The sequence below is a fragment of the Microtus pennsylvanicus genome, chromosome 9, assembly GCF_037038515.1.
Source record: "Microtus pennsylvanicus isolate mMicPen1 chromosome 9, mMicPen1.hap1, whole genome shotgun sequence".
In the NCBI taxonomy this organism is placed as follows: Eukaryota; Metazoa; Chordata; class Mammalia; order Rodentia; family Cricetidae; genus Microtus; species Microtus pennsylvanicus.
Window position 1 is genome coordinate 106,218,761 of NC_134587.1, and position 144,179 is coordinate 106,362,939.

Consider the following 144,179-nt stretch of genomic DNA (forward strand, 5'->3'; position numbering starts at 1 on the left):
CTTTTGTCATATGATAGAGCATCTCTTGGGTATATTCCCAAGAGTGGTATTGCTGGGTCCAGGGGTATGTCGATCCCGAATTTCCTGAGAAACCGAAACACTGACTTCCACAGTGGTTGCACAAGATTGCATTCCCACCAGCAATGGATGAGGGTACCCCGTCCTCCACAGCCTCTCCAACAAAGGCTATCCTTGGTGTTTTTGACTTTAGCCATCCTGACAGGTGTAAGATGATATCTCAAAGTTGTTTTGATTTGCATTTCCCTGATTGCTAAGGAAATTGAACACGACCTTAAGTGTCTTTTGGCCATTTGAACTTCTTCTGTTGAGAATTCTCTGTTCAGTTCAGTGCCCCATTTTATAATTGGGTTAATTAGCATTTTAAAGTCTAGTTTCTTGAGTTCTCTATATATTTTGGAGATCAGACCTTTGTCTGTTGCGGGGTTGGTGAAGATCTTCTCCCAGTCAGTAGGTTGTCTTTTTGTCTTAGTGACAGTGCCCTTTGCTTTACAGAAGCTTCTCAGTTTTAGTAGGTCCCATTTATTCAATGTTGCCCTTAATGTCTGTGCTGCTGGGGTTATACATAGGAAGCGATCTCCTGTGTCCATCTGTTGTAGGGTACTTCCTACTTTCTCTTCTATCAGGTTCAGTGTGTTCAGATTGATATTGAGGTCTTTAATCCATTTGGGCTTGAGTTTTGTGCATGGTGATAGATATGGGTCTATTTTCATTCTTCTACAGGTTGACATCCAGTTGTGCCAGCACCATTTGTTGAAGATACTTTCTTTCTTCCATTGTATACTTTTAGCTCCTTTATCGAAAATGAGGTGTTCATAGGTTTGTGGGTTAAAATCCGGGTCTTCTAAACGATTCCATTGGTCGACTTCTCTGTTTTTATGCCAGTACCACACTGTTTTCATTACTGTAGCTCTGTAATAGCTTTTGAAGTCAGGGATGGTAATGCTTCGAGAAGATCCTTTATTGTGTGGAATTGTTTTGGCTATCCTGGGTTTTTTGTTTTTCCATATAAAGTTGATTATTGTCCTCTCAAGATCTGTGAAGAATTTTGATGGGATCTTGATGGGGATTGCATTGAATCTATAAATTGCCTTTGGTAGAATTGCCATTTTTACTATGTTGATCCTTCCAATCCAAGAGCAAGGGAGGTCCTTCCATTTTCTGGTATCCTCTTCAATTTCTTTCTTCAATGCCTTAAAGTTCTTGTCAAATAGATCTTTCACTTCCTTGGTTATGAAGCTACAGTTACTCTGATACCAAAACCACACAAAGACTCATCCAGGAAAGAGAATTACAGGCCAATCTCAGTCATGAACATCGATGCAAAAATCCTCAACAAAATACTGGCAAACCGAATCCAAGAACACATTAGAAAAATTATCCATTATGATCAAGTAGGCTTCATCCCAGAGATGCAGGGCTGGTTCAATATATGAAAATCTATCAATGTAATCCATCATATAAATAAACTGAAAGAAAAAACCATATGATCATTTCATTAGATGCTGAAAAAGCATTTAACAAAATTCAACATCCCTTTATGATAAAACTATTGGAGAGATTAGCGATACAAGGGTCATACCTAAATATAATAAAAGCTATATACAGCAAGCCGACAGCTAACATCAAATTAAATGGAGAGAAACTCAAAACCATCCCACTATACTCAGGAACACGACAAGGATGTCCACTCTCGCCATACCTCTTCAATATAGTGCTGGAAGTTCTAGCAATAGCAATAAGACAACATAATGGGATCAAGGGGATTCGAATTGGAAAAAAAGAAGTTTAACTTTCGTTATTTGCAGATGATATGATAATGTACATAAGCGACCCCCAAAACTCCACCAAAGAACTTTTACAGCTGATAAACACCTTTAGTAATATGGCAGGATACAAGATCAACTCCAAAAAATCAGTCGCCCTCTTATACACAAAGGATGTGGAAGCAGAGAGGGAAATCAGAGAAGCTTCACCTTTCACGATAGCCACAAACAGCATAAAATATCTTGGGGTAACTATAATATTTCTTAAAATAGTAGCTGGCTCATGGAAAGATAAATTGCACCTTTCCATACAAATTGACATGCAGGCATCTTCCCTTTGTTTTCCTTCACATAAATTTAAATGCATTGATTAGTAGGATCATTTTGTCAATTGTATTATTGCATAAATTATATAATATATATTACATAACAAAATTATCATACTTTGGTACCCATACAAGATCCTTATGTTTCTTTTTCTTTCTTTCTTTTTTAATTTTTTTAAAATGAAAACAAACTGTCTTTTTTATTACACATATGAATCTAAGTTCCCACTTCCTCCCCTCCTTCCATTCCCTCCACTTACCCCCGCCACTTCAACCCCATCCACTCCTCAGAGAAGGTAAGACACATTGTTTTGGGGAAAGTCCAAGGACCTCCCTACTATATCTAGCCTGGGCAAGGTATCATCCAAAGAGAATAGTTTCCCAAAAAGCCAGTGCATACAGTAAGGATAAATCATGGTGCCACTGCCTGTGGCCCCCAAGTCTGCCCCAGTCATGCAATTGTCAACCACATTCAGAGGGACTAGCTTGATCCTATGCCTGTTTCCTCACAGTCCAGATGGTGTTGGTGAGCTCTTATTAGCTCAGGAAGACTGTGTCAGTGGGTGTCCCCATCATGCTCACATCCTCACTCTTTCCACTGTTCAACTGGACTTTGGGAGCTGAGACCAGCACTCCCTTGTGGGAGTTACTAGATGAAGGTTCTATTGTCAACGTTTAAGATTTTCATCAGTCTGACTACAGCACAAGGCCAGATCAGGCACCCTCTCCACTATTACTTAGGGTCTTAGTTGGGGTCATCCTTGTGAATTCCAGAGAATTTCTCTAGTGTCAGGTGTCTTGCCAGCCCCACAATGGCTCCCTCAATCAAAATATCTCTTTCCTTGCTCTACATCTCTGCCCCTTTCTGTTTTGTCTCTCCGGTTCCCACAAGGTCTTCTCTACCCTCCTTTCTCCCCTCCTCTTCCCCTTCCATACTACCTTCTCTTGACACCGCCATGCTCCCAATTTTTCAGAAGATCTTATCTATTTCCTCTTTCCAGGTGGATCGATATACACTTTTCTTAGGGTTTACCTTATTACATAGCTTTTCTAGAATCATGAACTACAGGCTCAAAATCCTATGATTATATTTAATATCCACTTATAAGTGAGTACATGCCATATTCATCTTTTTGAGTCTGTGTTACCTCACTCAGGATGGTATTTTCTAGTTCTGTTTATTTGCATGTAAATTCAAGATGTCATTGTTTTTTAGCTCTGAGTAGTACTCTAATATGTAAATGTGCCACTTTTCCTTTATCCATTCTTTGGGTGAAGGGCATCTAGGTTGTTTCCAGGTTCTGGCAATTACAAATAGTGCTGCTATGAACATAGGTGAACAAATGCTTTTGTAGTATGATAGGGCATCTCTTGGGTATATCCCCAAGAGTGGAATTGCTGGATCCTGAGGTAGGTTAATTTGCAATTTTCTGAGAAACAACCTAGAACCAGCTCTTTGTCTTATTGATTCTTTGTATTGTTTCTATTATATTGATTTCAGTCTCAGTTTGATTATTTTCTGTCTGCTATTCCTCCTGGGTGTGTCTGTATCTTTTTGTTCTAGAGCTTTCAGGTGTGCTGTTCAATCACTAGTGTGAGTTTTCTTCCCTTTTTTTATGTGGGCACTTAGTACTATGAAGTTTTCTCTTAGCACTGCTTTCATAGTGTTCCACCTAGTGTGAGTATATTGTGCCTTCATTTTCACCAAATTCTAAGATGTCTTTAATTTCTTTCTGTATTTCTTCCTTGACTCATGGTGGCTCAATAGTTCACTGTTAAATTTCCACGAGCTTGTAGATTTTCTGAGTATAGTGTTGTTAAATTCTAACTTTAAACCATGGTTATCAGATAAGGTACAGGGGGTGACTCCAATTTTTTTGTATTTGTGGAGGTTTGCTTTGTTATGGAATATGTGGTCAATTTTAGAGAAGGGTCCACGAGGTGCTAAGACGAAGGTATAATCTTGTGTTTGGGTGGAATGTACTATAGATGTCTGTTAAGTTCATTTGAGTCACGACATCTGTTAGTTCTCTTATTTCTATGTTAAGTTTTTGTCTGGTGATCTGTCTATTGGAGAGAGTGGAGTGTTGAAGTCTCCTACTATTAGTGTGTAAGGTTTGATGTGTGAATTAAGCTTTAGTAATCTTTCTTTTACATATGTGGGTGCTCTTGTGTTAGGAGCATAGATATTCGAAATTGAGACTTTATCCTGATGGACTGTTCCTGTTATGAGTATAAAGTTTCCTTCTCCATCTCTTCTGATAAATTTTAGTTTGAAATCTATTTTGTTAGATATTAGGATAGCTACACCTGCTTGTTTCTTAGGACCATTTAATTGGAAATCCTCTTCCTAATCCTTTACTCTGAGGTAATGTTTGTTTTTGAGGTTGAGGTGTGTTTCCTGTATAGAGCAGAGGGCTGGATCCTGTTTCTGTATCCATTCTCTTAGCCTGTGTCTTTTTATAGGTGAATTGAGTCCATTGATATTAGGAGATATTAATGACCAGTGATTGTTAGTTCCTGTTATTTTTCAGTGGTAGTGGTTGTGTGTCTTCCTTCTTTGGGTTTTGCTGGTAGGAGGTTATCTGTTGTCTGTGTTTTTGGGGGTGCAGTTAGGTTCCTTGGGTTTGTGTTTTCCTTCTCTTACTTTCTATTGGGCTGGGTTTGTGGATACATATTATTGAAATCTGGTTTTGTCACAGAATATCTTGTTTTCTGCATTGATGGTGATTGAAAGTTTTGTTGGTTATAGTAGTCTGGGCTTGCATCTGTGATCTTTTAGTGTCTGCAGCACATCTGCCCAGTACCTTCTGGCTTTCATGGTTTCCAATGAGAAGTCAGGTATAATTCTGATAGGTCCATCCTTTGTATGTTACTTGACCTGTTTCCTTTGCACCTCTTTTTTTTTTTTAAAAAAAAAAGATTTTATTTATTTATTAAGTATTCAGTATTCAGCCTGCATGTATGCCTTCATGACAGAAGAGGGCATCAGATCCCATTATAGATGGTTGTGAACCACCATGTGGTTGCTGGGAATTGAACTCAGGACCTCTCAAAGAGCAACCAGTGCTCTTAACCTCTGAGCCATTTCTCCAGACCTCTCCTTTGCATCTCTTAATATTCTTTATTTATTCTGTATGTTTTGTGTTTTGATTATTGTGTGAAGAGGTTTTTTTTTTTTTGGTCCAATCTATTTGGTGTTCTGTAGGCTTCTTATAACTAAGGGATATCCTTCTTTAGGTTGGGAAAGTTTTCTTCTATGATTTTGTTGAATATATCTTCTGTGCCTTTGATCTGGAGTTATTCTCCTTCTTCTTTCCTTATTATTCTTAGGTTTTCTTTTTTCATGCTTTCCAGATTACCTGAATCTTTTTTGTTAAAAATTTGTTTGATTTAATGTTTTCTTTGACCAAATGAATCGTTTTCTCTATAGTATCTTCAACACCTGAAATTCTTTTTCCCATCTGTTTTATTCTGTTCTCTATGCTTGCGTCTGTAGTTCCTGTTCCTTTACCCAGATTTTCCATATTCTTGGCTTTGTTTTCTTTATTGCTTCTATTTCAGTCTTCAAGTCTTGAACTGTTTGCTCCATGTATTTGATTGTTTTATCTTGTGTTTCTTTGAGGGACTTATTAATCTCTTCCAATTTTTTGTTTGCTTTTCCCTCCATTTCTTTAAGGGAGTTTTTGATTTCCTCTTTAAAGGTCTCCATCATCTTCATAAAGTTACATTTAAAATCTTTTTCTTCTGCTTCTTCTGGGTTGAGATGAACAAGTCTTTCAATATTGTGACCACTTAGTTCTGGTGTTACTGTGTTGCTTTTTAGGTAGTTGGATGAATTCTTGCATTGTCGCCTATTGATCTCTTCCTTCAGTTAATGCTGGCAGTGTCTTTGCATCTTGGTCCAATCATTTCAGTGGCTGTCTGAGTCTTTGGGAATTGTTCTAGGTCTGCCCTGTACTATCAATGTCTGTGTCTCAGGGAGCCACTGAAGTCTCTCTTAGCCTGCTTTCTTGGTCTTCTCTCCTGGATCACTCTCTTAGTTCACCCTGTGCAGTCACAGCTTGTGCTATAGAATTCCTTTCTTGGTCCTCTCAGCACAAATCTGCCCTGATGGCTGACTAGAGAAGCTGAGACAGGTGGGGGAGGGGCCTGGCATTTTGTCCCACTATGGAGGTACTAGAGAGTGTGGTGTCCAAACAGGTGGCTGGTTCCTCACCTCTTGGTCCTCTCTGTATTGTAGCAAGTTGTATTTCATGGTCCCACCAAAGTTGCAAGAGGATAGATGAGTATGGGTGTGGGATGGGGCGTGGTTTTCAGCATCTGGTGGACAGGGTGGGTTTTGGGGCAGTCTACCTGTAGGAAACTCTCCTGTTGGCTGGCTAAAGAGTCCTAGGCAGGTGGGGGAGGAATTTAAGGTACTGACTGCTATGGAGGTCCTAGAGAGTGGCATGTCTGCCAGGTAGCTGATCATTCACCTCTTGGTCCCCTCTATATTATAACAAGCTGTGTTTCTATCCTTATATTTTTACATCATGCTTTTTAAAATGGATGTTATACTATGTTTCATCAATGATTATGCCCATTTGTCCATAACAGAGTTGATGACACATATTTCTTCTAATTTATAATATGCTTGTGGCAGGAGGCTGCTTGTTTGTTCTTGACTGTCCAGAACCAAAATAATCACACAGAAACCATATTACTTGCAATACTTTTTGGCCAATAGCTTAAGCATATTTTTTGCTAATTCATATCTTAAATTAATTCATCTCCATTAATCTGTCCATTGCCATGAGGCTTTGGCTTATCAGGCAAAGTTCCAGTGTCTGTTACTGGTGGGACTACATGGCTTCTCCCTGACTCTATCTTCTTTCTCCCAGCATTCAGTTTAGTTTCCCCTGCCTACCTTTGTTCTGCCCTGCTATAGGTACAAAGTAGTTTCATTATTAAACAATAGTAATTGCAGGATATAGAGAGGAATCCTACATTACCTTTCCTTTTCTGCTTAAGTTAAAAAAATGTTTTAACCTTAACATAGCAAGATTACATACAACAAAACAAGTATCAAGCAAGAATTACAGTTACAATATTTATATCTACTTTATCTTTTATTGTAACTAAGGAAAACTATAACTATATCTATTCTTCAACACTATAAGAGACTCCAGAAGGATATAATATTAATTATATCTAATGTTACCTAAGTAAACAGTGCATTATAAACAACTTCAAAACTCTAGAATTGACAGAGACATCTTGCTGCCTGGACAGTCACACAAAGTTCTTCTGTATCATTGGAGCATCCATATTCAGCCTACAGGCCCATAGTATCTAGCAGACATTTCCATGAATCAGGAAATTTCAAAGACAGTTGCAGACGTTTTCATGAAGCAGGAACCCTGAAGGACTATCTCACCATTAGGCAAGTTCAGCAGTCATTTCTCTGTGGGTCTTGCATGTGCAGTTCACACAGCATAACCTCAAGCAATCAAGGCAAGAGCAGTTTCTTACCCAAATGTCTAAGAAACTCCAGAAAGAGCCTCTTCTATGTCCATCATCCTCTTGAATTAGATTGGTGCTTGCTACCAGGAGCAGATGTGTCTCATGTTATGAAAAGTCCTATGTTCTTAAACATATTAAATGCCATATTCTGTAGTCTTTGAAAGATTTGAATGCCTATTCATCTGAAATACATCTCTATATATCTAGAAAATCTAACAAGCTTGACTATTAGAGATGATTATCTGTTAACCTATATTTCTTAATTACACATTACATTTTTAAATGAGCTGGACAAACACAATGCCTCAACCAAGATCAGAAACATATATATATATATACAGTATAATAAAATTGACCTTAAATTATATCAATAAACCAAGACCCATAACAAGGCAAATCTCTGTAGCATATCCCCCTTTACATGTAAACAAACATTTATAGACATTATTTGGGAATACAGGTGTATTCTCTCCAAGCTGCTTCCTGCTTTTTGTTTGGTGAAATAATTTTGGGGGGTATTCACAGCAACTTTCTGGGGGGTGTCTCTTGGTCCATCAAACCACATTGGTCTGGAAAGAGTCCACAGGTTCTCATCCTCTGTGGAAACAAAAGAAGAACCTCTTCCAAAGCAACATATCCTTAGATACAAATTTCAAAATTAAGATGCCTCTAAAACATATATGTTGGTTTAGCCTAGCATCCCATGCAATGAGATAACTCTCTGTACTTAGCTCTTTCACAGTCAAAAAATTCAGCCGGGTGGTGGTGGCGCCACCTTTAATCCCAGCACTGCAGAAGCAGGAAGATCTCTGGGAGTTCAAGGCCAGCCTGGTCTACAAGAGCTAGTTCTAGGACAGGCTCAAAAGCTACAGAGAAACCCTGTCTTGAAAAACCAAAAAAAAAAAAAATCAAAGAAAACACAATAATATACATAATCCAGATTCTATATGTATATTCCATCTTTACATGGCTTATTTTTCTTACTCTATTACTTTTTCTACAAGTTTAATATTTATTTTATTATCTTTACTCCTCTGATCTATGACTCTCTGTACTCTCTTATATTACTATTTACTGTCTCTTTACTCTTTTTCTTCTCTCTCCCAAGCAAGCATACATTTTTTAAACTCACTGTGTCTCATTTAGAGGTCCTTTATGTCTGAATCTGTTCTTATTGTGTATCTGTAATCCTTTTCTGACCAGGATGGCTTCTTATAATGCAAAGTGATTCTTAAAAACCTAAGCAGTAGGGCTGGAGAGATGGCTCAGTGGTTAAGAGCATTGCCCGCTCTTCCAGAGGTCCTGAGTTCAATTCCCAGCAACCACATGGTGGCTCACAACCATCTGTAATGAGGTCTGGTGCCCTCTTCTGGCCTGCAGGCATACACACAGACAGAATATTGTATACATAATAAATAAATAAATAAATAAATAAATAAATAAATAAATAAATAAATATTAAAAAAAACCCTAAGCAGTAGCATTGCTAGGGCAAATATGGCCCTTATGGCTTGCTCCACCCAGTCCAACATGGCAGGGCAGAGGTCTGTTTAGCATGAGCCCTGCTCATAGTGCCATTTTCAAGCACACAGTGGGTCCATGTTGCCATTAAGAAAGTTGTAACACTCTGCTCACAAATCCCATTTAAATGTTCAGCCTCCTGAAAGAGTCAGAGTTTGACAACATCCCTTCTCCCAACAAAGTTTGTCCTCACAGTTAGGGGACACCATTTTAGGGGATGATTGTTGCTCACATAGTGGAAATCATGTAGGCCCAGAGATCAAAAAAAAAGAAAAGAGGGAAAATGAATGGGATAATAGGTAGATTAGAGGGAAAATTAAATGGGATAATAGGTAGATTAGTGTGAACTTACTCATACTAATAATAATCATGACTAATATAGTGAATATTTGTAAGCTATTATTTATGGACAATTTACATTGGTTTAGACTTTTGTATATTTATACAAGTTCAATTATATATGTCATTTTGAATATGCTCCTATTTCTGTTTACAATATTTGTATACCTATACAAAGTTATTTTGTCAGATTATATGCATGCATGTTTCTACCTCTGCCTAAGACATTTTGTATATTGACACAATTTTAGGATATATTTATCATATTGTGTTATATATTTCTACCTCTGATCAGATATTTATACATTGATTACATTTTGAGGTCAAGGTTCTCCTTTACTGCACAGTTGTTTAAAGATTGGTTAATATTATGATATGAAGTCTTAGACTTTAAGTTATATAAGTATTAAGTATTAGAGGTCCATAGTCATTCATGTTTGTTCATTCTAGGTTAAGAAAAATCAGGTTTGACCAAGGAAGTCCCCCCCCTCTGAAAAATCCCTGATAGGAACAAATGGTCCAGATAATCCACCATTTCAGAGGACCTCTGTTGGAGTTTCCTCTGAGTACTACATCCAGAATAGTTTTAAGACTGCTGGCAAGCCTCAGATGATACTCCAATCAGGACTTGATCATAATTCTAAATTTTCTTTAGGTCCCCATAAAATTATCAGCACCCCCAATCAGCAGGAAATAGCCTGGAAAACTAAGCCCACATTCCCCAAAAATGAATTATGGATATTTATCTTTGTTTAGAGTGTTGGTTACAAGTTGCTATGGATAATGCTCTGGAAAAATAAGCTAAACAAAGGAGATTAGGTTTAGAGATTTTGTTTTAGGAAAAAAGTGGGAAGTATTGTGGGACAGTGGTCTTATATTCTATCACTTGTATTATTTTAATAAAATGCTGATTGGCCAGTATCCAGGCAAGAAGTATAGGTTGGGTGACCAGGCAGGAAGTAGGGGTGGGGTGATGAGAATAAGAGAATTCCAGGGAGAGGAAATTGTCAGTTGCACTCATCACAGAAGAAGCCAGGCACAGAGGAAGCAAGATGAGAATGCCTTGCTGATAAAAAGGTACCAAGCCACATGGCTAACACAGACAAGAATTATGGGCTAATGTAAGTTATAAGAATTATAAGAAGCCTGATCTAATAGGCTAACCAGTTTATAATTAATGTAGACCTCTGTATGTTTCTTTGTGACTGAATGGCTGTGGGTGAGACAGAAACTTCTGTCAGCATATGCTTTTTGATTCTTTTCTTTTGGATAACATACAGACATGACGTGACTTTCGTTATCAAATAAATATTTTACGCATTCAAAATTTAATATTTTTTTCAGAATTAGAAAATGTTCCCTGACATTTTGTGTCCAGTAGATAAATGCTGTTAAATATTTTTTTTATTGAAGTGAGAGATTAAAATGTAATTTTAAGTAGAGTTAAATATCACATTTTCTCCATTCAATACATTTCAATCATACCTCCTCAAACTACAAGGTGAAAAATAGACATAATTTTATATCCTTTTAAGGCTTTTAAGAAAGTCTTCTTTTTCCAAATAATTTTATTAGATAAACTTAGCTGGTTTGTACTTTTGCTTAAGTGCTTTCATATACCATTATATAATTCTGTTTCTGCCTAGGGCAATACATTTTTTAGAGTATTAAATTGTAGTTGATTCACATTGTTGTTTTATATATGTGTTCACTCCACTTTGCTACACAGCGCATTAGATGATAATTATTAATGTATAAATGTATTTGCATTATATTTTTATTCCCCATATCTTCCTATTACTTTCTCACATCTTTTCCATCTAAATTCAATGTTTTTCTTATCCAAAACCAAACAATGACAAAACACAAAAATCATAATAAACAAAGTTTAAGTAGAAAAAATGAGTGGAACAAAAGTATAACAAATAACAAACACAAAATAATATAAAGAAAACTGATTTTCCATTTTCCAGCAGGTAGCAATTGAAAATAAACCTTCTTGGTTATAAGTGGGACCTTATGCCAACTTACCGTATTTAGTGTTGAGATTTTTTTGTTTCTTTTTTTATTTCAGAAAATTTTTATTGATTTCTATTGAGCTCTCTCTATTTTTTTTGCTCCCCTCCCTGCCTCTCCCCCTTTCAACCCTCCCCCAAGGTCCCCATGCTTCCAATTTACTCAGGAGATCATGTCTTTTTCTGCTTTCTACGTCCCATAGATTAGATCTATGTAAGTCTTTCTTAGTGTCCTCATTTTTGTTTGAGTTCTCTGGGATTGTGGGTTGTAGACTGTTTTTTTTTTTTTTTTTTGATTTATGTTTAAAAACCACCTATGAGTAAGTACATGTGATAATTGTCTTTGGTAATGCACTAAATCTTTCAAACTTTAAACCAGTTGATAAAAAATACTCAATAGAATACTGACAAAAAATATCCATGAACACATGAACAAATCTTCAACCATGAGCAAGTAGGCTTCATCCCAGAGACACTGGGATAGTTCAACATATGGAAATCCATTAATACAATCCAACACATATACAAATTGAAAGGAAAAGCACTCATGACAATTTCATTAGATACTGAAAAGCATTTCACAAAATCCAACACCAATCACACAAACACTGAGAACAATAATCAACAACCTCCTGGACCTGAAAAACTTCTGTAAGGCAAAGGACATGGTAAAAAAGATGAAATGACAGTCTATATAGTTCACCAACCTCACATCTGAAGAGGGTCAAGAAATAAGACAGGAGTGGTTGGGGAAAATGTGGTTGGTATTTAAAATGAAAAAAAATTAATAAAAAGAAACCTAACAATCACAATACAATATTTATAATTCTCCTCCTCCTCCTCTTCTTCCTCCTCTTCCTCCTTCTTCCAATGATGCGGGAGTGTCATATATCAATCTGTTGATTTCATTGGTTAAGTAATAAACAAACTGCTTGGCCTCATAGCTTAGAACATAGGTGGGTGGAGTAAACAGAACAGAATGCTGGGAGGAAGAGGAAGTGAGCTCAGACTCGACAGCTCTGCTCTCTGGAGCAGAGACACCATGCTCCCCTCTCCCTGGTAGACGTGATAGCTCTGCTCTCTGAGGCACTTGTGATGAAGCTCCAACCCAGGATGGACATAGGCTAGAATCTTTCCCGGTAAGACTGATGCTACACAGATTATTAGAGATGGGTTGATCGGGATATGAGAATTAGCCTGTAAGTGCTAGAGTTAATGGGCCAAGCAGTGTTTAAAAGAATACAGTGTCCGTGTAATTATTTCGGGGCATAAGCTAGCCAGGTGGCCGGGATGCCGGGGATGAAGCCCCGCCGCTCTTATTACTACATCCAAAAAAGACCTTTAGGAAACTCACATGGACCAACAGAACCAAACTCTGGTTCTCATTCTATCCACTTACCATGTGATCTGACAGCTTGGCCAATTTTCTCCACATCATAAGGTAATGCCCTCCCTCTCACCATGGCATGGATTACGTTTTCCTTCATAGCTCCCTAGAGCTGCAGTAGAGAAGCACCCTAGACCGAACCCACAATCTATCTCCCACTGGGATTCTTAAAAGTTAGGCATTCCCAAAGTTCTGCATTAACTAGTGCTACCCAGTTTGACCTCAGGAGAATAGCCGCTCCACTACTAGATGAGCAGGATCAAATAACTCAGACAGCACAAATTTTCCTAGGGCTTTCCCTCCAGTCAGTGTTAAGACTGGTATCTAGTCTGGGAACTTTATATTTTATAAGAAATTCTTACATTCTCTCAGAGCACTTCCTGTTGCTTCTTCTAAGACACAGTGTCCCTTGTGGTTCCACAGTCACTGTCTGGAGCAACCAACCCTTTGATTAATAAATGCAAAGTCCTAAAACTAAACACAGTTCATATTCAAACAGTAACTGCTGTTAAAAAAGAAATCAGGAATTAGAAAACAATGACGGCTCTATGGAAGAACTTGGATGCACAGAAGACACGGTGAGAATTATGAAATTATAATTCCAAAAATCATTTTAAGGTGATGAAACAGGCTTTGTGGCCATGTTCTCCATAGACTAGGGATTTGTATTAGAGCAACCGAACTTTGCTTACACCTTTTCTCTCAGTCTGAACATCTTAAACCTGGAAAATAACAACTCTGTTAGGTAGGGCAAACCCATTTTCTCTTGCTCTTATATTTTGGTATAACTAGTGTAGCTAAAGTAACACAGTTTCATGATAAGTTGATTTATCCCAATTCCTGATTGCCTAGTCTATGGATGCAAGAAATGGCCAGCCAGAACATTTATTGAGCATCTAAAACTGCTTACCTCACTACTCTTTCCTAATGTTAATTAATTATGGTAAAAGTGGGAATGTTTTCATCTACCTTCTTTTCCCTCCCCTCCTGTGTTTTGACTATACTTCTTTAACATCAGTCAACCAACTCAATTCAAGCACAGATCCTTCTTCATTAATCTACTGCTGCAGGTGAGTTTATTGTGAGAACCAAGACTTTACCAGATTTAAATATTAACCACATGAAACAAAACTGACTCTCAACCTGAATGAGGCTGCAACCACAAATGCTGCCAACTGGGCACACTGTTCTACCCTGTAGATGTGCCCAGTTAGAAAACTGCCTCCATGATGTGCAATAGTGTGTGTGCTTCAAACATTAGAGCTATACTTCAAATGGGTAATGGTTACCAATGGGGAAGTGGGGAGACATATGGGGGGAAAAGTGAAGGAAAAAACTTGTAAATATTTTTAAACCCAAAATAAGTAAAAACTGAGAGGAAACCATTCATGCAAACCAATGAAACTTTATAAAGCCAGCCCAGGCTGTGTGGGGGACACTTTCAGAAACCAAGTGGTTACAGTATCTTCCTTGCATTACATCTGTCTCCGCTCATCAAAGCCACCCAGAGATAAGCATCCAGCAATCTTCCTTCATTTTCTGAAAAGTTGGGCTCAAAAGCTTCTTTAAGCCCCAAGTCTAAGCTTTTGTTGAAACCAGATTCTACTCAGATTATATCAGGAAGAGCTGCATAATTTGAGTTATGCTTTTTCTTACTTTTTTTGAGACAGGATAACTACAGGTAGCAATGACTGTCCTGTACCTCACTATGAAGAACAAGATGGCCTCAAAGTCAATGAGATTGACCTCCTATTGTTTACCAAGTACTGGCATTATGGAAATGGACAATACTCAGCTTGGGTGTTTTTTAAATGACTTATATTTAAATCTGACAATATAAGAATAAAATGAGATTTGAAAAGAAACCACTATTGTTTGATGAGCATTAATACTCTTGAAATTCTAGATTAGTTTAAATTTACTAATCCATTTTCATGTTCTCAATAAATTATTTTCTGTGCTCTCTTAACTTCTATTGAAAATGTTTGAACTATGTTAGTTACCTTTGTTATGGTATGTGGAACTGAGAGGACACTTTAGAATTGGCTATTATATACATTTCCTATATGAGTTCTAAAGATTAAACCTAGGGTTTTGACTGTATGTGACCTCATTGGTCGATATTTGCGTTATATCATGGGCCACCATTTTAGGGTGAATTCTGCCATGGTCCTAACTACATCAGGTCCATATTTTCCAGGGTAGGGATGTGAAGATTAAAAATGTTAGGTAGGAGGAAAGGAGATAAAAATCACATAGATGTAGGAGAGTCAGGAGGGCAACTCAGTCAATATTGAATGCTGAATTTACCAAAGTTTATTTTCCATATACTTTTATACCCCAATAAAAAATGAGGAAGACAAAAGACCGCTTTAACGTGATACCATTCTTGAGAAATGTGTTGTTGTTTAAGCAGTGAACCCACCCTAGACCAAGTATCCTGAAGGCAACCACTCACTAAGGCAAACCTCCTTATTCAAAAAAAGGAGCAAAAATATAATACTTAAATTCTCAGACCTTTGGTCAAGGTGGAGAGGATACACCTCTATGGGCCATCTTAATGTCCAAATTACAAAATAACCATGTCCTAGGTCAGGGTGTGTAGCCGTATTTATCAATAACTTTGATCAATCTCAAACTATTGACCTACAGAAAAGGTGGAATAGGCTCACATTTTGGGCTTCTACAGGTTTCAAAACTATTTATGTATGTGCTGATGCCTGAATGTTCCTATACCACATTCCATGTGTAGAAATAAGAAAATATTTGTTGGAGTAATATGGGTCCCCCAGACATTTGAGCCCAGATCATTAGGATTAGCAGCAACCAATTATACTTACTGAGACAGTTCTCTGGTACTCATCTGTGGTTCTGAGAAAGGGTTATGAAGAGGTGTTTAGTCTTCAAAATAAACTAACATGATCAAAAAGAAAGACAACAGTATATCATGTTTATTTACAAATATGATTTATTACTCAAATTGTCCTGTTTTCCTCCATCATTAGATGACAACATTATTACAATCTGAAAAAAAATATTTTACTGTATAACATTTCAACTAATCTTACTTGAGCATCAGTGAGACAGCTCAGTAGGGCATGTCTGTGGTGTACAAAGCTGGAACCTGACCATATCAGCATATGAAGATGGCAACAGTAGGTCCCTCAAAGTTGTCCTCCACACTAAACAGATCTGCCAGGGCTACAAATCCCCTAATCATATTACAGACACATACAACAGAAATATTTTTGCTTTTTAAAAAATAAATCTCATTGCCATTAAATTATCTGGTATTTCATTTCCATTAAATTATCTGGCATCTTTTAGAAGGCAGTACTTCAAGATGAAGTGACAGATAACTAAAGGGGACATGAAGAAGCACGGAACACAATATACACATATCCATAGCACATCAGGCTATGTTATGATTATAACATTGATTACTTGTTACTTATTTTTGTAACACTTCTCCCAAATAGATGAAAATCCTGATTTGTATACACACAATACAAACCACAACCACAATTGAAGTATTTGGTATTTAAGTATATTTACATAGTATTTCTCAGGTACAAACTCTTTCACTTTTGTAGGTCATTTTGATAGGTAAAGGCTTTACTACATTGATTATATTATTGTTTTTTCTTCAGAATGAATTTTTTGACTTAGAAGGCATGATTTCATGAAAAGGCTTTATCACATTGATTACATTCATAGGGATTTTCCCCACTATGTGTTCTTTTATGACATTGAAGACTATTGTGATTTACAAAGGCTTTCTCACATTGATTACATTTGTTTCTCTCTACTATGTGTTCTTTTATGGTATCGAAGACTATTGTGATGTGCAAAGGCTTTATCACATTGATTACATTTATAAGGCTTCTCTCCAGTATGTGATCTTTTATGACGTTGAAGACTATTGTGATATGGAAAGTCTTTATCACATTGATTACATTTGTAGGGTTTCTCTCCAGTATGTGTTCTTTCATGTAATTGAAGATGATTGTGTGTGGCAAAGGCTTTACCACATTGAATACATTTATAAGGTTTCTCTCCTGTATGTGTTCTTTCATGTACTCGGAGATAATTCCGTTGTGCAAAGGCTTTATCACAGTGATTACATTTGTAGGGTTTCTTTCCAGTATGGGTTCTTGCATGTATTTGAAGATACCAGTGTGTGGCAAAGCCTTTACCACAATGAATACATTCATAAGGTTTCTCTCCAGAATGTGTTCTTTTATGTTGCTGAAGACTACCATGTTGTGTGAAGGCTTTATCACATTGATTACATTTGTAAGGTTTCTCTCCAGTATGTGTTCTTTCATGTTTTATGATATTATTGTTATAGGCAAAGGCTTTATCACAGTGACTACATTTGTACGGTTTCTCTCCAGTATGGGTTCTCTTATGTATTTTCAGATAACCAGGATTAGCAAAGCCTTTTCCACATTGAGTACATTCATAAGGTTTCTCTCCAGAATGTGTTCTTTTATGCTGTTGAAGACTACTGTATTGTGCAAAGGCTTTATCACATTGATTACATTTGTGGGGTTTCTCACTAGTATGTGTTCTTTTATGGTAATGAAGACAAATGTACTGTGCAAATGCTTTACCACAGTGATGACATTTGTAGGATTTCTCTTTAGTATGTATTCTCTTATGGTATTGAAGACTATTGTATTGAGCAAAGGCTTTATTACATTGATTACATTTGTAGGGTTTCTCTCCAGTATGTGTTCTTTCATGTGTTTGGAGACTACTATAATATGCAAAGGCTTTACCACAATGATTACATTTATAAGGTTTCTCTCCACTATGTTTTCTTTTATGTACTCGGAGATAACTTTGTTGTGCAAAGGCTTTATCACACTGATTACATTTGTAGGGTTTCTCTCCAGTATGTGTTCTTTTATGTATTTTAAGATAAGAGTGATTAGCAAAGCCTTTACCACATTGAGTGCATTCATAAGGTTTTTCTTCAGCATGTTTTCTCTTCTGCCTTCCGAGATAACTGTGACATGTAAAGACTTTATCACACTGAATATCCTGAGAGAGTTCCTCTCCAGTACAAATTTCTTCATGCCTGCAAAGATAATTGTTACATGAAAATGCTTTATCACAATTAATAAACTGATGAATAATGAATAATTTTACCATATGAATTCACTTTACAATTTGGTCTAATTTTAAAGAGGAACTAGATCTTAAAGTTTTCACTTTGTTTACACCCACTGTGTTCCCCTTTATTATGGGTTGTTTTGCATCTTTAAAAATACCTGTGATGGTAGGAGTCTTTACTAACATAACTTACTGATGTATTTGATTAGCTAATGCCCCCATAGACTCTAGTATTGAAAGTTTGGTATTTGTACTATTAGATAATGCATGTGGCCTTGTTGGAGCAGGTGTGATCTTGTTGGAGAAAGTGTGTCACTCTTAAGGTAAGCCTTGAAGTGCTCTAGGTTCAAGCTATGCCTAGGATGTCACACAGTCTCCTTCTGCAGCCTGTAGAAAAGGATGTAGGACGCACATCTACCTCTCTAGCATCACCTATGTTTCATGTCATTATGATAATAGACTAAATCTTTCAAACTCTTAACCAGTCCCAATTACATGATTTCATTTATAAGAGTTACTGTGGTCTGACCAGGCAGTGGCGGTGCATGCCTCTAATCCCAGTCTCAGGAGGCAGATGCAGGCAGATCTCTGAGAGTTCAATGCCAGCCTGTTGTATAAGAGCTAGTTCCAAGACAGCTAGTGCTGTTACACAGAGACACCATGTCTCAAAAAATAAAATAAAATAAAATAAAATAAAATAAAGGAGTTACCATGGTAATACTGTCCATTGACAGCAGCGACAGATGACCTAAATAAGATACTCACATATATAGTATTCTTTTTCTATGAGGTTTTTGCACATATTTGAAGAGAACAGTAAGAACTCAAAAGTTTACCATACTGGTTGCATTCATAAATTATGTGACTCTGTGAGTCATACTACATTTGTAAAGTGAACAGGAACAAACAGAAGAATTTCCACATTCCTAGTACTCATTGCTGATGAATCCCCAATGAAGTTGGAAAGGCAATTAACTGTGAACTGTATACTTATTATTCAGAAAGTATACTCAAAATAGGGACTCCTACATTTTTTAAAATTTGCCTCTTTCCATCTCCCTATGCTCACATGAATTGTATCTATTGTAACATATGATATACCTAGTAAAGGAAACAAAAGTTTTCCATATCACATTCATTCAGTTTGATATTTGCTCCCCATAGACAGGTGGTATAGGGATTAAATTTTGTCAAGAATAATATTTTTTGACTCTCAGAAACTGCCCATCTTGATAAACTTAGTGAAGTCTTTAAATGCATATGAGTAACACAAGTTTACTCTGCACTCTTTGGTTATTAGAAGATTTTAAGCTGGGCGATGGTGGCACACGCCTTTAATCCCAGCACTCGGGAGGCAGAGGCAGGCAGATCTCTGTGAGTTCGAGACCAGCCTGGTCTACAGAGCTAGTTCCAGGACAGGCTCCAAAGCCACAGAGAAACCCTGTCTCGAAAAACCAAAAAAAAAAAAAAAAAAAGATTTTAAACATTGAGTATATAATCATCACCTATTCATTGTGTGCATATTGCAAAATGTCTGTGTGCTATAAAACTAAATGGATCGGAAGTTCAGTGGCATAGCTCTAGTGGAGCTATGATTCAAATGGTGATATCTGTTAAGACATTGCTTTCTTCTCTTCTTTCTAAGAGGAATGCATTGCTAACATGAATTCATTACCTTACATTGAGGGACATGGTTAGGTGCTAATTAGATATCAATATGCTGTACATAAATAAATCTGTGCTTGTTATACTATTGCATCTCTTTAAAACTTCCAGGACACATTAAAATTTCCTCAGAGACACATTTCTGAGTGACTGTACACAAAAATTACCTTCCATGTTGTGGAGACATTTGATCAGGTTCTTCATTATGATGGTCTTCCCAATTGTTGGCTAAAATACAATACCAGAAAATATATGAAATATTTCAGAAATATTGCAAAACTTAAAATAATATCTTCAGTTCACCTTAGAACCATGACTGATTTGTTACCGTCATTCCCCCACTTTTGCAATCAAAAGTGCAAACAAAAAAAATCACTTGCCGGGCGATGGTGGCACACGCCTTTAATCCCAGCACTCGGGAGGCAGAGGCAGGTGGATCTCTGTGAGTTCAAGACCCTGCCTGGTCTACAGAGCTAGTTCCAGGACAGGCTCCAAAGCCACAGAGAAACCCTGTCTCGAAAAACAAAACAAAACAAAACAAAAAATCACTTGGCAAGAAAGAATTTTCCCCTTATTAAAAAAATGAAGTAAAATTCACAGTCTTACCTATAGCAGTGAGGTTGCTGTAGGTCTCCAGCATCACGTCTTTGTAAAGATTTTTCTGGGAAGGGTCCAGCAAAGCCCATTCTTCCGAAGTGAAATGTATATACACATCATCATATGTCACTGCATTCTAAAATGACCATATATAAATATGGGTAAAAGAAAAAGCATAATACTGACCACACTGTAAATGTATACTTCTTCAAAAATATATTTATGTAATTCTGCTGTTTCTCACTCTTATTCCATGACATAGAAGTTCTAGTGCATCACAAGGTTATTGTGAAAGAAGCTGAGTGAGATCCACTTGTCATTTCTGCATATCTAGAATAGGCTATAGTCTTGCAGGAGAAATGGTCATTAAGTGACAGAAAGAGAGAGACAAGCAAACAGACCAACAATACTGATCACACACTAGAGAAATCATAGGAAAAAGATGAGCAAGGTGGTGGTATTGGTTCCTGCCTCTAATCCAGCACTCAGGAGGGACAGGCCTGTGCATTTCTGCTGTGGAACAAACTTTTTATACACTATGAATATGTATTAATTCCTGAATATGGTGAATAAAGATCTCACTGATCTACAGCTGGGCAGGAAGAGGTTAGGTGAGAAAACCAGACTGATGGGATACTGGCAGAAAGGAAGACGGAGGCACAATCAGAGGATGGTCACCAGAGATGCAGAGAGAAGCATGAGGAACATGCTGGATTTAGAAAAGATACCAAATAACATGGAAAAGCAGATATAAGAAATATGTATTAATTAAATTTAAGAGCTAGCTATTGAGGCTGCAAATTCACAAGAGGACCAAGAAGTGGGTGACCACCCACCCAGCAGAACACCCCACTCTCTAGGTCCTCTATACTGGGGCAAACCACGGCCCCTCACCCACTTATCTTCTCTAGCCAGCCAACAGGTAAGTTCCCTTCATGTAGGCTGCTCCAACAGCCTCATCCCATCGATCAGATCCTGTAAGGTACAAGTCCCACTTTATCCCAAACCCTCCTTTTCCCCATGACCTCAGAGGAACTCTGAAACACAGACTGCAAATAAGCACAGAGACCAAGACGTGAGGGACCACCCACCCAGTGGGGCACCCCACTCTCTATGCCTTCCATACCAGGTCAAAACCCTGGGTCTCTCCCCCACCTGCCTCATCTTCTCTAGCTATCCAGGAGGCAAGCTTCTCACAGGTAGGCTGCTCCAACACCCCTACCCACATATCAGACCCTCCTATCTGCCACAACTTCTGAAAAACAAGCTGCAACTGTACAGAGTGGACAAAGAGAGGTACTCTGAAGTACAGGCTATGACTGCACAGAGTGGAAGAACAGATCTAACCAAGAGAAAAGACTAAGAGAGCTCAGTGCCTACCTGAGACACAGTAATACTGAAGAGCAGACCAAGAACTGTATGTAAACACACAGAGAGCCACCGGAAGAACAGGGTCAAGACGCAGTGGCAATGGCGGCATCAATTGGAGGAGGAGATGGGTAGGTGCCAACGCAAGAATTCATTCAACAACATGAAAAGCAGCATGGTACCACCAGAAAGCAGTGGTCATAAAACAGGAAGACTTGATCATCCTAAGCCAGAAGAGGCAGAAGAAAACAAGTTTAAACATAACTTTATGAGGATGATGGATAACTGGATGTAGAAAAATGAAAATAGATCTGTATCTATCCCCATCCACAAAACTCAAGTCCAAATCGATTAAAGATCTCAATATAAATTCAACCACATGGAACCTGATGAAAGAGAAACTGAGAAGTAGCCTTCAATGCATGGGCACAGGAGACCACTTCCTAAATATTACTCCAGTAGCACAGACATGGAGAGCAACAATAAATAAATTCTCCTGAAACTGAGAAGCTTCTGTAAAGTAACGGGCACAGTCCATAAGACAAAAAGGCAGCCTAATGAATGGGAAAAGATCTTCCCTAAAATAAATATAAAACACAAAAATAATAGGAAACATATAACATATATTTTATAGAAAAAATGTTTTAACTGACTGTTCAAGCCTTATATTTCATACATGTAATGTATGTTATTTTAAAAGTTTATATATTTTCAGAACAAAGAGACCAAACACCAATTAAAATGAATGGCCAAGATGATCCAACATCTCAAAATGCCTCTGTAGAAGTTGGTGGGTTCTATATCCAAAACATCTTCAAGGGTACTCTATTAGAACGTCCAGCCTCACAAAATCCTGCAGTCAAAACCTAACAATGAATATGATTTTCTTAAAGTTCCCTCAAAGATCTCAGTGTCAACAAGCAGTAAGTAGTCTAGAGAATGATGTCCATTCTCCTAAAACATAGTTTATAGATGTTTATATTATCACATAGGAGGGGAAGGTTACAAGTTGTTATTGGTAATGATCAGGAAAAAAGCCAATCAAGGGAGATTAAATTCAGAAATCTCTTTCTAAAGGACAAAAGGGGGTTATGATATAAAAATGAGATGATAAAAGGTAAATTATTAAATCAACTATAATCTAAAAAAACTATTAACATTAAACATTTGGCATTGGGATATTTTATATTTTATACAAGTCTATGGATGATGGATATTGAAGAAACTCCATATGGAATTCTTTTTCTTTGTGGTCAATGCTAGCTATTTGGACAAGAAACTGCCCTTGCATCAACTTCTGGTAATACACTATCCAAACTGGACAAATAGGACACAAAGAAAAGCAACTGCATAACCTTCCCAATACATGGTAGGACAGTCAATCAAAATTTTCCAGGAGTGATTGATGCTGACTTTGAAGGAGCAATCAACTTCATGACTCACTCATCTAATGGAATATCCATGGTAAATACAAGACAGAGACTTACAAAATTAATTTTACTTAATAAAGTACAAACTAGAAATTAAGTAAAGAGATGTAAGAAAGAGAGGAGAAGCTTGATGTGGTTCATCTGATGTTATTGGCTAAAAGTCATAGGTCCACAGGGAACAGAACTCACTTTGTTCACAAAAGAAAAGAGCTTTCTGGTCTTTAGGATACTGGTGCAGGTATTTTGTTTTAATTGCCTCTCAATGACCTTCAAAGTGGCCTAAAATGGAGACTATTACTCAGTTACAAGGATTGATCAAACCCAAAATCCTGAACACAGAGAAGCAATGAGCTTTACTGGAGATATAAAGAAGGCCATATAAAGGAACTTCTAAGCTGTACATTATTCCTCATACCTGCAAATTGTAGGGTTGAACATTATGACCCAAATGGGTGTATACTTACATAGTCACAACACAGTTATGGCTAATTAAATGTTCCAGCAAGGGTTTTACCCAGATGTTCTATTTTGGTTGACTTAGAACACTGCAGTAATTTGATGTCATAATAAGATCAGATTCTTGGATGCCCTGGTGTGTGGACCCTATGAAATGGTCAGTGAGAACATTTGCTGATCATCTAAAATATACTACATAGGGGCTGGAGAGATGGCTCAGCAGTTAAGAGCATTGCCTGCTCTTCCAAAGGTTCTGAGTTCAATTCCCAGCAACCACATGGTGGCTCACAACCGTCTGTAATGAAGTCTGGTGCCCTCTTCTGGCCTAGAGACACGGACACACATGCAGACAGAATATTGTATACATAATAAATAAATAAATATTTAAAAAATAAAATAAAATATACTGCATAATTCCACAGTGGTAATAATAATTATTGTCAAAGCAGTAAACCCCTCACCTCCCTTCCTGCCTCTCCCTTCTTCACTGTTACTACACCAGGTTCAATCTTGGTCAATGAACTCAGTACTGGCACACACCCTCTTCTTTTGGCTATAAAAGCCAGAAAGATTGGGGAAAACTTGTTCATAAATTCCTTTTCCTTCTTGCTGACCAGTCCAAGGTCAATCATGGAAAAAGTAGCACGATTGTGTGTTCAAAGCAATTTTATTTATATATTTTAGGCAAGCCTTAGCTACAGGAGATATTGCTCCAAACAGAAATAAAAAGCAACAGCACTTGAGAGAAAAGAAATCGAACAATGAATGTTAACGACTGAGATGGGTAAAAGAGTTACAGGCAATGAATGGCCTGTTTCTCAAACCTCGGAGTTTTCTTAACCGTGCCAAGCAGGACTGAACACATATGCATAGGAAAGGTCGCTAATTGCAAACTCAATGTTCCATGACTCAAACTAACCTTCTCAAAGTATATACTCAGCAGTCTGGTTTGTCTTCATTCATATGATATGAATTAATACAAAATCACCTCTTTCTGCCACAATTAGCTCCTTTTCTATAATGGTGACTCCTAGCAGCTGATTGCCTACTCTGTCTCCCTCTTCAATGTGAAGAATACATGTTTCTCCCTAGTCTTCTTTGAAGGCAGAAACCATAGTCCACATGCAATTCCTTGCCTTGGAAATGCAGTGGATAGTAGTGGATAGTAGACTCAAAGATATAATTTTAAATCTCTAAGCTGGTACAGTCATTTTCAGGACAGAGTTTTGCTGTAGTTTTGGAGACTGTTGTGGAACTTACTTTCCAGACCATTCAGGCATTGAATTCAAAGAGATCCGCCTGCCTCTGACTCACTAGCGCTGGGATTAAAGGCGTGTGCCACTACTGCCAGGATACAAGCAAAACCTAAGGCTAAGTAAGCTTCTTTATTTTTTTATTTTTATTTTGTTTTATTATTATTATTATTATTATTATTTTTGGTTTTTCGAGACAAGGTTTCTCTGTGATTTTGGAGCCTGTCCTGGAACTAGCTCTTGTAGACCAGGCTGGTCTCGAACTCACAGAGATCTGCCTGCCTCTGCCTCCCGAGTGCTGGGATTAAAGGCATACGCCACCACCGCCCGGCCCCAAGTAAGCTTCTTAAGAAGAACAGTATCTTACAGATTCAACACAATGCCCTTCAAAATCTCAGCAAAATTTTTCAAACACCTCAAACGAATGGTACGTAACTTCATATGGAAAAGCAAAAAAAACCCTGGTTAGCCAAAACAATCCTGTACAATAAAAGAACTTCTGGAGGCATCACAATCTGTGACTTCAAACACTACTACAGAGGTACAGTTCTGAAAACAGCCTGGTATTGGCATAAGAACAGACAGGAGGATGAATGGAACTGAATAGAACACCCGGATATCAATCCACACATCTTCGAACACCTGATTTTGGACAAGGAAGCAAAAAATATCAAATGGAAAAAAGAAAGCATATTTAACAAGTGGTGCTAGAATAACTGCATATCAACATGTAGAAGAATGAAAACAGACCCATATCTATCACTATACACAAAACTCAAGTCCAAATGGATCAAAGACCTCAACATAAAGCCAGCCACACTGAACCTCACAGAAGAGAAAGTGGGAAGTACACTTGAATGCATTGGCACAGGAGACCAATTCCTAAATATAACCCCAGCAGCACACACACTGAGAAAAACAATTAATAAATGGGACCTCCTGAAACTGAAATCTACATCAAACAGAGGTATGATCTCCAAAATATACAAAGAACTCAAGAAATTGGACACTAAAAGAACATATAATCCATAAGAAAAAAATGGAGTACAGACCTAAACTCTCAACAGAAGAATCTAAAATGGCTGAAAGATACTTAAGGAAATGTTCAACATCCTTAGTCATCAGAAAAATGAAAATCAAAACAACTCTGAGATTCCATCTTACACCTGTAAGAATGGCCAAGATCAAAAACACTGATGACAACTTATGCTGAAGAGGTTGTGGGGAAAAGGGAGCACTCCTGCATTGCTGGTGGGAATGTAAGCTGGTACAGCCCTTTTGGATATCAGTATGGCGATTTCTCTGAAAATTCGAAAACAACCTTCCTTAGGACCCAGTAATACCACTTTGGGGTATATACCCAAAGGATGCTCAATAGTGCCACAAGGACATGTGCTCAACTATGTTCATAGCAGCTTTGTTTGTCATAGCCAGAACCTAGAAACAACCTAAATGCTTTTCGCCCGAAAAATGGATTAGGAAAATAAGGTACAATTTACACAATACATGTAATACACAGCAGAACAAAATAACAACAGCTTGAATTTTGCAGGAAAATGGATGGAGCTAGAAAACATTGAGAGAGGTAACGCAGACCCAGGAAGACAGTTATCACATGTACTCACTCAGAGGTGGTTTTTAATGTTTTTATTTTTTGTATCATAACTATAAATTATCTTTAATTTATAGGCTAGAGGTCAATTGATACTGGCTATGCAGATTGTTGTACTCTGTCCCGAGTAGCTACAAGTGTGTTATATTAACAGTGTGTGGCCTTTGGGGATGTGGCCCAACTGGTAGAGTTCTTGGGTTTTATGCCCAGCACTGCATAGAATCAGATACAGTGACACACACCTAAAATCCCTGCACTTGCCTGCAGCTCCCTTCCCCTCTGTGCCCTCTCACCTTCTTCCCTTCCCTGATGCATTCCACAGGTGACATTATCAATGCCCTGGTCAATGGTCCAGGGGAAGCCGCTGAAGATGTGTCTCCCCATGATGCCCGTGGTGCTCCACCTGGTCATGTCTCAGGTACCTCATAGGTGGTTTTTAAACATAAAGCAAAGAAAGCCAGCCTACAAACCACAATCCCAGAGAACTTAGACAACAATGAGGACACTAAGAAAGACTTAGTGTCCTCTCTCATTCTAATCTATATGGGAAGTAGAAAGTAAAAACAGGGGCTGGAGAGATGGCTCAGAGTTTAAGAGCATTGCCTGCTCTTCCAAAAGTACTGAGTTCAATTCCCAGGAACCACATGGTGGCTCACAACCATCTGTAATGAGGTCTGGTGCCCTCTTCTGGTCTGCAAGCATACACACAGACAGAATATTGTATACATATTAAATAAATAAAATATTAAAAAAAAGAGAGAGAAGCTCCGCCTACTTTAAAAAAAAAGTAAAAACAGGCCGGGTGGTGGTGGCACACGCCTTTAATCCCAGCACTTGGGAGGCAGAGGCAGGCGGATCTCTGTGAGTTCGAGACCAGCCTGGTCTACAAGAGCTAGTTCCAGGACAGGCTCCAAAACCACAGAGAAACCCTGTCTCGAAAAACCAAAGAAAAAAAAAAGTAAAAACAGACAAGATCCCCTGAGTGAATTGGGAGCCAGGGGACTTGGGAGAAGAATGAAGAAGTAAAGGGAGAGGCAGGGAGGGGGAACAGAGAAAAATGTAGAGTTCAATAAATTAAAAAAAAAAAGACTCACTGATGGTTGGCGGCTGCACACACCTTTAATTCCCCCCCACACCCCAAAGAGATCTGCCAACAGAGGCAGGCGGAGCTCTGTGAGTTCAGGCCAGCCTGGTCTACAAGAGCTAGTTTCATATTTTCAGGACAGGCTCCAAAGCTACAGAGAAACCCTATCTCGGGGGGGGGGGGCAACAGTATCTTGCAGGGGGGAAATGGGGAACTTGTAGGAAGTCAGCAGAAACTAACGTACATTCGGGCAAACTCAGGAGAAGGCCAATCAAACAAGGTTTCTCAAAGATATTGCTGACTGAGCCCACAGTCCTTTCAGGATTGATAATCATATCTCCATGTGAATGGAAGAGTTGTGTTCTCAGAATCTGAAAGAACCCCACCCTTAAGGCCCTGGCGCCAGACCGTAACCAGCTCTTGCAAGAATAGTCCCGCTTTAAGGGAAGGAGCTCTGTTTTACTCTTAATACATCAGGCTCCTAGGGAAAGCGATCAAGGCCTAGGCCCCAAGTTGTTACTGGCTACTCTAAGCACGGTCCTGGATTTGAGAAGGGGCTAGCTAGTCTTTCTTCTCCATTCAGAAGATCCTCGAAGTTAGTCTGATTGATCAGGACAGCCCTCAACACAACAGTGTGTTTCCTTTTTAAATGATTAACACCAGATATCTTGCCCAACAGGCAGAACTATGCTTTTGTTAAGAAAAAACCAACTGGCCGGGCAGAGGTGGCACATGCCTTTAATTTCAGCACTTGGGAGGCAGAGACAGGCAGATCTATGTGAATCTGAGGCCAGCCTGGTCTACAAGAGCTAGTTTCCAGGACAAGTTCCAAAGCTACAGAAAAATCGTCTCAAAAAAAAAAAAAAAAGCCAAAAAAGAAAGAAAAAGAAAAACTGAACCTTTCTGGCAGAACAGCCTTTATATTGGTTGTGATCTTGTAAAGACACCTTGAGGAACTTGTTAGAAGCCTGTTCTTTGAGAAGGGGAAGAGCCTAGCAAGTGGTGGCATAACCGGGTTGTCTCACGGCAGTTGTTTATAGCTAAATATCCGGAAGATCCTGGTGAACAAATCTGTATCCTAGCATCCTAATCTCTGAGAGATGTGCTTGGTATATACTTACCTTTGAGGTATTTTAGAGGCAGCCCTCGTTATGACTAAATTCTGTGACTTACTATATCTTAAACATTGGTTATTTTTTTATATCACAAGTTCTACTCTTGGCTGGGCTGTGGTGGTGCACACCTTTACACCTTTAATTCCAGCAAAGGAGAGTCAGAGTACACTAATAAACCCTGTCTCAAAAAAGAAAAAGAAAAAAAACAACCAGAAACAAAACCAAGTTCTACTCTTGTCCAAGACAGCTTAGTAATGGACTGCTACCCAGCACAAGAGATGCCCTTTACAACTTACACAAAATTGAATCCAAATGGATTTTACACCTAAAACTTAGAAGTGCAAAGTTCTAGAATATATTAAGGAAAGTAGTCCTGAGCCTGGCGGTGGTGGTGCACACCTTTAACCCCAGCACTCGGGAGGCAGAGGCAGGGGGATCTCTGTGAGTTCGGGGCCAACCCTGTTTCGAAAAAAAACGGGAAAAAAAGAAAGTAGGCCTCTCTGATTTTTGGCAAAACCTTGCATGGATGCACAGAAAAGCAAGCTGTCCTTGACCACAAAGATGATTCTACACACAGCTCCCGATGCTCTGCGCAGACGCAGTCCACAAAGTGAAGCTATTCAGTGACACTTATTTGCATCCGGGCAGTTGCAAAGTCCGCACGGGACCTCACAGGACACCTAATCTGGCCCCAGGTTCGCACCCAGCCCCTGCAAGGACTCGCCACACCAGCTCCTCTCGAGCACAGCAACTTCTTCGCTTCTGGGTCCCACAGCCCAGTGCTCACCTTGTCAGAGTTTCCCAGCTCACCCATGCTGCCTGCACAGCTCCCGCAGCAAGAGCCACAACGCAGCACACAAACCCACGACTCGTGCTCCAAAACAGTCAAGGCAGCAATATGGCACCCGGAAGAGTCCGGCACCACCTCTGACTGGCAGCTTGGCCTGGGAGCTCTGATTGGCTAGGGAGGCCTGAATGACAGCAGACTTCCCTTAGGATTGCGATGTGCTTAAAGACACAGCACAGTGGTTGCTGGCCCTGCCTTCTTTGCCAAAGTCCTGCAGAGGTTTGCATTTCAGTAACATTTGACCTTGGATCAAATGTCTGACCCTGCAAACTTTCTTTACTCCACAGGCGCGTCCAATTCTTCCTGTTGGACTCAAGGTGTGGAACAGAATGATTTTCCTTTCCCATAGGAGGAGGGGGGGTCTAGAATATTCACAGTTAAGGAGAGGTTTTAGGATACAAAAGGGGGATGATGTTCTGTGGCTTCAGCCTGAGTTCAGATAAATTGCCAGTACTTTTCACCTGAATATCACTAGGACTTCAATCTCGTGGGAAATGCAGGAACCAGGTCACAAACAAGGTCTTTCCCCTACCACAAAGCTGGACGATAGCTCAATTGCTTTAGGAGATTGATTTCTGAAATTCAGGCCTATCTCTTGACCAATGAATAAAAATGTAGTCTTCAAATTAAGTTGAATAAATAGAGGAAATGTCACAAGGCGGTTGAACTGTTGTTAGCCAGCACAGCTTCCTTGATGGGCAGGTGAAAAAGCAAGAAGAAAACAAACAAACAAAACAAAAAACAAAACAAAAATCCATGGTGGGATTACTCAATGTTCTATACTTGAATGGAACTGGTAGAATAAATATCTAAGTATGTAAAACTGGAATTATTAAAACGTCTCCCAGGTGTGTTCCAGCTAGCTGACCCAGCAATGGCTGTCTACCAATGCAAAGCTGAAGAAGCCAGTAATATTTCAATCCATAAGGCTGGGTATCTCAGCTTGCCTTCAGTTTACACCAAAAATCCCAACGACTAAGCGTTAAAGAGAGTAAAGGAATGACCTTTCAAGCCACAGACAGGGCAACCAGGCAAAGAGAAATAGCTTCCTTCTTCAATATTCTTTATATGTGTGGGTTGCCACCAGAAGATCTGGCCCAGATTAGGGGAGGATCTTATTACCTCAAAAGTTCCAAATTGATGAAGAGTCTTCCCATTCCAAAACCTTTAATTAAGAAAAATCCCTCACGGGTGTGCATGATTCTTTGGGTTTAGTAAATTCCAGAGGCAGTCAGTTGGACTACCAAGAATAGCCATCACAACAGCGAAGAAAGAGAACCTGAGAAAGATTTCTTATCTACAGGAGGCAATGAGAGTATGGAAATCATTCCCACAGCAATGCTTTTCCCAGGAGGAATGCATAGGGATTTTTCTTAGGAAGCCTGGACAAGTTCATATAAGGTTCTATCGCTTCCTATGCATGCTCAGTTAACAAATCCAGTTCTGATTTTGGTCACAGTGTAAAAGCAGTGACTTTTAGGGAATCCTTACCTCAAATGACTATAGGAATATACAGAAATTATAAAAATAAAATGAAAAATGCCTCTTACGTGTTCATCTTTTTTTTTTTTTTGTTTTGTTTGCTTGCTTATTTTTCGAGACAAGGTTTTGCTGTAGCTTTGGAGTCAGTCTGTCTTGGAACTAGCTCTTGTAGATCAGGCTGGCCTCGAAATCAAATAGATGATCCACTTGCTTCTGCCTCCCGAATGCTGGCATGTTCATTTTATACCACAAGGTTTGAAAACCTTTTTTATACCACAGAGCTGAAAACCAAGTAAGTGACAGTGAAAGTAGATGGATTTGGATCCTGTGCTTTCTGCCAGTCATTGTGTATGATCTAAAGGACTGATGTATCAGTGCCGCAATTCTCACAAGCGCAGAGATGACACAAATCCTGAACACATTAAGAAAACGCCACATATCAGCCCAGTGGTCACCACTCTAATTTGGATGGCTATGATGAGCTATCCTAAGCTGAGACAAAGGTCCTTTTGCCTCTGAGAGGCCACAGCTGCTTCCATACAAAATCAGAAGGAACTCATTTTAACTAGCCCTGACTGCAGCTTGGAGAATTTCATTCTTTCCTTTTTTAACCTTGATTTTTCTTTTAGTTATATGGCGTTTTGCCTGCACTCACAATAACTTCAGAATCCCCCCAAAAAGGGGTGGGGAGAGACGATGCTGGAAACAGGAGTTAGAGCAAATGGTTAGCTATCATGTGGTCTCCTGGAATGGAAGCTGGATCATCTGTAACAACTGCCAGTGCTCTTAACTGCTGGGCACTCTCTCCAGCCCCTCTTCTTTTATTTAAAATTTATTTCTATACATTTTAAATTAAAAGATATTTTACTGTTTTCCCCATTTTTGTCCTCCCTCCAACCATTCCCATATACTTTGTCTCCAAATTCTTCCTTGTGAAGTGTGTATTAGTAAAAATGCTGAAAAATACGAATACAAAATTCTGAGTCAATTTTTTGGTTTTATGTATTTGGTTTAAGGGCTGACAATGTTGTGTCAGAAAAATAATTAGGGAGTTTATTCCTACCTGAGATTAATTTTTTCACATGTAAGAGAATTCAACTTTTTAATGACCATAAATTGTCTGAAACTTACTTGGCTTCCTTGGACAGGAAACCTAATAAAGTACACAAAACTTAAGTTCAAAAATACCTTAGCTCTCAACAATAATAAATATTCCTGCAGATCATCTGGGTTCCATTTTCAGCATATAAAGAAGCTCAGAACTATCTGCAGCTCCAGTTCCAGGGGTTTTGACACTATCTCCTGGCTCCAGAGCCACCATGCATGAACGTGGTGCTCTTGGGCACCCTGTGACCTAGTTTTGGACTTGTAAATAAGAGCTTGTCCAATGGGTCTCCAGGTAAGGAAAAAGCCCCAGGGGCTCAGTCTCACTACGAAAGGACCAGTGGACTTCAGAAAAGTGGAGAATACTGCTGGGACTGTGCAAACTGCATGCTTTTTCTCTCATAATGTTGATGATGCTCTGGGTCATTTTAGTGTCATTTTATCAGCCATGCATGGGACAGATATGGTCAATTTTGGAAACCCATTTTTTTTTCTCAATTACTGCCCTGTAAAAGTCTTTTCTTTCTTTCTTTCTTTCTTTCTTTCTTTCTTTCTTTCTTTCTTTCTTTCTTTCTTTCTTTTTGGTTTTTCGAGACATGGTTTCCTTGTAGCTTTGAAGCCTGTCCTGAAATTAGCTCTTGTAGACCAGGCTGGCCTCGAACTCACAGAGATCCGCCTGCCTCTGCCTCCTGAGTGCTGGGATTAAAGGCGTGCGCCACCACCACCCAGCTACTTCTCAGGTTTCTTGTCTGGTCATGCCAGCTGTTACTTCAGACCTTGGCAGATGTTCTGATTCAGGGTTAAAAGGATTTGGAGGAGGACACCCTAATATATGTAAATATGTTTTGAATGGCATTGTTAATTTTGGAAATGTGAGCATGGTCATTCCCCTTTTAGTTTTGTAAAGACAGTGTGTACCTGGCTTGATATTTGGATAAGTTAGCAATAAGCTAAGTGTTGTTTTTGGTTTAAAGGTGTTTTGATGTAAAAGTTGAGAGAAAACATATTTGATGTATTTGTTTTTGCTGGAAGTTAATATTGGAGGATGGAAAAAACTTGATTGTTAATATGGAAAATCATGCTTTTTCTGATGTATAGACAGAGTAAGCCGGAGCTATTAGGGGCAGGCCACCTGTGTGAAACTCTGTAGTGGTCAGACAATGTGCTTCTTCTCACTAATACCCTTCCCAACTCAGGGCCTGACCCCAAGCTGAGGGTGGACCCCAGCAGAGGACAAAGATGTGCACGCAGAAAAAAAACACCCCCACACATAAAATAACATCTGAAAGCCCTACAGTGGTGGCACACACCTTTAATCCCAGCACTCGGAGGCAGAGGTAGGCAGATCTCTCTGTGTTCAAGGCCAAACTGGTCTTCAGTTTGAGCTGCAGGAAATCTTGGACAACAAAGAGAAACCATTCCTCAATGAAGAGAGAGAGAGAGAGAGAGAGAGAGAGAGAGAGAGAGAGAGAGAGAGAGAGAGAGAGATATCAGTAGATAGAAAAATGGATAGATTAGATAGATAGATGAATGGATACATTAGATAGGTATATATATGTAGATAGATAGATAGATAGATAGATAGATAGATAGATAGATAGATAGATAAAGACTGAATTTAGACCTATGAAAAATGCAGCAACAACAAAACCATAAAAAGAGAGGGTTTGCACATCGAACTTAGTGTGGTAGTGCTTTCTTTTAATCAGCAATCCAGACAGAGAGGCAGGAAGATACATGTGGGTTTTAAAGTATGTACTACATAGTCAGTATCACACACACACACAGACGGAAAGAACAATACTGAATAGCACACAAAAAGTGGAGCGTTGGATAATTGGGACGATACAATGAATGCCTCTTAAGGTCATTTCAGACGGGGGAATTTTACACTGTTTACACTCCAGGTTTTTTCTTTCATCCAATTATTCTCTGAAATCAATATCACGCTTTTCTTGAACTCTGTCTAGTTTACGATTTGAACTAGCTTGTCTGTAAATTAAGCTCTTTGCACACTTTCTTTTATTTATTTTTTTTAAATATTTATTTATTTATTTATTTATTATGTATACAATATTCTGTCTGTGTGTATGTCTGCAGGCCAGAAGAGGGCACCAGACCTCATTACAGATGGTTGTGAGCCACCATGTGGTTGCCGGGAATTGAACTCAGGACCTTTGGAAGAGCAGGCAATGCTCTTAACCACTGAGCCATCTCTCCAGCCCCCTGCACACTTTCTTTTAGTGCTAAGACCCCAACTATGGGAGCTGAAACAATGCTTTCGAAGGTAAATATTCTCGCTAGCAGCAACCGAGTGAATTTTAAGAATGCTTTTCTGAAATTGTTAGAAATTGTCCCAGAATTGCATTGAAATGTCTGGAAGACCTCACTTTTTCTAATTTTATACAATTATAGTATTATTTGTTATGCTATCAAAACTTTGATTAAATAGCTATTATCATATGTTGCATGAAATAAGGAATGCTTATACTGGATTCCGATTCCATGTTTCTATTAAAAACAGATGATCTCTCCAGCCCCCATACATAATAAATTAATAAATCTTAAAAAAAAAACCTCCAAGACCAGAGTGACACACCTTCTTCAACGAGGCCACACCCCCTAATCTTTCCCAGTACATCAACTGATGACTGAGCCTCCGGGTATCACACAGTGAACATGTGTATCTGGGTGTGCACTACACGTGAGCCAGTGTCCTCAGAGGCCAGAAGAGGGTGTTGGATCCTTGTCCCAGGTGGTTGTGAGTCTTCTGGCATGGGTCCCCTGGAAGAGGAAATGCTCGCACCTGCTGAGCCATCTTGCCCGCTCTTGTATTTTCTATCTCTATGTGCCCAGAGTTGCATAAAAATGTCATGGTCCAAAAGAAGTCGCAAGTGGAAAATGTTTAAGAAATTGTGATATAAACTACTGTTTTTATATATTTATTTTGTATTCTGTAACCTTACTGAAATAATTTACCAGTTCTAATAGTGTTCTGTTCTTGTTTTTGGTTTTGGGAAGGGGGAACCGAGGGAGCCCTGCCTGTGTAAAGAACAGATAAAGCCTTGAGTGCATGTGTATTGTAGTCATAGGCACCACCATGTCAACGGACCCAGTGCCTCAGTTCCACGGGAATAGACAAAGTTCCATCCACCCCACCAGCCCAGGGAGCTTCAGTGTAGTGATATTTTGTTTGTGTTTTAACAAATAAAGCTTGCCTGAAGATCAGCTGGCAGAGATAAACCAGTAGAGTCCAGGTGGTAGTGACTCACACTTTTAATCCCAGTATTTGAGAGTCCTGGGGCTTTAATCCCAGCTTTAGGGGGGTGGAGACAGGAAGGGGTATGACTGAGTGGAGAGAGGACTATAAGGTGGGAGGAGACAGGAGCTCAAATGCAGTCTGAGGTAAAGGTAAAAGGTCTCTCTAGTGGTTGGCCACTCTGCTTCTCTGAGTCTTCAGCTTTCACTTCTGATAACTGACTTCAGCTTTATTCTTATTAAGAACAATTAGAAGCCAGGTGTTAGTGATGCACGCCTTTAATCCCAGCACTTGGGAGGCAGAAGCAGGCGAATGTCTGTGAGTTCGAGGCCAGCCTGGTCTACAAGAGCTAGTTCCAGGACAGGCTCAGAAAGCTTCAGAGAGCCGGGCGGTGGTGGCACACACCTTTAATCCCAGCACTCGGGAGGCAGAGGCAGGTGGATCTCTGTGAGGCCAGTCTGGTCTAAATTGGGAAGAAGGGGAGGAGAGAGGGGGAGGAGAGAAGGGGAGGAGAGAAGGGGAGGAGAGAAGGGGGAGGAGAAAAGGGGGAAGAGAGAAGGGGAGGAGAAGGGGGAGGAGAAGGGGGAGGAGAGAAGGGGAGGAGAAGGGGGAGGAGAGAAGGGGAGGAGAGAAGGGGAGGAGAGAAGGGGAGGAGACACTGCACTTCTGAAACTGAATAAATCTTTTACTAAGATTACTCATCACAATGAAATTATTAAAACCTTTTTTATTTTACCATACTATATTGTACTTACCATTATATTGAAACATTTTTCCTAACACTCTTAGTCCTTTATATCAATGTGAGGTCAAATGATGTTAAGTGACAGAGTGTCATCTTTTTGCCTTATCATATTAGACATTTCTCTTGCTCAAACCCTCAATGAGATTTTTCAGGAGGTTTTTGGGGAAGACACTTCAGGTTCCATGAGAAACCATGGATAAGGCTGAGGAGTGTGGTAAAGTGACAGCTAGGACCTGCAGAGTGAAATTATCTCTCTGGAGTAAGGTTGTATAGGTAATTTTAAAAGCTTTAAATATTTGAGATATTCATCAGTGTGACTATGGGACAAGGCCAGTTCAGGCATCCTCTTCTCTGCCGCCCAAGGACCTAGCTATGGACATCCCCGTGGACACATGGGATCCCCTCTAGAGTCAAGGATCTTGCCAACCCTAAAATGGCTCCCTTAATTAAGATATCTTCTTCCCTGCTCCCATATCCACCCTTCCTCCATCTCAACCATCCCACTCCCCCAAGTTCTCCCCAGTCCTCCCTTTCTCCCTTCTCTCTCCCCCTTTCCCCTCCCTCCACCCCATCCCCACCCACTATGCTCCCAGCTTTTGTCTGGCGATCTTGTCTGCTTCCAATATCCAGGAGGATCTATATATGTTTTTCTTTGGGTTCACCTTATTATTTAGCTTCTCTAGGATCACGAACTATAGGCTCAATGTCCTTTGTTTATGGCTATAATCCACTTATGAGTGAGCGCATACTATATTCATATTTTTGGGCCTGGGTTATCTCACATAGGATAGTGTTTTCTATTTCCATCCATTTGCATGCAAAATTCAAGATGTTATTGTTTTTTTTTTTTTTACCACTGAGTAGTACTCTAATGTATAGATGTGCCACATTTTCTTTATCCATTTTTCTATTGAGAGGCATCTAGGTTGTTTCCAGGTTCTGGAAATTACAAATAATGCTGCTATGACAAAGTTGAACAAATGCTTTTGTAGTATGATTGGGCATCTCTTGGGTATATTCCCAAGAGTGGTATTGCTGGATCCTGAGGTAGGTTGACTCACAATTTTCTGAGAAACCGCCACAGTGATTTCCAAAGTGGTTGTACAAGTTTGCATTCCCACCAGCAATGGATGCATGTGCCCCTTACTCTACATCCTCTCCAGCATAGGTTATCATTAGTGTTTTTATTTTAACCATTCTGACAGGTGTAAGATGGTATCTCAAAGTTGTTTTGATTTGCATTTTCCTAATTGCTAAGGAAGTTGAACGTGATCTTAAGTATCTTTTTGGCAATTTGAACTTCTTCTGTTGAGAATTCTCTATTCAGTTTAGTACCCCATTTTTTAATTGGTTATTTAGAATTTTAATGTCTAGTTTCTTGAGTTCTTTATATATTTTGGAGATCAGAACTTTATCTGATGTGGGGTCGATAAAGATCTTCTCCCATTCAGTAGGATGCTCTTTTGTCTTAATGACTACCCTTTGCTTTACAGAGCTTCTCAGTTTCAGGAGGTCCCATTTATTAATTATTGCTCTTATTGTCTGCACTACTGGGGTTATACATAGGAAGTGATCTACTATTCCTATGTATTGTAGGCTACTTCCCACGTTCTCTTCTATCAGGTTCAGTGTGGACAGATTTATATTGAGGTCTTTAATTCATTTAGACTTGAGTTTTGTGCACGGTGATAGAAATGGATCTATTTTCATTTTTCTACAGGTTGACATCCAGTTATGCTAGCATCATTTGTTAAAGATGCTTTCTTTTTTCCATTATATAATTTTTGCTTCTTTGTCAAAAATCAGGTGTTAATATGTTTGTGGATTAATATCCGGGTCTTCTATTCTATTCCACTGACCAACATCTCTGTTTTTAGGCCAATATTAAGCTGTTTTCATTACTGTACCTCTGTAATAGAGTTTGAAGTCAGGGATGGTAATGCCTCTGGAAGTTCCTTTATTGTATAGGATTGTTTTGGCTGTCCTGGGCTTTTTGTTTTTCCATATAAAGTTGATTATTGTTCTCTCAAGATCTGTGAAGAATTTTGTTGGGATTTTAATGGGGATTGCGTTGAATCTACAGATTGCCTTTGGTAGAATTGCCATTTTTACTATGTTGATCCTCCCCATCAAAGAGCATGGGAGATCCTCCCATTTTCTCGTATCCTTTTCAATTTCTTTCTTCAAAGACTTAAGGTTCTTGTCAAATAGATCTTTCACTTCTTTACCCCAAAATACTTTATGCTATTTGTCTCTCTCATGAAAGGTGATTCTTCTCTGATTTCCCTCCCTGCTTCTTTATCCTTTGTGTATAGGAGGGCTACTGATTTTTTGGAGTAGATCTTGTATCCTGCCACATCATTGATGGTATTTATCAGCTGTAGGAGTTCTTTGGTAGAGTTTGTGGGGTCACTTATGTACACTATCATATCGTCTGCAAATAACAAAAGTTTGACTTCTTCCTTTCCAATATGAATCCCCTTGATCTCTTTATGTTGTTTTATTGCTATTGCTAGAAATTCAAGCACTATATTGAAGAGATAGGGTGAGAGTAAACAGCCTTGTCTTGTTGCTGATTTTAGTGAAATGGCTTTGAGTTTCTCTCCATTTAATTTGATGTTAGCTGTTGGCTTGCTGTATATTGCTTTTATTATATTTAGATATGATCCTTGTATCCCTAAGCTCTCCAAGACCTTTATTATAAAGGGCTGTTGAATTTTGTCAAATGCTTTTCTGACATCTAATGAAATGATCATATGGTTTTTTTCTTTCAGTTCATTTATACGATGGATTAATTGAAAGATTTTTATATGTTGAACCAGCTCTGCATCTCTGGAATGAAGCCTACTTGATCATAATGAATGATTTTTTTAAGATTTATTTATTTATTATATATACAACATTCCGTCCATGTATGGTGGTGTGCCTGAAGAGGGCACTAGATCTCATTATAGATGGTTGTGAGCCACCATGTGGTTGCTGGGAATTGAACTCAGGACCTCTGGAAGGGCAGTCAGCGCTCTTAACCACTGAGCCATCTCTCCAGCCCCCATAATGAATGATTTTTTTGATGTGTTCTTGGATTCGGGATGCCAGTATTTTATTGAGAATTTTTGCATCAATGTTCATGAGTGAGATTGGTCTGTAATTCTCTTTTTTAGTTCAGTTTTTGTGTAATTTTTGTATCAGGGTAACTGTAGCTTCATAAAAAGAGTTTGGCAATCACTCTTCTGTTTCTATTATGTGAAACACATTAAGGAGTATAGGTATCAGAATACTGCATTAAAACCATCTGGTCCTGGGCTTTTTTTGGTTTGGAGGTTTTTAGCTTCTATTTCATTGTGACTTATAGGTCTATTTAAACTGTTCACCTGTCTTGATTTAATTTTGGTATATGGTACTTATTTAAAAAATGTCCATTTCTTTTACATTTTCCAATTTTGTGGCATACAGGCTTTTGTAGTAAGACCTAATGTTTCTCTGAATTCCTCAGTGTTTGTTATGTCCCCCTTTTCATTTCTGATCTTGTTAATTTGTGTGTTCTCTCTCTGCCTTTTGATTAGTTTAGATAGGTGTTTGTCAGTCTTGTTGATTTTCTCAAAAAACCAACTCTTTGTTTCATTGATTCTTTGGATTGTTTTCTGTGTTTCTATTTTGTTGATTTCAGCCCTCAGTTTGATTATTTCCAGTCTTCTACTTCTCCTGGATGAGTCTGCTTCTTTTTTTCTAGAGCTTTCAGGTATGGTGTTAAGTCTCTAATGTGAGCTCTCTCCCCTCTTAGTGCTATTAACTTTCCTATTAGCACTGATTTTATAGTGTCCCATAGGTTTGGGTATGTTGTGTCTTTATTTTCATTGAATTCAAGGAAGACTTTAATTTCTTTCTTTATTTCTTCCTTGACCCAGGGGTGATTCAGTAGTTGACTGTTCAGTTTTCATGAGTTTGTAGGCTTTCTGCAGGTGGAATTGTTGTTATATTCTAACTTTTTTCCATGGGAATCCAATAAGACACAGGTGGTTACTACAATTTTTTTTTTTGTATCTGTGGATGCTTTCTTTGTTACTGAGTATGTGATTAATTTTCGAGAACGTTCCATGAGATGCTGAGAAGAAGGTATATTCTTTCCTGTTTTGATGGAATGTTCTGTAGATGTCTGCTAAGTCTATTTGATTCATTACATCTGTTAGTTCTCTTATTTCTCTGTTAGGTTTCTGTCTGGTTGGCCTGTCCATTGGTGAGAGAGGAGTGTTAGTGTGTGGGGTTTGATCTGTGATTTTTAATGTTTCTTTTACATATGTGGGTGCTTTTATATTAGGGGCATAGATATTCAGGATTGAGACTTCATCCTGATGAATTGTTCCTGCTATGAGTGTTATAAAGTGTCCCCCATTTCTTCTGATTGATTTTAGTTTGAAATCAATTTTGTTAGATATTAGTATAGCCATACCTACTTGTTTCTTAGGTTTGTTTGATTGGAAAACCTTTCCCCAACCCTTTACTCTTGAGGTAGTGTCTGTCCTTGAAGTTGAGGTATGTTTCTTGTAAACAGCAGAATGTTTGATCCTGTTTTCATAACCATTCTCTTAACCTGTGCCTTTTTATAGGTGAATTGAGTCCACTGATATTAATAACCAGTGGTTGTTAATTCCAGGTTTTTTTTGGTGGTAGTGTTTGTGTGTTTCCCTTCTTTGAGTTGTGCTGCTGAATGGTTGTCAGATGTCAGTGCTATTGTGGGTGTTGTTGGCTTCCTTGGGTTGTGGTTTTCCTTCTAGTACTTTCTATAGGCCTAGGTTTGTGGCTACATATTGTTTAAATCTGTTTTTGTCTTGGAATATCTTGTTTTCTCCATCAATGGTGAAAGAAAGCTTTGCTGGGTATAGTAATCTGAGCTTGCATTCATGGTCCCTTAGTTTCTGCAGCACGTCTATCCAAGACCTGACTTTCAAGGTTTCCATAGAGAAGTCAGGTGTAATTCTGATAGGTTTACCTTTATATGCTACTTGACCTTTTTTCTTTGCAGCTCTTAATATTCTTTCTTTATTCTGTATGTTTTGTGTTTTGATTATTATATGGTGAGGGAATTTTTTTGATTCTGTCTATTTGGTGTTTTGTAAGTTTGTTGTACCTTCATAGGAATATCCTTATTTTGGTTGGGAAAGTTTTCTTCTATAATTTTGTTGAATATATTTTCTGGGTCTTTGAGCTATAATTCTTCTCTTTCTTCTACACCTATTATTCTTACCTTTGGTCTTTTCATGGTGTCCCAGAGTTTCTGGATGTTTTGTGTTAAGAATTTGTTGGATTTGCTGTTTTCTTTGATCAATGCGTCTATTTCCTCTATAGTATCTTCAGCACCTGAGATTCTTTCTTCTATCTCTTATATTCTGTTGGTTATACTTGTCTCTGTAGTTCCTGTTCCTTTACCCAGATTTTCCATATCCAGCCTTTCCTTCGGTTTGTGTTTTCTTGTTTACCTCCATTTCAGTCTTCAAGTCTTGAACTGTTTCCTTTACCTGTTTGATTGCTTTTTCTTGGTTTTCTTGGTTATCTTTGAGGGATTTATTAATTTTTCTTTTTGTTTGTCTTCTTTTCTATTCCTTTAAGGGAGTTTTTCACTTCCTGTCTAAGTGTCTCCATAATTTCATAATGTTACATTTAAAGTCGATTTCTTCTACTTCTTCTGCATTAGGGTTTTCATGTCCTCCTGTTGTATGTTCGCTGGATTCTGGTGTTATCATGTTGCTTTTCAGGTTGTTGGAGTAATTCTTTCATTGGTGCCTGCCCATCATTTCCTTCAAATGTCGCCAGGAGAGTTTTGGCGTCTTGGTTCAATCTTTGCTGTGGCTGACTGGGTACCTGGGGTTTTTTCTTGGTTTGCCCTCTCTTAGATCCCCTCATTACTGGAGCTGGCTTTCAGATCCCCTCCGCCCTATAGCACGCTGTGCTGGTGGATCTAAGGACCTGTAGATGAAAACGAGTGCTTGGGGGCAAGTTTGGATGGGGTAAAGAAAGAAAGTCAGTAGCTGGAAGATGTCCATCTGGATGGCCAGAAAAGTTTCGGGAATTGGAGGGGCCATGGACTCCATTTCTCGGGACTGTCTGGCTGGACGACCACTCACCACTCTGGATCTCCTCAGTACAGGAGCAGAGCCTCTTGCTGGGATCTCAGGACCTTGCAGACAAAAGGGCAGACTTGGGGGGCAGGGTGGTGTGGAACAAAGAAGCCTCAGCGGCAGGAGCACTGACGACTGGCTCCCCAGACCCTCAGCCCCAAAGCAGGCTGAGTTGGGTGATCCAAAGACCCCGCAGATGAAAAGGAGTGCTTGGGAGCAAGATAGGATGGGGTAAATAAATAATGCCAGTAGCCGGGAAGATAACCTGCTGAATGGCCAGAAATGTTTAGGGAATTGGAGGGGGACTAGACTCTGTTCCCCGGGACTGTCCAGCCCTGCGACCACTCACTCACCATTCTAAATGGCTCTCTTCAGTACAGGAACAGGGCCTCTTGCTGGGCTTCAAGGACCTCAAAGACAAAAGGGCAGGCTTGGGGGATCAGGGTAGTGTGGAACAAAGAAGCCCCAGCGACAGGAGCACTCACCACTGTCTCCCTAGGCCCTCGGCTCCGAAGCAGGCTGCGCTGGGGGATCCAAGAACCCTGCAGATGAAAAGAAGTGCACTTGGGATGGCTCTCCTCAGTACAGGAGCAGGGCCTCTTGCTGGGCTCCAAGGACCTTGCGGACAAAAGCCATATTGCCCTTTTAAATTATAAATTTATAACTTGTATTTCAAGTTATAAATCTTACCTATGATTGATTTTGAGCTGGAGTAGACGCAATAATTATTTCCTGCCAGTAGATGTTATGGCCCACCTACAAAACAAACCCAGTGGAGCCTAGTGGCATACTTGGAGTCATGTGGCTGGTCTGAATCTGACTTTAGAGTGAAATGCTAAAGATATGCTCAAATTAAAAACAGTTATTTAATAGAAATCACAGACTGCGTGTACCGTGGTGGGCCCTAACTGTAGCAGCTGCAGAAGCACAGGAATAACAAGATAACAGAAGGCACCCTGGAAAGCCCGTGTCCCATCTAGACCCACACATCACAATCCTCTGCTGCAATGGGGAATAGCAACTGAATCCCGCAGCCAGAAATGAGACCAGATGCATGCTTTGCATCGGCATAAATAAGAGACCACACCCAAGTGGGCTGGTATCTTAAAGGCTATTGCCTGAAGGAGCGGAATGTGCTCCCACAGCCGATCTTCCCATGCCTTGTCACACCACGTCGGATACCAGAGAAAAATGGCAGCGGTAAGCATTCTACCACACAGCAGCAGCTATGGTAAGTCGCCCTTCGTGGGCTGACTTCTGCCAGGCTCCAAGTTGTGGCAGGTTCATTCATTTCAGCATAGAATCATGAGGATTATAATTATTAGGCAAAAGGAACATATAGCTATAGCATAAATAAGAGACAGAAATAAAGACTAGTATTGGGAGGGACATCCAGTGAATGTTGAAATCACCTGTATTTAATTTCCACTTGCTTAAATACCCTGACCCCAAATAGTAGGAGTAAGATTAAAAATAAACTGCATTCACATGATACATGGAATGAACAGACCAGTTGAAGGATTATGGGCTACATTCTTAGTTAAACGTTCTGTTGCCAGAACAAGACAAGTAATGTTCACACCCTATACCAAAATATTCTATAGGCATACCACTCCCTGGGTCGACTCAACAGTTGTCTCCCTAAGGAAGTAGGAACTTAATTGGATCTGTCAGCTTTTGCTCATGGTAGAAACATATCTACTTTCTAATACCTGAAATACAAGGTATTAGCCACACCTGTTGACAATCACCTTGAAGGAACAGAAGGAAGTTTCAATTCTCTGACCTTTAGTCAAGATAGAATGAACCCATACCTATGGGCCTTGTCATCAAGAGCCATTTTGGGGCCAAGGCTCTCAGGACCTTGCCTATCTGAGATTCACACATCAGAGGTCTGCTTACTGGTGGGCTGATCCCCTGAAGTCAATTGCCACATGGTGGTCTTCTGACATGGCCACTGACATCAGAATACATGAGGAGGCTTAGAAGAAAAAAAAGAAAATAAAGTAAATGATGAAGTTATGTTTTATTCTCAAAAATTGAAAGTATTCACACATATAAATTTATATATTAGCCACATTCAAAAATGTGTACTAACCAAGTTCCATCCAGAGGGGTGAGTGTGTGCTATCCCGGGGCAGACTGTCCTGGAAGAGAGCACAGCTCCCTCACCCCCAGCTCCTGATGCTGGGTCTTCTGTGTTCCACTCGACCCTGCCCTGCCCCCACATTCACCCTTTTGTCTGTGATGCCCTTGGACTACCAGGAGACCCTGTGTCTGTGCTGAGGAGTTCCATCCAGACAGGAACAGTTCCTGCTCCTGAACTGAGAAGATCCACCCAGAGAGTTAGTCACAGCAAAGTCTGGACCAAGACACCAAGACTCTTCTAGTTCCATTTGAAGGAAGAGATGGGCAGGTGCCAATGCAAGAATTCCTCCAACAACCTGAAAGGCAACATTATATCACCAGAATCCAGGGATCATGAAACAAGAAGAATTGAACACCCTACTCCAGAAGAAATAGAAGAAATCGACATTAAATGGAACATTATGAAAATAATAGAGGAACTTAATAGAGGTGAAAATAATAAAAGTGAAAAACTGCCATAAAGAAATAGAGATGACAAACAAAAAGTTAGAGGAAATAAATAAATCTCTCAAAGAAAATTCCCAAGAAAAACAAGAAAAAGCAATCAAACAGGTAAGGGAAACTGTTCAAGACTTGAAAAATGAAATGGAGATAATGAAGAAAACAGAAACCGAGGGAAGGCTGGATATAGAAAATCTGGGTAAATGAACAGGAATTACTGAGACAAGTGTTACCAACAGAATACAAGAAATAGAAGAAAGAATCATAGACACTGCCGGGCGGTGGTGGTGCACGCCTTTAATCTCAGCATTCGGGAGGCAGAGGCAGGCAGATCTCTGTGAGTTCTAGGCCAGCCTGGTCTACAAGAGCTAGTTCCAGGACAGGAACCAAAAGCTACGGAGAAACCCTGTCTTGAAAATCCAAAAAGAAAAAAGAAAAAAGAAAGAATCATAGACACTGAAGACACTACAGAGGAAATAAACTCACTAATTAGAGAACAAAACAAATCCAACAAATTCTTAACACAAAACATTCAGGAAATCTGGGACCATGAAAAGACCAAACCTAAGAATAATAGGGGTAGAAGAAGAAGAATTACAGCTCAAGACCCAGAAAATATATTCAACAAAATTATAGAAGAAAACTTTTCCAACCTAAAGAAGGATATTCCTATGAAGGTACAAGAAGCATACAGAACACCAAATAGACTGGTTCAAAACAAAGCAGCCCCTCGTCATATAGTAATCAAAACACAAAACATACAGAATAAAGAACAAATATTAAGAGCTGCAAAGGAAAAAGGTCAAGTAACATATAAAGGAAACCTATTAGAATTACACCTGACTTCTCAATAGAAATCATGAAAGCCAGAAGGTCTTGGATAGATGTGCTGCAAACACTAAGAGAACATGGATGCAAGCCCAGACTACTATACCCAGCAAAGCTTGCATTTACCATCGATGGAGAAAACAAGATATTCCAGCACAAAAACAGATTTAAACAATATGTTGCCACAAACCCAGCTTTACAGAAAATACTAAAAGGAAAATCACAAACCAAGGAAGCCAACAACACTCATAATGACACAAGCATCTGACAACCCTCCATCAGCACAACTCAAAGAAGGGAAACACACAAACTCTACCACCAGAAAAATAACCAGAGTTAACAACCACTGATCATTAATATCACTTAATATCAATGGACTCAATTCACCTATTAAAAGGCACAGGTTAAGAGAATGGATATGAAAACAGGATCAAACATTCTACTGTTTACAAAAAACATAACTCAACCACAAAGACAGACACTACCTCAGAGTAAAGGGTTGGGAAAAGGTTTTCCAATCAAATGGTCCAAAGAAACAAGCGGGTGTGGCTATACTAATATCTAACAAAATTGATTTTAAACTAAAATCAATCAGAAGAGATGGAGATGGACACTTTATACTCATAACAGGAACAATTCATCAGGATGAAGTCTCAATCCTGAATATCTATGCCCCTAATATAAAAGCACCCACATATGTAAAAGAAACATTACTAGAACTCAAAGCATACATCAAACCCCACACTCTAATAGTAGGAGATTTCAACACTCCACTCTCACCAGTGGACAGGTCAACCAGACAGAAACTTAACAGAGAAATAAGAGAACTAAAAGATGTAATGAACCAAATGGACTTAACACACATGTATATAAAATTCTTCCAAAACAGAAAAGAATATACCTTCTTTTCAGCATTGCATGGAAACTTCTTAAAAATTGATCACATAATTGGTAACAAAGAAAACATCCATAGATACAAAGAAATTGTAGTAACCACCTGTGTACTATTGGATCACCATAGAATAAAGTTAGAATTCAACAACAATTCTAGCCCCAGAAAGCCTACAAACTCATGGAAACTGAACAGTCAACAACTGAACCACCCCTGGGTCAAGGAAGAAATAAAGAAAGAAATTAAAGTTCTTCTTGAATTCAATGAAAATAAAGACACATCATACCCAAACCTATGGGACACTATGAATGCAGTGCTAAGAAAAAGTTCATAGCACTAAGTGCCCACATAAAAAAAGCAGAGAAAGCACACATTAGAGACTTAACAGCACACCTAAAAGCTCTAGAAAAAAAAAGCAGATTGACCCAGGAGGAGTAGAAGACTGGGAATAATCAAACTGAGGACTGAAACAAACAAAAATAGAAACACAGAAAACAATCCAAAGAATCAATGAAACAAAAAGCTGGTTCCCGGAGAAAATCAACAAGACTTGACAAACCCCCATCTAAACTAAACAAACGGCAAAGAGAGAACATGCAAATTAACAAGATCAGAAATGAAAAGGGGGAAATATCCACAGACATAGAGGAAATTCAGAGAATCATTGGGTCTTACTACAAAAGCCTGTATGCCACAAAATTGGAAAATGTGAAAGAAATGGACAATTTTTTAGATAAGTACAATATACCAAAATTAAATCAAGACCAGGTGAATAGTTTAAATAGACCTATATAAGTCATGAGGAATTAGAAGCTGTCATCAGAAATTGCCCTACCAAAAAAAGCCCTCGACCAGATGGTTTCAATGCAGAATTCTACCAGAACTTCCAAGAGGAGCTAATACCTATACACCTTAATGTGTTTCACAAACTAGAAACAGAAGAGTCATTGCCAAACTCCTTTTATGAAGCTACAGTTACCCTGATACCAAAACCACACAAAGACTTAACAAAGAAAGAGAATTACAGACCAATCTTGCTCATGAACATCGATACAAAAATTCTCAATAAAATACTGGCAAACTGAATCCAAGAACACATCCAAAAAATTATCCATTATGATCAAGTAGGCTTCATCCCAGAGATGCAGGGCTGGTTCAACATATGAAAATCTATCAATGTAATCCATCATATAAATAAACTGAAAGAAAAAACCATATGATCATTTCATTAGATGCTGAAAAAGCATTTGACAAAATTCAACACCCCTTTATGATAAAGGTCTTGGAGAGATAAGAAATACAAGGTTCATTCCTAAATAAAATAAAAGCAATATACAGCAAGACGAAAGCTAACATTAAATTAAATGGAGAGAAACTCAAAGCCATTTCACTAAAATCAGCAACAAGACAAGGCTGTCCACTCTCTCCAAAGCTCTTCAATATCGTGCTTGCATTTCTAGAAATAGCAATAAAACAACATAAGAAGATCAAGGGGATTCATGTTGGAAAGGAAGAAGTCAAACTTTCATTATTCGAAGATGATATGATAGGGTAGATAAGCAACCCCAAAAACTCTGCCAAAGAACTCCTACAGCTGATAAACACCTTTAGTAATGTGGCAGGATACAAGATCAACTCCAAAAAATCAGTTGCCCTTCTATTCACAAAGAACAAAGAAGCAGAAAGGGAAATCAGAGAAGCATCACCTTTCACGATAGCTACAAAAAGCATAAAGTATCTTGGGGTAAGTCTAACCAAGGATGTGAAGGATCTATTTGACAAGAACTTTAAGTCTTTGAAGAAAGAAATTGAGGAGGATACCAGAAAATGGAAGGATCTCCCATGCTCTTGGATTGGGAGGATCAACATAGTAAAAATGGCAATTCTACCAAAGGCAATCTATAGATTCAATGCAATCCCCATCAAAATCTCAACAAAATTCTTTACAGACCTTGAGAGAACCATAATCAACTTTATATGGAAAAACAAAAAACCCAGGATAGCTAAAATAATCCTATACAATAAAAGTACCTCCGGAGGCATTACCATCCCTGACTTCAAACTCTATTACAGAGCTACAGTAATGAAAACAGCTTGGTATTGGCACAAAAACCGAGATGTTGACCAATGGAATCGAATAAAAGATCCAGATATTAATCCACAAACTTATAAACACCTGATTTTCAACAAAGGAGCTAAAAGTATACAATGGAAGAAAGAAACATCTTTAACAAATGGTGCTGGCATAATTGGATGTCAACCTGTAGAAGAATAAAAATAGATCCATATCTAGTACCATGCACCAAACTCAAGTCCAAATGGATTAAAAACCTCAATATTAATCTGACCACACTGAATCTGATAGAAGAGAAAGTTGGAAGTAGTCTACAACAGATGGGCACAGGAGACCACTTCCTACGTAGAACCCCAGTAGCACAGACGATGAGAGCAACAATGAATATATGGGATCTCCTGAAACTGAGAAGCTTCTGTAGGGCAAAGGACACTGTCATTAAGACAAAAAGGCATCCTACTTATTGGGAGAAGATCTTCACCAACCCCACATCAGACAAAGGTCTGATCTCCAAAATATATAATGAACTCAAGAAACTAGACATTAAAACTCTAATTAACCCAATTAAAAATGGGGTACTGAACTGAACAGAGAATTCTCAACAGAAGAAGTTCAAATGGCCAAAAGACATGTAAGGTTATGCTCAACCTCCTTAGTGATCAGGGAAATGCAAATTCAAACAACTCTGAGATACCATCTTACACCTGTCAGAATAGCTAAAAACAAAACATAACAAAAAACACCAATGATAGCCTATGCTGGAGAGGATGTGGAGTAAGTGGAACACTCATCCATTGTTGGTGGGAATGCAAACTTGTGTGGCCAGTTTGGAAATCAGTGTGGTGGTTTCTCAGGAAACTGGGAGTCAACCTACCTCAGGACCCAGCAATTCTACTCTTGGGAATATACCCGAGAGATGCCCAATCATACTACAAAAGCATTTGTTCAACTATGTTCATAGCAGCACTATTTGTAATAGCCAGAACCTGGAAACAACCTAGATGCCTCTCAATAGAAGAATGGATAAAGAAGGTGTGGCACATATACACTTCAGAGTTCTACTCAGCAGTAAAAAACAATGACATTTTAAATTTTGCATGCAAATGGGTGGAAATAGAAAACACTGTCCTGAATGAGGTAACCCAGAACCCAAAAGATGAATTTGGTATGTACTCACTCATAAGTGGATTATAGCCATAAATAAAGGACATTGAGCCTATAATTTGTCATCCTAGAAAAGCTAAATAAGAAGGTAAACCCAAAGAATAACATATAGTTATCCTGGATATTGGAAGTGTTCAAGATTGCTGGGCAGGGGTTGGGAGCACAGGAGTGTGGGTGGGGTGGGGATAAAGGGAGATGGGGAGAGAGAAGGTTGAAGGGGAGGATGGGGAGAGCTTGAGGGAATGGGATGGTTGGGATGGAGGAGGGGTGGATGTTGGAGCAGGGAAGTAGATATCTTAATTAAGGGAGCCATTTTAGGATTGGCAAGAGACTTGATTTTTAGCAGTTCCCAGGTGTCCAAGGAGATGTCCCCAACTTGTTCCTGGGGCAGCAGAGCAGAGGGGGCCTGAACTGGCCCTATCCTATAGCCACACTGATGAATATCTTGCATATCACCATAGAATTTTCATCTGGCGATGGATGGAAATAGAGACAGAGACCCACATTGGAGCACTGGACTGAACTCCCAAGGTCCATATGATGAGCAGAAGGAGGGAGAACATGAGCAAGGGAGTCGGGACCGTGAGGGGTGCACCCACCCACTGAGACAGTGGGGCTGATCTAATGGGAGATCACCAAGGCCAGTTGGATTAGAACTGATGGAGCACGTGATCAAACCGGACTCTCTGAATGTTGCTGATAGTGAAGGCTGATGGAGAAGCCAAGGACAATGGCACTGGGTTTTGATTCTACTGCATGGACAGGCTTTGTGGGAGCCTAGTCTGTTTGGATGCTCACCTTTCTGGACCTGGGGGGAGCAGGAAGGACCTTGGACTTCCCATAGGGTAGGGTAACCTGACTTCTCGTTGGACTGGAGAGGGAGGGGGAGGGGGAGGAGGGGAAGGAAGTGGGAGGAGGTAAAAATTTTCAAAAAAAAAACAATTAATTAATAAAAACTATTGAAAGCGAGGTCATGGATTCAATTAGTCTATATTATTTGTACGCACGTATACAATTTTCATACAATAAAAACTTGTCTAAAGAAAAAAATGTGTACTAACCATATTTTTAATTTAAATGATATTCGACTAATGCTTTACATACATTAATTGTAATTACTTCATTTGGATGCAGAAAACTCAGGTTCACTGTTTTTCTCATGTTTTACTATAGTGAACTTTCAATGTTGGGGATAGAGTACACACATAGACTTTCAGGTTAGGTAACTTTGGGGAAGGTACTATCTAATTTACATAGATATTATAGAATTAAAAGAAACATCTTTGGAGCAAAGTTATTGACTATAAATTTGACTTATTAAGGAGTCCACAAATATGCAGAAACACTGGAACCAGGTGAAAAACTATTTACTCAGAATATATGATGTGGTACTTTTGCAGGTCCTTTTTAATATGAGAGTTAAGAAACCCTGCTTTAAAATAGTTTCTGATATTCACAAACTGCTTCATGAGTATCAAATATTATTGTCCTGAAAACTTATTGAGTATATGAATATTTGGTAATGTTTATATTCCAAGTATCATTTTATACAGACTTTCATAAAACTTGTTGATTTGAGTACTTGTTACTTCTGAATGATTTGATTCTCCTGTATATTTTGTCACCAAAAACAATGTTATAATTCAATAGTTGGTGTATTTTTTTTTTTTTTGGTTTTTCGAGACAGGGTTTCTCTGTGGTTTTGGAGCCTGTCCTGGAACTAGCTCTTGTAGACCAGGCTGGTCTCGAACTCACAGAGATCCGCCTGCCTCTGCCTCCCAAGTGCTGGGATTAAAGGCATGTGCCACCACCGCCCGGCTGGTGTACGTTTTTTAAGCAAACTTCCTATGTTGATCTTGATTTTTGATTCTATAAACATGTTTTATAAGCTGACTAATGTGTGCCTAATGCTTTTAAAGGATTATATGCATAGGACCTATTGTCTATGAAATGTTCTGGCTTTCACTGACCAGTGCATTTATCTCTTAGCGAAATACAGTGACTTCAAATGTTCAGTTTTGTGTGGAAGCAACTCCATGAGGAGTTGTTCAACATTTACTCTTTTGGCATTCTTTCCAAAATCATCATGCTTATGATATATTATGGATAGTAGATAGAATGTAGATTCTAAACTTAGAGTATATATTTTCCATTTGGAAAACAAATAGACTGTTTCTGGAGTTGTGTGACACTGATTGCTTCAAAGAAGTTAAAATGTGATTTATGTCATTAAAGTGAGTGTCTGATGTAGTGAAAGTGCTAAGTGTTTAAAAATAGGTTTATCCTACTGAAATATAATATCAAGTGAGACTTTCAAGTACATGTTTATATACGTGGATATATACATATAATGATATAGTATATGCAATGTGTTATATATAATGATATGATATATAAAATGAGTTATTACCACCTAAATTGAGGAATAATTCAAAGCCTTTGTACAGAAAAATATTTTCTCCTTTTTTCTTCCTCCATTAATTATAGCCACTCCCTAGAGACTGGAGGAACACTGACCAATTTGAGTAATGAGCTCTGTAAGTGAGATTTTATGGGCAACAGAAAGACAATAACCAGCTTTGCTAGTCATTCTGCTCAGCAGCTCAATTAGTTATGAATATCCATGTCTCTTCAGACACAGCCTTCTGCATTGAGAAGTGCCCCTTTGTAATCATATTCATATCTAGGACAGAGATTGACTACTCATTGCACACAGAAAAGAGAGAGCACTTCTTATCTGCACATAATTGTGATGTTCCAGCAAGGAAGAATTCCGACTCAGTAAGTTCAGAGGGAGATTTTTATGTTGGTAGAAATATGAGAATTATTGATTTTTTTTTTCGAGACGGGGTTTCTCTGTAGCTTTAGAGGTTGTCCTGGAACTAGCTCTTGTAGACCAGGCTGGCCTTGAACTCACAGAGATTCACCTACCTCTGCCTCCCGAGTGCGAGAATTATTGATTTGTTATCATGAAACTCCAGTTATGAGCACTTATATATTATTGTTCTTAGTTGTGGTGAGGTAAAAGAAAACTTACTCGGGAATTCTATTTAGCCTACAATATTCTACTTTACCTAAATGTTACCCACAGCAATAAAATAAATACCCAAAGCAAAAAAACCAAAGAAGATAAGATTTTTCTGAACCATTTGTAAAGCAGCATATTCTGTAAGCAGAATAGAATCACCTTAACATCATTTTCTTTTGGACCTTAAGACAAGTGATAAATTATATACTTGTTCTTCATTCCTGGGTATAATTTTCCAGTATATGAATAGTAAACACATTACAATGGACTTATAGGACATAAAGGATTATAATATTTTAACTATGCCAGGTGTGTTGAGAAATAATGTAATTACAGTCCTCATAACTGAGACTGTTTTATATTGGCACTCTTTTCTCCAGAGTACTTTTTAAAAATAAAAATAAATAAAAAATGTTCACACTTGCTTGTCTCTTTTTGAAAACAGGATCTTATACCAGGGAAATATTTTCATGTCCCTTTAAGACTAAACTAATTACAGAATTCTTACTATGGGGAAGATTTCTTGATTTCTACTCGATTTTGCTTGGATATTTTCTCAGATCTCCAAGGAAGGCAAAGACTTGCACCACCACCAACATGGCAGGAAAGCTACTCAGAGATTACAGAAATAATAAGCTTACAATTGTTCACAATTTGTTACACCACTTTAGGACCTCTATGAAGCTTTCCACATTTTTTTATGGTACAAAATGTCAAAAATAAAAAATCTCAAAAAAGATAAGCTATTAGTTCTGGAAACTATATTAACACTTAAGATACTAATCAGACTTACAGAAAGAATATACTTGATACATTCTGGTGGGTTGTTAAGATCTTGCAAAATCTCCTTAAATATTTCATACAACATTCTTTAGAAATAGGCATGGCAATTGAGTTTTGTGTATTTTTAGATCCAATAACTATTTTTGTACCTTAAGTAAGGACCTTTCATATGATTGTAAGAGATAGAGAGACATAATAGAAAAATAAATTGTGTTTCAACCATTGAAACTGTCCTTTCATGTATCATAACAGGTGTGTAATCTCTGTGGTTTTAGATTAGTCCTCTTCTCCTATCTTCATTTTCATTGTTTCAGAAATGTTTTATGGAATTAGAATAGCCCATAATTATGCTTATGTCCTGGCCATCTAGGATCCATTATTTATCTAATTACATCCACACTCATCAGTTACTGAAAAATTAGAATTCTGACTAGTAGAAAAAGAAAAAGGAGACATTGACATTAAGGTAACAATGCAAGAAAATGGAAACACAATATTAATCTATACTTTCCATTTTTTGGTTGAAAGCTTAGTGCATGCATACAATGTGTTTTGATAAGTTCCATTCTTTTTCCCTACTATTCAGTTTCCTCACACACACCCATCTTCATGCATTTTTAAAATTTTCCCAGTCTACTTATTGTTGCCAGTATGAGTGTAAGTGCAGGGTAATCCATTAGAGAATCAACAGCCTAAACACTCGCTGGATTAATATGAATACATATATAGTAATGAATCAGTTCAGTTTCCAAAACCATCAAAGAAGGTTCTTTTTATAGTTGGTAGTGCTTAGTACAGAAAACCATGTATGGTCCAGTTACAGAGAATTGTGTGATGCTCAGGCCTAAATAAGCTACGTTTCTTTCCAGGTTGTAGCTCATTTAAACTGTGGTCTCCATAAAGTTGGGATTTCTATAGCGATGGAATTTTTTATTTTTCCAATCTCTTGCAATGACCATTATTTATTTAATTCCAGATTTCCCTTATTTACCACACATGCAAGCAAAGTGACTTTTATTCTTACTGTTTCCACTGATGAAACATACAGACAGGTTAGACATATTCTCAGCATGAGATTTCTGAAGCAGTACTGAAACACCATTTACACTAGGCCTCTAATTTTAAGAAAATATGTCCTCTGTTGGAACCTAGTGGAACTATAACTATTAAAATGGCAGTTTCTGCTTTGTTACCAAATCCCAATAGTTAAGGTATCAGGTGTGTTATGTTGTTGCAGCTCATGGATGAGAGGATATTGATAGATACCATGACTTTCTTCAACGTAAAAAACAAATGTTGATTACTGCTAATTACATTCTGTACTCCTGTAATGTTCAATAGCAGACAATTTTACTAACAACCTATGTCTTCTTTAGAAATCCTCATTCATGTGACATGGACAGTCACAAAAATTTCAAAGAATTTCTTAATAATACAACTCCGCTACCTAAATGAGGTAATTGGCTACAAATTAAAACATAACCATAGGTTCAGAAGTTACATTATTGCAGCTCTGAAATATTGCATATTCTGAACATAGTGTGAACCATTGCCTTATAGATAATAGAACTGAAACTATCTAGATATTCTTAAAAGCCTGATTTGTGTTTACTTATCAACTATTTTAAAAGGCAACCAAGTATTATAAAGCATCAAAACATAACATGTGATTCAGAATTCCATCTCATGACGCTGTCAGAAGATCCAGACCTTCAGCCCATTCTCTTTGGACTCTTCCTATCCACGTACCTGGTCACAGTGCTTGGGAACCTACTCATCATCTTGGCTGTTACTAATGACGCTCATCTCCATACACCTATGTACTTTTTCCTTGCACACTTGTCCTTTGTTGACATCTGTTTTATTTCTACTACAATCCCAAAGTTGATTGTGAACATTCAAACACACAGCGAAGTCATCACTTGCGTAGGCTGCATGATACAGATGTCTCTTTTCATACTCTTTCTAGTCATGGATGATATGCTTCTGACTGCCATGGCCTATGACCGCTATGTGGCCATCTGTTACCCCCTGCATTATCCAGTCATTATGAAACCTCACTTCTGTGTTTTCTTAGTTTTGGCATCTTACTTTATTAGCTTTGTTGCCTCCCAGGTGCATAATTTGATTATCTTGCAATCTACCTACTTTAACAGCATAGAAATTTCTAATTTCTTTTGTCACCCTTCTCAAGTTCTTAATATTTCCTTTTCTGATACTTTTACCAAAAATTTAGTGACATATTTTGTTGGTGCTATATTTGGTTTTCTCCCTGTCTCAGGAATCCTTTTGACCTACTACAAAATATTTTCCTCCATTATGAAAATCACCTCATCAGGTGGACAGTATAAAGTCTTCTCTACCTGTGGCTCTCACCTCTCTGTTGTCTGTTTGTTTTATGGAACGGGCATCTGGGAGTATCTTGGTTCAGCTGTGTCACACTCTCCCAGCAATGGCATCACGGCCACACTTATGTACACTGTTGTCACACCTATGCTGAATCCTTTCATCTATAGCCTGAGGAACCGAGATTTTGTTAATGCTCTGAAGAGAGTCTCTGTAAAAGGAAAGTTTAATCTCAGACACTGTTTCTAAATTGGGAAAATGAGTTAGAATATACTCAAAAGTTTAATATCAAAAATTTATTTATATCCACCCTCGGTTTTTTCACATAGTTTGAATGCTAATAAATGATACAAATTGAATGTGTTTTAAAAAATATACTTATAGTGATTTTAAAGCTTAAAACACATATGTTCCTCACTCATTTTAATCTTCCATGGGTTAGTTAATTCTCTTTGAAATATATTTAACTTCTTGTAATGTTACATAGCTGACTTGTTGAAATCTAACTTCAGTAGAATAATTCGATTTCCTGACACTTCTATATGTCCTAAATGCCTGCCAATATCTCATCAATAACATCATTCTTCCTAATGATGTTAAGTAAGGAATTACACTTTTACAGTTTCTCAAAAATATTTCAACATTTGAGTTTTCCAAACAATCTCATCATATTTACTAGTATTTGTTGTTCATTTGGAAGCACAATTGATCAAACTAATTTCCAAACCAATTTTTCTGCTTTTGGGGGGATCTAAAATTATCATTATGTTATTTCATCTCTTTGTAGATATTTTAATTATTTACTGCATTTAAATTTTTTTATACTCTTTGGGGCTGGAGAGATGGTTCAGTTGTTAGCAACACTGGCTGTTCTCCCAGTGGACATGGGTTCAATTCCCAGCACCCATATGACAGCTTACAACTCTCTGTAACTCCAAGATCTAACACAGTCATACAGACCTACACCAATGCACATAAAATAAAAATAAATTATTAAAATTGTCTATACTCTCTACCTTGATGCTTATTGACCCTTAGGAGAAGGAGTTGTTCTTTAGGCATAGCCACAAGAATTGGTCTCCCCGTGATTATTTGACCTCTGAATTTTGACATCTGGTTTTCTGCTACAGTCCTAAATTTTCATATGAGTTATTTGTAGAATAGTTCAACAGGCTCACCAAACAATATAAACTATTGTAATTGCCCTTAGTTACCTTATAGTTTCATACAGCATACTAATCAGCATGGATCTATACTCTTTCAAAATTGAACACAAATTGCCTACAGTCCAATTCCTGATAGAATGTCATATGAAGTGCAGTCTTTCTATATTCATCCCTATTTTTTCTTATTCCAATATTTCATCAAAATATCCCATTCTTTTTGGGATCCTATTCTCTTTGGATGTATACCTTGCTCAGCCTAGATGTAGTAGGGAGGGTCTTGGACTTTCCACAAAGCAGAGTGCCTTACCCTCTTTTAGAATTAGAAAGTGTGGGATGGGAGGTTATATGGAGGGTACAGGAGGAGGGGAGAGAGTGAAATTTGGATTGTTTTTTTTTAAATAATCTAAGGAAAAAAAGAAATAAAATCTGACACTAAAACATCAACAAAATCTTCCATTCTTGTCTTTCTAAATTATGTGCAGTCTCCTTCATCCCATTTCACAAAGTTTCATACATCCCTCATTCAAATTAATTCCACCCTTTTACAATACATTTACAACAGCCACAACACACCTCCTAGTGCACATTTTTACTATTAGTTCCTACCTCATTATTATCACCAAGTAAATACCATAGAGTTCTTAAGGAATGTAGGATTTATTTATCCTATGCTTTAAGAGAACACATTAAATCAAATATAGTAATGCAGTGTAGAGTTGTCCATTGTGGGGTCCAAGGACCATGTAGTTATCATATTTATACATTGGAATATTAGGAAACAGAAAGCATTATCAGAAGTGAAACTGACATGTAACCCTCAGAGAATAATATCTGTAAAATAATTGTTTTGTACACTGTGGAAATGTGTCACTCAAATTGGTTTAATAAAAATCTGAGCAGCCAGTCGCTAGGCAGAATTTTTTGCTCAAAGAGAATGCTGGGATGAAGATTGTGGAGTCAGGAGCTAGACATGGAAGAAACAGGAGAGCAACATGTGCAGCATAAAGTAAAAGTGATGGAGCCATGGGACATGGGACAGAGAATAAGTTAATAGAGATGACTTAATTTTAGTTTTAAGAGATAGTTAGAAACAAGCCTAAGCTATTGAACAAATTTTCATAATTAATAAGAAGTCTTGATGTGGTTATTTGGGAGCTGACAGGTAGGAGAGAAAAGTTTGCTTATAAGCTCAAACATGCTGGTCTACATAAACCTATCAGATGACATGCATTCAAAGTTACACAAACACTCTACTCAGCCCTACCAGCTAGGTATAAATACATCAACCATATGAGACTATGTATGAATCTTCTGTTCCACACTCTATGATATGCAGAAAAATGTGAATACAATTAATGTCAGCAAATTGCTTACTTTGTATGTATAGATATGCATGTTTTTTACCAATATTTTGATGTAGAAGGGTCTTCTGTCTATGTGTTACTTTCATTGGTTATATAAAGAAACTGTCTTGGCTTTTTGATAGGGTAGAATTTAGATAGGCGGAGTAGACTGAACAGAATGCTAGGAGAAAGAAAGCAGAGTCAGGCAGATGCCATGATTCTCTGGCCCGAGATGGATGTAGGTTAGAATCTTCCTGGTAAGCCATGACATCATGGTAAACACAGATTAATAGAAATGGGTTAATCAAGATGTGAGAGTTAGCCAATAAGAGGCTAGAATTAATGGGCCAGGCAGTGTTTAAATGAATACAGGAACTACAAAGACAAGTAAAACCAACTGAATACAAGAGATGGAAAAAAAGAATCTCAGGTGCTGAAAACACTATAGAGGAAATAAACTCATTGGTCAAAGGAAACATTAAATCCAACAAATTTTTAACACAAGACATCCAGGAAATCTGGAATACCATGAGAGATGAAATACAAAAATTATAAGAGTAGAAGAAGAACTCCAACTCAAAGGCACAGAAAATATTTTCAAGAAAATCATAAAGGGAAACTTTTCCCAATGTAAATAAGGATATCCCTATGAAGATACAAGAAGGTTCAGAACACCAAATAAATTGTATCAAAAAAATCCCCTCGCCATATAGTAATCAAAACACAAAACATACAGAATAAAAGAAGAATACTAAGAACTGCAAAGGAAAGAGGGCAAGTAACATATAAAGGTAGACCTATCAGAATTATATCTGACTTCTCAATGGAAACCATGAAAGCCAGAAAGTCTTGGGTAGATGTGCTGCAGAAGATAAGAGACCATGGATGCAAGCCCAAACAACTATACCCAGCAAAGCTTTCAATCACCATTGATGGAGAAAACAAGATATTCCAAGACAAAAACAGATTTAAACAACACATATCCACAAACCCAGGTCTACAGAAAGTAGTAGAATGAAAACCCCAACATAAGGAAACTAACTGCACCAACAAAAACTCAGGCAACAAATAACACCCCACTAGCAAAACCCAAAGAAGGGAAACACACAAATACTACTACCAAAAAATAACAGGAATTAACAACCACTTGTCATTAATATATCTCAATATCAATGGACTCAATTCACCTATAAAAAGACCCAAGCTAAGAGGATGGATATGAAAACAGGATCCAGCCTTTTGCTGTTTGCAGAAACACACCTCAACCTCAAAGACAAACACTACCTCAGAGTAAGGGGTGGGGAGAAGGTTTTCCAAGAAATGAACCTTCTTAGTTTCTTAACAAGGGAGTGTAGCTATCCTAATATCTAACAAAATAGATTTCAAACTAAAATCAATTAGAAGAGATGGAGAAGGACACTTATAATCATAACAATAACAATTCATCAAGATGTAGTCTCAATCCTGAACATCTATGCCCCAACACAAGAGCACCTACATAGGGGCTGGAGAGATGGCTCAGCAGTTAAGAGCATTGCCTGCTCTTCTAAAGGTCCTGAGTTCAATTCCCAGCAACCACATGTTGGTCCACAACCATCTGTATTGAGGTCTGGTGCCCTCTTCTGGCTAACTGCATACAAAATAAATAAATTAAAAAAAATCTATGTGGTGGAACTTTATTTAAAAAAAAAAAGAGCACCTACATATGTAAAAAAATGACTAAAACTTAAATTGCACATCAAACCACACACACTAATAGTAGCATATTTCAACATTCCACTCTTGCCAATGGACAGGTCAACCAGACAGAAACTTAACAGAGAAATAAGAAAATTAACAGAGGTCATGAATCAAATGGACTCGACAGACATATATAGAACATTACGCAAAAGATGAAACCTTATCTAAAATTGATCACATACTTGGTAAGAAACCAAACCTACACAGACACAAAAAACTTGATATAACTCCCTGTGTCTTATCATATCACCATGGATTAAAGTTAGAATTTAACATTACTACTCTCAGAAAACTTACAAACTCATGGAAATTGAACAATGAACTACCAAACCACCCCAGGGTCAAGGAAGAAGTAAAGAAAGAAATTAAAGAATTTCTAAAATTCAACAAAAATGAAGGTACAATGTATCCAAACCTATGGGACACTATGAAAGCAATGCTAAGAAGAAAGTTTATGGCACTAAGTGCCCACATTAAAAAAAATGGGGTGAGGGTGGGGTTAAAAGAAGGGGAAAGGGGGAGAGAGAAAGGAGAAAAGAAGGATTGGGAAGAGCTTGGGGGAGTGGGAGGGCTGAGATGGAGGAAGGGCAGGAGCAGGGAAGAAGATATCTACATTAAGGGAGCCATTTTAGGGTTGGCAAGAAACCAATCTCACTCATGAACATGATGCAAAAATACTCAATGAATACTGGCAAACCAAAGCCAAGAACCATAAAAAAAATCCACCATGATCAAGTTGGCTTCATTCCAAAGATGCAGGGATGGTTCAACACACAAAAATCTTTCAATGTAGTCCATCATATAAATAAACTGAAAGAAAAAAAGCATTTGATAATTTCATTCGATGCTGAAAAAGCATTTGACAAAATCCAATACCTCTTTATGAATATCTTGGAGAAATCAGAGATACAAGGAACATACCTAAATATAATAAAAGCAATATACAGCAAGCTGACAGCCAACATCAAATTAAATGGAGAGAAACTCAAAGTGATTCTACTAAAATCAGGAACAAGACAAGGCTGTCCACACTCTCCATATCTCTTCAACATAGTTCTTAAAATTTTGGCAATAGCAATAGGACAACAAAAGGAGATCAAGGGGATTCAAATTAGAAATTAAGAAGTCAAACTTTTGTTATTTGCAGATGATATGATAGTATACATAAGTGACCCCCCAAAACTCTGCCAGACAATTCCTACACCTGATAAATCCCTTCAGTGATGTGTCAGGATACAAGAACAACTCAAAAAAATCAATGGCCTTCCTATATACAAATGAAAAAGAAGCTGAGAGGAAAATCAGAGGAACATCACTGTTGTTGGGGTTTCTGTCCCATCCGGTCCTTGTCCTGCAGTTGTTAAGTCCCAAAGAAAGAGTTTTCTGTCCCATCAGGTCCCCCATCCATTTAGCACCAAGAAAAATCACACAGAGGTCTACATTAGTTATAAACTGATTGATTGACCTAGTATCTCAGGTTTCTTATTAATGCTTACAACTTATATTAGCCCATTATTAGCCACATGGCTCAGTACCTTTTCCTGCGAGGCAGTCATATCTTGTTTCTTCTGTGGCTGAGCCACACCTGCAGAAGAATGGGCTTTGTTCCCCAGAATTCCCCTGTTCTCATTGATCCACCTCTACTTCCTGTCTGGTTGTCCCACCTATACTTCCTGCCTGGCTACTGACCAATTAGCATTTATTTAAAATATAATTGACAGAATACAGACCATTCTCCCACACCACATCACATTTCACAATAGCCACAAATAACATAAAATATCTTGGTGTAACACTAACCAAAGAAGTGAAAGATCTATTTGACAAAAACTTTAAGTCTTTGAAGAAAGAAATTGAAGAAGATACCAGATAATGAAAAGATCTCGCATGCTCTTGGATAGGTAGGATAAAGACAATAAAAATGTAAATCCTAGCAAAAGCAATCTATAGATTCAATGCAATCCCCATCAAAATCCCAACACAATTCTTCACACACCTTGAAAGAACAATAATCAACTTCAGATAGAAAAACAAAAAACCTAGGATAGTCAAAACAATACTATACAATAAAGGAACTTCCAAAGCCATTATCATTCCTGACTTCAAACTCTATTACAGAGCTACAGTAATGAAAACAGCTTGGCACTGGAATAAAAACTGAGAGGAAGATCAATGGAATAGAATCAAAGACCCGGATATTAATCCACAAACCTATGAACACTTAATTTTTGACAAAGAAGCTAAAATTTTACAATGGAAAAAAAGTATCTTCAACAAATGGTGCTGGCATAACTGGATGTCAACACACAGAAGAATGAAAATAGATCCATATCTATCCCTATGCACAAAACTCAAGTCCTAATGGATTAAAGACCTCAATATAAATCCAACCACACTGAACCTGACAGAAGAGAAAGTGGGAAGTAGTCTTCAATGCATGAGCACAGGAGACCACTTCCTAAATTTAATCCCAGTAGCAGAGACACTGAGAGCAACAATAAATAAATGCGAACTCCTGAAACTGGGAAGCTTGTATGAAGCAAAGGATACAGTCAATAAGACAAAAAGGCAGCCTACTGAATAGGAAAAGATCTTCACTAACCTGCATCAGACAGAGGACTGATCCCAAAAATATATAAAGAACTCAAGAAAATAGACACTAAAATTCTAAATAATCTAATTAAAAATGGGGTACAGAAATAAACAGAAAGTTTTAAACAGAAGAATCTCAAATAGCCAGACAATACTTAAGGAAATGTTCAACATCCTTAGTCATCAGGGAAATACAAATCAAAGCAACTCTAAGATACCATCTTACCCCTGTCAGAATGGTTAATGTCAAAAATACTGATGATAGCTTATGCTGGAGAGGATGTGGAGTAAGGGGAACACTCATCCATTGCTGGTGGGAATGCAAGCTAGTACCGTCACTTTGGAAGTAAGTATGGTGGTTTCTCAGAAAATTGGGAATCAACTTCCCTCAGGACCCAGAAAAACCAGTCTTGGGCATATATCCAAAAGATGCTCAATCACACTACAAGGACACTTGTTCAACTATGTTCATAGCAGCATTATTTGTAATAGTCAGAACCTGGAAACAACCTAAATGTCCCTCAACTGAAGAATGGATAAAGAAAATGTGACACATTTACATATTAGATCACTAATCAACAGCAAAAAACAATGACATCTTGAATTTTGCATACAAATGGATGAAATTAGAAAACACTATCCTGAGTGAGGTAACCCAGACCCAAAAACTGAATATGCTAAGTACTTACTTAATAAGTGGATACTAGCTATAAACAAAGGATATTAAGCCTATAGGTAATGATCCTGGAAAAGCTAAGTAAAGATGGACCTTAAGAAAAAAAATATAGATCCACCTGGAAAGTGGAAACAGACAAGATTGCCTGACAAAATTGGGATCATGGGGTGGGGAGAAAAGGGAGGGTAGAAGGGGAAAAGGAGGCAAGAAAAGTGATGGGTAAGGAGAACTTGAGAGACTTGGATAGTTGAGAAGGAGGAAAGACAGAGATGAAAGAAAGGAAAGAGATATCTTGATTGAGGGAGCCATTATAAGGTTAGCAGAAACCTGGATCTAGAGAAATTTTCAGGATTCCACAGGATGTCCCCAGCTAAGACCCTAAGCAAGAGAGGAGGGGGGACCTGATCTTGACTTTCCCTGTCATTAGACTAATGAATATCTTAAATATCACCATAGAACCTTCATCCGGCAACTGATGGAAATAGAGGCAGAGACCCACATTGGAGCACGGCCTGAGCTCCCAAAGTCCAGTTGAAGAGTGGGAGGAATGAGAATATGAGAAAAGAGGTCAAGACCATGATAGGTACACCCACTGAAACAGTCTACCTGAACTAATGGGAACTCATCAACTCCAGATAGACTGGGAATGAACAAGCATAGGACCAAACTAGTTCCTCTGAATGTGGTTGCCAATTGCATGGCGGGGACAGACTGAGGGGTCACTGGCAGTGACACTAGGATTTATCCTTACTGCATGTACTGGCCTTTTGGGAACTTATTCTCTTTGGTTGTATACATTGCTCAGACTATATATAGTAGGGAGGGCCTTGGACCTTCCCCAAAGCAATGTGCCTTACCCTCTCTGAGGATTGGATGTGAGTAGGGTGGGAGGGTATGTAGAGGGAATGAGAGGAGGGGAGGGAGTGAGAACTTGGATTAGTATGTATATTGAAAAAAAGATAGTTTGTTTTCTTTTGAAATTTTTTTAAATTGCAATGGGAAAATGAAACAGAAAAGAATAGTCTTTTGTATACACTCTTCAAAATCTGAAATATTGGCAATATAATTATGTTTATAGAAATTTAATCACACCATAGAGAAGCCAGTATCTTGTCCCAAAAATGTATACACAGTAGTAGAAGGCTGATGTGGTATTCCCCTCTGTATGCTGTGAATAACATTGATAAATAAAGAAACTGTCTTGGCTTGTGATAGGGCAAAAGAATAGAGATAGGCAGGGAAAACTAAACTGAATGTTGGGAGAAGAAACGAGACTGAGTCAAAGAGAAAAGCCATGTAGCTCTATTGGAGACAGATGCAGGACAGAACTTTACCTGGTAAGCCACATTCATGTGACAATGCACAGATTAATGGAAATGGGTTAAATTAATATGTAAGAGCTAGCCAATAAGAAGCTAGAGCTAATAGGCCAAGCAATGATTTAATTAATACAGTTTCTGTGTGGTTATTTTGGGTCTGAGCTGCCAAGTGGCTGGAATGACCAAGCAGCCTCCCTACTACAAATTGGTGCTCCAACCTGGTCAACTATATCTACACTAAACCCGACAAAGCTTTGAAGGGAACTCCATACACAAAAACTCCCAAAAGTTTAGCCGTATTTTTTTCAGCTGGCCATTTGACTATGGAGCATTTAAATGGGCTTTGTAAACAGAGTACTGCAGTTTGCTTAATGGCAATATAAACTGTGTGCCTGAAAACGGGACTATGAGCATGGTTCACTGGCTGCCATGTTGGATTGGGCAGAGCCAAAAGACAAAGCAGTCTTAGTTGCTGCTTAGCATTTTAAGAAGCACTCCTGGACACAAAATAATTACAGATACGCAATAAAGACAGATTTAGATAAAAAAAAAAAGACCTCTAAATGGGTCACAGTGTTCAATAAATGTACGTAGGCTTGAAAGAAAGAAGAAAAAGAGTATAGAGAGTTATAAAAAGAAGTTTAAATGGCTTAAAAAATAAAACAAAGACTTTAAAGAGACAGAGAATAGCCATAGATTAAAGGAGTAAAATAGTAAAACAAATTTTAAACTTGTAGAAAAGTAATAAAGTGAAAACAAGCCACATAAAGATGCAATGTACACAGAGAGTCTGGCTTATATTATTGTTTCTGTTACTTTTTTGACATAAAGGAGCTAAGTACAGTGAGACATTTCATTGTATGGGCAGATAAACTAAACCAGCATATATATTTTAAAGGTATCTTGATTTCAGAATTTGGGTCTAAGGATATGTTGCTTTGTAAAAGAGATTCTTTTTTTTTGTTTCCATAGAGGATGAGAACCTGTGGATACTTCCTGGGAAAATAGAATAGATTTTTTTTGGTAGACTGAAGGTGGGTAGGAATGGGAAAGGGAGGTAACTGATGTGAGGGAAGATAGGATGGAGGTAAAGAAGAACAGCCATTTGCTATTTTATTGTGTACTTCTATGGTGTATATTAAGAGATGGCTAGAATTGCAGTACAGTGTGACAGGGATCTTCCTGGATCTATGAGGGTCAACCTAGTGAGAACATCTCATAATGGGGGATGCTAGTTTCTATTGCCCAGCTCTTGTAGCCAGACAATTCTTCTAGTAGCAGGACTGGGTTGCATTCAGTTGTTGGCTGATGGGTCATGTGAAGATTCCAAACAATCCATGATAATGCTAGAACAAGAGTTGCTCTCCACAGACTAACAGTGGGGCCCCATTGCAAATGACAACATGCATACAGCTCTTTGAATATGGAGAGATCAAGATGGTTCCTACAAAGAGTCTTCATCACTACATTCTATTTCCTTTGGCATGGGAAAGTACTGAAAAGGAAACATGAGCACCAACCTAGTCACAAAGACCTTTGACATACAGTCTGTCCTGCCTGCAAGTTGTGCTGGGCTAGTTGTGAAACAGAACTCATGGGAGTGACCAATGGTCTTATTTAGGATTTCCATGGTCATGATGAAACAACATGATGAAAAACAAGCTAGGGAAGGAAGAGTTTATTTGAACTACACTTCCACAAACTCACACAGGGAAAAATCCTAGAGGCAGAAGCTGATATCGAGGCCATGAAATATGACTTGCCTTCCCTTCCTTCCCCTTTACTCAGATTGCTTTCTTATAAAATCAAGGACTACCAGCCCAGAATGGAAAAACCCAGAATGGTCTGAGCCCTCCACCATCCATCTGTAATTAAGAAACTGTCCTTTCAAGGTAACTTATAATGACATTTTCTCAACTGAGGTGCCATCATTTCAGATAACTCTGGTTTGTTTGTGTCTGTTTTGTGATATAAGACCAGCCAGCACAACAAATGCTGTCTGATTTGACTTGAGATCAAGTCTACAATAGGGAGCCTATCCCTGAAACTTCCCGGGTACTGAGAATCGTGGACAGGACTGTTCAGAGACCTAAGTAGAAATGAACACATCTGGTAAAAAATAAAAAGTTAAAATAAAACTATTCCTATTGCTATTCTGTTACACTCTTAGACTGGGGCCTTATCCAGTAGTTGTCACAGAGGCTTCCTTTGGCAGCAAATTTGAGCATATGCCAAGACTTACAGCAAGACATTTTGCCACATGAGAGTCTATACTGAAATACTTTATTGGGTCTCTCCCTTTAGAGTTTAGGGAATCTTGTGGAATATGATACGGAAATATTGTAGGAGTCAGAGGGAATAGAGGACATCAGAACACTGCCCATTGAATCACCTAAGCAGGGCTCATAAGGGTTCACAGAGACTAAAGCAGCAAGCACAGGCCTGCATGTGTCCTCACCAGGTCCTCTGTACATGTGGTCAATGCAGTTAGCTTGGTATTATTGTGAGATTAACTGTGGGAATGAGTAGGTCTCTTACTCTTTGGTCTGCTCTTGGTACTCTTTTTTTCCCGTTGGGTTGCCATGTCCCAGTTCAGTGTGAGGGATTTTGCCTTGACTCATTGTAGTTTGTTTTGGTGTGTTTTGTTGTTGTTTGTTGGAGATCTGTTCATTTCTGATGAAAGATGGTTGTTGAATGGATCTGGGGAAAACAGAAGGTCACGGGAAGCCAGGAAGAGTGGAGGGAGGGGAAATTGTATTAGGCATGTACTATATAAAAATAGAGTAAAATTTAAAATACTGTAGTTTTATCAAGTATTAAATATATATATATATATATTGAATTTAAAAGTTGTTTTAATGAACTTTGAAATTTTCTACAACAAAAATAAAAACAGATTTGTGGTTCAAAATCTATTCAAAATATTTTTATTTATAACATTTTCATCATGGGCATGGTGATTATTACACTATAATTACTAATCAACAAAACATTTATTTTCATGTGATTATATTAAAGTTTTGAGTAAAGTTATTTACACTCAATATGCAAGAGAATTTCTAAAGTTATTTAGATATTTTCTCTAAGTCAACAATATATATTTACAGTTTTTTGCATGAAAATTACTATCTAGATACTTCTATATGTAAATATATATTTGGGGTAATCTATATAGTCAATATAAATCATATTATAAGTTAAGGTGACTTAAGTTATAATAAAATCCTTCTGCATAAAAAAATTACAGAATGAAAGTTGAATATTTGATGTTTAGGAATTTCTAGGGATAAATATGCAGAATAGTTTATATAAAAATTAATGCACACCAACTTTTTTTATTGATAAAAGGAGAATAAAAAAAAATTTCCACCTCCTCCGAGCCTCCCATTTCCCTCCCCCTCCTCCCACTCTTCTCCCCCTCCTCCCACCCTTCTCCCCCTCCCCCCACTCCTCTCCCCCTCCCTCTCCAGTCCAAAGAGCAGTCAGGGTTCCCTGCCCTGTGGTAAGTCCTAGGTCCTCCCCCCTCTGTCCATATCAAGGAAGGTGAACATCCAAACTGGCTAGGCTCCCACCAAGCCAGCACATTAAGTAGGATTAAAACCCCTTGCCATTGTCCTTGGCGTCTCATCAACCCTCATTGTTCGCCATGTTCAGAGAGTCCAGTTTTATCCCATGCTATTTCGGTAACAGTCCAGCTGGCCTTGGTGAGCTCCCAGTAGATCAGCTCCACTGTCTCAGTGGGTGGGTGCACCCCTCGTGGTCCCGACTTCTTTGCTCATGTTCTCCCTCCTTCTGCTCCTCATTGGGACCTTGGGAGCTCAGTCCAGTGCTCCAGTGTGGGTCTCTGTCTCTATCTCCATCCATCACCAGATGAAGGTTCTGTGATGATATGCAAGATGTTCGTCAGTATTGCTCTAGGATAGGGTCATTTCAGGTTCCCTATCCTCAGCTGCCCAAGGAACTAACTGGGGACCTCGGCTTGGGCACCTGGGAGCCCCTCTAGGGTCAAGTCTCCTGCCCACCCTAAAGTGGGTCCCTTAACTAAGAATTGTGGTTCCGAGCTCCCCTATACACACCAACTTTTTATGATTAATTCCACAACCAAAGATTCAACCATTTCTCAAAAATATTTGTAAAAATTTCATATCTCCTGAATATGCATATACTGCATTCCTATCTTTTTTACATTAAAAATTTTGCATGCTACTCACTTCCATTACCTTTATATGGTATTTCTACTTAAGTAATGTAGAAATGTTTTAAACGATATTGAAAACATTCGTGCCTTATGTGCAAACATACAATTTTAATTTGACACTTCAACCATTTTGAAGATTTGTAAAATATATTAATTATGTGTGTGTTGTTATTGTGCCTGTGAGAGCAGTATTAGTAGAGACCAGAAGAGGGCATCACATCCCAAGTTAAAGCAGTTGTGAGCCAATCTACGTTGATGCTTGAAATCAAACATTGCTCTTTGCATGAGCAGTAAAAGACCAATGGAGTCATATTTCCAGCTGTGAATCCAAACACTCTGACAACTGAAGAACTTCAAAATTCCCATGGGCAGGGAAGGAGAGAAATGTTTCTAATATACAGCAACTATTTACTCATTACACTCCATAACCCTTCTATGTCAGTCTATTCATATCACAGACATAAAGAATAAGTCCATCTACCTATTATTTTCTTTCTAATATTCAAAATATATACAAATTATATATGTATGTCAATATATAACTGATGTATATGATATAGTAATATATATATATACACACACATTGAGTGTTTTGCCTTTATGTGTGCTTGTGTGCATGAGGACCACACATAAATGTTATAAGTATAAGCCCATAGAGGTAAAAAGACAATATGAGATCAAGACCTAATATGTGAAACTTAGTACAGTGTTTACCATGTGGTTCTTCAATCAGCACATTTTTGATTTAACAATGTAGAAACACACATTATTCTTAATTTATTGCTTTACATCTCATTATGTTATTTTGTGTATATGAATGTTTTACCTTCATGGTGCCATGAGGTTTGAAACCCACTGGGAATGGAGTTATAGATGGTTGAAATTTGCCATGTGGATGTGGGAATTGAACCAGGGTTTGTATAAAAATAACAAGTCCTCCTAACTCCTGAGTATAGTTACAGCCTCAGAGTTTTAATAATTAAATGCATATGGTTGAATATATGATGTTGGATCATCCTTTTACAAATTGATGGGTGTATGTGCATTTCAGTATGCAATTATGAAAATAGAAGTACAATCATTTATACTATCTTTGTATCAATATGTTTTTACTGTTTCAAAAAGTTACTGTTCCAAAAAGTAAAATCTTTAGGTTGTATGGTTAATTTATGTTTTATTTTGAAGAGAGTATCATACACACAATATTTAAATTTTTATTGTTCACAAGAAATGAATGAAGGTACAGGTTTTCTACTTCTTCAAAAAGACTTTACAATTCTAGGAAGTCTTGTAATTAGGAATTGTAGTTGAATGATAGGTAATAAAGAAGAGAAAAATAACTGGAGAAAAGGTTTTGGTATCTAAAATGGACACTGAGCTGTGAGACCTGAAACAATTACAATTACTTTATCATAGAGTTGCCTGACATAAGATGAATGTAGAGAATAGACCACTGAAGTGCTTGTTGGACTTAATAAAGATTATATAAGCTATTGAGGACAAATCCCATATTTGTCTGTTGTGAGGCCAGGTATATGCTGACAAAAATTTTAATAATTACTTTTATTTATTCTTTCACAACTTCACACAGGTAAAAATATTTCTTGTTCATTTCCATTCCTCCAGGTAATTCCAATGTATTCTTCTTACACCTTCACATTCTCTCTTATTAGAGTTGTTTGAGACTTGTGAGCATTATCCATATGCACCTGGATGTGTACCATCAAACAGAACATGGACAGTTATCAGCAAGCACACCCAAAGACTCCGGCAGTCATCAAATGTCGGGAGTTTCTCCGCTAAGCCTAGTATCACATTCCTTGTTCATCTTGGAATTTGATTAGCTTAAATGTAGGCTTCATGCAGGTGACCACAACTTCTCTGAGTTCATAAATATTACAACTATGTCATGTGCAGAATAGCCTCTCACAGGAACCCATCCCATCCCCAGCTTTTTGGTTTTGCCAGTCGTTATTCTGTAATGTTAATATTGATATCAATGTTGATGTCTGATTTTGGGCTGAATAAAGCAATCATTATTCTCAGCACTTTGTCCAATTATAAGACCATTATTAAGCACATAAAAAGTTCTTTGGCCATAATTGAGAAAAGTCTATTAATAGAAACATAAATATTTAGAGTAAGTTTTGACAGAATGATCATTTAGCTCATACACACATACACACACTCAGCAGTTGGTTTCTTCTTTTTAAATCATATTTACAATACTTGATTTCTCTATGTCTACAACTCAATTGAATACAGATCTTTTTGACATCATAGTGGACAGTGGAGTTTGGGAGAACAGTATGTGATTCAAATACAAAACTAGCTGTGATTCAGACATAGACATATAGGACAAAATTAGCTCAGTTGAGGATCACATACATAGGAAATAAATGTGATGGTATTTACTTCCAAAGATGGGGCAATGACAGAAAAAAAATAAATAAAGAAGAACTAGATTTCAGATAATCTTGAAACATGAAATGAGAAGCCAAGAGAACAAGGAAATGTAATGCTGTATCACTGTATTAGGAGTCAAACATTTTGGTATGTTTTTCATTGAAATGCAGTAGGAAAAATAATACATATTAGGTACTTCTCTAGAGGGAAAGTGTAACCCCTATTTGGAGAATTGAGAGGCAGAAAACCAGATATTAACAGGCTAATCCTACCATAAATATAAGCACTTTATCTATTTATGCCTTTTAACAAATATCCTAGATTGTAATCTCATCCATGGTTGGTTCACATGGATGGTACACAGAATGTATACCATCGTTCTTCATGTCTTTGTTGTTTATATTCAAATGTGTATTTGTCATGTATTGTAAGTTAATTTACTGTAATATTTACTAAAAAAGAAATTCATTTACAGTTCTATTCTTCTCATTGGATTTCCCCAAATTTTAAAAACATATTTCTGTACCTGATGCTTTTATTTCATAACCTCTCAGTATCTTCCCATGCTAAGGCACATCAAATCTTTCTACCTTCACTAAAATATTCTCCACAGACATCTTGTTTATTCATACAATAAAATTATTAAAGGCATTTCTGTTTTTAAAACTCTTTGGTTATTCAGTATACAGATCACTAGTCATTGCATTCTTTAACTTGATGCTTCTTATGCATTACATTTATATAAAATGGGGTTATTACAGTATTAGGTCTGGTCTTAGGAACAATGGCTTACTTTTGAAATAAAATTGTGATTATGAGAGTCAGTCTTTAACACAGTACTCTAGGGAGCCCAGACTGACTTGGTGAAGAAAGTTAAATGAATACTTGTTTAAACTCCAGGAAAATAAGCTTGATAAGTTGGATGTTGGAATATGGCAATTAAAGGAAAGTAATGAGAACAGACTAATTTGCATTTAATCACAGTTAACCCTAGGGAGTTAAACTTGGCAGAACTGACTTTTTCTATGTCAAGTGAACTTAAGTGTTTAAAGACTAGAGTGGTGACAGAAGAGTTTACTCAATGAAATGCTCTGAACATTTACTCCCAGAAGTCTTAAAATTTAAAAAAGGTCTTAGTGTTCCCAATGCAAACACATTGCAACTTCTAAAGAAACTGTGACTCCCAGTGGTACTATGTCCCTGTTATTTCTGGGGAAAAATTACTATGAACTATAAAGCCAAGATAAGCAATGACTTTTATGATATTGCCAGAGGCCTATAAATGCATGAACCAAGAGAGGGAAGATCAAATGTGAAGAGTGGAAAGGAAATATTTTTCAGACTCAAGCTCTAGGGACACGAAAGAACAGTGCTTCTGAAAATGTTGTATCCAATTGTGCAAGAGCAGAATCAGCTAGGAGTTCATCAGTTCCTTCATTCTTGGCCTCAGTCACAACTCTACTAAGCCAGACACTGCAAAACTCAGCCTCTCATACATGTGTTTCACAATTCCCATGCAATTTTACTTGTAGACAAATCATAGAATACACATCGTCAGGGCCATTAATGTGGATGATGAGCACAGAGATGGCTGCATATTCACTGATTTCAAATCTGATTCCAAAAGCTTAGGTGAGCCTGCACAATACAATGAAATATCTACTTTAAAATGTGTAAAGTTTCTGACCTCTTTATTTAAATCTTCTGCACGCCTTTAAAGAATTCTTGCTAAAATATTCTAGGTTTATTCATTCTCATAGCTCAATGATTGCCTGTTTAATTAAATGTCATCTTCCATTTTTAAATTAAAACTATTAATTTTAAACACATACTTTTATTTTTCTAGTTTAAACTGCACACACTACCATTTCTACTGTGTCCACACACCAACATTTGAATCTGAACTTAAAATATGTAGCAGATTTTTATTTTTTCTGGACTGGACAGAGTTGAACTTATCAATTGATAAATTGATGTAAATTGGTATGGATAAATGCACTGCGAGTAAGTTCTCAGAAGAACCATGTCTAATGTGGGGTGCACTGTGCTGCATATTTGGCCCATCGGGAACTTAAGGGTTCCCTGCGCTTGACTGACATTCAGTTAGAACAGTCTCCTGCATCGCACTGCTGACTGATTGTATGATAAACAACTTCAGAGACATCAGCGGTACTTTTCTTTCCATCAGTTTCCTGATGTTCAATTTGACTTCAGAGAATGCTCATTAAGAAGTTTTCAGATCTTTTCAGTTCCTTCACTAGTGCTCCCCACACTAATGTCTAATATTTGTTATGTGAAAAATGAGTCATTAAGTATGAAGGAATTGTATTTGAAATAAAATTGATAATAATACATAATTATTCTTATGGTCTGAAAAGATTCATACTGAATAAAATAGGATTTATAGCACTTTTTTTTTGTTTTTTTTCCAGACAGGATTTCTCTGTACCTTTGGAACCTATACTGGAACTAGATCTTGTAGACCAGGCTGGCCTTGAACTCACAGAGATCTGCCTGTCTCTGCCTCCCAAGTGCTATGATTAAAGACACGTGCCACCACCATCTGGCTTCCAAGACTTATTTTCAGTATTCCTTTAAAAATAAGATTATTACATATAACCCATTGTAGAAAAAAATCATTTCCCAACCCTCCCAAGTACAATCTATTTTATATAACATCCTTAAAGAAAATAGACTCTCCCTCTAGAAGTGAGCCAAAAACATGTGGGTCAAGTCAGAGGTCCTAGGTGAGAGTGCATTACTATTATTTTGCTAAATGGAAACAATAATAAACTACCCTTAAAACATTTATGTTTAAACCCATAGATTACTGAAGTCTAAACACTCAGCAAAAATGATTTTTTCAGTTGATAGTGGTAAATACAGAGAACCACAAGTAATAAAAATCCAGTGAATAAGTAACTTTGGAATATACTAGATTCTAGGTGAGGTATCTATATCACAATTAATTGTATTATGATGTTTGCCAGATCATACTCTGACATTTTAGAATATGAAACTGAACTATGAAAAAAGTCTATTTTTGATTGCATTTTTTGATTAAGCATTGGTAAAGCACTTTTAAAATACTAATTTATCTCTTTTAACCTTTTAAGAGAAATTTTTTTTGAAGTATAGGAAATTTTACTTTGAGGATGTTAGGATAAAATTCCTGTGTATATCGCTCTCCTTGTAATGTTTCCTTCATTCTGTTTTAGCCTATTATTAGTTTATTTGATAAAGTTCATTAGAGAGAATATCTGTGCACTCCTCTCCTCAGCAGAAACCTGGCCAGTATTTCTCCTGAGTTCCAGATCCTTGGTGATTACAAGCTGTCCATTACACAGAGAACATAGAGTACTTTGAGAAATTAAGCACTTGAATCTATTTTTCCTTTTGTTTTTTTTTAAATACCAATCCAAGTTCCCACTCCCTCCCATCCTCCTAGTCCCTCCACACACCCTCCTACCCTACCCCCTCCAATCCTCAGGGAGGGTAAGGCACATTGCTTTGGGGAAGGTCCAAGGCCCACCCTACTATATATATAGGCTGAACAAAGTATACATTCAAAGAAAATAGATTCCCCAAAAGCCAGTACATGCAGTAGGGATAAATCCTGGTGCCACTCCCAGTGGCCCCTCAGTCTGCCCCAGCCATGCAACTGTCAACCACATTCAAAGGGACACTAGTTTGGTTCTATGCTTGTTCCTTCCTAGTCTGGCTGAAGTTGGTGAGCTCCCATTAGATCAGGTAGACTGTTTCAGTGGATGACCCCTCATGGTCTTGACCTCTTTGCTCATATTCTCATTCCTTATACTTTTCAAATGGACTTTGAGAGCTCAGTCCAGTGATCTGCTGCGGGTCTCTGCTTCTGTTTTCATCAGTTGCTGGATGAAGATTCTATGGTGATATTTAAGATATTCATCAGTCTGGCTACAGGACAAATCAAGACCAGGCCCCTTTCCTTAACTGCTTAGGGTCTTAGCTGGAGTTGGGCTTGTGAATTCCTGGGAATTTCTCTAGAGCCAGGTTTCTGCTAACCCTATAATGGCTCCTTCAATCAAGATATCTCTTTCCTTGTCATCATCTTTGTCCTTCCTCCATCTTGGCTATCCCATTCCCTCAAGTTCTCCTCACATCTCCCCTTCTTTCCTTCTCTTACCCTTCCACCCTCCCATCTCCCCCAACCCCCACACTCCCAATTTTGTCAGGCAATGTTGTCTGTTTCCAATTTCCAGGTGGATCTATATATGTTTTTCTTTGGGTTCACCTTAATACCCACCTTCTCTATGATCATGAACTAAAGGCTCAATGTCTTTTGTTTATAGCTAATACCCACTTATGACTGAGTACATAACATATTCATCTTTTTTGGGTCTGGATTACCTCACTCAGGATAGTGTTTTCTAATTCCATACATTTGTATGCAAAATTCAAGATGCCATTTTTTATTTTTTTATTTTTATTTTGCCACTGAGTAGTGCTCTAATGTGTAGATGTGCCATATTTTCTTTATCCATTCTTCAGTTGAGGGGCATTTAGGTTGTTTCCAGGTTCTGGCTATTACAAATAATGCTGCTATGAACATAGTTCAACAAATGCCTTTGGTGTTTGATTGAGCATCTTTTGGGTATATGCCCAAGAGTGATATTGCTGGATCCTGAGTTAGGCTGAGTACCAATTTTCTGAGAAACCGCCATACTGATTTCCAAAGTGGCTGTGTAAGTTTGCATTCCCACCAGCAATGGATGAGTGTTTCCCTTACTCCACATCCTCTCCAGCATAAAGTATCATTGGTATTTTTGATCTTAGCCATTCTGACAGGAGTAAGATGGTATCCCAGAGTTGTATTGATTTTATTTCTCTTTATATATTTTGGAGATCAGTCCTTTGTCAGATGTGTGGTTGGTGAAGATCTTTTCCCATTCAGCAGGCTGCCTTTTGGTCTTATTTACTGTGTCCTTTGTTTAAAGAAGTTTCTCAGTTTCAGGAGGTCCCATTTATTTATTGTTGCATTTAGTGTCTGTGTGCTACTGAGGTTATATTTAGAAAGTAGTCTCCTGTGCCCATGCCATTAAAGACTACTTCCCACTTTCTCTTCTATCAGGTTCAGTGTGGTCGGATTTATATTGAGGTCTTAAATCCATTTTTGAATTTTAAAAAAAGGAAGTAATGATTATATTTCTTTTTTATATTTCTTTCTGTGTACAAATTTGTACATTCCTTGAGTAGTTCATACATGTATATACCTTGATCATATCCATTTCTCTAACCGTCTACATCATCCCAGACCCTCTATTCTAAAGACCACATTCCTGACTGAACTACGAATCTTCATTTCACAACCGAGAACAGTCAGTGTCGCTTTTATGTGCAATGATGTAGATCAAACTCGGGAGCACATGGGTACCATATTCAGTGCATGCGATGTGGATGGGCATCCTTATCTCGTGCTTTATTTTTGGTGACATAATTTCAGTATATATCTACTAAGGAGAACGTGCAGAAGTCTGTCATCTATGCCTTCTTGACATCAAACTATGATTCTTCAGAGCAATTTCCATAAGGGGATGCCACTACAATTTATTTTTTACTCATTTAGAAAAAGTTTTTACTTATACACAACCTATGTACATCATCTTTTACATTTTATATTTCTCTAGATTTCTGGTAATAGCTAATAAAATGCAAATATCTTATACATAGACAGTGTATTGTTTAGGGGGCAATAAAGATGCTGGGGATCACTGACTCCTCACAGAAATCAGAAAAGTGAACATGGAAAATGGCACAGAGCTAGATAATTTAATAGCATCATCGAGATTATATGAATGGTAAAATAGAGCAGAGATGGGGGTTTATTGGAGAAGGAAAGAGAAGTCAATAAAGAGAGGAAGTGAGGATCCATAGATATTTTAAAAAGCTATAAAGAATACTATTAATTTTCATTAACCTAAAGTAACATGATACTTGTAAGTATACATGTATGCATTCATATATATATATATAGTAAATTATATCTCATGAGATGATGATCCCCCAGTAAGATATGTACACTATTTAGAAAAAGAAAAGTACAAGGTATGAGAAACTCCCTTTTGAGTTGTGACTCTTGAGTATCATAGAGATTTCCAAATAATATAGATTATTGCCATTGTCCTCTTTTGCTGTTAATGGTCACTCTCTATTACTTAAGACATGATGCACTTCAGATGCTGGACACAAGAGCAGAGCTAGGTCTAAGATGAAAGCTTCCTCCCAGAGGACTAGCTTTCATAGTATCAATTATTGAAAGGAGGGAATCAACCGACAGACCTACCAAGATGTAATATTTATAATCCCCCAAAATGACTATCATGACAAGGTTTTGTTATGGGTATGACAGTGACAGTCATATCTGGGTTGTACACAACACCTCTTTAATTCTCATAAGATGCACACAAAAGGAGGGAAATAATGCCTGATACTAGGAATCTATGTAATTTACAAGAACTAGTGAGGTCATGTATCTTAGTGGAGAACCTACCATGAAAATTTTACTAGACCAGAATAATTCCTAACCAAAGTGTAACACTTTCCTTTACACTCACATGTAAGTGTGGCCCTTGTCCCAAATCAAAGACACTTCTCTTTGCAGCAAACAAAACAGAGACAAGTACAGAAAACCACAACTGATCAACATGCAGAAAACTTCTCTTTAGTAGCACTAACCTCCTTGAATTTTATTCCTTCTTTCAGTATGTGACTGCCAACTAAATCTAGCTGATTTCTGGAATTAAAGGAATGAGCCGCTCTGCCAGCCTTGCCCACACTTTCTTTAAAGTTAGTAATTGCTGATACAATGTTTCTAATGTATACTCGGTACTTCTGATCTGTTTGTGTGTGTCTCTGTACATACATTATTTGGCATATTTTTTGCAATGTCATATCCTACTCAAGAAATGACTATGTTTATCCTGCTTTTCCTTTTACTCTTTCCTTCTACCCTGACTTGTTTTGCTCTCCAATCCACACGCTACATTTCTTTGCCCCAGCTATTGCTCTTTTTCAATACGGACCTGCATGAGTCATCAGTAGTAACTGTGTCACTGACGTCTCTGAAAGAAATCAGCTCAGTGCTTTTAATTAAAGACCCTCTCAGCTTTTCAGGACATGGAAGAATATACAAAGATTTCTTTGCCAAAACGTTACACAAATAACATGTTTCTATTTTACTGCTGTGAAGAGACACCATGGCCAGGGTAAGTTTTATCATGGTAGTCTTAATTAAGGCTTACTTATACTTTGTCATAGGCTTCATCCATTATCATCACAGCAGGAAACTTGTCAATCCGCAGGCAAGGAGGTAGGAGCTTTCATCCTCATCTTCAGGCAGGCAGAAAGGGACACAGAACCTACTGTGGGCTTTTGAAACTTCAAAGTCCACCCCCAGTTACACGTCTCCCCCAGGAATGCCATACTTCTTATTTTTTTCCTATTCAATTCCATTATTTGCGGACCAGGTATTCACATATATAAGCATATGCAGGCCAAGCTCATTCAGACCACCACATGACCACTGACTTAATTCTTCATAGAGCCTATTTCCCACTGATTCCTCATGACTTTGACTTCTATTGCCTGCATTCCTCCCAACACTCTCATCTTCCAGGTCCTTCTGTAATGACCCATTAAGCTATGTCCACAGCTTTTAATGGCTTTGGCCATCCAGGGTCCCAATATCCTCCAAATACCTCTAAAAGACAATATCCACAAGCTCTTACAGCAAAAATCTCATACTAGGATCACCTGTTTTTCTTCTTAATTGCTTCTCTGTTGCTGTGATGAAATATTTAACCAAAAGAATGAATGCACTTCTTTGGCTGATACTGCCCGGCCATATTCAATCTTTGAGAAAACTGGGGGAAAAAACTCAGGCCAGCAACTGAATTTGAAAACCATGGCAGAACACTGCTTGCTGGTGTAATCTCTTGTGGGGTATCATGCTCAGCTAGCTCTCTTATCCAGCCAGACCACAAGCTGCGGGACAGTCACACTCTCAATGACGTGGCCTCCCCCTCAATCATCAATCAAAGCCAATCTCACACAGACTTTGTCACAAGTAATTCTGATCTGGGCCAGCCCTTGACAAGTACTCCCTCAGATCATCTAGTTTGTGTAACACTGACAGCTAAAGCTAATTAGGACACACAGACAAAACATATAATATTTAACAATTTAAAATTAATGTTTTGTCCATATTAATCAATTAAATAGCAAAATTCCAAGCATTAGAAAAAAAGTTGGAAAACCTGGATATACAAATAATTGAGGGAAATGAATTCATTGATGTTAAGAAGAGAAAAATACAACTATTTTCCTACAAAAACGCCTCCAAACCAACAAATTTCAAGAGATCAATAAGATACTATATCCAACTTTCAGAATGTAAAACTACAAGAATGTCAATCATTTTCTGATACAATAATGTTATAACTAGATGTATAATTAATTAAAATGCAACATAAATAGCACCACTGATGAAAGACAAAAACCTACAAATATATCATGGTACTTTAAACAAAAAAGTACAATGTTCTAATAAAACAACAATAAAAACAATTCATGGGCCAGTACTCACACTGTGTGCATTCTAATACTCTGGTTTGAAATAATAGAAAAGTATGTGTGCAAGACTCTTCTTCCAAATGTAAAAACTTACTTGATAACTCTGATGTTTCAAAATTGTAGATAATAGTTTTGACTAATAAAATCTATTTCATTCTCTTATGGTAAAAGAAATGATGCCTTTTGTGGTCACTTAGAAACCATTTTATGTTTCTTATGATTAATGATTTAATGCAATTCTGTATTGTAGTGAGATAAGGTAATACAAGCCTTTTAAAATCAAAAGCAAATAATGAATTTTAAGAGAAATAGTGTATTTTTTTTGTTGTTGTTGTTTTGTTTTTCAAGACAGGGTTTCTCTGTGGTTTTGGAGCCTGTCCTGGAATTAGCTCTTGTAGACCAGGCTGGTCTCGAACTCCCAGAGATCCGCCTGCCTCTGCCTCCTGAGTGCTGGGATTAAAGGCATGCGCCACCACCGCCCGGCTTATGTTTTGTATTATGCACCTAAAGCAACTTGTTTTGTTCCCAATGCTTTATAAGCCATAGGCACTTTTGAAAAAAAAAGTTTAATCCCATTTTAGGTGTTTTTGTATTTGTGAGAGAATGTTTTTGATGTACATACAGGTGAAACCCAAGAAAATAAGTTTTTCAAGTACCCTGGACCTGGATTTGCGGGCATATATGAATATGGGTCATCCACAAGTAGAGCGCTTGCTGAGACAGTTCTTGACATAGACCAAATGTCGTTCACATATTAAGAAAACAATAAAGGAAAGAAATGGTGAGTCATCTGATCATCCATATGAATATGATGAATCAATATGAATATGCTGGACATGTTCAACTGGCAGCATGAACTCAACACACTCAAAGAAAATTCCCAACTATTTATAAAGCAAGCAGTTTTTAAAGCTCTACGGAAAGCAGAAAAGCTAAGCATGCTCAATAGGGTTATGATTAGGGAGCAATAGTGCACATCTAAGCTGTGAAATGTGTGGATTCTGCAGGGATTTTGCCTGATGGGGGATGGGCCCACCTTCCCATGTGGCTGAACAAAAAGGAATCATGTGGTTGGCCCCAATTTGACTGAGGACCTCATCTCAATGGAGGCAGCAGTGTGAATCAGACAACGTCTTTGCTAATAGTTTCCTAGAGAAAATTGTAAATGCCACATGACTTCCTGGTTACTGTGACATAAAACAAAAGGGAGACATCCATAAGCTCCTGCTGCCACTGAGCTCTCGGGGGGTTAACAAAGCTACACGAAAGATGCAGCAGCAGACTTCCATGAGTGAGTTAGCTTTCTACACTGTTTTAACTCTGTATTTACAGTTGTGCCACGGTGTGCTTGTGACACAGGACAACTTACAGCTGTAAATTCCTACGTCATCTGTAGGAGTTCTAGCTATCGACTGTAGCTAGTCACATTTGGCTGCAAGTGACCTCACTGGCCCTATTTGGGTTTAAAACTTATTTCTCTATGTGCTCGTGTTTGGCTTTGCTTATGCCACAACACAAGTAGAGAAATAAAAGAAAAACTTGTAGGAGCAGTATAGGTTTCTGAGAGATAAAACCTTAGTAATAACCAACTTTAGTAATAACCTTAGTAATAACCAACTTTAGGCACTGAGACATTTCTTTTGCATTTATTTGTGGTTGTGAGAAAGTATTATGAACAATCATAGAATACCCAGAATAAACCAAACACAATCCGAAAAAGATGGAAAGATAAATAATATACTTATGTGCAAATAGGATTTGTTAACCGAATTATCCTGTGTTTCTCTATACTTAGATGACAATATGTTTACAATTTGAATAGAAAATTATATGTAGACTTTTCTTTGAGTTGCCTGCTCATATAAAAAATGACATTGAAATTTATTAATTATAATAGTCTGGACAATAGCTTAGCCTCATTTCTTACTAAGTCTTATAATTTAAATTAACCCATACATTTTAATCTATATTCTTTTATGTGACTCAGTTACCTTTGCTCTGTACTGCCTACGCTGCTTGTTGTGCATCTGTTGGCATCTATCCCTTCTTTGCCCCAGCATTCTCCCTGTCCAGAAATTCTGCCTAGCTATTGGCCAGTCAGCTGTTTATTAAACCAATCAGGGTAACACATTTTCAGTGTACAGAGAGATTATTCTACAACATTCCCCTCTTTTTTTCTAATTAAAAGGAAAGGTTTTAACTTTAACACAGAAAAATTATCACAATAAAAATAATTATGAGGTAAGAATTACATTTACAAAGCTTATTCAATTTCTATTTGGCAATTTCAAAGAAAATACCCTATTGTCTCTCCTATATTAGTGAGAAAAGAGTTTTATACCTAAATCATTTTCTATCATAGCAAATGAAAACTTTAACTATCTAATCTTCAACCCCATCAAAGACCTGAGTAAACAGCAAGTACAGAGCAAGCAACTTTCAAAATTCCTAGAAATAACAGAAACAGTTGGCTGCCTGGACAGCCACCCAAGTTTGTCCTCAATGTTGGAACATCCATCTTCAGCATACGGGCCTAGAATTCTGATAGACTTTTCTGTGAACCAGGAATTTTACAGGACTGTCCCACCTTGTCTTGGCAAAGTCTGCCAACTGTCTTCTTTTGTATCCTGTTTGTTCAACTTGGACAGCACACTGTCAGCAGTCAAAGGAAGGGAGTTTCTTTTCACTGTGGCTAACTTTTTGCCACAAAAAAGCAAATTCCATATGGATGTTCTTTGATGTGTATCATCTCTTCTTTGATGAAAATCATGTTTCCAGGAGCAGATGGATCTCACTGTCATGAAAAGCCTAATGTTATTGAAACATTTTAAATGACATATTCTGTAGTTCTTTGAAATTTTTGAAGACAATATATTTAAAATGTATCTGTTTGACCTTGAAATCATACCCAACATGACTAATTCTGATTGTTATAGATGACTAAATACTAACTTGTATTCCTTTATTATCCTAAATAGATTTTAAAGACTAGAAATTTATATTATATTGCTAAATGAGGTGCATAAGTACAATGTCTTATAGAAACATATATATAGTATAACGAGAATAACTTTATATTTGTTTTTCTGTAGGAACAAACTGTTTAATATTTCTTTCTTTTAAAAAAAATACCAATCCAAATTCCCACTTCCTCCCCTCTTCCCATTCCCTCTACACATTCTTCCACCCCACCCCCCTTTAATCCTAAGAGAGAGTAAGGCACTTTGCTTTGTGGAAAGTCCAAGGCCCTCTCTACTACATCTAGGCTGAGTAAGATATACATCCAAAGAGAATAGGATCCCAAGAAGCCAGTACATGCAATAGAGATAAATCCCAGTGCCACTGCCAGTGTCTCCTCAGTCTGCCCCAGCCATACAACTGGTCCTATACTTGTTCTTTCCCAGTTAAAAATCCATACCAATATAAAATATTTGAAATTAATAGTTGTTTATTATTTTAAAGTAAATTCAACAATCTACCTTTTCATCTTATCATTCCTATGTCCCCTGTTTTCTTTTCCAAAAGAGATTCTTGACTCTAGCCTCCCTTGCTTAGCTTCTTTCTTTACCATGCTCAATGACAATTTGCAACCAACACCCCCAAATGATGACAAACATCCATAACCCGCTGAATGACCAAAAACCACCAACCCTGTCTCTTGGGAATGTGGGCATTGTTTTTTTTCTAGACAGCTTCCTGTTGCCAGGGGGTGCTGTCATCTTTAGGGGACCCTGAGGAAATTGAGAGTTGGCCATAACATTTGTTGTTCAGCTGCCGAGCAATGGGAAAGCATAAGGTTTGTCTGCAGTCCTGGTTAGAATAGTCTGAGGCTGGACCATCTCAGCCAGGATCATTGAAGCTGGCCTGGGTGTCTAAGGTCTTTACTATATTGTTTGCTTGAACAAGGCTTTTCTCGTGTCTGAGTTCTTCCCTATTATCTAATATCAAGGTGATATATAAAGTTTTTAAATATTCAGAGGGTTAAGGTTTTGACAACTTCTTGTAATTCCTGCTAGAAATCCAGGAGGACTACAAGGTCTACCCTTCTTGAGGACTATCAAGCACATGCATATATCCAAAAACACACAAAATAAAAAGTAAAATGAATCATTAAACATTTTCACTCATGACTATTTTTCTTGGATAAACATTCATTCCTATAACCCAGATGTTGAGGCATCTAAAGACTTACCTACAGAATTTTTCTTTATCATAAATTCCTTCATAGAACAGAAAGGAAGCACATTGGCTTCCAAATCAGTGAATCAATACTTGTTGGAATCATTTGGAAAAGTTTAGAGAATGCCACCCCATAGAGGAAATCTCATGATAGGCTTTGAGATTTTCAATCCTGACACCATATCAGTTCCCACTCTCTATTCCATGCTTCGGTTTGAGAATGTGAGCTCTGAGCTTCCTGCTTTAGCTGTCATATCTAACGCTTGTTGCTTTGTCTCTCGGGATGATCCTGATTCACTCTGGAACCATAAGGCAAATTAAGTTCTTTTACAAGTAGCCTTAGACACTGTGATTTATCACAGGAAGAAAAAAAACCCACTAGTACTCATCCATAAAGTTTTACTTCACGTAATTGAAGAGAAGCATGATATCTAAAAGGTTTTCCCTACTAAACAAATCTGCAGGGTTTTGTCCATGAGGTTATAAATGCAGCAAAGACGGCTATCACAATATTTGAACAGAATGTTGACACTTGTCTGAATTTTCTCCACAACAATCTTGTATAACTAAATATAAGTTCATTGACTAAAGATCGTACCAAATCCTTTATACGCATAGATTCCTTACAGTCTCGGTTCTTTCATGTCTTCTAAGACTACTGTAATATAGGAAAGATTTAACGAATTCATTATACATTACAACTTTTACTCTTGGATGAACTCTTTCATGGATTTAAAGACCAGGGTGAAATGCAAAGACTTCATAACAGTGATGAAATCCATAGAGTGACTCTCCACTATGAATTCTTGCATGCCTTTAAAGATAACTATAGCATGGAAAGGCTATACAACACTGATTACATTCAAAAGGTTTCTCTCCTGGAAAAGTGGTTTTATTTTTTATGAACTTGGAGAAGATTCATTATGACAGGATTTCTCACATTGAATACATTCATAGTGTTTTACTCCAGTATGAGTTATTTTATGCCTTTGAAGATTAGCAAGACGTGCAAACGCTTTCCCACATTGATTACATACGTAAGGTTTCACTCCAGTATGAGTTGTTTTATGAACTTGGAGATGACTGTGCTGTGAAAATGCTTTACCACACTGCATACATTCATAGGGTTTCTCTCCAGTATGGGCTCTTCTATGTATCTGGAGATTACTGTGACATGCAAAGGCTTTACCACATTCACTGCATTCATAAGGCTTCTCTCCAGTATGAATTCTTTTATGTATTTGAACATGACTGTAACGTGCAAAGGCTTTCCCACACTGATTGCACTCATAGGGTTTCTCTCCAGTATGGGTTCTTTTATGCAGTTGGAGACTACTGTGGTATGAAAAGACTTTCCTACAGTGACTACATTCATAAGGTTTCTCTCCAGTATGAGTTCTTTTATGTATTTGGAGACCACCATATCGTAAAAAGGCTTTCCCACACTGATTACATTCATAGGGTTTCTCTCCAGTATGAGTTTTTTTATGTATTTGGAGGTTTTTCTTTTGTGAGAAGGCTTTACCACATTGATTACATTCATAGGGCTTCTCCCCAGTGTGAATCCTTTTATGTCTTTGAACATAACTGTAACGTGCAAAGGCTTTCCCACATTCATTACATTCATAAGGTTTCTCTCCAGTATGGCTTCTTTTATGTATCTGGAGACTGCTGTGGTGAGAAAATACTTTCCCACATTGATTACATTCATAAGGTTTCTCTCCAGTATGAGTTCTTCTATGTATTTGGAGATGACCGTGGTTTGAGAAGGCTTTCCCACAGTGATCACATTCATAGGTTTTCTTTCCCGTATGACTTCTCTCATGCCTATGAAGATAATTGACACAAGTAAATGCTATAACAAGTCCATTACTCTGATGAATGCTTTTATTTGTATGACTTAATGTTACAGTTTGGTCTAATGGCAAAGAGGAGTCACATGTTGTTTACATTATAGGTTTCCATATCACTATGGACTCTTTTGTGTACACAGCCTATTTGATAGCATCATTGTTCTTGAGTCTTTTCATATAACTGAAAAGAACAGGAAGAACTCGGAGGTTAATTGCACTGATTACATTCTTAACATTTTCCTATACTATGAGTCACTACATTTGCAAAGGGAACTGAGAAAAACAGAAGAATTTATACATTCTTGGTATTTAAAGGGCTTTTTCTTGGTGTGAATTGCTGACATATTTCTAGTGAGGTTTGAAAAACAATTAATGCTAAACTTATATCACAATCAGAAAGGGTATTCAAAGTGAGGACTACTACTACTCCTTGTAATTATTCAGGGAGACATTACTTCTTTCTATATCAATTATACATACATTACCTATTTTCAGAGTGCCACTTGATATATCATAAAAACAAAGAACAAATAGAAAGTTTCCATATTACATTCACACATTGAACTTTTTTTTCCTCATAGAGATATGGTACAGTTTAGAGGTTTCTCCACAGCAACCTTCTTAATTCTCATAAACTGCCCCAATTACTAAACTTTGGCTACTTACCACAAGTACACTAGTAACACTAGCTTATTACTAATGGAGTATTTTCGTATTAGAAGATTTGAGACAATACTTTTCACCCAATCAATAGGTATTCCTTTTGCTATACCTGTGTGGTATAGAATTGAACAGATGGCCAGCTCTCCAGGCCAGCTCTCAAAAGGCTACGAGGAAAATGGTGATATCTGTTAAGGCACTGTGTCTTCCTTCTTAGACGAATGCCTTGCAAATGCAGATCAGCTCCCTGACATTGAGGTAAATGCTGCTGTGAGAACTTAGTAATCATACATACACTTAAAGCTGTGCTGATTTACACTCTTAATTTTCCTTGAAACTTCTACTTCTGTTGAAGTCAAGGCTTCCTGGTCTACAAAGCGAGTTCCAGGACAGCCAGGAATGTTATAGAGAGAAACACTGCATGGGAAAACTAAACCAAAACAAAACAAATCTTGTGTGAGACATTTATATTACCTTGCACATGAAAATTACCTTCCATGCTTTCTGGGTCTTTGACAATGTACTTTAATATTGTAGTCTTCCTCTTTGTAGCCTGAAATGTAATACCAGAAAACTGTTTATTATTGGAAATTGGGCAAAATTCAAGTTACTATATCCAGTGAAGCTAAAAACTATGACTGACTTGCTCACCACATTCATCCCCTTTATCAATACAAATTAGAGAAGAGCATCAAAAACCCAGAATCAGTAGTTTCCTTATTTTAAAAGTTGAAGGGAAATTCACTTCTTACCTACAGCGATGAGGTTCCTGTAGGTCTCCAGCATCACATCTTTATAGAGACACTTCTGGGAATGATCCAGTAAAGCCCACTCGTCCTGAGTGAAGTTGACATGCACATCATCATAGGTCACTGCACCCTAAAATGTCCCATGCATGTGTACATCAGAAAAAGTGATGGCGATCACAATGAAAATGTACATTTTAGAAAGAAATTGAAAAGGAGGTTCGCACGTGATCTTTCTTGGCCCTTTGAATATGTTTTACCCCCCCCCCAAGAGAAACGACTATTAACAGACATACAGAGACAGGCAAACAAATCAACAGTACTAAATACATGTCAGAGAAATTGTACGAACAATTACTAACTGCAAAAACGGAATGGCAAGATGGGTGTATTGTCTCATGCCTTTAATCCTAGCACTCAGACTGAGAGGCAGGTGAATGTCATTCAGTCGGAGGCCAGCCTGGTACATGTAATGAGTTCAGATTATCCAGAGATACATAAATGCACCTCTCCCTCTACCCCCCAAAACACTAACCAACCAAAGAAACAAAAAGAGGGTTGTACTGAAGCTCCTATAAAGAGCTATGCATTCATTCTAGTTCTGTATTCATCTCCCAGAAACCCGAAGTGTCACAATCTAAATTGTAATATTAATTAGATCTTACTAAAAAGGAATATATAGTTAACCTCTTAAGGGATACACAGATGAAAATGTGAGCATCTTAAATGTAGATAAGGGCAGGAGGGATGACTCAGCAGTAAAGAGCATTTGATGATCTTGTAGAGGAGTCGGGTTCACTGAACAGTGCTTACATAGCTCACAATATCCATAATTCCGAGTTCAGGGGTTCCGAGAGCACCTTCTGAATACTAGAAGCACCAGGCACACATGTGGTGCATACCTATGCATACAGGCAAAATCCTCACATTTATACAAAAATCCAAAACATAACAAAATGTTGGAAGAATGTCACACACATGCAATCTATTGGCATGGGACCTTCAGAAATAATTGACAAAAGTTTATGCCATCCAAGGAGGAAAAAAAGATACCTTATGCCAAAGTATAAATTCAAGATTTTGGTAAATCTCAGCACAACAGCACAAGTTTTGCATGTAAAAAAAAACTTTCTTTATAGGTCCATCAGTCAAAAATATAAAAATGAAAAACCAGGGTGTGTTGGCCCAAAATTTTAATATCAACAACTGAAGGCAGAATTAAGCAGATCTCTAAGTTTGAGGCCAGCCTGGTTTCAAGAATTATTTTCAGGAAAGCAGAGCTATACCAAGAATCCTTGTCAAAAAAAAAAAAAAGATAAAAAAGAATGATAAAATAAGGAAATTAAAAAAACAATGGGCAAGCAAATGGCTTAGAAAGGAAAAGCAATTGTACCTGATGCTATTTAAGAAACATGTATCCATCCACTGTATCTCATGCTCTTTAAGAAACATGTATCCATCCACTGTATCTCATGCTCTTTAAGAAACATGTATCCATCCACTGTATCTCATGCTCTTTAAGAAACATGTATCCTTCCACTGTATCTCATGCTAGTTAAGAAACATGTACCCATCCACTGTATCTCATGCTAGTTAAGGATATAGTCTATAATGGCTGAATCCATGACAGAATGAGAAAGAATCTGGTTGATGGATTTCAACAAGAAAATAGACAGAAAGAACAGGAAGTGGGGTGAGGTTATAGATACTCAAATAACATTCCCAGCAAGGAACTTCTTCTAGAAAGATTCCTCCTACTAAAGACTCCATAAACACCACAAAGAAAGACACCAATAATAGTCAAGTGCTCATACATATCATCCTATATGGGAGGTTTATAATCAGCCACATTCTGTCCTGGTTACTATAGGCCTATGGTCATTCCATGATGAAAATGAATTTAGTTCACGCATCCCTCTAGAGCCCCTCTTGTTAGCCTCTTTGCCTCTGTGGATTGTAGAGTGATTACCCTTTACTTAACAATTATCTCCACTTATTAGTGAGTACATACCATGTTTGTCTTTCTGCATTAGCGTTAACCCTCTCAGAATTAGTTTTTTTTAGTTTTATCCACTGCCTGCAAGTTTTATATTGTCATTTTCTAACAGCTGAGTAATACTCCACTGTGTAAAATATACCACAATTTTTGTCAATTCTTCAGGTGAGGGATTTCTAGATTGTTTCCATGCTGTGTATGTTTTTATTCATTGTATGTATATAGTTTAATGGCTGACCACATTGTACTGGATAAACAATTTCAAAGATTACTCCCGCCTGAAGGTAATTCTTTCACGTAAAGGAGAATTCTACTTTTTAATGAGCATTAGGTGTCTGAGCTTAACTAGGCTTCCTTTAAGAAGAAACATAATCAAGAACAGAAAACTTAGATGAGAAAATTCCTTAACAATTAAGAGTCCTATAGATTCTTAGAGAGCACCCAGCTTCTTTTCCCAGTACATACAGAAAGTTCACTACTATCTGTAACTCCAGTTCAGACACCATCTTCTGGACTCCCTGGGCCCCAGGCATGGATAGGGTACGAAAATGCAGACAGGAAAGACACCCATGCACATAAAATAATGACTGAAGGTAGATTTGTTAAAAAGAGAGAAAGACAGACAGAGAGAGAGAGAGAAAGAAAGAGATAGAGAGACAGACAGAAAGAAAGAAAGAAAGAGAGAGAGAGAGAGAGAGAGAGAGAGGGAGGGAGGGAGGGAGGGAGGAAGGAAGGAAGAGAAAGAAAGAAAGAGAGAGAGAGAGGGAGGGAGGAGGTAGGGAGGAAGGAAGGAAGAGAAAGAAAGAGAAAGAAAGAAAGAAAGAAAGAAAGAAAGAAAGAAAGAAAGAAAGGAAGGAAGAAAGGAAGAAAGAAAGAAAGAAAGAAAAAGGCAACAACAAAAATCATGAGAAGAGACAACCGGCACCATAACACTTAACTTTCAAACTGTGTGGTAGTGCATTCTTTTAGTATCAGCACTTCACAGAGGCAGGACGATACATGTGAGTTTTAAGCATGTGCTACACGGTAAACATCAACACGCGCGCGCGCACACACACACACACACAGGAAAAGAAAAACAAAAGTGAATAAGATACAAGAGATAGAGCATTGGAAAAGTGGGACAATAACTTTTAAAGTCATTTCAGGTGTCTGCCACTGGTGCCCATACAATTATTTCCAAAATAAGTACTGTCAAACATGGTACCAAATGCCATTAAACCCAGCGACAGGAAGGCAATGGCAGACTGATGTCCATGAATTTTAGGTGATGCTGGTTGACATGGTCATATCCAAATAAAGGCCAATCTCAAAAGGTCCTAAATGGTTTTTAAAAGATGTATATAATTTTGATTTGTTTTCCTGGTTTGAGACAGCATCTCATTTGGAACCCCAGTTAACCTTGATTCAAAGTATATAATATATTGAAGTATATATATGATATCTTTAGTAAGTGTTCATATATATCTAATGTTTAAGTGTGGCTGTCCTTCACAAGACCACACTTTTCCAAAGCCCTTTCTTTCTACTAAACTATACAAAATCCATGATAAATGTATCTGTAGATGGAATTTTCTGTCCTGCCAGGTCCCACAGCCATTCAGTCTCAAGGAAAACACACAGAAGCTTATATTACTTATAAACTAGTTGGTCTATTAGCTCAGGCTTAATACCTACATCTTAAACTAACTCATGAGTTTTATCTATGCTTAGCCATGTGTCTTGGTACCTTTTATCAATGAGGCATTCTCGTCTTGTTTCCTCTGCTTCTAGTTGGTGACTGCAAACTGAGCCTTTCCTCTTCCCAGAATTCTCCTAGCCCAGTCACCCCCGCCTCCTCTACTTCCAACCTGGCTACTGGCCAATTAGCATTTTATTAAACCAATACAAGTGACACATCTTTACATGGTACAAGAGCGTTATCCCACAGCACATATCTTTTTAGTCAGTTGTGGTTTCAGAGGCACACAATTGGAGAGGGAGAGGCAGGAGGATCTCTGTAAGTTCCAGGCCCAGCCTACCTACACTGTTAGAAAGTGAGAAAGTGTGTCCCCAAATGCACTCAGTCTACAAATCTCTACTTAATAAACTCCATGGCTGAGAAGATCAGTTAGCAGATAAAGTCCTAGCTTTGCAACTAAGAACCTGAGGTTTTAGCCCCTCACATCTGCATTATAAAGCCAGTTGCAGAAGTGCATGCCTATAACACAACGCTTTTAAGCAAGAGAGGAGGAAGACAGGAGAAACCAAGCAAGCCTATTATATAAACTAGATACCAAATCTCCAATATGGTGAAGGGAATGAACCAACACTGAGTGTTGTTCTCTGCTTTTACATCCAAACCATGGCACACATTCACACCTTTCCACACATACATAGGCAAACATACACAAATGGTCATAAGTAAATAAATAATAAAATTACAAGTTTTATGTGGAAGCACACACATTTTATTTCAATAACCAAGAGGTAGGGTCAGGTAGATTTCTGAGTTTGAGGCCATACTGGTCTACATTTTGAGTTTCAGGACAGCTGGAGATACATAGAGGAATTCCAACTCTGATCTGTACCGACTCATCCAGAAGTCCTTTTCCAGTATGCACTGTGGACTCCCAGCTTAACCTCACAGAAGTTCTAATAAAAAACCACTGTGCTACAACACAGCATGAGGCAGTTTCTCTACTCTTTCCAAAGTTCTTTTGTTTTATTTATCTCTTCCTCGTCTACCTCCTGTACCATACCTCCACTCCTGCATCCTTGTTTAACCCTCCTTGGTCCATTCTTCCCTTTATATTCCTGCATTCTACCTCCCTTCTCTCTATAGCTGTTCCTATGGCAGTATGTTGATTTCATAAACTCAATGGATATTACAATGGCAACACATATCTGAAGATTTAATAGCAACATTGACAACCAAGCCTAAAGACCTAGTTTGATCCACAGGATCAAATGTTAGAAGAAAATTAATTACCTAGAGTTCTCCTCTGGAATAAGCATTGTGGCTTATGTGGGTATGCAAACGTTGAGCACCTGTGTTTAGAATAACAAGACAAGTGGTGCACTCTTCTTCTTCCAGTCCCCTAATGACGGGATAGCTTCTGGGATCCTACAGACCTTGCTTCTAACTAACGTCCACCCCACAGTCCCCTAATGATGGGATAGCTTCTGGTTTCCTATAGACCTTGCTTCTAAATAACGTCCGCCCCACAGTCCCCTAATGATGGGATAGCTTCTGGTATCCTATAGACCTTGCTTCTAACTAACGTCCGCCCCACAGTCCCCTAATGATGGGATAGCTTCTGGGATCCTACAGACCTTGCTTCTAACTAACGTCTGCCCCACTAACTTACACTTAATCATTCCTACTAACTTTCTTAATTTAGATGGATTTTCTGATTCTTATTTCCTCTCTAAGACTTGAATCAGCTCAATTACGTTCCACAATTCAAAACCTGACCTCTAGCTACAAAAACCAGTCATATTAATGAATTCCTAGACATTTTTTGTTGGGACCAATTAAGTCCTGGCCTTCAGCTGGATGTTGGTGTTAATGAGTCCTGGCTTTCAGCTGCTCTACCCTGCTAGAACCTTCTAATTAAAGTTACTAGAAGCTGTGCCTAGTTAGAGGATCAGAGAATGGGATTATCACCTGTTGGCCATTGACTGCAGTGTATTTAAGTCTACATGGTGTTAATAAAAGGGGCTTTCTGAACCAGTGTTTGGAGGTCCATGTGTCGGTCTGTCTCTGCGTGTGTCGGACTGTCTCTGCGTCTGTGTCTTCAACCTCCAGCCCCTTGCCCAAAGCTCGCGAACTGGGTTCTAGTGCATAGAGCGCAGACATGGGGGCGCGGTGCATGGCAATTTTTCTTCTTACTATATCTAATCTTGAATTTTTCATCTTTGTGCATGTGTATTCAGAAGAAGACACACATGTGTAGGGGTGCAATGTTCATGAAGGGGCTGGAGAACAACTTTCTGTGTCACTCCTCAAGTGTCTCTTGAGATTTGCTTCGGGAATAAAGAGCAAGGTGTATAATAAATGGAGTCAGTGCTACCCACATGCAAAACTTCCCTGTTTTATACCTTTGAACAAAATCATCAATTGTTAAAAGTCAAACTTTAGAAAAAAACAAAAAAATAAAATAAAAAGCTAGGTGCTTTCATGACGCGTGCTTCCAAACTCCAGAGGAGAGGACCAAAGTATTAGAACAGAGTGACGCTAAAACATAAACTACTTATGAGGGCTTATTTATTAGTTATTTGTCATGTTACTTCATTTTATTTCCGGATATGGTTTCACTAAATAATCTAGGGTGGCCTTGTCCTGGCTGATTTTTCTTCAACATGACACAAGCTAGAATTACTTAGGAAGAGGAACTCCCATTACAGGGCATTTTCTTGATTAATGATTTATGAAAGAGGGTCCAACCCACTGTGGGGATGTACTATTCCTGGGCAGGTGGTACTGATACATATATTATGTATACATATATGTATAATGTATACACATATATATACATTTGAAGGCAAACAGAATTTTTTGATGTGTTTTTATTTTGTAATGAGAAAAAAATGGCTGTGGAACTGAATGGGAGGGGAAGGTATGAGAAGAGTTGAGTAAAGGGAAATCATAATCAAAATATATTGTAGAGAAATCTATTTTCAATTTTTAAAAAAGTAAAGAAAAAAGAAAGGAAACCGAAGAAGCCAGGAGGAAGAAGCCAGAAAGCAGCATTCCTCCAGGGTCCCATGTTCAGCCATTGCATCTAGGCTTCTGCCTTGAGTTCCTGACTCACTTGTAAGCATGATTAACTATCAGTTGGACCTGTTAGTCAAATAAGCCCTTTGCTCCCCAAACACTAAGTGAACACAGTGAGTCTAGAAGCAGCCTGTGCAGTGGAGAAGAGGAAACAAAAAGGCAGGAAACAGGTGAGGAAATAAGGGCAAATGCGAACTCCTCAGATAATAGGGTGGCAAATGTGGAACCAACAAACCAATACATAGATCTCTGAAGTAAGAACACTTAAGTTTGCAACATGATATTGGTCAGTTAGGAGCCTAAGTCAGTTATGAGCAACTGCACATGATATATCACCAAAGCAGATATAAAATAAATGAATGCTTCTTAAACACAGAAAACACCTTTCTTTTTAAAAAAAATTATACAGGTAAGTATTAGAAAGGTGACAGTTTGCTGTAAGTAAGTAAGCATTGTTACATTAAGTTTTTTTTTTTTTTGGTTTTTCGAGACAGGGTTTCTCTGTGGTTTTGGAGCCTGTCCTGGAACTAGCAGAGATCTGCCTGCCTCTGCCTCCCAAGTGCTGGGATTAAAGGCGTGCGCCACCACCACCCGGCTTACATTAAGATTTAAAACAGGAATAAAACACCACAACATTGTGCAACCACTTTGGAAATCAGTGTTTCGGTTTCTCAGGAAATTCGGGATCAACCTACCCCTGGACCCAGCAATACCACTCTTGGGAATATACCCAAGAGATGCCCTATCATATGACAAGAGCATTTGTTCAACTATGTTCATAGCAGCATTATTTGTAATAGCCAGAACCTGGAAACAACCTAGATGCCCTTCAATGGAAGAATGGATGAAGAAAGAGTGGAATATCTACACATTAGAGTACTACGCTGCGGTAAAAAACAATGACTTCTCGAATTTTGCATGCAAATTGATGGAAATAGAAAACACTATCCTGAGTGAGGTAACCCAGACCCAAAAAGATGAATATGGGATGTACTCACTCATAATTGGTTTCTAGCCATAAATAAGGGACACGGAGCCTACAATTGGTTATCCTAAAGAAGCTAAGTAAGAAGGTGAACCAAAGGAAAAACATATAGTTATCCTCTTGGCTATGGGAAGTAGACAAAGTTGCCGGGGAGAAAATTGAGATCTTGGGGGTGGGGTGGGATGGGGGTAAGGGGAGATGGGGAGAGAAAAGGGAGAAGGGGAGGAAGGGGGGGAACTTGGGGAAAAAGGAGGATTGGGATAAAGGAAGGTTGGATAGGGAAGCACGGAAGCACAATTCTTAGTTAAGGGAGCCATCTTAGGGTTGGCAAGAGATTTGAACCTAGAGTGGCTCCCAGGTGCCCAAGCCGAGGTCCCCAGTTAATTCCTTGGGCAGCTGGGGATAGGGAACCTGAAATGACCCTATCCTATAGCAATACTGACGAATATCTTGCATATCATCATAGAACCTTCATCTGGTGATGGATGGAGATAGAGACAGAGACCCACACTGGAGCACTGGACTGAGCTCCCAAGGTCCCAATGAGGAGCAGAAGGAGGGAGAACATGAGCAAAGAAGTCGGGACCACGAGGGGTGCACCCACCCCTGAGACAGTGGAGCTGATCTATTGGGAGCTCACCAAGGCCAGCTGGACTGTGACTGAAAAAGCATGGGATAAAACTGGACTCTCTGAACATGGTGAACAATGAGAGCTGATGAGACACCATGGACAATGGCAAGGGGTTTTGATCCTACTAATGTGCTGGCTTTGTGGGAGCCTAGCCAGTTTGGATGTTCACCTTCCTAGATATGGACGGAGAGGGGAGGACCTAAGACTTACCACAGGACAGGGAACCCTGACTGTTCTTTGGACTGGAGAGGGAGGGGGAAAGGAGTGGGGGGAGGGGTAGAAGGGTGGGAGGAGGGGTAGAAGGGTGAAAGGAGGGGGAGGGAAATGGGAGGCTGGGAGGAGGTGGAAACTTGTTTTTTTTTTTTCTCATTTTCTCAATAAAAAAAAAGATTTAAAAAAAAAGACTACAGAAGGATATGATATTACCTAAATAAAAAGGAAGTGCATTGTAAGCAACTTCCAAAACTCTAGAACTGACAACGACATCTCGCACCCAGCCAGTCCCCCAAAGTTCTTCTGTATCATTGGCACATCCATCTTCAGCCTAGAGGACCATAGTATCTGGCAGACTTTTCCACAAAGCAGGAAATTTGAAGATCTGTTCTTCCTTTTAATGGCAAATTCCATCATTGCTTTCTTCTGTGTCATGCAGAATGTCTGGCAGACTCTTTTATGAAGCAGGAACCCTGATGGACTGTCTTCCCTTTAGGCAAGTTCAGCAGTCATTTCTCTGTGGGGTTTGCATGTCCAGTTTATACAACACAACATCAAAAAGTCTGAGCAAGAACAGTTTCTTGCCCAAATGGCTAACCAACTCCATGAAGAGCCTCTTCAATGTCCATCTTCCTCTTGAAGTAATTGGTGCTGCCAGGAGCAGATGTGTCTCACTGTCATGAAAAGTCCTAATTTCTCAAAACATTTTAAATGCGATATTCTGAAGGTCTTTGAAATGTGAAGAATACCTATCTAACTGAAATATATTTCTATATTAAGAAAACCTAATTAAAATGACTAAAAGCTTGACTATTATAAAAAAAAAACACCACAACATATGAGAGTAAGAACGTTGACACCACTTCTAAAATATTTACTATTTTTTTAAAAAAATGATTTCAGACCCTGTAATATTCACTCAACTGTAACTTAATTCCATTATCAGTAAGGACAGGTCTAGCCACGGAAATCAGAGAACTCAACGAAAATGTTGTCAAAGTAGAAGGTTTACTGTGCTCCATGTGAAAATCAGACGTGACTAAAGAGACACTGACTTATCTGCCAAGTGGCTTACAACGTAAGTCATTCAAATCGGTCTCTAAGACATTTAAACCCTGAGCCGTTGCTGAGCAAGGATGACTTTCATCCACTTAATTCATTGCAAACGTGTGCAACAGCTAATATCTGCTCAGTTACTACCTCCATTCTCACTTTTTTCTGATTCATTGTGACTCTCAGTTAACATCAGTCATTTAAGGAATAAAATCTCAACACAATAAATCACTAGCCCAAATTTGAAGATTATAGAGAGTGTGTCCGCATTTTGGGGGAAAAGATAAAATTATACTAATGTATGGTTAATAGAAGCCAATGAGCAATATATGAACCACATATGTAAACCACTAATTGCTATTAAAGTGCTTCAATAGGGGATATAGCTCACCTAGTCAGGGGAGTGTTTGCCCTGAGTTCACATTGCCAACAACATGTGTAACAGCTGTGGTAGTGATGCACACTTGCAATCCCAGAACTTCTTAAGACAAAGAAGTTTGATCACAAGTTCAAGGTTTCACAATGGGTTCAAGGTCGGTCAGTCCAGGCTACCCAAGAGCCCCCCCCCCCCCCACAACCAAACAAAAACCAGCTATGATGTCAAACAAAGACAGGATCAAACAGGGTTCCTATAATAGGGGCAGAAACTGAGGAAATGGAGCAAAAACTCAACTAGCACTAGCTACTTTTCTACGAGAACTGGATTTAATTCCCAGCACCCACATAACAGCTCTTTAATTCCAGTTGCAGAGAATCTGACATCTACTATTGGCCTCCACAGGTACCAGAAATGCAAATAGTAAACAGACATACATGTAGGCAAAGTAAAAATATATCAAATTTTTAGTAAAAAACTACTATATTGTAGTAAGAAATTTGCCAAGAAAAAAATGGGGCAGGAGAGGATACTTAATGGTTTCAGCTTAAATAGAAAAAGGCAATCATATAAAAACAAACACCAGGTGACCTTGCCTATTTCCCCTTTCCAGGTGGTTTTGTATATGTTTTTCTTAGGGCTCACCTGTTACTGAGCTTCTCTAGGATTATGGACTATAGGGTCAATACCCTTTGCTTTACAGATTGTACCCACTTGTGAGTGAGTACACACCATGTTCATCTTTCTGGGACTGTTACCTCACTCAGGATGGGTTTCTTTTTCAGCTCCATCCATTTGCAGGCAAATTTCAAGATGCCATTGCTTTTCCCTCTGAGGAGTGCTCTAATGTGTAAATGGGCCACAGCTTTTTATCCATTCTTCAGTTGAGGAGCATCTAGGTTGTTTCCAGGTTCAGGCTATTACAAATAATTCTGCTATGAACACAGTTGAACAAATATCATTCATTGTAGTATGACTGAGCATCTTTTGGGTATATGCTCAAGAGTGGTATTGCTGGACCCTGAGGTAGACTGATTCCCAAGAAATCGCCATAGCAATTTCCAGAGTGATTATATAAGTTTGCATTCCCACCAGCAATAAGAGCATGGGGGGGGGCGTGGAAAGGGAAGAGGAGGGGGAAAGGGCTGGGAGAGGAGAACTTGAGGGAATGGGATAGTAGAGATGAAGGACAGAGATGAGAGGAAGGAAAGAGGCATTTTGATTGAGGGAGCTATTATGGGGCTAGCAAGAAACTTGGCACTAGAGAAAATCCCAGGAATCCACAAGGATGACCGTAAACAATAGAGGAGAGGGGACCCAAAATTGGCCTTGCCCTGTACTCATACTGATGAATACCTTAAATATCACCCTAGAAACTTCATCCAGCAACTGCTGGAAACAGAGGCAGAGATCCCCGGCAGAGCACTGGGCTGAGCTCCCAAAGTCCAGTTGAAGTGTGGGAAGGGTGAGAATGAGCAAGAGGTCAAGACCAAGATGATGACACCCACTGAGACAGTTTACCTTGAGCTAATGGGAGCTCACCAACTCTAGTCAGACAGGGAAGGAACCAGCATAGGTCCAAACTAGTCCCTCTGCATATGGTTGACTGTCGTATGGCTGGGGCAGACTATGGGGCCACAGGATTTATCCCTACTGCTTGTACTGGTTTTTTGGGAACCTATTCTGCTTGGAAGGATACCTTGCTCAGCCTAGATATTGGTAGGGAGGGTCTTGGACCTTCCACAAAGCAATGTGCCTTACCCTCTCTGAGGAGTGGAAGGGGAGTGGTATGGGTGTAGGTGGAAGGAATGGGAGGAGGGGAGTGAGAACTGAGATTGGTATGCAAAATAAAAAAGATTGTTTTCTGTTTTAAAAAAATAAAATAAAATTATAAAAAATTAAATAATCACCAGGACTGTATACATAGTTTTACTCAACTGAATTACAAGCAATAACACTCTTAGATTCTGGGTTTGCTCAGTCTCTTGTTCCACTCATGAGTAACCCACGGCCCCTACATTCAGAGCAAACACCAAGCTCACTCTAAAAGCTAAGCAGGCTAAGCAGGTCTAGGGCAGTGACAATGTGAGGCACAGAGTTTCCCTTCAAGGAGCACAACCTGTTATCAGTGACTTAAAAAACAGTATGGTACAGCAGAAAAACTTTATTCCTTAACTTAAATTTATCGGGACCTTCCTAGTACATTGTTACTAGGAAGAAATTGTAGAAAATTAATAATAGCCTCACTTAACATAAAAAACGTAATGTCTCAATACTTACATAGGACTCAAAATGTATACTGCATTTAAGTAATCTGAACTCAAGAATCCTAATTTTCAACTAAGAGTAAGAAACATCGATTCTAATGATTCTCCACTTGTAAGCAAGAGCTACATTTGATAGCACGTTTCACATTTGCTGCAATCACAATCATTAATGTAGACATATGCAAGGGGGAAAGTAATGTGAAGATAGATGATATTTTACCGGACACAACCTAGAATCCCAGAATCCTTGGAAGGCAGCTAGACTACCCCAAATGTGAGAGACCAGACTAGAGAATTCCACAAAAGCTTCTCAGCAAAACTAGTTCAAATATATCGATTAATTCATTAATTAAAAATTTAGAAGCATTGCAAATATAATTTAACTAAAACATCTTTAGGCTTTGTGACAAGAAGAGAGACAGTCCTTTACATGCCCTCTCATTACTGTCTACAAGGAAAACTTCAGTCTTAATTCAAAGACAGGATACAAAGGCAAAAAACTCTGAAAACAAAGAAATGTTCAGTTAGAGTTACACCAAAATATTTTATGCTACTTGTGGCTATTGTGAAGGGTAATGTTTCTCTGATTTCTTTCTCAGACTGCTTATCAACTGTCTAAAGGATGGCTACTGATTCTTTTCTGAGATATTTCTGTATCCTGCTACATTATTGAAGGTGTTTACAAGTTATAGGAGCTCCTTGGTAGAATTATTGGGGTCACTTACGTGAACGTTTGACTGCTTCTTTTCCAATTTATATCCGCTTGATCATCTTTTCTTGTCTTATTGCTCTAGCTAGAACCTCAAATACTATATTGAACAGATATGGAGAGAGTAGATAACCTTGCCTTGTTCCTGACTTCAGTGGGATGTTGGCTGTTGGCTTTCTGTATATTGCCTTTACTATGTTTAGGTATGTTCCTTGTAACCCTGCTCTGTCCAAGACCTTTATTATGAAGGGGTGCTGTATTTTGTCAAAGGCTTTTTCAGTATCTAATGAGAATAGTGTGTGTTTTTGTTTGTTCATTTGTTTATATAGTGGATTACATTGACAAACTTTTCTATGTTCAAAGATCCCTGCATTTCTGGGATGAAGCCAATTTGGTAATGGTAGATGATTTTTTCTGTGTGTTCTTGGATTCAGTTTGCCAGTAATTTAATGACTAATTTTACATCTATGTTCATGAGTGAGACTGGTTTGTAATTCCCTGATGGAGGAAGGTCATTGGTTAAAAAATAAAGAAACTGCTTGGCCCTGATAGGTTAAAAAAATAGGTGGGTGGAGTAAACAGAACAGAATGCTGGGAGGAAGAGGAAGTGAGCTCAGACGCCATGCTCCCCTCTCCCGGGCAGATGCGATGCAGCCAGCCACCAGGTCAGACATCCTAAATCTTTCCTGGTAAGCGCACCTCATGGTGCTACATAGATTATTAGAAATGGGTTAAGAGGCTGAAACTAATGGGCCAGGCAGTGTTTAAAAGAATACAATTTGTGTGTTGTTATTTTGGGGTATAAGCTAGCCAAGCGGCCAGGAGCCGGGCTGTGGGAAGAGGCCCACAGTTCCCTACAACAATTCCCTTTCTTAGCAATGTCTTTGTGGGTTTTGGGTATCAGGTTAATTGTAGCCTCATAAAAAGTTTGACAATGTTCCTTCTGTTTCTATTGTGTGGAACAATTTGAGGAGTATTGGTTATTTGTTTTTCTTTGAAAATCATATAGAATTCTGTGCTGAAACCATCTGGTCCTGGGCTTTTTTTGGTTGGGAGACATTTGATTACTGTTTCTATTTCTTTAGCGACTATAGGTCTATTTAATTTGCTAACCTGGTTTTGACTTAATTTTGGTAAGTAATATTTATCCAGAAATTTGTTCATTTCCTTTAAGTTTTCCAATTTTGTGGAGTACAGGTTTTCTATGCCCTGATGATTCTCTGGATTTCCTCCATGTCTGTTGGTATGTCCCTTTTTGTTTCTGATTTTGTTAATTTGGATATTCTTTCTCTGACTTTTGGTTAGTTGTATAAAGGATTGTCTATTTTGTTGATTTTCTTGAAGAAACAACTCTTCATCTCATTGAGTCTTTGTATTGTTTTGTTTCTATTTTGTTGATTAATTTGATTATTTCCTGCTGTCTAATCCTCCTGGGTGAATTTCCATCTTTATGTTCTAGAGTTCTCAGGTGTTCTGTTAACTCACTAGTATGGGATTTTTCCAGCTCCATTATGTAAGCATTTAGTGCTATGAACTTTCCTCTTAAAACTGTGTTCCATAAATGTAGGTATGTTGTGTGGTCATTTTCACTGAATTTTAGGAAGTCTTTAAGTTCTTTCTTTATTTCCTCCTTAAACCGTTGGTGACTCGGGTAGTACTGTTTAATTTCCACATGTTTTGGGGCTTTCTGAACTTAGTGTTGCTGTCGAATTCTAATTTTAAGCCACAAATGGAAGACTTGTATTACAACAACTATAAATCTTTGAAGAAAGAAATTGAAGAAGACACCAGAAAAATGAAAAGATCTCCTGTGCTCTTGGGTAGCTTGGCATAGTAAAAATGGCAATCTTACCAAAAGGAATCTACAGACTCAATGCAATGCCTATCAAAATCCCAGAAAAATTCTTCACAGACCTTGAAAGAACAATACTCAACTTCATATGGAAAAACAAAAATCCCAGGATAGCCAAAACAATCCTGTACAGGAACTTCTAGAGGCACCACAATACCAGACTTCAAACTCCACTATAGAACTACAGCATGGATTGGCATAAAAACAGACAGGTGGGCCAATGGAATTGAATCAAACACTGAGAAATCAATCCATGCACCTATGGACACCTGACTCTTGAAAAAGAAGTAAAAATATAAAACGGAAAAAAAGAAGGCATATTCAACAAATAGTGCTGGCATAACTGGATATCAACATGTACAAGAATGAAAATAGATCCATATCTATCACCAATCAGAAAACTCAGGTCCAAATAAATCAAAGACCTCAACATAAAACCAACCACATTGAATCTCAAAGAAGAGAAAGTGGGAAGTACTCTTGAACACATTGGCACAGGAGACCACTTCCTAAATATAACCCCAGTAGCACAGACACTGAGAGAAACAATTATTAAATGGGACCTCCTGAAACTGAAAAGCTCTGTATAGCAAAGGACACGATCAACAAAGACCAAACGACAGCCTACAGAATGGAAAAAGATCTTCACTAACCCCACATCACATAGAGGGCTGGTCTCCAAAATATACAAGGAACTCAAGAAATTGGTCATCAAAAGAACAAATAATCCAGTAAAAAAATGGGGTACAGACCTAAAGAGAGAACTCTCAACAGAGGAATCTAAAATGACTGATCGATACTTAAGGAAATACTCAGCATCCTTAGTCATAAGAGAAATGCAAATCAAAACAACTCTGAAATTCCATCTTACACCTGTAAGAATGGCCAAGATCAAAAACACTGCTAACAACTTATGCTGGAGAGGTTGTGGGGTAAAAGGAACACTCCTGCCTTGCTGATGGGAGTGCAAACTGGTACAACCCCTTTGATTATGAGTATGGAGATTTCTCAGAAAATTAGGAAAAACATACCTCAAGACCCACTTTTGGCTACGTACCATCTCACTTGGGGCCAATATCTTTGTGGCCACCCACCCTCTGACCAGTGAGCTCCAAATGTCAGAAATGGCCCTTAAAGTATTTGCAAACCAAGTCACAGACCTTGGCAATGGAGTCTATTGTATGGTTCATGAAGACCTTCACCCTCACAAGTGACATCTGTAACATCACCAGTGATACCCTGGACTCTACCTTTTATTCCACAGAATTTGTTTCTCTAACTATATTCAATGCTGGTAGAGTTACAGCTCATTTCTCAGGATAGGTAAGTATGTCCAAGATCACCAGTCTCACGCCAGAACAGAGAAATGATTTTGACTCAGGTATCCTGCATAATAATGAACTCGAAGATGACTTGCTAGGAAAAGCTAAGAAAGCCATTAATGAAATTTCCACTGCTGTTTCCTTTAACATGCCACAATTAGTCAATAGATTATGAGATTGCAAGGAATCTTGAGAACCTGGCAGGACAGACAGACAAAGTCCAACATTTGTCATCTTTACTCAAAGAAGACACTATTGTCTATACCCATACAGCAAGCTTAAAAACTGCTCTTTATACTCCTAGCACTAGTGAAAAGGGTGACTGAACTAGCATCTTCTGTAATTAGAAAATTACTACCCTAACTGTCATCAGAGAGTCTTCATCCAGTAACTGATGGAAACAGATGCAGAGATCCACAGCCAACTACTGGGCCAAGCTCCGGGAATCCTGTTGAAGAGAAGTAGGAAGGATGTAAAAAAAAAAAAAAAAAGTTCCTTATTTGCTGCAACTAATAGGATATTTAGATTTGACCATACTAGTTTCCCCACATAGATAATATTTCACTGAATGAAGCAGAGCTTTTGGCTTTTTGTATACTTCATATTGGCCCCTCTGGAATATAAATTCCTTATTATTTTGAGCTCATTAATAAACTTCATTTATAGAGGAACTATGATAATGAGGTCCAGAATCTACTATCACCCCAGAATTTACAAACCAGCTATGAATGATTCTGGCAGACACATCTGTGAAAACTGTGATTAAAGAAACTTCTTTAGGAAATGTTTCATCTCCATGCTGACAAGCCAGGCTAAGAATATTGTATTCCAGATTCTTGGCTTTGCCTTATTATACCATCGTCATTTTGCCAAAAAAGGGAATGTATAAACATTGGTCATGTATTTTAGTAGGAGGCTGCTCATTCATTCCTGGCTGAAAAAATAATCATACAGAAACTATATTAATTACAACACTGTTTAGCCAATACCTTATGTATATTTTTAGCTAACTCTTACATCTTAAATTAACCCATTTCTATTCATCTGTGTGTCATCACGAGGCTGTGGTTACCCTTAAGGTTTTGGCGGGCATCTCTCCCCTTTGGCAGCTACATGGTGCCTCCTTGACTTCATCTACTTTCTCTCTATGTATCTGTTCAGATTTCTCACCTGGATTTACTCTACTAAGCCATTGGCCTAAACAGCTTCTTTAATAATCAATGGTAACAAAACATACTCATAGCATACGGAGGGGAATCCCACATCAATAGACTAAAGATTGATATCTATGGAGACTCACTAGACTTCCTGATGCTCTGTAATCATCATTTGCTTTCTCATAATAATAAACATAGAAAAAAATTGAGAAACAACATTGTAAGCTAATTATGAAGTTTACTGGATTCCTAGTTGCTCTTTTCCTTAAAAAAGAACAAATACCTGGCCCAAAGCCATGCGCCACATGTTCCTACTTGACACTGAAGAGTTAAGATGATGTTCTACTATGATTTGCCTAGCTCTGAGTCCTACAGCTCAAACCCTAATATCCCCCCTGTCCAATATTTTTCTTTGAAAATGATTGCATTTCCTTTTATTAATGAATGTGTTTTAAACTTGGTGTATACCAAACCTGGAGAAAATATAAACTTGGGAACAATCATATTGCCAGAAGGATCACAGCAATATCCTGTGATTTATATTATTTCAATCATTCTGCTTAATAGTTGTGTATTTTAGGGCTTGAAATTTATTTTTCCTGCCTTAATTTGTCTGTTTGTAATGGGAATATTTATTGTGTATTTCAAGGACCAGGAAATGGAATGCAATAGCATTTAAGACATGCAAAAATAATTTTTTCATAAACCCCACTACACCGAATGCTGCACCTGATGACCAGAACCCAGTGACATCACCCAGTCCAGATAAGCAGACACAGTCCTAGAACCGAGTGACACCCACTAGACAGGATATAAGTAGATGATAAGAGCAATGCTCTGCCCTCCACATCTAGAGAGACATCACCTTGTTCTGCCCAGCAGCTGGAGAACTCCCCCAGGATCCTGACCCTTGGATTGGAGACTTCTGTTAGAAACTGGACCTGACCTTCAGCTAAGATATGTCACACAGGCAAGCAGCCTTAAAAAGATAGGCTCAGGGCTGTAGTTAGGAATTTATAGGGTAAAGCTTGTGTGATGACCATCAGCATAATAAAATATAATGTTTGCAACACTAACTATGCACAGCTACCTCCTTGCTCATGAAAGTAAGGATCTCTTAGAAAACTTCTGTTCCTGTGATTGATGACTGGATGTAAACGGCATTAGAATGAGGAAAGGAAGACTTTCCACACCAATGCACAGTCTTTCAAGGATACCATGTATGATACCCTGTATGATATGCATTATACCACGAGGGCAACTTTTTTTTTTTGCTGATTGCTTTATAAATCATGAGATCATTTGAAAACAAATCTAACTCTTGTGTGTGTGTTTTTGTTTTGTTTTTGTTTTCGTAGGCAGGGTTTCTCTGTATAGCAATGGAGCCTGTCCTAGAACTCACTCTGTAGACCAGGCTGGCCTCAAACTCACAGAGATCTCTGCCTGCCTCTGATTCCAAAGTACTGGGATTAAAGGTGTGCACCAGCAGGGCCCAGTTTATCTCTATTCCTTTTGTGTATGTTTGTGTGTTCAAGAGAATATCTTCCATGAGTATACAGTGACAAACCCAACAAGATGGTATCAGATGCCCTAAACCTGGACTAGCAGGTGGCTATGAGCCTCCCAACTGGGGAGCTTGGAACTAAACTCAGATCACCCCCAAGAAGAATATATGCTAAGACACCAGCCAAGAATTATAGTCCTTTTTATTCAAAACACTAAAATCTTTCACAGATTAACAACAACAAAACCTAAATAAATAAAGTAAATAAATGATCCTTGATAACATAACACATCAATATTAAGAAGTTGTATATGGTAAATTTGCACCATGAATTGAATACAATCGAAACACAATGCCCAACAATTTATATCAGGAAAGCTGAATCCAAAGCTACATAAAAAATAGAAACCCTTAGAATGCTCAATGGGATTATGGAAAAAAAGAGGACACACAGTGTGATTTCTATGTTCACCAAAAAAAGCTATAGTAATCAAGAATGTATATAATATTTGTGAAGGAATAAGGGGAATATAAAAAAATCCATGAACAAATACATGAAAATATAGTCAAATTTTAAGTAAAAGATCAAAGGAAATTCAGCCAGGAAACTGTGACCCTGACCAATGTTAACCAACTGCCTAAGATTCTATATTAATAGAAATTAAATAATCACAGACTTCACAACTCCCACAAAATTAATTCAAGGTGACCCATAAACTGTTCTGTTTTTGATGCTACTGATATTTCAGCCCCATGCTCCAGAGCTTTCTCTCCAAATGGAGCTGATCTCCTGTGGATCCTCCTATGGCTCTGCCACCCTTCAGCCTCCCTGTGGTTTCAGGAAAACCCAGCCCCAGTGATGCCCAATCACAAAACAATGTAGGAGAACAATTTAACATCTGCTTCCTGCCACATAATTATGGCACAAGACATGACATCTGCCCTATGCAACAGTCCAAGGCCACACAAACTTGAGATACCTCTGCAGCTCAGAACCTCCATTTACCCCTTGGAACTGAAATTCACAGACTAACACCATGGTGGCTGACAGGGGCAGAATGGTAAATACTCTAATCATCCCCTTTTTCTAAACTATCTGTAACATTTATAAGACAAACCTTAAAGTGGAATGAAAACATTCAGAACATCTAGAAAACAAGTCTTCGGTTTTCCAATCTGTCTTCCTTCTACACAACAAAAGCAATGTCGGGGCGCACACACTGGACGATGATATTACAAGCAGAGCCTCCCCATCCCCAAGGAATTCACACTGGAGTGGCACAGAGGCCACTATCAAGGTCACCACAAGGAGCAATAGAACCACAGTCTGACTCACTGTCCACCCCAGTCCAGCAGTTTGGACTCTGATAGCTCAGCCAAACTGTTCTTCCTGGTCTGGCATAGCTGTGGTCTTCCTCACAGCTCCCTAAAACAGAATCAGAGGGGATTCCTGGGAAGAACCAGTAAGCTACCTCCCATTATTGCTCCTGATTGCTAAGCCTTCCCAGAGTCCCTGATTAGCTAGGGCCGCCTGGCTGGGCCTCAGGACGGTAGCAGTTCCACTACTGGATGAGCAGAGATGAAATGATTCAGACAGCCAGGCCTTCCCAGGTCTCTGCCCTTCTACCCAAGGGTCAGACAGGGTCCTAGTCTGAGAAATTTGTAGTTCAGTAGAATCTTTCATTTTCCTATATCACTTACTGTTCCTCTTCCAAGGCACAGGGTCCTTTGTGTGCACATTCCATTACAACTCAATGTCCAGTGCAGCCAACTCTTTGTTTCACAGCTGGGAAGTGCTGCAGCTAAACACAGGTCACATTCAAACCGTAACTCTTGTTAAACAAAAAGAAGCCATGGATTAGAAAACAATGAAGTGCCTATGGGAGGGCTTGTAGGAAAGAAATGGTATAAATGATGAATTATAATGCCAAAAATATGTTAAAAAGTTCAAAGAGGCTTTATAGGCATGTGCTTCAGAAGCTAGAAATTTGTATTAGAGCACACCAAGTACTACTTACGGCATTGTTCTCAGGGTGTGCATCGTAACCCTTTAAAACAGCCATGTTAGGCAAGGAGACACCATCTACCCAGTTCTTTTATTTTGGTTCTACTAGTGTAACCACAGTGATTCGGTTTCAGGAAATTTCAGTTCTTTATCCAGATTCTTGATTGCCAGATCAATCTGACAAGGTGAAACTGACAAATGGCCAGTCAGTAAATTTACCAATCATCTAAAATTGATTGATTACCTTACTACTCAAGCTAATGTCAACCACTGTCAAAGCAGGAAAGCTTTCACCCTCCTTCTTGCCCATCCCTTTCTGTACTGTGACTACACCTGCTGTGTAGTTGATCAGTGAGCTCAATTCTTTTCCCAATAAAACCAGACAGACTAGATGACACTCATCCATTGGTCTGTTTTTCCTTCTCCCAGACCTGTCGGTCCCAGCCCAGAAGGAGTAGCAGGACTGTCTTCCCATTTCTGGGCAGCAGAGGCAGGATTAAATGTTCAAATCAATTCTCAGTTACATAGTGTGAGGTAAGCTTGAGCTACAGGAGACACTGATCTAAACCAGTGGTTCTCAACCTTCCTAATGCTGAACCCTTTAACACGGTTCCTCATGTTGTGATGAACCCCCAACTATAAAGTTATTTTCACTGCTATTTGATAACTAATTTGCTACTGTTATGAATGTAATATAAATATCTGTGTATTCTGATGGTTTTAGGCCATTCCCGTGATAGAGTCCTTTGATCCCGCTAAAGGGAACCCTGACAGATTAGGTTGAGTACCACTACTCTAAACTGATGCAAATAAATAAATAGCACCCATGAAAACTATGGAACGAAATTATTGATGACTGGGAAACATTGGAAAACAGAAACAAATAGAGTTCAGAGCAGTAATGCATTTAAATAAAATAAAATTTTAAAAATCATACCAATAATAAATTTTTAAAAATTATAAAAAAATTGAAAGGACACTTAGTTATACTGACTTTGAAAAGAGTATGAAATTCCTTGTTTGATTCTGTCCTGTGTCAAATGTTAGCTGCTGAGTTCTGTGAACTGACACAGATTTACATCCAATGATCTTTTCCTCAAACCTCTCAGCAGACTTAGATGTGTCAACCGGGATACACATACCTGCATAGCAGAGTTCCCTAATTGGAAACTAAATACTCAGAATCTCAAGCTTCCCTTCCTAAATTGTACACCCACCCATCCTGTCTGTCTTCATTCACATGAAGGAATTAATACATGCTGGGAAATTACACACAAAGTCATTCACACTGTCCAATCAGGTCCCTCTTCATGGTGGAGACCAACGCCTGCAGCCTTAGCCTTCAGACTCGCTATAGTCTAGTCTGTTTCCCCTGCAGTACACTAGGTACACTGTTCCTCCTCTTCTGGTCTGAAGGGAGAAGCCGTGCAGGACACACAAATCCTTTGCCTGTTACTGGAATGCACAACCCCCATGTGACTGTAACTGATCATTTTAGAACTCCATGTTGCTACAGACCTATAATCCAAGAAATTAGGGTGGTTAGTCAGGAGGCTAGCAAGAGCAATGCCCTGTTGCACTACAGACAGGGTTCAAGTTCACCTCAGTCAACATCAGAGACCTTGACTCAGAACCATTTTTCAAAAAGACTGGAGATGCAGCTGTTTCAGAATTACTACACCTGTATGTCACAGAAGGACTTATTGTTGGTGGTGACTCTGTCATGGCCCCTTGAGCAGCTTGTTAAGAGCCTGTTCTTTGATGGTGAAGGGATTTAGGAATGGGTCTTTGTGGTTGGTTGTAAAGTAGGGTTGTCTCCTTTCTTATGGAAAGGTAGCTTGATGGCTGGTTAATCCTGGTGAATATTTACATTTTAACATACTAATCTCTAACAGGCATGTATAGTTAGCATATACTTGTCTTTGGGGTATTTGGAGGTAGCCCTCCCTTAGCTAAATTCTACTTTGTGTGACTTAATGTCTTCTAAGAATTGCTAAGTCCTTATAGCATCAAATCTATTATCAACAATTCTACTCTTCCACATCACAGTTTGGCAGGGGAATGCTCCTCTACACAGAAGATACAATTTACAAGCTCCACTAAATTAACTCCAGATGGGTCCTAAACCTAAATGTTAATGTTAAAAGTGAAGAACTTGTGAAACATATTAGAGGCCAGGGCTCTCTGCGTTTGGCAAATCTGCCTTCCACTGAGACAATACAAGCACTACAGGAGCCAGCATTTTCACAGTGAAATACAATACAATACAAGCATTTTACAACGACGTCAAAAACAAGGATATTTCTAAGCGCAGTCCCGCTTCCAATGCGCTGCACAGACTCAGCCAGCGAAGTGAAGGTATTCCGATGTTTCTGCCAGGCTCAGGGTGTTGCCTGACCAGGCAGGAGCATACTGAACTGTCTGACTTCTGGCTCCCACCCGGGCGGGGGAGGACCCACCACACGGGCTCCCGCGGCTCAGCGGCCACTCCACCCACTCTGGGGACAGAGGCCACTGGCTCACCATTGCCAGCTACGCCTCCCCATCTGGGGACAGAAGCCCCTCACTCACCATGGTGCAGCTACACGCTCTAGGCAACAGAATCACGTCACAGAATACAACTCGCTACTTCCTCAGCATAGAAGCTGAGCTAGAAGCCTCGCTCCCGGAAGAACCGGGATTGGCCAGTCCTCTGGAAGTATTGATTGGCTAGAGAGGCCTAAGTGACGGGTTGAGTTCCCTTGGAGACAGACTTAGTGAGCTGAAGGGAAACAGCACAGTTGTTCCCAGGCCTGGCTTCCACCAGAAGCACAGACCTATCCCAGATTGGCTGGAGATTTATGCCCAATTAAACAGCAAGTCACTTGTTAATGTAAACCGATGGTTTCAGTTTTAAAAGGAATATTCTCATAAGGAGGCTAATTAGAAAATGTTGCTCAAGAGGAAAACAGGGTATCTCAAGAACATTATAAACAAAGTCTACAATGGTGTTGGGACTGTTACCAAAGACACATGTGTAAAAAAAGTAACGTTCAAAAAATAAATAAATACATAAAATATAAAAAAAGTAGTGTTCTCAGGATCTGAAGCAACCCGTCCACAAAGATCCTGTTCCCAGACCTTTGTCACCTCTTCCAAGCGTATTCCTGGTTTTAGAGAAAAATCTCTCAATACATCAGGCCCTTAGGGAAAGCTCCCAAGGTGTGGGCAGGTTGACAAACTCGGAAACGCCTACTTTCTCAAGTACCTTCTAGAAGGTCTGCACTTTGCATTTGACGTTTAAATTTAAAAAGCATTTAGAGTTAATTTTGTGGATATTGTAAATGACATCTTATGTACTGGGTAGCACCCCACTATTAAGCTGTGATGTAGAATAGAACTGGTGATATAAAGGATATACCAGCGCTTAGGAGATAGTAAGCCACACAAAGTAGAATTTAGCTAAGGGAAGTCTCACCCTAAGAGACCATCTCTCTCACCACAGCTGTTGTAAAAGCATGAGGATTTTATTAATTCTGTCATGACAGGGTCTTCCAGCAGTCGGAAGGCTAGAAGACCCTAAATGTCTGGTACAGGCTATTTTTAAAGGGAAATACCACAGAAGGAAGAGGCGTCTGGAAGTTGTTCTTTATTATTATTGGCTTATTCAAAAAGGATATTACCAATAATTGGCTGGAGAGTGGTTGCCAGATCAGATGAGGTAAAGGGAAACTTCTGAGGGTCACTTTGCCCCTATTCAGGGACTGAGTCAAAGCATCAGTAACTGAGTCAGCACCTAAGGGTTATCTGGCCCCTATTCAGGGAGATGGAAAGTTCCCAATATCTCAGTATGTGCATGCATAAATGTCATGTCCTTGGTTCCCAGGAGAAGAGGGGAAGTACTGAGAGTTGTCAGAAATGGCTTCAGAATTGTCTTAAAGTTCTACACCATGCTGGAGCATCATAGTTTTAAGAGGATTTCTTATTTGTGTTGTACTGGGCGCTATAAACATCAATTTGATAATGTTTTGTTATGTTTTTATTTTTCTTTGTATCTCCTACATACACCCGTTAAAAACCAAAAGCATGGTTAACTTAGTGATGCCATGTATTAAAAGAAGACTGTCTTGTGTTTTCTGTAAGAATTAGTTTAACAGATTGTACTAAGTCATATTAATTTATTACATTATACACAGTTTCTATTCATCTTTCTTTTATTTAATTTCTGCTCAGCACTATCTTAAGACAAACAACTGGCACTTCCTATGGTCAGCTGTGACTGTTCACAGAGGATGTGACCACCACCAGGTTTGCTCATTATTGATATTCCAACATAGAAGGTATCCTCTCCTTCTGAGTAGACAGCCTCTTTCCCAGGCAACTGTATGAAATTCAGCCCTAATGACATGTTGACCTTGTGGGTTTGGAAAGGAGCTAGAGTACATAGCCTGGAAAAGACTTGGGAGGAGCTGGATTCTTCATTTGCACCTATGAGAAAGTCATCTTAAAGGTGAGAATTTACCCTGAGTGCCCGCAGGCTTACCTCCTCTTTCCACTGAGCAATATAATGCAGTGCTAGAGAACATGGGCAGGGGAGAGTAGAGAAGCTGAGCTCCACACATGCCGGTGTGGGAGAGCCGCTGTGCATACTGGGTGGAGATATTCTGTGTGGCTGCCTTTCAGTATCAGTATAGTTAGAGCTGCTATTGCTGTAAAGAAACACCATAGCTATGAAAACTCTTAGAAAGCAAAAATCTTTCATTGGGGATGGCTTACAGTTTCATAGGGTTTAGTCCATTTTTGTAGTGGTCAGAAGCACAGTAGTGTACAGGTTGACATGGTGTGAGAGAAGAAGCTGAGAAATCTACATCCAGATCAGCAGGGAGCAAAAGGTGACTATGACACACTTCCTCCACAAGGACACATTTCCTAATAGTGCCACTCCCTATGAGAATTTGGGACCAATCTGATTTGAACCACCACAGTATCCAAACTCCTGCATCTCCTCAACAATGGTCAGTAAGAAAAGCTCAATAAACTCATTGGTTTCCCCAGAGTGGACATTGGTGAAATTGTACTCACATTGTCATTGGGACTTATGGAGATGGGATATTTATTGTTTTGTACCCTTCCACCAGGGAGAAAATTCTCACAACAAATCGTAAATATATTTGTTAATGTTCCCATGTCTCATGATATTAGAAAAAGGAAACAGTATGTAAAAGAACATGTTAGAAGAATGAAAACATAGAAATGCCCTTAGTAAAGCAGGGCTCAGATATACGAGGATGATAATTGCTCCATGGCTCCAGAATAAAAAAAAGACTAGAAAGTTTTCGCAATTATGAGTGTCTGAGTAAGTTGTTTATTATACATAAAAGATGATATTTAGAGATTATTACTGTATTAAAGTTGACATGAAAATATTTCTTTTACCATATATTAAAAAAACAAAATCCATACACAATTATTAAAGAAAAATTCTGAGGCAAACCACAAGTGGCCATGAAAACATCCAGCACAGCTTGCTTTCCTCAACCTTCCAGCCTGCCTATTACCTCAAGGCCACTCTCTCCAGTTTTAGGTAGTCCAAGACTTGTTAACCCTTTCTTAGCCAACTGAATAGAAACTCTGCCTCTCAGACTAAATGCTCTTTTCAAATTGGATAATGGACTGGCCTCATGAATAAAATTTCCATAACATTGACTGTCAAGTTGGGAGCATAGGCCCCAGCCCCTGGCATCTATCCCAGCCCCCAGGCCTGGTCTGGACTCCAAATCCCAGCAGGCCAGGTCCTGACCTCTCCCTGGGGTCAGTTCTACTCCCCAGGGTATTTAAGTGATCTCCCAATGAGGAATACGTGGTCTCCCTTTCTTCCTCCCGGGGGTCGCATTCCTGTGGCTTCCTGGTTCCCCCTCGGGGCCACCCGAGAGCACAGAACTCCCATTAAACCTGGATATTTCTTAATTTGGCTTGTTTTGATTTGGCAGGGAGCTTGCGTTAGAAAATATTCCTAATATTGACAAGATCAGATATCAACTGTTTCAAGGACTGGCTACAGTGTAAGTCAATAAAAATTTTATTGAGTTATGACTGGCTATTGCAATATTATACAGTAGCTAAAAGTCCCAAACTGATATAAAATTGACCTTGTGGGTACTTTTTGGATATTATTCTCATGTGGTTAAAGAGCCTAAAAGGGAGATTATTTCTCCCCTTTCCATACGATTTCAACGAGGACCCTGGGGATTAAAGTCATTGATCCCTGATTATCTTGTTCACAGATGCCATGGAGACCCTGTTCAACAAATTAGTCTTAAAAAATGGAGGGTCAATGTGGGGAAAGATTTATCCAAGGCTTCAAAGGAAGCTATAGTACATAAAACACAGACTTTTATTTATCCTCACAATGAAGGGCAACTGGTAAAAGAAAGGTTAGACAAGTTCCTCTCAAGCCCACGTGACCCCTGAGGACTAGTTGCTTGGCCTTCACAACACAGAAAGAAAAGTGAATTCTGGACCCCTTCATGGTCTTCAGCACTCAGCAGGAACATCTGGAAAAAATAATAAGAGAATTGTTAAGAACCCAAGGGATCCAGCTCCACAGGCAATATATGTAAGTCTGAAGGAGATGTTAGTGAGACAACCAATATCAATTATATTTTCTTCTTCACACAGAGATGTTACCCAGATGTGAGACATCAGACCTTCCTTGGTTCCCTGAGCAATTGCTAACAGACAAGTAAGGCAGGTTCGTGATTGCTTTAACCCCCCAAAATTAAATGATGACTAAATGTCTCTTATCTCCCTATTCAGAAGCATCATAGGAAAGGTACCATGCTGACTTTTAGCTGAATAAACAGCTATGAAAAGGTGTGAAAGCTGATTGTGGATTCATCACTCTGGAAATAAAGGTTAGAGATAAAAAGTATACATCTAATAGATGGGGGCTATTGTGAGCCCTTCAGGAATGTCTTATGGACTTTGAACATTTTATAACTTTCCAGACACCAGTAGCGTAATGCTTTTCTTGTCTATATCTGAGAGTTTGGACTTAACAACAGGCCCTCTGGAATGGTGTCCCAATACGGCTATTTGATACCCCAAATTCACCTGGAAGAAGCCAGATCTGTCATTACCCGAATCCCATAATGGTAGTTGGGGTTACCTCTTCAGAGGGAGGTGAGATAAGAACTGGAGCTAGAAATCGACTAGGAAGTTTAGGGTAAAAAACACCCCAAAGACAAGTAGCCAATTGCTTTTTTAACTAAAAGTCAGGAGTGTCAGTGGGACTCTTACCAATTTCATCCTTGTCAGAGGACAAAGATGACAAAGTGTTCTGGGAGCTCTGTTCTCTACTGGTAAATGATTCGGGGGTCCTTGGTCAATAGAATACAATCTCTGGCCTGAGTACTGATGTAACATTTCAGCGGGGACAGGTCAGTCTCCAAGTCAAGGAATCTTGTCTGTGGAGCACAAAAATAATGGTCATTCAGGACATTTATAGACTACCTATAATTGATTTACTCATTGTCCTTTAGGAATCCCAACAGCAGACAAAACTGAGAAACCTTAAGACTCGTCCCTGCTCCTCCTTTTCTGTACATAACGGTCTGTAATATGTGGACGATGAATTCCCATCTTATCCAAGCACCTTGGCATTGTCATTCTCCACTAAAATCCTGGGCTGTATTGGCACACGCATTCCCCTGTCTCTTTTTCCTTCTCACAGACCAGTCAATACCAGGCCTGGAATGAATGACGTAAGGGCGTGGAGGCAGGAAAGAGACTGTGGAAATGATGTAATTATATTCCTAGAAATTATGCTGAAAAGTTTTAACAGACTTTATGGCCATGTGATCCAGAGACTAGGGATTTGTGTTAGAGGGCACCAAGCACTACTCACGCCTTTTCTCTCAGGCAGGACATCTTAAACCTGGAAAATAACAATCCTCTTAGGCAGAGCCACAGCATTTTATTGGATCTTCTACATTGGTTAATGTAGAGTAACTATAATTAATTTGGTTTTACACAAAGTTCAGTTCTTTACCCAGATTCTTGATTGTCTGCTCTGTGTCCAATCATAATACCTATTGATTATCTAAGATTGACTACTTCACTACTCATTGTTAATGTCAACTGCCATCAAAGCAGGAAAACTTCCACCCTCCTTCTTGTCATTTCTTTCTGTGCTGTGACTACATCTCCTTTACAGCTGGTCAGTGAACTCAAATATTGCACAGATCCATCTGCATGTATTGGTTCCCAGAAAAGGTCTGAGAGCTTGGAGGACACTCATTATCTGTTTATTTTTCTTTCTCACTGACTAGTCAAGCCCCAGCCTGGAAGGAGTAGCAAGATTGTCTTCCTAGCCCTGGGCAGGAGATTCAGGTTTAGATGTTCAAAGCAATTCTCAATGACATACTGTGAGGCAACCTGAACTACAAGCGAAATTGCTCTAAACAGAAACAAATCCTCTATTGCAGTCCTGCCAGAAACAGATGCTGGATCAACTTTATCCAGTAAGCCATAGCCACGTGGCTTACTAACACAGATTAATGGAGATGGGTTAATTTAAGATATGAGTTAGCTAGAAATACGCTTAAGCTATTGGCTAAACAGTATTGCAAATAACATGGTTTCTGTGTGGTTATTTTGGGGCTGAGCTGCCAGGCAATAAAGAAACAAACAAGTGGCCTCATACAGCAATGCAGTTTATTAGCCTTGTTGGTGGTTTTCCATTTGGTGATTGACGATGAGCACATATTGTTGGACACCATACCTATAGACACAGGACTTAGAAGATTTGAGCCAAATCTAACCTGAAAGCCATTTGCTGTGGTCTAGCTTTGATAGTTAGAAGATACTATACAAATGCCCAAAGGAGAGAGGCAAATATACAGGCCTATCCAACCAGAGCATATATGGATCAGGGCAATTAACAGCCTGATAAGAACATATAAAAGTGTAATAATTGGTACTCACTCAGTAACTACCTCAGGTGTCTAACTAAACTTCTTTCTGACTCAAAAAGAGGGAAATCATCACTGGAATAATTTGTGGAGTATTGACGTTAACTTTTTTTGGAAGCTCTGGTTTAATTCTGGGGTAAAACCATCTGGTCCTGGGTGTTTTTGGTTTGGTGACTTTCAATGACTGCTTCTAATTCACTGCCAGTAATAAGCCGGCTTAAATTACTTATCTGGTCCCAATTTAACATTGATAAATTGTGTATATCAAGAAAAGATTATCCGTTCCTTTTTTGATTTTCCAATTTGGTGAAATACAGGTCTGTCCTTATGATTCTTTGAATTTCTTCAATATTTGTAATTATGTCACTCTTTTCATCTCTACTTTTCATCCTTTTGATATTCTCTCTATGCCTTATTTAATTTGGATAAGGGTTTTGCAATCTTATTTGATTTTCTCAAAGAAACAACTCTGTTTTCCATTTACTTGTTATACTTTGATGTTGATTTTTCTATTTATTGATTTCAGTCCCAAGTTCACTTTTGGGCATTTTCTTTGTGGGTGATTCCTCCCTTTTGCTCTAGAGCTTTTAGGAGAGTTAATAAGTTACTATTATTGTATTTCTCCAAGTATTTGTCTAGGCACTTAGTGCTATGACCTTATCTCTTAGAACTACCTACACTGACTTGTAAGAATTTAGGCATGTAATACCGTTATTTTCACATTTTTTAAATGACTTTGAATAATTATGCAGTGTCATCATTTAAATCTGTGTGTTCTGCTTAGTCAGAAACACAATTCTAGTAGGGATGTATCAGTTACCAAGACAATATGAGGAATGGAGTCCTAAAACTAAGCAAGAGTTAGAGATGCCCACGCTCCTATTATGTCCTTTCAGCCTGTGGAGAATTCAATCAAGAATCTACTGAAACATCCAAGATTGGTGGCACTTGTCAGTAATCCCACCACTTTGGAAAGTTATTTTCATACCCAGGGAGATGTGGTCATGTCATTTGAAGATTTAATATGTTCAATGATCTATTATCCTTCAGGGTCTCAACCTCCTTGGGTCAGGGGTGAGAGGAGTCTTGGTGTACTGTGAAAAGATGTTGAATGAGAAGGTATTTGGCTTCCTTACCATCTTCTTATTCCAACAATAATCTGATGCTATCTGTATATTAAAACGACCTGAATATGTATTTTTTTAAACTATTGAGTAGGTAAGTTAGTTTTGAAAAGTTCATTTTGTATTTCCTGTTGCGAATTAGGTCGGTACGACAAATAACCAGGCCAGCTCAAGAATAACAATTATATTTTAATGGTTATAAGAGGAAACTCATGCTACAAGAGTGGGAGGTTCGACTTCCTATCTGTCTAGAGGGTGCCATGCACAGAGAGAGCAAGAGAGAGCATGCACCTGGGTCCTCCCAGTTTTTCTTCCTGGACTCCAGGCAGACACGCCTTAACTAGATGTGGTTGGTTGACAGAGCTTCCCCATCGATTTCCAAATAAATATTGTTCTGTTGTATAAAAAGGTAACTATATAGTAAAATCTGTTACTCTTGCATGCCTTGTAATGGCTTTTCAGTCTTAGTATCTACAGACAACTTGGAAGACTAGTGTTATTAGAACAGCAGAATCAGAGGTGACTTCATGGAGCATATATATGTTATTTTCTTGTTTGAATTCTCAGGCTGGCATGAAAATATGGTTTATCTCTGTGTACTGGGAAGCTCTGCAGCAGAGCTGTCGTACTTGGAGGGGTCCTGTGACCAGACCTGCTGTTCTGGACAAGCACACAGACACACTTGTACTAGCTTCCACAAGGAAAATTAATCCTGTGCATACCATACTCTCTTTACACATCCTCACTCCTGTGCCCAGACCCCAGTCCTCATCAGAGTTCAGTTAACGAACAAGCAAGTGTCCATGCTTTGTAATCTTATAACATGCTGCTTCAGTTGTTGACTTGAGGAAAGTATTTATGAATTTTTTTAGTAAGACATTCATGTCTGTGCCATTTTCTGCATATCTTCTTTTCCATACCATTACAATCTAGTGTTTTTTTTATTTTTTTATTATTTTTTCAGTTTTGCCTACTAATATGAGCAGTTCACAAGGGGTCTATTTGAGCATTTGAGAGAGAATTCCAGGAATTTTTCATAAATTGTGGATATCATCTTTCTATAAGGTAAATTGTGTTGCATGCACATATAACTGAATATTGGACATTTGTGACCATGCCTGTCATCCAGTGTATTTCATGTTTGCTATTAGTTTACTTTTATCAGTTGGTATAATTAGAAGCAGTATTCATGTACATGTGTTATTTGGAGAGTTGTAGGGTTGGATCTACACATCAGATGAAACAGGTATACACTAACACACTGGTGAGAAGTGGGGCGACATCTAGTATTACAAACAAAATGGTGCTAGCCTTTGGGGAAAAATTGGTAGTTCCAGGGTGTAGACTTGTGAAAATAACATTAAACCACCACACAAACATCTGTAAACAAAGTTAACTCACAGCACAGCTTACAATTTCCACAAAAGCAAGAAACTAAGTATCCAGCCATTGAATGCATAAAAGAAATAGGTAGTAGAGTAGAGGAGAAGAAGAATGAGAGTATTGAACTGGTTTGGGGATCATTTATGATGAGGAAAATGTTCCTGGAATAAAGATGTTAGTGGGTACTTTTGTGAGTGAACACGTATTGTCAATTTTGATCAATTACATGCTTTATATAATTTAACTCTCTTTTAAGAAATGTTGGAACAAGTATATCCTCAAAACAATGCTCTAAAAATTTTTATCACCAGTAGCCTTCAAAGGCTTGGGTATTTTTTGGCCTTTTGTATTATTTATGCCAATGTGAAGCATGTATCCAGGCTCTTTTCCAGCTGCGGGATTCGGTTGCTGTTCCCCATTCCAGCAGAGGATTGTGATCTGTGTGTCTTCCCCTAAATAAATAACCCTCTAGCCGGGCGGTGGTGGCGCACGCCTTTAATCCCAGCACTCGGGAGGCAGAGGCAGGCAGATCTCTGTGAGTTCGAGACCAGCCTGGTCTACAAGAGCTAGTTCCAGAACAGGCTCTAAAACCACAGAGAAACCCTGTCTCAAAAAAAAAATAACCCTTTATTCTGAACTAGCATGGGATTTCTTTTAAGCATCCTTCTTCAAAACAGTTTTATTACCAGTACTTACATCCATAATGAAGTAGGTTGATCATGGTGTGAGAATCATTCTGCAAAGAATGAATATTCCATAAACTATTTAATAAAATCTCCTTGTACAATTTGCCTAAAGCATATTTTCTCTTTGGGTATCTCTTTCTTAATTATAATATACTTCAAGAAGAAGCTTCTCTGATGAGGACTGAGTAATGTGTTGATGTAAGGTGTAACAGTCATTGTTTTGGTTTTTCCAAGACAGTGTTATTTGATCAGTGTTGAAAATAAACACAGGATCTCACATGTGCTAGACAATTGCCCATAAAGTATGGCACACCTTGATTATGAAATTTTATTTTCCACTCAATTTCCCATTTGCCATCCATTGCTTCAGTAGTGTTATATTTTCATAGAAAAGGCCACTTGTGGTTCAGGTATTGAATTTATCTGTTATGTGGGATTTAATGATCTAAATATACTGTTTTTATGAAACCATCAGGAGTTATTGAGTTGAGAGCGGTGGTTACTAGAAAGGGATTGGTATGTTCTTGATTTTCATACATAATTTTATTGAATTGGGGTGGTAATTTTTAAAGGTGCGGTGTAGTAACTAATGTATTCATGGTGAACAAAATATTTTGAGCATTCTATACTTAATTCTGTACAAACTTTCTATACGAGACAACATAACAGTGAAAGAGTCAAATGGTAGACATTAAGGTGTATCCTGTCCAATAACAAGGAGAATGTGCTCACCTGATTTTTGTACCAGAGTGTTTAGAAGGCAGGGTGAGCAGACCTTCCTGAAGGAAAGAGCTTTCCTTCCTGCTTGATTTCAAGGGTGGCAAATACTTTCATGCCTCACATTTGTGTGCACATACAGAAAATCACTTTGATATCTTAGGAAGTCAATTTTATTTAGATACTATTTCACCAGTGATATTATCTTGCCAGGTGAGCTATTATTGTGGACAACATGATACACACTCTGGTTGAACTGAAGATTGCTGTTGTCTTTCAGGAGCATGTATCCCAAGCTAGAGTATCATTAGAGTTAGACAGTAGGCTTGAATTTCCAAGTCAATAGCAGCTTTATTTCCCCTTTATTTTATGACTTAAGTATGTAGTATCTTCAAATTCATAACAAATTCATAGGAATTTGTCATTCACTTCTGAATAAAAATCAAGAGTAATGACCATAGTCTAATATTTTGGGGTCTATGGGATCCACTGCCCAACAGCTCCAATATAAGTCATTCGTTCTTTGACCTGAAAGTTTTGTTTTCAGGCCTGTGGTTTGCAGCATGCTCACTGTCACAAACTTGATGCAAGATTACAAGGTTCTGAAACAGTTTACCTCCAGCACTTTTTACTGTTTTAGAGAGGGTTATTTCTGCTGTTTTTCTTCTCTAAGTGCTGTTTACCAGAGGATATATACGCAAATGCATATCTGTCTGATTTCAAAAGTCTGTAAGCATAGTTAATATTTTCCTGTTGACTGACTTTTGTGGGTAATAGCAAATTTTTATAAATATCCTTCTTTTCCAGTGCACAGTTTCTAATTGTAAAACATAGTACATATTTCCTACCATAGAGAACTTGGTCATTGACAAATGTGGTGATGAAACTTTAATGACTAAAACCTTCATTCTGATTTCATACATTCATCACCTCAATAGATTCCAAGAACAACTGAACTAACCATAAAGCCAGGTACAGAGAAATCCTGACTGTGTAGAGTAGTTGTTTTAAATTCTACAGCAGTTCATGTGAGTTTATGAGAACTGAATATATGATGTGTAATGAAATTAATCAATTCTATAAACATATTGTGTAAAAAACGTCAGGTCTTCAAATGACCTCCCTTCCATTGTGAAAGTGGACTCAAGCTGAGCATCAGGGACTATATCTCTTCTGAAAATACAATCTCATTTTCAATTTTTTATCTGGGTGTGCATGTGTGAATGCATGCATGATTATGTTTGTGTGTGTGTGCGCGCACACGTGTGTGTGCTGTATAAATCAGAAGACAGCTATAACTGCTTCCTTCATTTTATTATGTATATTCTGGGGGCCTATTTAGTGTCATATGGCTTGGTGAAAACCACTTTTGTTTTACCATCCCCCATAATCCAGTTTGTCAGTGCACATCCTATTATATCTTGACTGAACCAAATCCTTAATGAGATACATATTAGACTAAAATTCCTATTACCGCTCTAGGGCTATATAAAGGAAAGGAAATTATACTCATGATTCAAGCCTTATATGTGCTTTACTTTGCCATTAACTGAAATTTTTAGTTACATGATATGGAGAATGTTTGGATAAATAGCTATCAAATCAAGTACTTCATTAACAGTATTAATTATTAACATTTTCCCCTGTGTTTTCTGCAGTCATTCACAGCAACACACTATGACTGGACATGATGAATGACATCATCAAGAAGTTGTGACTGTTGCTGGTAATACCTGTAAGAGACCTGAAAATTGTTTTCATTTATTCATTGTCTTTTTCTTACCCATTAATATTTAAATAAGTATACAACTCTCATTGCCAAATACCTGATTACTCTATTATGGTAAATTTCCATCTTCCTTCCACTTTCAGAAGTAAAGTCAGCTGATTAGTTACATTAGCCTATATATGACCCCTGCTCTTGTTTTCTCCAGTGAAATTTCATAGCAATGAGCATCATGAGAAGGGCATTTATTCTGCTAGAGCACAATAAAACAGTGTGTGTGTGTGTGTTGTACATGAAAGTGCATATATGTGTACATGAAAGTATATGTATACTTGAATTGTGTGTAAACATGTATATACACCCAACGAACATGATGTAAAGTTGTTAATACAAATCACTAGATACCAAAGAATGGCAGCAAATGGTATCTTCTTTGTCATGTAGATATTTTGATACTGACTTATTACTTTAGGACCAAGTTTAAAATTAATGGTTATAGGATGACAGGTCTGATGCACAATTTCAAATAGAATGTGTCACTAGAGATATATACTCTAAATACTTATCCCAAGAATCTTATAGATGATGCCTGAAATAACTGGTGAAGAGAAAAACATATTTTGAAAATGATCTCGGATATAGGCCAGTAATTTATTTCTTTCATTTTAATTTTAGTATGGGCATACACATATATGTGTAGGAATATACTTACTAATTATCATTATATCATAAATGGGACTTCAATCTGCAAGTAAATGTCATTATTTTCTATCAGAAACATAAAGTAAGTTAATAAGCCATAACTCTACTTAATATATTTTTATTTGGTATAATATGTAGGGCTCTAAAATAATCTAATAGATGTGACATAATTTGCATTGGCTTGTTAGAAATTGATCACAGGGTCGTGGGCCATATTTCTGCTGTGGATCTTGCCTTTTTGCTTATGGGTTATTATTAAGATTAGATACCTATCCTTTCTCTCTGTAGGATGAGGATTCTCTGAATGAAGGTCAAATGCTGATTTCATGTTCTAGTCTCCTTCAGGCCTATCTAGCTTTGTTTCTTTTACCTGGGATGCTGAGGTTCCAAGGCTTCTAAATTAGCTTTTCTCAGTCATCATAGACATGGTGGGCATGTGGTACTCTAGTAATGTTATCTGTACAGGAACACATTATGACAAAGGTCAACATTCTCCAAAGCCTATAGAGATGTGGATGACAGAGAAACTTTTCTTGCAAAGAGACAGAGCATTGAGTGATTTCTTATTCCTAGTGTCCCAGAAATGTAGCAGAAAGAATATATTTTGCATCAACAAATATTTTCTACATAAAATGAAAAGGCAGGAACTCTGGTTCTCTGCAGCTTCTCAGAGGGAGCTAGGATTGCTGAACTTACTTAATTTCCAATGGCAATCTCCTCTTACACAGAAAAAAAAATTCTTGTTGCCTCAATTGTTTCTAGTTTTGAGATGCAAAAGAGGAAAGAAAATATGCACTTCAAGTGTGGACTAGGAAAGGTACATTGTGAACTGGTTCTTTTGTTTTCCAGAATGCTGAGAAAGATTATCAACTGTGGGTCTCTTCCAGCCAGGAAGAGATGCTCCTGGTTAAGCGTCTGAGAAGCCTAAGGAGGCATTGATTGAGTTAAAAAACGCAACCCTAAATTGTTAAAGTTTGTATTGTATTCTCAAGCTTAAACACCCATAAAAGTAAACTTCACATGAAATGTTCTTTCATATATTTGAACAATACTTATAATAGTGAGTCTTGTCCCTTGTCCTAATACATAATAAAATCCTTTTAAATTCATATCCATTTAAGAATTTCATATATGAATAGTGAATTTACATCATTTCTATCCTCTATTTGGTCCCTTCATCTCTTCGCACATCTTCCTTACTCCTGCTCAATTTCATGAGTATTCAAAAATTTATCTTGGTTTTGGTTTATGTTTGGTTGCTTTTGGAGGGGGAGAAAGAGACCATTTCATGTTGCTTATGATGGTGCGTCTTTAAAGATGATCAACTGGGACAGAATGACCTATTAGTTGGTCATCCTTGGAAAAGACTGATTCTATTTGAGCAGACATTTGACTGTAGTTAGCTCTTCATCTAAGCATGGGTTTTTGTGAGATTTACCCCATTTACAGTGGCAGATGAATTGGTGATGTCACTTTTTAAGTCTCATTTGGGCAATTATCAGTCCAAGGGAGGCACCACCCACGTTGGATGGGCCCTTCCAAACCTATCACTGTAGGGAGCAGAGGAATCCCTGAATGAAGGAAGCCCTTAATGTGTGTTTTGACAAGGCCATTACCAGGTTGAGGTTTTCAAAGACTTGAAAAAATGATAAATTTGGCAAATGTGTTTCCTTATATGGAGAAGCTCAAGAGAAACAGCACAGCTTTCCTTGGGAGTCTGAGTATGAGTGTTTATAAAAGATTGACTAGGGTGTGCAAGATTAGCAACTGCAGCTTCCTCCTCCAAGGTGTTTCTATCTTGAACGTCGTCACCTACACAAACCTTTTAGAGAAACTAGCTAACCCCTTCACTTGTACTGTACTTAATAAAGACCCTGAAGTTTGGGAATATGGAGGGTCAAACAATTCCCTAGTTTTATTGTATGTATGTCTCAGTGTCAGTTTTTCCTTCATTCCCTCACAGCCCCTAGTGAGGGTTCCACGACCCAAGCCATGCAGGTCACAGATAATTACTACTAAGCAATTGAACCATAGATTTACCTTCAAGTCAGACATATTAAGACATTTTGTCAAGTGAGAATCCATCTTCCCAAATGACTCCAGCTTGTGGCAAGTTGTCAAAACAGTAACCAGCACAAGCTTGTTCTGGATGCAAACCCACTAAATTCTCAATGTTGACATTAACTTTTATCCTGATGCACTTGTAGATACTCCTGTGTCTATCCTAAAGAATCTTCCTGTATTCCCAATCATTGCTCCTGAAAACAAAACAAAACAAAACAAAACAACTACATTTTATAAGGAAGGGACAAGCAAGAGTTTCCAATTTCATTAGTCATTAATGAGAAATGAGGAAAGGAGACGTCCTGTAGAAAAGGAAAGTCATTTTGCCAGTAAAGGATCTTTGAGAATTCTTTGTAAGAAGTAATTAAAAGCATGAAACAGCAAACCAAGGGCTATACATGTAAATTATGATAAGACAGTGCATATTCTCCTGTCTTGTAAATGTGGCCTTGACAGGGCTTCTGGGTTTCTATTATCCTGTGACTTTCCCCTCGTTGTTCTCTAGTGGACAGTAGAAAGAAAGCACAAGTAAAACCACACCTTTCTACCAGAGAAGCCTCCATTACACAAGAGAACACACAGTGGGAAATGATCTGCCCCTATATATAATCTCTGGAATCATGTTAGAGAAAATACTGACCAGAGCTATTTTAACATGTATTATTAAGTTACTTAAGAGTTAGTAACCAACAATAAATTAACATATTCCCCATCCCATGTGATCAGAGGAACCCTGGAGCACAGACTATGACTGCACACCGCGAACCAAGAGGTGAATGATCAGCCAGCCAGATGGGCACCCCACTCTATTGGCCCTGTGGACCCTCCCCCACGTGCTTCATCTCCACTAGTCAGCCAGCAGGCAAGTTTCCTGCAGGTAGACTGCTCCACAGACTTCCATCAATTGGACCCTGTAAGCTACAAGTCTCATTCTGGCCCCAAACCCACCTATCCCCTGCAACCTCAGAGGAACACTAAAGCATAAACTGCTACTGCATAGAGCAGACCAAGAGGCATGTGATCAGCCAGCTAGCTGGGCACCCCACTGTCTAGGCCTTGGTACTGGGTAAACTCCCAGGCCCCTCCCCCTCCTGCTTCAGCAAGTTTCCTGCAGGTAGGCTGCTCCAACAACCATCTTATCAATAGGATCCTGTAAGCTACAAATCCCACACTGCCTCCCAAACTCACCTATCCCCTGCAACCTCAAGAGCAGTTCCCTAAGACACAAACTGCCGCAACTGGTCCAAGAGAAGAACCCTGAGACACAGACATTGACTGCAATGATTATGAAAGGCACTGCCCGCACCAATTGCAGGAAGAGATGGGTAGGTGCCAATGCAAGCATTCATTCAATAACCTAAAAAGCAGCAAGATAACACCAGAACCCAGTGGTCATACAATAGAAATATCTGGTCATCCTAAGAAGCAGAAGAAAATTATCTTAAATATAATTTTATGAAGATCATAGAGACACTTCAAGAGGAAATGAAATTTTTTATTAAAAAAAGGGAGAAAGAAAACAAAATATTGGAAGAAATCAATAAATCTCTTAAAGAAATCCAAGAAAAACAATCAAACATGTGAAGCAAACAGCTCAAACAGTTCAAGACATAAAAAGTGAAATAAAGGCCATAAAGAAAACACAAAATGAGAAAATTTTGTAAATGGAAAATCTGGGGGAAATGAATAGGAATTATAAATGCAACCATGACCAACAGAATACAAAAGATAGAAGAGAGACTTTCAGGAGTTGAAGATACAATAGAGGAAATAGATTCACCGATCAAAGAAAATGTTAAATCCAACAAATTCCTAACACAAAACATCCATGAAATCTGGGACACCATGAAAAGACCAAACCTAAGAATAATAGGGATAGAGGAAGAAGAAATCTAGCTCAAAAGAACAGAAAATATGTTTTAAAAAATCATATAAGAAATATTTTCCAACCTAAAGGAGGATATGCCGATAAAGGTACAAGAAGCTTATAGAACACCAAATAGACTGCACCAAAAAATTCCCCTCACCATATAATAATCAAAACACAAGACATACAGAATTAAGAAGATTAAGAGTTTCAAAGGAAAAAGCCAAGTAACATATGAAGGCAGAATTACACCCAATTTCTTGATGGAAACCCTGAAAGACAGAGGGTCCTGGACAGATGTGCTGCAGACAATAAGAGATAATGGATGCAAGCACAGACTACTATATGCAGCAAAGCTTTCAATCAGCATAGATGGAGAAAACAAGATATTCCATGACAAAACCATATTTAAACAATATGTATCCAGAAATCCAGCCCTTCAGAAAGTAATAGAAGGAAAGCCACAACCCAAGGAAGCTAACTGCAGTCACTAAAACAGAGGCAACAGATAACCTCTCACCATAAGGAAGGGAAACACACAAACACTACCACCAAAAAAATAACAGGAATTAACAATCACTGGTCATTAATATCTCTTAATATCAATGGATTCAATTTACTCATAAAAAGACACAGGCTAACAGAATGAATACAAAATCAGGATCAATCCTTCTGCTATATACAAGAAACACACCTCAGTCTCAAAGGCAGATATTACCTCAAAGTAAAGGGTCAGAAAAAGATTATCTAATCAAATGAACCTAAGATAAAGCAGGTGTAGCTATCCTAATACCTAACAAAATAGACTTCAAACTTAAATCAATTACAAGAGATGGAGAAGGACACGTCATACACATCATAGGAAAATACATCAAGATGAAGTCTCAACCCTAAACATCTCTGCCCCAAATACTAGAGCAACCACATATATAAAAGAAATACTACTAAAGCTTATATCACACATTAAACCCCACAAACTAATAGTAGGAGACTTCAACACCCCACACGCACCACTGGACAAGTCAACCAGACCAAAGCACAATAGGCCAATAAGAGAACTAACAAATGTCATGACTCAAATGGATTTAACAGACATCTATAGAACATTTCACCCAAACACAAAAGAATATACCTTCTTCTCAGAACCTCATGGAACCTTCTCTAATATTGGCCACATACTCAGTAAGAAAGCAAACCTCAACAGATACAAAAAAAAATGGAATAACCCCCTGTATCTTATCAGATCACCATGGTTTAAACTCAGAATTCAACAACAGCATTGATTGCAGAAAGCCTACACACTCATGGAAAACGAACAGTGCTTAAATGAATTACCCCTGGGCCCAAGGAAGAAATAAAGAAATTAAAGATTTTCTAGAATTTAATGAAAATGAAAGCATAGCATACCTCATACTATGGGACACTATGAAAGCAATGCTAAGAGGAAAGTTCATAGCACTATGTGCCCACATAAAGAAGATAGAAAAATCTCACACTAGAGACTTAACACACCTTACAGCTCTAGAACAAAAGGAAGCAGACTCACCCTATAGGAGTGGATGACAGGAAACAATCAACTTGAGGCTGAAATCAATAAAACAGAAACAAGAAAAACAATACAAAGAATCAATGAAAGAAAGAGCTGGCTCTTTTTTGTGTGTGGGGGGGGGGATTTCGAGACAGGGTTTCTCTGTAGCTTTTTGTTGCCGGTCCCGGAACTAGCTCTTGTAGCCCAGGCTGGCCTCGAACTCCCAGAGATCCGCCTGCCTCTGCCTCCCGAGTGCTGGGATTAAAGGCGTGCGCCACCACCGCCTGGCAAGAGCTGGTTCTTTGAGAAAATTAACAAGATAGACAAAACCTTATCCAAACTCATCCAAAGACACAGAGAAAAGATCCAAATTAACAAAATCAGAAATGAAAAGGAGGATATAAAAAAAAAAAGAAAAAAAAAAGAAAAGGAGGATATAATAACAAACACTGAGGAAATCCAGAGAATCATTTGGTCATACTAAGAAAATCTGTACTCCACAAACTTGGAAGATGCAAAAGAAATTGACAATTTTCTGCATAGGTACTACAAACAAAAATTAAATGAAGACTAAATAAACCATTCAAATAGAACTATAACCTATGAAGAAATAAAAGCAATCACCAAAAGCCTCCAAACCAAAAATTGCCGAGGGCTCAATGTTTCTAGCATAGAATTCTATCAGAACTTCAACAAGCTAATACCTATCCTCCTCAAGTTGTTCCACATAATCATAGTAGAAAGAGAAGGAACATTGTCAAACTCTTTTTAGGAGGCTACAGTTACCCTGCTACTGAAATGACACAAAGTTTCAACCAAGAAAGAGAATCATAGACCAATATCTTTCAGGAACATTCATACAAAAATAGTCAATAAAATATGGCAAACCAAATCTATGAACACATCAAAAAAAATCATCCACCATGATCAAGTCAGCTTCATCCCAAAGATGCAGGGAGAGTTCAACATATGAAAATCTATTGATGTAATTTACCACGCAAATAAACTGAAAGAGAAAACTATATGATCATCTCAACAGATGCTGAAAAACATTTACTAAATCCAATACCCCTTCATGATAAAAGTCTTAGAGAGATCATGGACACAAGAAACATAGCTAATAATAAAGCAATATACAGCAAGCCATCAACTAACATCACATTAAATGTAGAAAAACTCAAAGTGATTCCACTAAAATCAGTAATAAGAAAAGGTTTTCCACTCTATCCATATCTATTCAACATAGTTCTTGAAGTTCTAGTTGGAGCAATAGGACAGCAAAAGGAGATTAGGGAGATACAAATTGAAAAGGAAGAAGTTAAACTTTCGGTATTTGCAGATGCTATAATAGTTTATATAAGTGACCCCAAAAATTCTATCAGGAAACTTTTCTAGCTGATAAACACCTTCAGTAGTGTTGCAGGATACAAGATCAACTAAAAAAAATCAATAGCCCTCCTATATACAAATGATAAGAAGCTGAAAAAGAAATCAGAGAAACATCACCATTCAGAGTAGCTACAAATAACATAATATATCTAGGGCAAATACTAACCAAAGAAGTGAAAGACATGCTCAACAAGAATTTTAAGTATTTGAAGAAGGAAATTGAAGAACATATCAGAAAATGGAAAGATCTTCCATGCTCTTAGATAGGTAGGATCAACATAATAAAAATGGCAATCTTATCAAAAGCAATCTACAGATTCAATGTGATCCCCATCAAAATCCCGAACATAAATTCTTCACAGATCTCAAAAGAAAAATATTCAATTTTATATGGAAAAACAAAAAAACTAAGACAGCCAAAATAATCTTGTAGAATAAACGATCTTCCAGAGGCATCACCATCCCTGACATCAAGCTCTATTATAGAGCTATAGTAATGAAAACAGATTAGTATTGGCATAAAAGCAGAAAGAGTTGGCCAATGAAATCAAACCAAAGACCTGGATATTAATCCACACACCTATGAGCACCTGATTTTTGACAAAGAAGCTAAAATTATACAATGGAAAAGAAAGCATCTTCAACAAATGCTGTTGGATAACTGGATGTCAGCATGTAGAAGGATGCAAATAAATCCATTTCTATCCCCATCTACAAAATTCAAGACCAAATGGGTTAAAGACTTCGATATATATACAGCCACACTGAACCTGACAGAAGAGAAAGTTGGAAGTAGCCTTCAATGCATGGGCACAGGAGATCGATCGCTTCCTAAATATAGTATGAGTAGCACAGATACTGAGAGTGACAATGAATAAATGAGACCTCCTGAAACTGAGAAGCTTCTGTCAATTAAAGGACACAATTAATAAGCAAAAAAGTAGCCAAAAGAATGGGCAAAGATCTTCACCAAACCCACATCAGATAGAGAACTGATGCCAAAATATATAAAGAACTCAAGGAGCTAGGCATCTAAATTCCAAATAATCCAATTAAAATAACAGTGTAAAGATCTAAACAGAGAATTCTCAACAGTAGAATCTCAAATGACTGGAATGCATGCAAGGAAATGTTCAACATCCTTAGCCTCCAGGGAAATGCAAATCAAAATGACTCTGAGATACCATCTTACACCAGGCATAGGATAAAAAACACCAAAGATAGTTCATGCTAGAAAGGATGAGATGTAAGGGGAATAGTACTGTATCACTAGTTGGAATGCAAACTTGTAAAACTATTTTGGAAATCAATATGGCAGTTTCTCAGAAAATTGGGAATCAACCTACCTCAAGACCTAGCAATACTTCTTTTGGACATATACAAAAGTATGCTCAATCATACTTATAAGGGCATTTGCTCAACTACATTAATAGCAGCTTTATTCATAATAGCCAGAACCTGGAAAAAACCTAGATGCCCCTCAACCAAAGAATTGACAAAGAGGCCAGGCGGTGGTGGTGCACACCTTTAATCCCAACACTGGGGAGACAGAGGCAGGCGGATCTCTGTGAGTTTGAGGCCAGCCTAGTCTACAAGAGCTAGTGCCAGGACAGGCTCCAAAGCTACACAGAGAAACCCTATCCTGAAAAACAAAAACAAAAAAAATTGATAAAGAAAATGTATTACACAATTACTCAGCGGTAAAAAAAACTATTGTCATCTGAAATTTCCATGAAGATGGATGGAACTAGAAAAAAAAAACCATCCTTAGTGAGGTAACCCAGATTCAGAAAGATGAGCGTGGTATGTACTCACTCATAAGTGGATACTAGCTGTAAAGCAAAGGATAATGAGCCTATAGCCCACGACCCCAGAGCAGCTAGGTAACAAGGAGAACCCTAGGAGATAGATGACTATCTTAAATGTCGTTATAGAAACTTCATCCCTCAACTGATGGAACCAGATGTAGAGATCCACAGTGGAGCACTAGGCTAAGCTCCCAAAGTCCAGTCGAAGAGTGGGAGGAGTGAGAATATGAGCAAAGAGGTCAAGACCATGATGGGGAGCTCAGCAACTCTGGCCTGACAGTGAGGGAACCAGCACAGGATGAACATAGGCCCTCTGAGTGTAGGTGACAGTTGTATGGCTGGGCAGACTGGCAGTGAGAGCAGGATTTATTTCTATTTCTTGTACTGGCATTTAGGACTAATTCTCTCTGGACAGATACTTTGATCAACCTAAATATGGTGGGGAGGGCCTCTTGGTTTATTTTTCTGACACATTCTTTCTATATATCCCTGGCTGTCCTGGAACTTGCTATGAAAATCAGGTTGGCCTTGAACTCACAGACAGATCCTCCTGCCTCTGACTCCCAAGTGTTGCGAAAGAAGGCTTGCACCAGCATGCCTGGCCTTCGTTTTAGCTTCTTTGAAACAAAGTCTCAATGTGTATTTTCGGTGGGCCTGGAAATTGCTGAGTAGAAGAGGCTGGCTTCAAGCTGACAGATCTGCTTATCTCTAACTCCAGGTCATTGGGATTAAAACACCTGACTGAAATCCTTTTTATATGATCATTGAATGCCAGTGTTGGTTGTGCTTTGAAAAAATACAATAACCAATAACATATGTGGGCTAAAAAAATTTTTTTCTTTTCTTTTTGTTTGTTTATTTTATTTTTTTTTAGTTGTTGCAAAAAAATTTCGCCTCCTCCCCGTTTCCCATTTCCCTCCCCCTCCTCGCACACATCGCTCCTCCCCCCACTCCCCTACCCCTCTCCCCCTCCCCCCCACTCGATTCCCCCTCCCTCTCGAGAATAAAGAGCAGTCCAGATTCCCTGCCCTGCAGGAAGTCCAAGATCCTCCCACTTCTATCCAGGACCAGGAAGGTGAGCATCCAAACAGGCTATGCTCCCACAAAGCCACTTCATGTAATAGGATCGAAACCTAGTGCCATTGTCCTTGGCTTCTCATCAGCCTTCATTGTCTGCCACATTCAGAAAATCCGGTTTCATCCCATGATTCAGTCCCAGTTCCGCTGGCCTTTGTGAGCTCCCAATAGATCAGTTCCATTGTCTCAGTGGGTGGGTGCACCCCTCATGGTCCTGACTTCCTTGCTCAGGTTCTCCCTCCTTCTGCTCCTCATTTGGATCTTAAGAGCTCAGTCCGGTGCTCCAATTTGGGTCTCTGTCTCTATCTCGATTCATCGCCAGATGAAGGTACTAAGGTGATATGCAAGATATTCATCAGTATGGCTGTAGGATAGGGTCATTTCAGGTTCCCTCTCTTCAGTTGCTCAAGGTACTAACTGGGGACATCTCCCTGGACACCTGCGAGCCCCTCTAGGGTCAAGTCTCTTGCCACCCCTAAATGGCTCCCTTAATTAGGATATATATTTCTCTGCTCCCATATCCACCCTTCCTTTATCACAACCATCCCATTCCCCCAAGCTCCCCCGATTCTCCCCTTCTCACGTTTCTCATCCCATTTCCTCTTAGCCCCTTGCCACCTCACCAACAAGTTCCCAGGTTTTGCCCTGCAATCTGGTCTACTTCCCATATCCAGGCAGATGACTATATGTTTTCCTTTGGGTTCACCTTCTTATTTAGCTTCTCTAGGATCACAAATTATAGGCTCAATGTCCTTTATTTATGGCTAGAAACCAATTATGAGTGAGTACATCCCGTGTTCATCTTTTTGGGCCTGGGATACCTCACTCAGGATAGTGTTTTCTATTTCCATCCATTTGCATGCAAAATTCACAATGTCATTGATTTTTACCGCTGAGTAGTACTCTAATATGTATATATTCCACACTTTCTTCATCCATTCTTCCATTGAAGGGCATCTAGGTTGTTTCCAGGTTCTGGCTATTACAAATAATACTGCTATGAACATAGTTGAACAAATGCCCTTGTCATATGATAGGGCATCTTTTGGGTATATTCCCAAGAGTGGTATTACTGGGTCTTGGGGTAGGTTGATCCCGAATTTCCTGAGAAACCACCACACTGATTTCCAAAGTGGTTGCACAAGTTTGCATTCCCACCAGCAATGGATGAGTGTGCCCCTTAATCCACAACCTCTCCAGCAAAGGCTATCATTGGTGTTTTTGATTTTAGCCATTCTGACACGTGTAAGATGGTATCTCAAAGTTGTTTTGATTTGCATTTCCCTGATCCCTAAGGAGGTTGAGCACGACCTTAAGTGTCTTTTGGCCATTTGAATTTCTTCTGTTGAGAATTCTCTGTTCAGTTCAGTGCCCCATTTTTTAATAGGGTTAATTAGCATTTTAAAGTCTAGTTTCTTGAGTTCTTTATATATTTTGGAGATCAGACCTTTGTCTGTTGCAGGGTTGGTGAAGATCTTCTCCCAGTCAGTGGGTTGCCTTTTTGTCTTAGTGACAGTGTCCTTACAGAAGCTTCTCAGTTTCAGGAGGTCCCATTTATTCAATGTTGTCCTTAATTACTGTGCTGCTGGGGATATGCATAGGAAGTGATCTCCTGTGCCCATATGTTGGAGAGTACTTCCCACTTTCTCTTCTATCAGGTTCAGTGTGTTCAGACTGATATTGAGGTCTTTAATCCATTTGGACTTGAGTTTTGTGCATGGTGATCGATATGGGTCTATTTTCATTCTTCTACAGGTTGACAACCAGTTCTGCCAGCACCATTTGTTGAAGATGCTTTCTTTCTTCCATTGAATACTTTTAGCTCCTTTATCAAAAATCAGGTGTTCATAGGTTTGTGGGATAAAATCTGGGTCTTCTACGCTATTCCATTGATCGACTTCTCTGTTTTTATGCCAATACCAAGCTGTTTTCAATACTGAAGCTCTGTAATAGAGTTTGAAGTCAGGGATGGTAATGCCTAAAGAAGTTCCTTTATTGTATAAGATTGTTTTGGCTATCCTGGGTTTTTTGTTTTTCCATATAAAGTTGATTAATGTCCTCTCAAGATCTGTGGAGAATTTCGATGGGATTTAATGGGGATTGCACTGAATCTATAATTTGCCCTTTGTAGAATTGCCATTTTTACTATGTTGATCCTCCCAATCCAAGAGCAAGGGAGATCCTTCCATTTTCTGGTATCTTCCTCGATTTCTTTCTTCAAGGACTTAAAGTTCTTGTCAAATAGATCCTTCACATCCTTGGTTAGAGTTACCCCAAGATATTTTATGCTATGTGTGGCTATCGTGAAAGGTGATGCTTCTCTGATTTCCCTCTCTGCTTCCTTATCCTTTGTGTATAGGAGGGCAACTGATTTTTTTGGAATTGATCTTGTATTCTGCCACACTACTAAAGGTGTTTATTAGCTGTAGGAGTTCTTTGCTGGAGTTTTTGGGGTCGCTCATGTACACTATCATATCATCTGCAAATAATGAAAGTTTAACTTCTTCCTTTCCAATTCGAATCCCTTTGATCCCCTTATGTTGTCTTATTGCTATTGCTAGAACTTCAAGCACTATATTGAAGAGGTATGGAGAGAGTGGACAGCCTTGTCGTGTTCCTGAGTTTAGTGGGATGGCTTTGAGTTTCTCTTCATTTAATTTGATGTTAGCTGTTGGCTTGCTATAAATAGCTTTTATTATAGTTAGGTATGACCCTTGTATCCCTAATCTCTCTAAGACCTTTATCATAAAGGGATGTTGAATTTTGTCAAATGCTTTTTCAGCATCTAATGAAATGATCATATGTTTTTTTTTCCTTTCAGTTTATTTATATGATGGATTACATTGATAGATTTTCATATGTTGAACCAGCCCTGCATCCCTGGGATGAAGCCTACTTGATCATAATGGAATATTTTTCTAATGTGTTCTTGGATTCGGTTTGCCAGTATTTTATTGAGGATTTTCGCATCGATGTTCATGAGTGAGATTGGCCTGTAATTCTCTTTCTTGGTTGAGTCTTTGTGTGGTTTTGGTATCAGAGTAACTGTAGCTTCATAAAAGGAATTTGGCAATGACTTTTCTGTTTCTATATTGTGAAATACATTAAGGAGTATAGGTATTAGGTCTTCTTGGAAGTTCTGGTAGTATTCTGCTTTGAAACAGTCTGGACCAGGGCTTTTTTTGGTAGGGAGTTTTTTTATAACAACTTCTAATTCTTCGCCACCAATAGGTCTATTTAGATTGTTCACCTGGTCCTGATCTAACTTTGGTATAGGGTACTTATCTAAAAAAGTGTCCGTTTCTTTAACATTTTCCAATTTTGTGGCATACAGGCTTTTGTAGTAAGATCTAATGATTTTCTGAATTTCCTCTGTGTCTGTGGTTATGTCTCCCTTTTCATTTCTGATCTTGTTAATTTGTGTATTCTCTCTTCACCGTTTGATTAGTTTGGATAGGGGTTTATCAATCTTGTAATTTTCTCCAAGAACCAGCTTTTTGTTTCATTGATTCTTTGGATTGTCTTCTTTGTTTCTATATTGTTGATTTCAGCCCTTAGTTTGATTATTTCCAGTCTTCTACTCCTCCTAGGAGAGTATGCTTCTTTTTTTTTTCTAGAGCTTTCAGGTGGGCAGTTAAGTTTCCAATGTGTGCTTTCTCCGTTTTCTTTAAGTGGGCACTCAGTGCTATGAACTTTCCTCTTAGCACTGCTTTCATAGTGTCCCACAGGTTTGAGTATGTTGAGTCTTTATTTTCATTGAATTCAAGAAAGACTTTAATTTCTTTCTTTATTTCTTCCTTGATTCAGGTGTGGTTCAGTAGTTGCCTGTCCAGTTTCCATGAGTTCGTAGGCTTTCTGGGGGTAGCATTGTTGTTGAATTCTAACTTTAATCCATGGTGATCCGATAAGACACAGGTGGTTACTAATATTTTTTTGTAACTGTGGAAGTTTGCTTTGTTACCGAGTATGTGGTCAATTTTCAAGAAGGTTCCATGAGCTGCAGAGAAGGTATATTCTTTCCTATTTATGTGGAATGATCTATAGATGTCTGTTAAGTCCATTTGATTCATTACCTCTCTTAATCCTCTTATTTCTCTGTTAGGTTTCTGTCTGATTGACCTGTCCATTGGTGAGAGAGGAGTGTTGACTAATGACCCTTCACCAGCACAACTCGAAGAAGAGAAACACACAAACTCTACTACCAAAAAAAAAAAAAAAGAAAGAAAAAAAGAAAAAATGACCAGAGTTAACAACCACTGGTCATTAATATCACTTAATATCAATGGACTCAACTCACCTATAAAGAGGCACAGGCTAAGAGATTGGATACGAAAACAGGATCCAACATTCTGCTGTTTACAAGAAACACACTTCAACCACAAAGACAGACATCTACTCAGAGTAAAGGGCTGGGAAAAGGTTTATCAATCAAATGGACCTAAGAAACAAGCAGGTGTGGCCATACTAATTTCTAACAAAGTTGACTTTAAACTGAAATCAATCAGAAGAGATGGAGAGGGACATTTTTTACTCATAACAGGAACAATTCATCAGGACAAAGTCTCAATCCTGAATATCTATGCCCCTAATGAAAAACACCCACTTACGTAAAAGAAATACTACTAAAACTCAAGGCAGTCATCAAACCACACACACTAATAGTGGGCTAAAAATTTTTAAGACAGACTTATTAACTTTGACACCTGGTCTTTAGTATGTCAGGATAACCTTGGATTCCCTATTCGGAGAAAATATTATTGTCTTGGTGTTTTAATTCCCACACAAACCACTGCACAGCCTATGATTTAAACATGTATATTGGGAAAATGTTCTTCCTTTGTTATAAACCGAAGAGTAATCTTGCTTTTTATACAGACCTGTGTGATTTCAGTTTGCCTTTATGGCTTTTTGGTCCATTATGTGAATTAGTTATAAATCATTATATTAGATAGCTTTCCTTTCCTTAAAGCTTATTTAATTTTACAATTATTTTTTTATATCTTAGATTCTTCATTATTGTAGATAAATTTTGTGTTGGGAATGAAACCCAGGCAAGGCTCATTCTAGGCAGTTGCTCAACCACATAGCTTCTCCTTTCCTTAGAAATATTTGATATCTGAAAATATTCTTTTTTGGTATGATTTCAGTAAATAGATAAAGCCCTTTGTTTAAAATTCTTCTGTATTAGTATTTACTTCATCCATGGGTTTTCTCTCAGCAGGACAATTGTGCAGTTTGATTGTAAAGTTAAACTTCATTTCTAGTTTTTAAAGTGTTTGTTGATTTTATGTATCCTATCTCTGAAAGAGGACTCAAACTCTTCTTGTGAATAGTAATGAGAATGCATGAAAGGAAGTGTCTTTCTTTTTATCATCCAACCTAAAATGTGTTTTGGCTAAAATAATTCAGTCTGTTTTAAGATACTGTTTACTTTTTTGAGCTAATTTTGCTGGACAGCTTTCCTGGCATTCATCTATGGAGATCACACTTGGGATTATTCTGCTCCCTTCAAGACCTGGGATTACAGGTGGGTGCCTAGAAAAATATCATTTATATTCAAGTTATTATCACCACCTATATATGCCTAAATATATTGCATTGTAGCAAATATGACATCTGCCTTCATCTGTAGCTCTTGCTTACAAGTAGACAACCATTGGGATGGATGTTTCTTAGTCTTTACTTGCAAGTTAGGATTCTTGAGTTCAGATTACTTCAGTGCAGAATACATTTTAGTCCTATGGAAGTATGGAGACATTATGTGTATTTATGTTAAGTGAAGCTTAATGAATGAAAAATAACATTTCACAAGATGCTGCATGCTGCCATCTGTAGCATACATACATCGTGATGACTGCCATCACAATGATAGAAATACATGTGATGCTAACCACATGTTAAGAAAGCAATCCCTAATGAGGAGAGCAGAATCAGGAATCAGCTCCCAAATGTCCCACCCCATCATCACACACTATTAGAGGGAAGTTATAAGAGGAAGATCTGTGGGATCTACAGGAGATGTGAACAGGCAGGCAGGCAAGGCTGCCACAGTTGTTCTGCTGAAGAGCTGGAGATGAGATGGATGTTGGATCTAGGGGAACAGAGAGAGAAGAGAAGATCTGCAGGTGGTGCCTGCTTGAGTTGGGGCCTGGGGTAAATTGATGAGTGGGGAGAAGGATGTTAGCCTGGGATGGTCTTTGGGATCCACAGGAGATGTGGGCAGGAGGTAGGGTGGGAGGTTGCAGCTGGTGTTCTGTTGCAGCTACGGATGAGAGCAGGGGATTATATTTGGGGGAAGAGGGAGTCTTCAGTTGGCTTATTTCCCTGCTCAGCTTGTGTGTCCCCATTGAGTACCTGCTGGTGTTGGGGCCTGGGATGATGGGATGAGGTAGGGAAAGGAAGGTTCAGGGAAAAGGTCTTTGTGAAACACTGGGGATGGGGTCAGAGAGAAAACAGAAACCTAGAAGATTTTCTGTTACTGAGTTGTGATTAGACTAAGGAGATTGGATTTGAAAGAGCAGGAGGAGAGGTGTGTATCCACTATCAGCCTACTGGGGTTGGAAGCTAGGACACAGCAGGGAGTTGGGGAACTGAGGTTAAAAGGAAAAGATCTTGTTCATCCCAAGATCAAAATATCACCATATAAAACTTAAGTCCTACAGTCTTACAAATTCAACCTTCCTCCCCCCCGAGACAGGGTTTCTCTGTAGCTTTGGTGCCTGTCTTAGAATTAGCTGATGTAGACCAGGCTGGCCTCGAACTCACAGAGATCCACCTGCCTCTGCCTCCCGAGTGCTGGGATTAAACACATGTGCCACCACAAAGTCAAACATTTTACAAGTTGTCTCTTATGTTTAGTCTCTTTTAAAATCTAAACTCTCTGAAAAACTCCAAAATCTTTTTAAAGTTTAAAGCTTCTCAACTGTAGATTCCTGTTATGTCAAAAATAAAATAAATGCTTTCTTATTTCAAGAGGGAAGAACCAGGACACAGCTGTAGGACCCAGCCACAACAAGCTCAATAGAGGCCTGTGTAGTGATGAGGCAAGCAGGCCTGCTTTTCGTCCCACACGGCTAGCTTAGCCCCAGAATAATTACACGGAAACTGTATTCATTTAAACACTGCCTGGCCCATTAGTTTTAGCCTCTTATTGGCTAACTCTCACATCTTGATTACCTATTTCTATTAATGTGTATTACCACTTGACTGTGGCTTACCGGCATGAGTCTAACCACCGACCGTCCTGGGTAGGAGAAGCATGATGTCTGCCTGACTCTGCTTCTTTCTCCCAGCATTCTGTTCTGTCTACTCCACCTGTCTAAACTGCTGTCCTATCAAAGGCCAAGGCAGTCTCTTTATTTGACCAATGAAAATTAGTTTACCCTGAGGTAAACTACTAAGAAAGACCATAAACTGAGACTACCCAGGCACCACTCAAAACAGATCATCCAAAGGAAATGTTTAACATTCCAACCATTGTCCACAGGATCACCTGCCAGCACATACCCACCACTTTTCACCAGCACAAATGTCAGCCAATCAGGATTGAACTCGTCACCCCAAACTCTGCTAATGTAACTTTTCTCGTTTTTGCCTTTAAATAGTGCCCTCTAGAAGGGTGGGGTCCTCCTCTCACTGCTGAGCTGATGAGCTAGCTCCCTGTTGGGTTATAACATGCACCCAATAAACCTTGCTTTTGCATTTTGGTGGGTCGGTCTCCTTGGTGGTCTTTTGGGGTTCCCACAAACTAGGCATAACATTTAGGGGCTCACCCAGGATCCCCAGAGACCCTTATTGGGAGTCCCAACCCCGAAGGTTTATTCTGATCAATCATGATAAGTCTATCTGTGTTCAAAGTCGAATCTGTCTTCCGTTTTTGTTGGCACCAATCTCAGAATCTGAATCTGAATCTGAAGAGATCGGTTTGCTCTTGTGGACATGCTAGAGGGCTGACCTGAGGGAATCGGGAGATGTCCCCTTTTCTCATTTGGACAGGGGTCTCTCATCTGATACTATCCTGTCAGGGAGCCAGTCAGGGCCCTGTCTGTAACTCTGAAACTAAAGAATCCGGGGATCAGGCAGCCTTACTGAAAGACTCCCATCTCATTAGTATGGTTTTTGGTCTTGTTGAGGATGAATTTCCTGGCTCTCAACAAACCAGATCATGTGGTACCCATGGGAGTCTGTTCTGGGCCCTTTGTCTAACTGCTGTGTTTGTCGTCCTAGTGTGTTCTGTCTTTTTATCTCTGCTGATGACTAACTTGACTAGACAGGCCTTTCATTTCACCTATTCCGACTGCATCCCCTTCATCTTTGCAGGTTATTCCCTTAAAACCCCCATTTATGTTATAGTATATGCATGTTTCTGTTCTCGTTTAAAATATTGTAGCCATACAATATATTATATACTACTGATGGAAACCATAAGAAAAATTTTGTTAAGAGTTTTTATGTTGTCTGAGAAGCGAGAAAGACCTTGGTATGTTGTCTGGAAAGCAAGGGAGAGAGCAGGAAACTGAAAGAATGAAGAGAGGGAAGACAGATTGAAGGTATGTAAAAAGTTATAGGAGATCAGAAGAAGATGTGAACCATATTTTATGTGGTTTCTCATACCTGCAAATATTGAATATGCTTGTTTTTTTGAAAAGTTTGTCTATGGAAGTTTCCTTGCAAGCGTGGAGCTGAGACAGAAATGTTTGCATATTTTTACTGTCTCTGCTACCCATCACTGCTGTGGCCACATTTATGGACCTGACCTCAGAATTTATCATTGAGCTCTGGTTACTGGATTTGAGTTAGCAGAAATTCAGATGACTTTTTAGTATAGATAATGTTAAAACTGTTTTATGTTGTTCTTTATTGAAAAGCCAGTTCTAGAGTTGGATTATGACTCTTCCTTTGCTGGACCCATGCTTTTTTAAAAGTTTCCTCTGTCACTCTATTGTCAGTCTAAGCCCCTGATACAGTGACAAGGAGAAGAGTCACATTCTGTAGCTTCAGTTTGATAAGTTTATTACAAAAGTTAAATACAGTCGAAAGTCTGTCAAAATTAAAATAAAACTTGTTAAAAGTTAATTAGTAACACTGGGAATTGATAGCTTAAAATCTATGCATGGGTAATTTTAAAGAAACCATGAGGCATGGCTTCATTTTAAACTTTGAATTGCCATTTTACTAGAGTTAAAAAAACTAGATGCTGCATGATTTCACCGATATCTCGATTAAAGGTGACCAAGTGTTTTTACAGAATCAGTGCAACCACTCCTGATCTTCTGGGCTCCTGCATGGGGTTTCAGTCTCTTCTCCAGTTGTACTTTCTACAGCACACACAGCTTTTCTTCTAGAATCCAGCTGGCTCCACTGCTCTGTTGGTGGTGGTCAGTCCATGGTACTGTCATCTTCAAAACTGCTAGGGTCTTCTGCTGCTCCTGGGCTCTTTTCTGGGACCCCTGTCCTGCCACACAGTGTCAAGCCTCATCTTCTCTCCATGGCTTCTACATACCTTTAAAACCAGTACCACTGGAGTGACTACCAAGTTTGGCTGCTAATAGAAGGTACAACATTGGCCACTTCTAGAACATAACTTCTATGCACTGATTCTGTAAAAACACTTTCAAGAAGATTTCACCTCAGTGACACTAGTCTCTTCTTAATCACAGGTAGTTGTTCAGCCCCAGTTATCAGCATCTTTTGACCCAGCAAAGCAATAGTTTTACTTGTTGGTTATGGTCTCTTGCTGATTCTTCTGTTGTAGCTGTTTAGCAGATTCACTGTATCTGGGATAGACATTGGAATGAATAGCTGTTTTCTAGAAGTGCTTTCACCCTGACAAATACTTGTGGAAAACAGTGGTTGTTTCCTGTATCTGTAGAATGGTTTTACTGAAGGGCATTGGGGCTATCACATGACTTTAGTCATAAGACATCTCAGGCACACTGAAGCTCCTGTATTATTGTGTATTGCAAATGACACATAATAAAGGACTAATGAAGTCGTGAGGGTGTGTGATGCTTTCCTTTAGTAAGACATCTGAGTTAGATTAGGGACCTTGGTATGAGGAAATATTTTGTGTAACAATCGATAAATATGGCTTTGTCTGACTGTTCTGGGTGTTCAGTCCAGGTAGGACCTTCCTGCTGCCATGTAGGCCTTAAAATTTCATCTTGGAGAGCCTTCTTTCTTCAACTGACCCATGCCATACAGAACACCCTTACATTTGGTGACCAATGGCATGGAACACCAGAAAAGATGGGACTGGACATCCCAAGACAGGAGGTAAGGTAGGCCTATGGTAGTAGGTGAGACTCCAGGATTGAGCAGGAACAAGGGAACTGTCCCATCTCAGAAGCAGCAATATATACAGTTACTGGAGTGTTGGTTAGGAGAACATGGAGTGCAAGTGAAAGGAAAAGCTCATGAGCTCTTGGTATCCAGGCTACTCCTCATGTTCAGTTAAAACAAGCTTGAGAGCCTGGAGAACTCACCAGAGAGGGGAGCCCATGCCATTAAAAATTTGGTCTTTATGTCATTTAATTTCAAATGCTCTGGAGCCATTGCAGAGTGAGGACTCACTGTGAACTCCGTTTGATGTAGAACAGGGAAGTAAAAAGAGTACAGACTGGCTAGAAATTGCCAGTCTGCGAGAAGAATGTTCTTTCACAGGAAGGTATGAGAGCTGTTTTGGAGAAAAATAAAAGTGAGGAGAGCTAAGACACAGGAGGTGACCCTCCTCTTTCTTTAGAAGAAACAGATTTAGAAATAAGAAAGGTTGAAAAGCTAGCTAAACATTTGCAAATGCTTGAGCTCCCAAGACAAAGAATAAAAGAAGCTTTTTAAAAAAGGAATCTTCCCAATAGAGAAAGGTGAAAGAAATGATATGTTTTTTTTTTAAAAAAGGTGTTTCTCAATGGAAAGAGGAGAAATGTTTAGTCAAGTAAAAGAAGGGAAAATAATGAATCAAGGCCTAAAAATAAAAGGGTCTTATAAACAAAAAATAAAGGAAAGAAAAATC

General features: G+C 38.5%; 2 protein-coding genes across 5 annotated transcripts; one reads left to right on the plus strand and one right to left on the minus strand.

The window, feature by feature from the left end:
• Nucleotides 1-16,616: 16,616 nt before the first annotated feature.
• Nucleotides 16,617-110,821, minus strand: LOC142857872 (uncharacterized). Of its 4 annotated transcripts, XR_012911874.1 has the most exons (6): nucleotides 110,718-110,790; nucleotides 107,843-107,973; nucleotides 87,324-87,450; nucleotides 87,064-87,124; nucleotides 84,072-85,885; nucleotides 81,510-82,673 (listed from the first exon to the last, which is right to left on the minus strand). XR_012911874.1 is itself a non-coding variant. In XM_075986940.1 (5 exons), the coding sequence occupies exons 2-5, from the start codon at nucleotides 107,879-107,881 to the stop codon at nucleotides 84,958-84,960; spliced, it is 1,155 nt and encodes a 384-aa protein (XP_075843055.1). In that variant the 5' UTR covers nucleotides 107,882-107,973; nucleotides 110,718-110,821; the 3' UTR covers nucleotides 81,510-84,957. The 4 variants fall into 4 exon arrangements, 2 of the variants coding, with proteins under 2 accessions (XP_075843054.1, XP_075843055.1); XR_012911875.1 differs by lacking the exon at nucleotides 107,843-107,973 and having other exon boundaries at nucleotides 110,718-110,793; XM_075986940.1 differs by having other exon boundaries at nucleotides 81,510-85,885; nucleotides 110,718-110,821.
• LOC142856697 (olfactory receptor 7E24-like) lies at nucleotides 55,113-56,081 on the plus strand. The gene has a single exon (XM_075984366.1). The coding sequence runs from the start codon at nucleotides 55,173-55,175 to the stop codon at nucleotides 56,079-56,081; it is 909 nt and encodes a 302-aa protein (XP_075840481.1). The 5' UTR covers nucleotides 55,113-55,172.
• Nucleotides 110,822-144,179: the final 33,358 nt, after the last annotated feature.

What these genes read in the sequence shown, in the direction of transcription:
- LOC142856697 (XM_075984366.1), top strand. Translation starts at nt 55,173, where the DNA reads ATGACGCTGTCAGAAGATCCAGACCTTCAGCCCATTCTCTTTGGACTC.
- LOC142857872 (XM_075986939.1), bottom strand. Translation starts at nt 20,303, where the DNA reads ATGCTGGAGACCTACAGCAACCTCACTGCTATAG. An exon ending in CAGCAACCTCACTGCTATAG is followed by an intron (nt 19,892 to 20,269) that starts GTAAGACTGTGA and finishes ATTGTATTTTAG; the next exon opens with CCAACAATTGGGAAGACCAT. An exon ending in ATGTCTCCACAACATGGAAG is followed by an intron (nt 17,880 to 19,830) that starts GTAATTTTTGTG and finishes TTATCTCGGAAG; the next exon opens with GCAGAAGAGAAAACATGCTG.